At 37.2% G+C, this 144,179-nt stretch overlaps 5 protein-coding genes across 12 annotated transcripts; 2 read left to right on the top strand and 3 right to left on the bottom strand.

Annotated features, from left to right (window-relative positions):
* The first annotated feature begins 8,003 nt into the window (after positions 1-8,003).
* LOC110675148 lies at positions 8,004-10,098 on the top strand. The gene is made up of 6 exons (XM_021839530.1): positions 8,004-8,115; positions 8,180-8,307; positions 8,370-8,666; positions 8,787-8,985; positions 9,043-9,390; positions 9,446-10,098. Exons 1-6 carry the CDS (start codon positions 8,004-8,006, stop codon positions 9,913-9,915), a joined length of 1,554 nt encoding a protein of 517 aa, XP_021695222.1. The 3' UTR covers positions 9,916-10,098.
* Positions 10,099-15,374: 5,276 nt separating this feature from the next.
* LOC5566009 (nicotinamide riboside kinase 1) lies at positions 15,375-29,101 on the bottom strand. 5 transcript variants are annotated; one of them, XM_021843175.1, is made up of 4 exons: positions 28,908-29,101; positions 28,718-28,849; positions 28,361-28,512; positions 15,375-16,387 (listed from the first exon to the last, which is right to left on the bottom strand). In XM_021843175.1, exon 4 carries the CDS (start codon positions 16,358-16,360, stop codon positions 15,560-15,562), a length of 801 nt encoding a protein of 266 aa, XP_021698867.1. In that variant the 5' UTR covers positions 16,361-16,387; positions 28,361-28,512; positions 28,718-28,849; positions 28,908-29,101; the 3' UTR covers positions 15,375-15,559. The 5 variants fall into 5 exon arrangements, with proteins under 5 accessions (XP_021698867.1, XP_021698866.1, XP_021698864.1 ...); XM_021843174.1 differs by having other exon boundaries at positions 28,912-29,101; XM_021843172.1 differs by having other exon boundaries at positions 28,923-29,101.
* A 12,319-nt stretch (positions 29,102-41,420) lies between these two features.
* LOC5566028 (rutC family protein UK114) lies at positions 41,421-42,355 on the top strand. The gene is made up of 3 exons (XM_001650344.2): positions 41,421-41,598; positions 41,849-42,078; positions 42,143-42,355. The coding sequence occupies exons 1-3, from the start codon at positions 41,534-41,536 to the stop codon at positions 42,256-42,258; spliced, it is 411 nt and encodes a 136-aa protein (XP_001650394.1). The 5' UTR covers positions 41,421-41,533; the 3' UTR covers positions 42,259-42,355.
* Positions 42,356-57,738: 15,383 nt separating this feature from the next.
* LOC110676206 (nucleolin-like) lies at positions 57,739-59,136 on the bottom strand. The gene is made up of 2 exons (XM_021843171.1): positions 58,742-59,136; positions 57,739-58,681 (listed from the first exon to the last, which is right to left on the bottom strand). The coding sequence occupies exon 2, from the start codon at positions 58,497-58,499 to the stop codon at positions 57,762-57,764; it is 738 nt and encodes a 245-aa protein (XP_021698863.1). The 5' UTR covers positions 58,500-58,681; positions 58,742-59,136; the 3' UTR covers positions 57,739-57,761.
* A 9,796-nt stretch (positions 59,137-68,932) lies between these two features.
* LOC5566008 lies at positions 68,933-118,680 on the bottom strand. 4 transcript variants are annotated; one of them, XM_021843170.1, is made up of 4 exons: positions 118,424-118,678; positions 99,050-99,485; positions 69,459-69,833; positions 68,933-69,374 (listed from the first exon to the last, which is right to left on the bottom strand). In XM_021843170.1, exons 2-4 carry the CDS (start codon positions 99,174-99,176, stop codon positions 69,187-69,189), a joined length of 690 nt encoding a protein of 229 aa, XP_021698862.1. In that variant the 5' UTR covers positions 99,177-99,485; positions 118,424-118,678; the 3' UTR covers positions 68,933-69,186. The 4 variants fall into 4 exon arrangements, with proteins under 4 accessions (XP_021698862.1, XP_021698861.1, XP_021698859.1 ...); XM_021843169.1 differs by having other exon boundaries at positions 69,432-69,833; positions 118,424-118,671; XM_021843167.1 differs by having other exon boundaries at positions 68,933-69,833; positions 118,424-118,680.
* Positions 118,681-144,179: the final 25,499 nt, after the last annotated feature.

Raw genomic sequence — 144,179 nt, 5'->3', positions numbered from 1 at the left:
ATTTTGGCATTTGAACATGCTCGTTGTCCTTGATTGTTCTTCATTAATCTGGAAGAGAAAACAGTTGAAATAAAATAGAAAACTTAAAAACATTTTTGATTTCCATATCCTAGCAACAATAATGAAAATTTTTGACGTTCCATGTCAATAAAACAAAAATCATATGCCCAAAGCATACTTTGATCTAGCTATAAAAATTATAGTGCATGCAAGAAATGTCAATAAGGGATGATTCAAAAATTATGGCATGCTAGCGTAAAAAGCTGGATAAATAAATTAAGCATTTTTTACATCGTGTGACAAGATCAATGATAGCTTATGCCCCAGGAAATTCCAAATTCAACCAAGTACAGCATGACTTTGCTTTATATCCGCGGACGTTACCATAAGACTAAAAAAGACCCTTAAATATTTCCTTCATGTAAGACGGTGCATTTTCTCAGTTGTATTTGATCCGAATCTGAAGACCCGGTTGGACGCTTGTGAGTGGTACTATTCTACATGAACGATTAATTGCTGCTTATAGGCGCAGATCACCAAATTTCGACCAAGCACTAGTTTTTTAGCCGTTCATAAGATGTTTATATACTCTGTATGAAAATCCGAAAATTTGCACAAAATTTTCGAGATCGAATATCAGTCCTTTTCCCCTAGTAGGTAGTATTTTTGTCAATAGTTCCTTGCTGGTTTTGTTCACATTTGATGTTTGCAATCCTACATCGCCTGAAGATATCCACTGAATGAAGCAGAGCGTTAAGTTAATCTTGATCAAACATGTGATGAATATAAACGATAAACCATGCTTAAGGCTAAAGTAAAAATGGCACAAAATTCAAAACTGAAAAAGCAGTTTTCTCCTTTAAAAAAATGAAAACACACAGCCATTTTATTAAGTAAATAAGAGAGAAAACTGCTTTTTCAGTTTTGATTTTTGCACCATATCTCTTGGGCTTTGAAGTTTTTCAATTTGAATTATCCTCTTCAATAGAGGTCTCCAAGCAAACTGCCACGAATACCAACGCATAATCAATCTTACACAAGTCGATTTCCTTAGAATGAAAACGTACCGATGTTTGTTTGACGTCACTGAGCTTTCAGTCAACGTCAGTCCAACAAGGAAGTGGCTGTTTTGCAGCAATTCTGTTTATATTTGCATTCTCACAGCAAACAAAAGCAATGTTGTGACAGTTCTCACAGCAACAAAGAAAACTTTGTCAACATTGCACTACTAAGCAGGCAACTGGATTGGCCTATAATGAGTAAAGTCATTCATTTTCATGTTTATGGCTCATTTGTTGCATACAAGCATACGCAGCGCTAAAAATTAAAATTTTTAAACCCTCCCCTCTCCGTAATGCTTTTTGTATGGGAGTTTCAAAATTTTGTTTGAGTCGAACCGCTCCCCCCTTCGAGCATGACGTGATTTATGGACGGGACCTTAGTGACATGCAATTTAATCATCATTTTTATTAATAATCATTATTAATGGTTAATCATTTAAAGGCTAATGATTAAATGCCCAAAAGTATAAACTTAACGCCTTGAAGTATGCAGCAAAGCAAATATTTAAATTTTTACCTTGGTTAGCATATAAATGAAATAAATATCCTTTGAACTTTTTTACAGCAAATTTTTAATCTCAAACCGTTTTTACTGAAACCTGAAAAGGCGAAAATTCATTTAAAACATTGTTTGAAAAAATATTTTTCCAGTTTCTCATAAAGATCTCGTTAGGAAGTGCAAACCTAATTTCACTCAAAATTTCTCCAAGAATGGGGTTGTTTAGTGATGAAATATTTGCAGTGTTTTGTAGCTTGTTTGAAAGATCACATTTTTCTAAGTACCGTAATCCGGGGTATCATTGATCAGTCAGTTAGGTTGAAACTCTTGTTGAGACCAGACGTATTATTCACGCGCTCCGATAGTCTATTGTCTCCGGATATATTTTTTTTTTTGTTTCTATCCCTCACCCAAGTGTGAGCGGTCGGTCGTTTTCTCTGCGTCAGACTCTGACGACGGTTTTGTGCTTTGCATGCTATATGCAACCGACGAGACTATGTCTACAGTACGATCACGCGAAAACACCTTTAAGGTGGACTTGAGCAACTTTCTCAAGAGACCATCGTTTGAAGAAATGCATGCGTTCGTTTACGAAACGATTGGGCTTCGATTGGATCAGGTGCTACGGTTGCAGATGAACCACGTCCAAAACTGCGTGCATGTGAAGTGTATCGACTTGCAAACTGCCCAAGCGGCCGTAGAGCAACACAACGAGAAGCATGAGCTGGTAGTAAATGGCAAAAGTGTCAAGGTACGGTTGACGATGGATGACGGCGGGGTCGAGGTAAAGCTGCACGACTTGTCAGAAAACGTTAGTAACGCAGAAATCGAAACATTTCTTAAGCAGTTTGGGGAGGTGGTAAGCATCCGCGAAATGGTATGGGGACCAAACTTTGCGTTCAAAGGTGTGTCGTCTGGCGTAAGGGTTGCCAAAATGATCCTTCGGCGGCACATAAAATCTTTCGTCACAATTCAAGGCGAACAGACTCTTATCAGTTACAGAAATCAGCCCCAGACGTGTAAGCACTGTACGGAACTGTCTCATCCTGGCAGTACTTGCGTACAAAATAAGAAACTTTTAGGTCAAAAGGTCGATCTAAATGAAAGACTCAAGAAATCTCAAGCCACTCCGACTGCTAGCTACGCACGTGTGCTGAGCAGTACAAGCGTTCCATCTGCAAATTTGTTACCGCAATTTGCTCTAACAAATCTGAATGCCCTGAACGAGCAAGAGAGACGCAGTGGAGCTGACAACTCCACCGACACACAGTCTAACAATGATAATGCCGTGAGCATCCCGCCAATGCAGAAGGAACAATCTACAGATACAACTGCGACGCACGTTTGTGCGAATCTGGAAACGCCGATGGACCAAGCTACAACAGTAGAATGCGAAACGGGTGAGATGGAGGTGGCAGCGGTAGCCGCACCGAGTGAACAGCAGCTTTTGTCTGATGCCGCAACTAGCTCTGGTACAGTGTGTGACTTTAAAAAACCAAACAATCCAGCTTCCCTGCGCCATATCCCTATTGAGATTTCTGAAAGCGAAAGTGGTGAGTCATCAACGGAAAACATGTTCAAAAAGGTAAAACGTGCGAAAGGTCGTTCGAGAAAGATTAGGGGTGTAAGTCCACCGTTTGTCGCAGTCTCCGATGTCATGGACACACGAAAATAACAATCCTGCCCCTATCCAAATCCAGATCCTAATGTACTTGTCCAGTACTAACCCCGAGTAGACCGCGGCGTATGTCGGTCCCCCACTCACTAATCATGTTAAGGCTAAAATGATTCAATAACAACATTACAAATGAACAACCCCATTATCAGTTATAATATTGGATCTATTAATACGAACGCAATATCAAGTCAAAACAAAATCAACTCTCTCTGTGCGTTTGTCCGTCTTCTCGAATATGATATAGTTCTACTACAAGAGGTCGAGAACTCTAGATTGTGTATTCCCGGATATAACGTGATAACGAATGTGGATGAACATAAACGGGGCACGGCAATTGCCTTAAAATCACACATTCCGTTTTCAAATGTACAGCGTAGCTTAGATTCTCGTATTATCACAGTGAAAGTTGGGAATTCGGTCACAGTATGCAATTGTTATGCACCGTCGGGTTCCAACTGTAGTGTCGCTCGAGAAAACATGTTCAAAAGAAGTCTTCCATTCTATTTGCAAAACTCAGCTGAACACCTAATTGTTGGTGGAGATTTCAACTGTGTTATCAAATGCAAAGATTCAACTGGTTCGAGTAATTTCAGTCAGTCTCTTCAGAACATTGTGAATAGTTTGTCACTCTCGGATGCTTGGGAAGTCTTGCACAATAATGAAATTGTATATAGCTACATTCGTGCAAACACTGCTTCGAGACTTGATCGTGTTTATATTTCGGAATCATTAATCCCACATTTGCGCAGTGCAGAATACTTAGCTAACTCTTTCTCGGATCATAAATCGTTGAAAATTCGTTGTTGCTTACCAAATCTTGGGAAACCACATGGGAAAGGGTTTTGGTCCATGCGCGCACATGTCCTTACAGAAGAGAATTTAGAAGAGTTCGGTCGGAAGTGGAATATATGGTTACGTCACAAAAGAAATTTCACAACTTGGACGGCTTGGTGGTGTGATTTCGCCAAACCGAAAATTTGCAGTTTCTTCCGTTGGAAAACGAACGAAAAGTTCAGAAATTTCCATTCGAAAAATGAACATTTGTACAGGAAACTTAGAAATGCATATGAAAGATTATATGGTAATCCAGAAGGAATAGTAGAGGTGAACAAAGTAAAAGCACAAATGCTTTCACTGCAAAGCCAGTTTTCGAAAGCGTACGAGCGTATTAATGATAAATTTATATGTGGTGAAAATATTTCAATCTATCAGCTAGGCGACAGAACAAAGAAAAAAAAGAATAATACAGTACGATCCATTGAATACAACAACCAGCTTTTGAATGAGCCTAGGTCAGTTGAAAATCACATTGTCGACTTTTTCAAGTCATTGTATTCGAGGGAGGCGGTCGAAAATCGTACCGACCTATCAATTCAAAGAATTATTGACGAAAATTCAGTGTCAAATGAACATTTGATGAATGAAATTACAACTGCTGAAATATTTTTTGCCATTAGGTCTAGTGCATCGAGGAAATCTCCAGGAAATGATGGGATTCCAAAAGAATTTTATATGAAAGCGTTCGATATCATTCATGCCCAGCTCAATCTCATTCTTAATGAATTATTATCTGGAAATATACCAGAGAAAATTGCGGAAGGCGTAATAGTTTTGTGTAAGAAAAAGTCTGAAGACAAAACTATTAAAGGATACCGTCCAATTAGTTTGTTGAATTTCGACTATAAACTTTTGACTCGTATTTTAAAACAACGTCTAGAGAAGGTCATAGTAGAAAATAATCTACTAAATGCCTCACAAAAGTGCTCAAATGCAAAGAGAAACATTTTTGAGGCTGTGAACGCAATAAAAGATCGAATAGTTGAATTGAATCATAAACGCAAGCGAGGTAAACTAATTTCTTTCGATCTTGACCACGCCTTTGATCGGGTCAACCACGATTTCCTTTTCGATGTGTTACGAAAATTCCGCTTTAACCCTAGATTTGTGTCGCTGTTAGAAAAAATTATGTCGGTTTCCGCTTCGCGTCTGCTCTTAAATGGAAATCTCTCTCCCTCATTCCCTATCCAAAGATCTGTACGACAGGGTGATCCGCTAAGTATGCACCTTTTCGTATTATACCTTCATCCCCTCCTTGAAAAACTTGTATCCATCTGTAACGATCCCCTGGAGCTAGTTGTGGCATATGCGGACGACATTTCGGTGATTATTGTGGAAGACGCCAAGCTTGAAGCTGTACGCCTTGCATTCCGGCACTTCGAAGGATATTCAGGAGCAGTACTTAACGTGGACAAAACCTTTGCAGTGCAGATTGGACCCCAAAACGACGAAAGGAGACCTACGTGGCTCAACTTTCAAGATTCCGTGAAAATCTTGGGAGTAACTTTCTTCAACGGGCTGAAACAAACCATTGACTTCAACTGGAATGACGTGATCCGGAAAACTTCTCGTCTTATGTGGCTGTTTAAGCCGCGAAATCTTTGCCTCCAGCAGAAAATTGTCGCATTAAATACTTTCGTTACGTCTCGTTTGTGGTACATAGCTTCCATTTTCTCCATTCCAAACTCGGTCACAGCCAGAATGACTTCACTAATAGGAACCTTTATATGGGAACGATATCCAACTCGAGTGCCTATGGAGCAACTGGCACTGGAAACTAACAAAGGAGGACTAAATCTTCATCTCCCGATGCACAAGTGCAAATCTCTACTTATCAATAGATTTGTGAAAACTCTTGACTACACGCCCTTTGCACAAACCTTTAGTGAATACCTGTCAAATCCTCCAAATCTGGCAGGTATCCCATCAGCATACCTGTGCTTGAAGTACATTGGAAAAATCGTACCATATTTGCCAAATCAGCTGAAGGCCACTCCCACAGCTTCTACACTACATAACTTCTTCCGAGAAAAATTGCAAACGCCGAAGGTAATGGTAGATCATCCGAACGTGCAATGGAGAAAAGTTTGGAATAATATAAGAGATCGAGAGCTTACAGCGGCAGAACGCTCCGTTTACTATCTGTTAGTCAACAGGAAAATACCACATGCAACGTTGCTGTACAGACAAAACCGGTTAGATAGTGAATCATGTCAAAACTGCCCGAACATCGCTGAGGATTTGGAACACAAATTTTCCTTGTGTCCTCAAATAAGGCATCTCTGGAATCACGTTCGCCTGAAGTTGGAAGCAACAATCGGGAGGAATGTTAGCTTTAAGGATCTTCAAATGCCAGTGATGGAAGGTGCTACCAGAAACAATAAGAAAAAGGCTCTAAAAATGTTTGTAACATACATAAATTTTATTTTAGAAGCTAACAACCCTATGACAGTAGAAGCTCTCGATTTTATTTTAAATCTCTACTAGTAATGTAAATTTTTGTAAGTGTGCTAAATAAACGTGTTAAAAAAAAAAAAAAAAAATCAGTGGGGTAACATTGATCGGAATGACTCATCTCGTAAAAAGTTCGTATCATCATTTATTGATGAAATATTTCCAAAGCATGAATTGCGCTTCTCTTTCTTATACTCATGAGCTAATGAAAATTAAGATGTTTGCAAAAATTGCATTTAGTTCATGCGTAAATTTAACAACTTTTTGAAACAACGATTTAAATCGTTAAGGATGACACTACCGAAGATTCATGTCCCAGACAACCAAAATGTACGCATAACGAAATCACTTGGAGGCTTTGTATGTGCAAAATTTCACTTATAAGATGTCGCGAAAAGGCCTTCTACGTACAAAAGTGGAGGCGATATGCGTGCTTATATTATGCGATGAATAATAACATACATTGCGAGTGTATAAATATTCTACCGAACTAACCTTTGATCTTATGCGATTTAACTTATGATAATAAATGTTGATTTGACAGCTGCTACGGATTGATTCGACTTACTTTGTACGAGTGTACGAGACGAAGCAAAATGTACAAATGAACTCAGAAAAAAGTGTTTTATGCGAGGAAACGCATCATTCTGACGAGTTTATCCACGGTGTTTTGCGAGTTTGATGTAATTAGTATGAATAAACGAGTTATAACGTGAACTTTCATGCGATTTCTGGTTGTCTGGGGTCTCACATAAGTTGTGCAAGCGATATGAGAAGGGAAATTGTGATTTTTACTAAAAATGGTATCGCCAAAAACGATTCCGTTGTCAAAACTTTCATAAGAATGTTCAATTAGGCAACTTTAACGAATTACTGTTAAGAATGTAGAATTTCCTTAGGAAATTGCCTACCTTTAGGCGTATTATGCGGTTCGAGGGGTTTTAAATTTTAAAATAACCCGAAAAGTGAATGACTTGTAAGCATTTGGACATCATATTCGGTTCTGAAGCCATGCTTTAAGTAAGTAACGACAACTTTAATATTACCGAACGTTGTTTACATAAGTGATCAATGTTACCCCATATCAGCTAAATCAAAAAATCGCCTAAAACACTTTTATAACACGCAGAGAAAACAGACCTTTTTGTTTCAAAATAAAAATTATTGAAATATTTTTTAAAAATTACAATTTTTTTTTGTTGAATACAAATATTAGATTTTATTGTCCCAATAAATTTAATTGTTGTTTTTACACCGAACTGATGGGAACACAAGTTGCTTAGATTCAAAAAAAAAAATATTGATTGTTGACATAATCTGTTTTGTTTTCAAATTTTTTTTTTTTTGATTTCAAAAAACCCTAATATTGACACACATACATATTCATTATATGATACTGTGTGTGTGTTTTTACGCTAGTTGTGTACGCACAGCTTGTCAGACGCCATTTCAATAATTATAAACAAAACTCAAAATGGACTCGACAGAAGAAGTACTCGTTTTGGAAGTTGAAGAAGTTAGTGACGCGCTGGTGGATTTATTGCTGAGTTTCGGGCTCTCTGAGGAAATCATAAATCGTTTTCTGGGTAAGAAATTGTTTTGTTTATGTGATGTACGAAGTTTTACCCTTCGTTCGATTTTTTTCTCTAGAAAATCAGTACACTCTCGAAACCCTGCAAATCCTGGAGCGGAAGAAAATAGAAGAGTTGATACCGCCGCCATTTCTTGCTGAACGGACGAAATGCGTGCATGGTTTGAATGTTTGGAGAGTTGCACAGGTATAAATTAACGGATGTAGTGTTTTAACAACAATTTCAACTGTATCTTTTATGTACCATAGGGATTTCCACCGTTATCAACCGATTGCCTTTCGACTGCATCGCCGGTGGTAAGAAAAACTAGTTCAGAAGCCATCACTCGCGAACGGTGCACTGCAAATTATTTGCTGACCGCATCCACAAAAGGCCGGGCTATCTTGCAGAAATGCCAAAAGCAAAATTTTCTGACAAGAGCTGATAAGAAGGCTATAACTCATCTGGTAGTTGATGATTTCAAGGATCGATTCGGCAAACTAACTCCTGCGGAGCTACAGGACAGAGCATCTGAGCTTGGTAGACTTTTCCCAGGAGAGCCAGAGGTATGGTTATCGAATGTTGAGAAACGATTTTCAAATATGTCCGGAAGCAATGAGCGATGAATTGACTTCATAGTTTAAAAATGTCAAACTAATGCTATTTATTTTTTTGTGGTTTTCTAGGACGGATGGTACCAGCCAACATTTACCAAAAATAGCGCTGGTCGGAAAATCAAACTTCGAAAACAAGCTAAAGGGCGACTGTATGACCGAAACATCAACTACAGAGAACCGGTTGAAGCTCAACAAAGTGATTTGCAACAACCGTCCACATCCGGCGTGAAATCGTTTATTGTGGAGGAAATAATCTCGAAAGAACAAGGTGAGCTGATACTTGAAATGATAATATGGAAAAGTTATTTATAAATATTTTTTACAGAAGCAGAATACCAACAAACAAAAGCTTGGTTCTTGAACAATCAAGACGAGTGGGAAGAAGTCAAACAGAAGTGGAAGACAACTAGTAAATTGAGAACGTTGGAAGTCTCGAGAAACCCCAACTGGACATGCGCTTCGATTTTGGCAGAGTATCCAACTTTGAGGAATCACCAAGGGTATCAGTTGGTCCAGATTGATTTTTTGCACAAGTTCCCTGCAAAAGAGACTTTACTGTTCAATCGTTGGCCCGAACTGGTTGAAGGTATTCGTCCGATATTCAATGTCGAAGTTACCGACGTGGATGGGAAACATCTCCTTGCTATGCTCGATGATGAGGATGTAAGCCATGGTATGAACACAGAATACTCCTATTGAATTGCTTTTAATAACATTTTTATTTGCAGATACTAAGAATTTTATCGTCGTTTCATTATTGGCACATATTCTGCCAAGTCCACATCTCACTTGTTCTGGTAAACGCCGATGGAAACCATCAATTCTCGAAACACGACAAAGTGTGGTGCTGCACATCAACGATTTATCGGAATTGAATGAAACACTTCGCGTGTTGTTCGATAGAAGTCGTGAGAAAGGAATCCAAACTACTCCATTCATTTTGGTGCATGGAGATCTGAAGAAACCCACCGGCTTTCTAGTGTGGAATAATATCGTTTCATACAAGCTGCCAAACTTTTTGAAGGCTCTCGATATCTGTTTGAAAATTTACAAAGCCTACAATATTGACTTTCCACGTCATTCGTTGGCAGTGTGGGATTTGCTTTCTACGTTCCTATTCGATTTTGATCCCGTCAGCGATAAAGCAACTATTTCTGCCCTCTGTGCAGCTATACGACAGACAGAATCGTCACAATGATAACGTGTATAGTTAAACGATGCTTGTGGACAACTAACTCCATCGATCGATTGTATGACCATTTAAGAAGACACCACCAGCATGTCACTTCGTACTCGTGTAATTATGAAAGTTGTACCCGCTGCTACAATGTCCGAGCATCGTTTTTCAGACATTTTAAAAAGCACTTCAACAATGAACTCGATCATATAAACACGAACTTTGATGCGGTTCCTCAGAATAACGAATACTTTACAATGAAATCCGAAGCACAAACACCGCAACCAAACGACCTTCAACCTGAAAAAGACGAGCATAAGGATTCCTACAATAATATCGAAACACCTGCCACCGACGCTGAAAATTCCAATATCATTGATATTACAGCACTAGAAAATCAAATGCGTAATCTGAGTATCGGTTTCAATTTGAAATGGTTGGATGTCAATGTGTTACCGAGAAAAGTTGTTTTTGAAATACAACATGACGTGCAACAAAAAATTCTCAAGCCTTTAGAAGATGTTGTCAATACTATGCAAACCGTTGGCCTACTTTCTATGGAGGCTCAAACTATTTTCAAAAAAATGTTTACGATGTTTGACGGAACAGAAACTGAGTATAAGTTTATTGAATGTTTAAAATCCGCCGACTTATATGTAGTCCCAAGAGAATTTGTGATAAGCAATGAACTACGCCCTGGTGTCATTCACAACGAACAAGGAATGGATAACGATCCGATTACAGGTAAATATAAAAATACGAAAAATATATAAATATTTACTTACATTATAATACGGTAATTGATGTATATATTTCAGGAATCCTAATGCCAATAAAATTTCAATTAAGGAAGTATTTGGAATCACCGTTAGTTTTTGATACAAATCTGGACAATCTTACACCATCACAAGATGGTTATATTCGCAGCCTCGTGGACGGAACAATATGGCAACAAAGAAGAGCCAAAATAGACTGCAACATTGTTATTCCGTTAAACTTCTTTTTCGATGATTTCACCACTAAGGACACGGTTTCACCTCATGCATCCCGCACATCCATATTAGGAATATATTACTATATTCCATGTCTTCCAGGATATATTCTTGCAAAATTAGCCAACATATTAGTTGCTGGATATATGTTATCGTAAGATAGGAAGGAATACGAGAATGAAGATTTGTTCAGCAATTTAGTGCACACCTTGATAGATTTAGAAGTGAATGGTCCAACAATATCATACAACAGATGTAACAGTTCATTTTATGTTAGGATTTATAACTGGCGATAATCTGGGTGTTGCAGGAATTTTGGATTTAGTTGAATCGGCACGAGCCAATTTTTATTGCAGAATGTGCAAACGTAACCGCGAACAAAGAGAAAAAGATGCTACGGAATATGAACAAACATTCAGGACCATTGACGGTTACGAAAATGATTTACTACTTAATGATGTTTCTAACACTGGTGTTCATAAGAACAGTGTATTCAATCAAATCCCATCATATCATGTTGTTTTAAATGTCTATTTTGATCTCATGCACGATCTATGGGAAGGAGTGTGCATGTATGGCCTTTCGCATTGTTTGAATTACTTTATCAAAGTTAAAAAAATGTTTAGTCTTAACGAACTCAATTGTAGGAAAAACGTATTTGTTTTTGGGAGCACAAATTCATCTAACATACCAAACGATATTAAAGATACTAACATAATTAAGAGTAAAATCAAAATGACTGCCAGCGAAATCAAAACTTTAATAACATTTTTTCCATTGATAATTGGAATGTTGATTCCAGAGGATGATCCAGTTTGGTCATATTTCTGTAATCTTTTAAAACTATGCCATATTCTAATGTTACGCGAAATACATCCAAAATTGTTAGATACATTGAAATCATTAGTCGAAACCCATCACACGCAATATCAACAACTATTCAACGACACGTTAAAACCCAAACATCATAATATAATCCATTATGCATCTTTTATTCTCCGTTCGGGTACACCACGACATCAGTGGGCAATGCGAGGGGAAGGCAAACACCGAGATGCCAAACAGTACAGCAGGGTCAATAACAACAATACAAATCTATGTAAATCTTTAAGTATAAAAGCCGGGTATAAGTTTGCTCAGAACGTTTACAACAGCAGTTTTGTTACTCCTCAAATAGATCTCAGCAATTCCAAAATTCTCGATTATCCATCAGATATTACTTTTAATTCATTTGTAGCTGAAAAAATACGTCTTTTAAATAATTCAGTACATTTCATAGATAGTTTTATAAAACAAGGATCCACATTCAGTCATGGTACAGTTTTTTATGTAACCTACTGTAATATCATTAATATTTTTGAACTGGATTGCATACTGAAAGACAAAAGCAACAATTTAATTCTAGTCTGTAGTAGCATCATGTGTCGTAGATTTGACGAGCATTTGCAATCTTATGAGGTTTATAAAATACAAGTACCCAAATTGATCTCAAATATTGGTTGTTACAAAACACACACCATCAACATACATAGCGTAAATGATAAATTATATTTCAGATTTTGTAATTGTAATGTAACGGATAAGGTTCTTGAATCATTATTTGTAAATTAAATGTAAATAAAATCAAAATGGAGAGAAAATTGTCTTTTTATTTAGAATTATTTGAAATAAAATAGAAAATAATGAAAATATAAAGCAATCTAAATAAAAAATAAAAAAATTGGATTAAAAATTATATATTTAAAAACAAAAATTAGTTTTTTTGTTTTAAAAAATACTTTTTTTGATTCAAAAAATATAAATTTTAAAAACAACACAGATATTTTTCGGTTCAACATAAGGTTTTGTATTATCAAATACATTTATTATTAATCCAAAAAAATTTTGTTTTGGTTTGTGTTCACGACTGATTCTAGAAACAAAAAAATATTTTTTTAAAACAACAAAGTTTTGTTGTTGAATTCAAAAAAAAAATATTATTAGCCGAGAAATGATGATTTTTTTTGTTGATTTCAATACAGAATATTATTGATTTTAAAATTCCTTTCTCTGCGTGTAAACATGCTTAAATCTTTCAAGAAACAAAATGTAGTATATGGTCACAAGCTATTGATGGTAGTACTTGTTTTAAAAATATAAAACTTGCAACATTTGCATTTTCAAATGAAATATTTAAGAAATATCCTAAAAACTGATCAATGTTTCCCCGGATTACGGTATATCACAATTTTATTGCGTTTAAATATCTTAAGATTGATATTATAAATTTTTAAATCACCTCGAAGTTAAATTTTGGGGGGAGGGGGGTTGATTCAAAAGAGATTTTCATACGTGTTATTGAAATAGTTCCAGGACACGGACAATTATGAAACTTAGGGTTCTGGTTCAAAATTTAACCCTCTAATACCCAAACCCTTAAGATGGGGTACACTTTGGAATTTTGTGTATTTTTTCGTAGCTCGGAAATTAAAATGATATTATTTTTGGCTTAAACCTTGACTCATAACATGCTAATAAGAAAAGTTTTTTATGACTTTTGAAACTTTTTTGTATTTTTGGTCGTTTCGTGTGTCCGTTGTCTAATGTTAGTCATGTTCAGTCTGTGCAGCCTATGGCTGAAGACGGTGTAAATTGTCATTTTTACACTCGGTCTGCAAAACAATGAAGCTTGATAAATCGTTAACGTTCAACGATTAATTATATTCATTAACTCCGTCATCGATATCATCGTCATCATCGAAACTTCAAAAGCAGTTTTTCTGTTCGAAACTAAAAAATATTGGATGAAAATGTGTTCACTGTGTTTCGGTTGGAGAATAGAATACAGTGAACACTTTTTCCGGTCAATTTTCTTGATATTGTACGAAAAAACTGCTTTTGAAAATTCCGAAATCGATGACGGATCCTGCCCCCTTAATAACTTTTGGGACTACTCCAGTTCTCTACGCAATTGAATCCGGAATCATTTTAATTTTCGAATCGATACCCGCAGTTCTGAAGACAAACATAAATCCTGATATTTACGTAATTTTGTTAGAGGACGACTGAGAAACATAATTTTGAACAACTTTTGTAAAACTAAAAATTACATATACTTACTCAATTGTATTAAATGGGAAAAATTAATATGAAATTTGCGATAAAGTTAGACGTATTCTCGGTGCGAATCGAGCTCACGATTCCCTGTTCACTAGATAGGTCGCGTTACCCCTACACCACGAGAGGACTCATGGACACAACGGTTTCTACTATTGAATGCCTAAGCCGAGAGTGCATTAGTTATTAGGTATACTGCCCATAACTGCATATTTGTAACATTCGACAAAAGTAGGCATTGAGTAAGTGGAATACCAAGTTTGCATTTTACTGCCGTATGTGAGGGAACTTAAATTTAAAAAAATCATTAGGAATTCAAAAAAGCTTATTTGAGGATGAAATATTGTACAGCTCATATTGCATATTGGGTGAATAGTCAGAAGATAATTCTGATAGAAATTTCGTTGCTACAACATTATGAAGCTCATGTACATATAATCTCAATGTGACTGTTATGCGGTTACAAATGCCAATGTGACAAAACAACTTGGTATTTTTTTCGAGTTTTCTAGAACAATCTCACAGATTTTAGTAAATTGATCGAACGTAGGTAATTACACTGCGGAACACGTTTTTGTCTCCAGCATAAAAATACCTCTATTTACTCAATTAAGGGTTGCTGAATCCATTGCCGTAGCTAAAAATTGTGACGTGCTGGGAAATTTCTGAGAACGGCATCAGATTCAGCAACCCCAAATCTACTAGAGACACATAATTTGATCCTTGAGACACGCAAAAATGTTATTTGTGTTGCGCTGTGTTATCATTTTATGACTCTCCATTGTATTAACTCCAATTTGTCAAAAATGTCGAATGTGACTGTTATGCAGTTATGGGCAGTATAGAAAGACCACATACTACTCGCCAACGACGTGCTGGACGAGATTTGTAAAGTGCAGGCTCACAATGGGACGCGACATTCTCAATATAAATACGATAAATGATAATTTAAAAAAGTATTATTTTGAAATTGAAAATTTTGATCAAATTTGACATCATTCACGTAAGGGTTAATCATAATCATTAATCATAATCACTAATCATACTGAGCTTAATCATTAATCATATTCATTAATCATCTAAGATTGAAATTTAATCATTAATCATAATTATTAATCATACTTTGGCTTGATCATCAATCACAATCATTAATCATGACTTTAAACAATTTAATCATTAATCATAATCATTAATCATGATAAACTTGAATTTAATCATTAATCGCTTAATCAATCATTGCGACCCGTTAATCATTAACGCACTGGTCTTAAATAATCATTGATGTCCAAGACTTTTGTTTTCGTTATTGTTACCGAACATCATGAATTGTACGACTTATCATTTGACGGATTCTTTTCGAAAACTCATTGAGAGCAAAAAGGAAAACAACGGTTTGTGTTCCATTTTATTAATTTATTAAAATGTGTATAAAAGTTGTGGCTCTAAAATACTAGCAAGAAGAATATCTCATATTTTTCTGATGACATTCAAAAGAGTAAATGTATACTATACTTAAAAGGAACCTTCGCTTCATCCAGCCGCTTTCCGTTGTTTGTCCATTGGCGCTTCGCTTTCACTCACAGTAAATCTTTGATACAATTCAATACATAATTCAGTATATTCTCCTTAGGCACCTCTCCGTTTAGCATGTAGATATCCGCGCGGTCCCTAAATTCTTTGAAATGTTTCTCATACATTGGCCATACGCACATTTCAAAGTATCCGACCACGTCCGGTGGATCGTACACGCGTTCAATTCGCCTTTCGTAACACCGCTCATACGGCAAGTGCACATGGAATTTAACGTTACACAAATCTAACGTGAATGGATGGTTAAATATCAGGAAACCTTCAATGAGCAGCACGTTGAGCTTAATGTTCATATTCAGGAATGTTTCATTTTTGGACTTTTTGATGATATTTGTCGTTCTTTGGTTGACTCCGGCCGAACCGTCGTCGTATTTGTTCAGGTAATTACTCAAGAAGTGATCAGCAAAAATGTTATCTTCATCGGTTACCGGGTCGACCTGCTCGGCAATATTGTTGTCCCCTTCGGTTTTGCTGAGCTGATGGCAGTTGTACAGAATAAATTTGTGTCCAAGGATCGTCATGATGTCGTGGCACATTTTATCCATGTCAATCGAAGAAAGGATCTCCCAATTTATGTGGCCAAGTTTCTCGATCACCTTGTGTTTGGGACTATCCACTGGAAGGAAGTAATCATCCTGGCTGATGAGGGCCACCTTATTCATGGTAATGTTTTCCTTGAAAATAATCTTGTTAAGATGACCGGTGAAATAGTGATGCAAGGATTTTGCAAGCGTTGTTTTTCCTCCATTGGTAACGCCTGATATTCCAATTACTAGCCACGTTTCCATTGTGCATCGAGTTGCTGTGAAGTGTGCCTGCGAGACAGTTAAATGGTACTGATTAGTTAGATTGCAACTGCATATACAATTGATTGCGACAAAGATGAGAAGATAGGGTGGTTATTGCAAATGAAAAAAAAAAACTCGCATGTAGTTCAAAATATTAGCAAAACTTCTGTGATCACAAATTGATTAGGGTTGGTGTACCAGTAAGAATCATTTCCCTATTTCACCATTCGCAAAAACTTGATAGTTTTCAAATTTATAGCAGTTTTGTGTTGTGAGTAGGAAGATTGCAAGACCAGTATGAATAATACTGAAATATTCGAAATTAAACAAAATTTTTTGATGTTTTACATAAGCCTGATAGGAAACCACTATGGTCGTAGCTGGCACATTTTCCCTAAATGTAGACTAAACGTTCTATAGCTGGTATTTATATTTCGAATTACATATTGTATGATATTTGCCATATTTCAAAACATGCATTGTTCAATAAGCACACGAAATATTTGAATTGTTTTATCCTTTTTTCTTCACTCTTTGTTCCAAGGGTTAACAAAATATTATCCGATAATCATCTTCTACTTCTTCTTCCTCACTGGTACAAAGCCTGCTTCTCAGATTAGGGGTCGTCCATAAATGACGTAGCTTTTTAGGGGGGAGGGGGGTCTTCACGAATTTGAGACGAAGTGTGACGAGGGGGAGGGAGGGGTCCTAGCTAGTGGACGTAGCATTTTGAATCAAGTCCGTAAAAAGAAAGGCACTGAAAAAAATGCATGCAATTATTTTTTTATGAAACTTCTTTTTTTTACTTATAAACTTGGGTTATTCAAAACATTCATGTGACAGGATTGAAAAAATATCTATGAAACTTTAGATTATCTTGATAAATGCAATCAAACAGATGTTTTGAAGCTTTAAATAATTATGTGAGTATTATATTATATTCGTGTCCTAATTAATAAATTTATAAATAAATAAAACAAGTTTAATGTAATGATTAAAAATCAATGCTCTAACAACTTGGAGTACATTTTTTACTTGGAGTACAAGATATTTATTCCGTGAATTATGCCTTCAATGTTGCAGGAGATCTCCACCCAATCAACTCATCATTTGTTTTGATATATCAATGCTCTTGATGGAATAGCCTGAATATTGATAAGGATAATAGATTCGAGTGTTAACAAAATGGCCCTGTCATTCAATTTTGGTAATAACTCGGTAATTTGAAGAATTTTTATTATTTAACGGTTTCATTATAGGTTGTGTAAGATTATTTCAGTATGCAAACGATAATGAAAATCAACTGAACTTTTAATAGAGATTATTGTATTTGTATAATAATCGCTAACGTTTTCTAAACATTCCAAATATTTCAACTATAATCTTTTATGTATCTGGTCACTGTTTGCTAAAATGATTTGAAATTGGATAATATTAACGATGATTCATTTGAAATCTATTTCCTTACAACGAATAATTAAAAAAAACAATCCTCTAATATAACGAAATTTTTGTTCAATATATTATAAAATATATTGGACCCTAACTCGACAGTAACGAGCTTCATCAATCCAATCAATTTTTTTTCACATTTTTTATAGTAAACTTGTTTTTTTGTTCTTACCATAACAGCAATAGTAATATAAGTCTGTCACGTTTACCTCGGATCCGCGTTATGGAATTTTTCGGAATTCAGCTTGTGCTTTGAAACAATTCTTTCTGAAACAAAGCTTTGCGTAGTAAATTTCGATGAAATAAAAATCAGTAGTTGAAAAGCAACATTAGTGCAAAAACAAATGTGAATCGGCAAAAGAGGAATAAATGTGAACCTGAGGTGTGATCGATCGTGAGCGCAATTTACATACATTAATTTCTATTTTACGGGAGGGGGGTCAGAGTAACTTTTCGTTTCAGAGAGCGAGTAAGGGCGCTTAAGCCCAGGCTTTAGAGCCAGGACACACGGGTGAAATGCCTGTGTCCCATCCTAGGAAAAGAGACAATGAAGTGCGCATTAACTTTCTTAGCAACGCCACTCCCAACGATTTTGCATATCTCCCTAAATGGAACGGTTGGTACGGTTGTCCCCGTTTCTTCCCTCACAATATTTCAAAATTTTCTGTCTATCATGTTATTCATTCATGAATAATCTGATCGCCGGAAATTTTTGAATTACCTCCAAACCCCAAGTCTGCACAGTGGGCCTGGCCATTTTAATATTTGTATCAAATCATTGATATGCTGCAAATATTAATGCTGACAAGAAAATACTGGAAGAAATTTCAGTATTTCCAGAATGCTTTTTAATATTGGCTGTGCAAGCACTTAGAATAGAATACAATAGAACAGCAATAGTAATATAATTTAGTCTATAAGAAACTGGACACCAAAACCAAGGAAAATGTTTATTTAAAACTTTTACAAATTACTTTTGAGCGCTACTGTATATTAAACTGTTAGAATAGATTATCCTTTCATTTCAGTCAGTAATTAATATCAAACTTAGTATTGAACTTCTCAATTCCAATTTTTTGTTTTAACCCAGTCGCCAAGGAAAACAAATAAAAAATATATAGGGGGGAGGGGTGCTCGATATGCTACGTATTTTCCAGGGGGGAGTACCAGCATTTGTGACGAAATGCTACGAGGGGGGAGGGGGGTGTAAAAAATCAGCGAAAAAATGCTACGTCATTTATGGACGGCCCCTTAGTGTTCGATGAGCACTTCCACAGTTATTAACTGAGAGCTTTCTTTGCCAAAGTTGCCAATTTTGCATTCGTATATCGTGTGGCAGGTACGATTACGAAAATATCCTGGACTGACCGGGAATCGAACCCAGACACCTTCAGCATGGCTTTGCTTTATAGCCGCGGGCTATAATCACTCGGCTAAGGTAGGCCGTTACCCAATAATAAGAACTGTATATATTACAGTTTGTAAAAGTAGGCTCTATTGGATTCATTCTGGGAAATATGTAATAACTTTCTGACGATCTTATGAGCGAACTTTAGGATAATCAACCCGGAGATGGCAGTTTCGAATAGTCGCCAAAGGAAAAAAAAAAGGTCAGAGTATTGGATATATTCTTGATTTCCAGGTTGTAGTCATGCCAAGTGCTTACAGTCAATTGGGATGGAGAAGGAATATTAGTGGGTGATTTTCGCTTCTAGAGACCGAGAATACCTCTGCATCTCCAATATCACCACGGGAAGAGTGTTGATTAGTGATGGAGTGACGGAAAAAGAAAGGTATGCGTATATTAAACTTATATGGAACAGAAATAAGGGCATATGTAGACACCTGTAGTGACGAACCATCGATAGTTTATTTTAAAATTATCTAGATGTAACGTTTCCAAGTTAAAAATATGGTATCATAAACATGAAACGAGCTTATCAGTTGGCAATCCATCCTCGACTTAACACGAATATATTTAAGTAAATTAAAAGCCAAATTTAGTACTATAGGGTGTCCCAGAAAGTATGATAACAAATATCACAATATATTTCCAAGCTAATAAATGTTTTTATATTTTTGTATTTTTCCTTGGAGCATTTCAAATGATGCCTGTGAAAATTTTGTTTGATAAAATAACATTTTACATTAAAATTTTTGACATTAAAAAATCAATTCTTATCTAACCAGCACAGACCCTAATTTTGTGTTTTGTTAGAACTTATTTTATAAGAAATGTATTTATCGAAATCCTTTGATGATGTGAGTTCGAGTGCATTGTTTGTTGAATTTTTGTTTAAAATTTTATTCGACTTTGCTAGAAAACACTTAAAAAATTATAAAATTCCAAAAAGTTGCTAATCTTTCTCTCCACTTAAAATAAATTTACGAAATCATAGCTTCTTAGGTATTTTCAATTTAAATAAAATTATTTAATTTCAAATTTACTTATGTTTAATATTCATACTTTAGGATAAGGCACAAAAATTTTAGATTTTTACATGTTTTATTGGATATACACGAACTTGGTTGTGAACTATTTCAAAATCAACCACAGCTGAAATCGAATTTTTAGTTTCAATTCACATTTCATATGCTTAGGGTTATAATTTTCAATAATATAAGTGGTAGTCTAATCATTTATCCTATCGGCAATGATAAATATATTTTTTAAGATTTTAATTGTACGTACTGTATTACCCAGCACAAATTTCGTACAACAATGTCACTCAGATATAACACAATTTGTGCAAATCTGTAGAGATTGTCGGGTTTCACATTTTTAAAACCCGAACCCGACCCGTACCCGACTTATTTTATTCCTTCAAACCCGGACCCGACTCGAACCCGAGACAAAAATATAAAAGCAAACCCAGACCCGACCCGAACCCGAAAAATTTTCGCTTTTCAAACCCGAACCCGACCCGAAACCCGAGAAAGTTTTCTAAGAAAACCCCGAATAGAACCCGAGTTCGAAAAGATGGCAAATTCATCGTTTTTGATGCATAGGGAAGCTTTACGGTTGTTACTTTGTGAACAATTATCCCCAAACCCGACCCAAACCCGGCTAAACCCGACTTTTTTCAAGCCCGAACCCGACCCGTACCCGATATTTTTTTAACCTTCAAACCCGACCCGAACCCGAACCCGAAAAAATAAAAATTTTCAAACCCGAACCCGTCGGGTTCGGGTTCGGGTCGGGTTTCGGGTTTGAAAACCCGAGACCCGACCATCTCTGCAAAACTGATAAGAGGAGCTTCCAGATATGTAAAACCATAAACAAACAGGTAGCGAAAAAACGCTGAAAATTCAAAATCTACTCTTGATAAGCAGAAGATTAAAATGTGTGAAAATCAAGTTGAAATTCAGCGTGAAATGATTTGTGTACCATCCCATACACATTGCAAAAAAAAACAGAAGAAATCATGAATGAATATGTAAATACCGAAGAATTATGACTATACCCATACACAGACCTTTGATCCTAAATCATTCTTCACAGTACTTCTCATAGACAAGAATGCTGTTGAAAGCATTCGAAACATTTGAAGCATTTGGAACATTTAAGGACGCTATTTTTCATATTTTCATGTCTTGGCCATTTTGGGAATTGATAAAAATGAATTCTCACAATTGAATCCTAGCTCTAAGCCCTTTTGCAAATGATCTAAAATATATAAAAAATCAACAATTACCAATTACAGCCTTGAAAAAGGAAACCACAATAGGGTTAACCACTAAAACCTCAAAATTTAGCTATGCGATTTGAAAGCATGCACAATTTCATTTTAAATTCCACTAGTCCAATTTAAAATTATGTTGCTCGGGATTACAAAAGCATTCTCAATCTAGAGATCGATTTCGAAAGTTATAAGGAGACTGATAAGCAGATATGTGAACTATCATTTGAAAAAAATCCCAGCGATGAATGTTTTTGTTTACATCCTTATAAAGAACTTTACAGAGAACTGTTAATCATTCTTGATCAGTTTGGTATAAGAATGTATGATACATTGTGAGATCTTTTTGTGAAATTCTCAAAGCAAGAACTTTTGTTCGATAAAGATTAAAAGTATTATCAAAACCGTATGTATGGCTAAAGACGATGAAATGTAAGGTTTTAGTAGAATTTTTGAGTACTAAAAATTCTAGTGCTGGAATCAGCTCAGAACCAGTATTCCAGTACCAAACATTAATTGGTAGTACCGATATTTTCAGTACCAAACGCTAAACCTAATGAATAGCTCGCTGCTATTGATTCGATCTTACAAAAGCTAAATTTAATATGACAATGGTATTCCAGGAGTTAAATTTAGATATACATTTCAGATCTTCTATCTTTTATGTATATCAAGTAAATATAACTATTGGAGATCCATATCAACATTTGCAGTTACTAAGCTTTATCATTATGCTCGGGTTGCCGTATTTTCAAAAAATTTGGCTGAAGCTGTCATCCAATCAGTTTGTTTTACTCTGTCAGTAAACTTTTTCTAAAAGTTATTTTGAACAGAACTTTTTTTATCAGAACACCATGTCTAACAGCCTTTTGTTGGCTGTCACTCTTGGGAGCAAAATTGTACAATATTATTATATTTGACTTATCTAAGTTAACTCAAGTTAAACAATATATGATTGTGGATGACACATATTTCTCCAGAAAAGGACGTCTTTAGAAGATTACATTGCAGTTTGATTTTTTTTTCCAACGACAATATCTCTGACATAACGTCTTAACTATAATGTTCACTTATGTAACATCGTTTTGCTTTGACAGCTTATTGCAATTTTTGCTGTAACATCCGATTTATAGATATTACCCTCATTATTCAAGTTCCGGTATCCGATAAACAAATGCAGTATACATTTCTATTAGAACTTTCCATGAAACTTTCAAACCGACTTTGATTTTAAATCTGAAAATAATTGAACGTACCCAAAGTGCACAAAGTAATCATATCCGTCATAATTTTAAGTTGGACAAATATGCAACACTATAATCTGGACCGTGCATTATAATCACTATTCTAGCCAAATATAATTAACTACAATTTACAAGTTATAATCTGTAATACTACGAGTACAGTGTCCGTCTGATTTTGGCAACAAGTTCAAAAATTAAAGTTGCCAAAATCGAACGGTTTTTTATGAAGCAGTTTTCAAACACAATTTATTATGAATTGAATTATAAAGTAATCCTACAACCCTAGTTTTGATTAAATTTTTTGAATTGTTGATAATAATTGCCAAAATCAAACAAATTTTGAAAAAACGTGTAATTTAAAATAACAAGTGCATTTGATTAGCTAATCTGTCAGAATTAAACTATCTTAGATTTGCAGTAAAGTTTGCACATGTTTTCGGTATGGTAGAATGAGTGTTTTCCACTGAAAACTCGATTATTTTGAGTCATGAATAACTTTTTAAAATTCGATATAATTCAAAAAGGTATATACTTTTCATGTGTAGTCCAATCCGGTCAACCATATCTTTAAATTTCTTCACATTTCTTTATATCGAGCTTTAAAGACGCTCATATAACAAATCGATAGCGATCGTCATCGATTCATAAAAGAATATTCGATCAATATTTCGATACCAAAATAGCGGGCTTCTTCTGATTTATCGACGAAATTTTTGTGCTTTATACCCTTTTGATTGGGAATTAAACTCTAATCTTTAGATGTATAGCAAGCCGAAGGGCACTTATCAACTATGCCACACTATATCACACACCTAAGGGTGGCAAGAGACATTCATAAACTATAGCTCTTGCGTTCCATCTGTTGTCTCAATGCAGGAGAAGAGTTGGACTCAAGAATAGCAGCAGGCATGTTTCTTTCGTAAACATATTTGCGATAATACCTACCAATTTAAGAGCATTGGTTATGTAAAGTGATAATCCAAAATGCTCACTAGCAATTTTTCGGATCTGAAGGAAAAGATCCGGAAAAGTCGAGCAGAATTATATTCAGTCTCAAATATTGCGATCGTTGGAAAATCAAAACATTGAGACCTGTCATACGATGTACCAGAATACCACTTATTCTAATAGAATGTCCGACATTTCCCAGAATAATTTTTCCTCGAAGGATTTTCTTCCATAAAACCATGCACTGCTTTCCCGAAAGCTTTTTACAAACACATTTTCCAATTTTTCAATCACCGGCGTAATAGACAGAATTCAGTAAGTTGAAACTAAAGATACTCTTATTTGAATCGAAAAACGACGGACGAGATACACTCCCGTGCATAAGTTTGGGTTCACCCCCTAAAACATACAAAAGTGTTCAGTGCATATCTCTGGGATTATACGTTCAGTTGAAACACTCTAAGCCGCATTCGAAAGGCAAAGAGTTATTCTTTTTTTTTTTTTTTTTTTTTTTCCAGTGTCGGGGACATATTACCACTGCGACCATTTATTTGATCTTTTGTGGTGTCATCCTCTTTGTTTTTGCCGCGATGAGAGGACTCATCACTATAAGAAGTGACTATCCACCCATCAGTTGGCGTGTATCCCAATCAGGCACTGCATTTCGTATGAAACTTAGTACCGTAAAACGGGGTAACTTTGATAGTTTTTTCGAAGAAAACTTGAATATTTTTGCATGCTGTTTCAAAGATTTACAATTTATATTTTTAAAACAAGTACTGGCATCCTAGCTATCGATTACAGTCGATAAATTGGCAAAAGATTCATTTTGAATGGATATATAATTTTTCATATAATCGAAAGTTGGTTTTCTGTTTTGGGGTAACTTTGATAATGGAGGATGATTCGAACAAAATTGAATGAATAACGAACATTTGTAGGGCATTGCATACATCTAGGCGTTTAACGTTATATGGAAATATCTGACTTAGATTACAAAAATGGTCCCAGTTTGTGAATATGCTTTTCTCTAAGAGATTTGAGACCGTATTCAAGTTCTATGATAACTAGGCTATCAAAGATAAGTGGCCAACTATTAAAAACTACATCAAATAGTGATCGTAGAACAGATTGTTTGTAAGCGTTTTGAAAATGCTAAAATTGTGTAATTTTTTTAAATTCGTATAAAAAGCCTAAAATGTTCTTGATTCAAATGAAAACTGCTCTTACATGAAGTGTCATACTAATATTCTTTAGTTTTGCATTCGTTTTGCTTAACTGATTAACAGAAATTATGATATTTCATTTAGTATGTGGTGGGTTACGCACTATCAAAGTTACCCGCATTATCAAAGTTACCCCGTTTTACGGTACCTGTTTGGGATGAGAGTTCCAGATTTCCCAAGGCTCTAATAAGCCTTTTTCAAGATATCTACAACGCTTACGATAAAGTGCAACACACTCGCACATTAAATGTTCAGAGCTCTCACTCTCCAACTTGCAGAAGCGACACTTATCCTCCTGCAACTTTCCTATTATTTTTAAGTGGTATTTACTAGGACAGTGACCTGTGATTAGTCCAGTATAAGTACTTAACTCATGTTTATTCAAGTTTATTAACCTTAGTGTTTTTCTGGCGTCCGGTTCTATGAATCGTTTCGCCTGACGGGAATCGGATGTATTGGTCCAGGTAAGTTTTATCTTTGTCCTTTCTAAATTCTTTAATTCTAGTTTAAAACCACATGGAGCTATTCCAAAATAAGGCTCAGGTCCAATAAATTGAGTGGATGACCCTATTTTAGCTAGCTGATCAGCTTTCTCGTTCCCTTCTATTCCGCAATGACCAGGAACCCAATAAAGATTGACCTTATTGCGACAGGACAACTGCTGCAGTAGCATGGTGCATTCCCAGACCAGTTTAGATGTATAAACGTTCGACTTTAAAGCATTGAGAGCTGCCTTACTGTCCGAACAAATACAGATATTAGCATTTTTATAGCGCCTTTTTAGACAGATGTCGGCACATTCTAAGATGGCAAAAATTTCCGCCTGAAAAACTGTTGGCCAACAACCTAGTGGTAGTGAAACGTTTACTCCCGGGCCAGATATTCCCGCACCAACAAGGTTATCTTGCTTCGAGCCATCTGTAAAAAAGATTGTTGAGCCAGAACGGAAGTTCGGTTGTCCCACTTCCCAGTCCTGACGAGTTATATCAGGAACAGAAAAGAGATGATCGAAAAAGTTTCGCTTCATCATGCAATCTTCGCTTATTGAAAATATTGGATTTATATTTAATGTTTTTACGATGCTCATATGTCCTTTGAGATCGCTATCATAAATAGTAGAGGACCTTCTGAGTCGTGAAGCATTTTTAACAGCATCCATTTGTATAAAATCTTGCAAAGGAGGTAGATTCAACATTGCGTCCAAAGCTTTAGAAGGAGTGCTACGCATCGCCCCAGTTAATGCAGCTGTAGCCAATCTTTGCAGCTTGTTCAATTTGGATTGAGTTGAGATTTGTTTGGCTTTTTCCCACCAAATAACAGATGCATATGTAATAGTCGGTCTCACAATGGCTGTATAAATCCAAAGTATCATCATTGGTTTTAGTCCCCATTTTCTACCAAAAGTTCTTTTGCAGCCCCAGAAAGCATTTCTTGCTTTTTCTATCTGTTGTTCAACATGTCTGTTAAAACTGAGCTTACTATCTAAGATAACTCCAAGAAATTTTACTTCTGAAGATAGAGACAGTCTAACATCTCCTAGTTTTAGACTCGATATGGAGATTTTGCGTCTTTTAGTAAACGGTACAATTGTGGTTTTGTTAGGGTTAACGTTTAACCCTTCATTTTGGCACCACCTTAAAGTGTAGCTCAACGCAGATTGCATTCGATCAGAAACGATTGCATCATATTTTCCACGAACAATAATGATGATATCATCCGCGAATCCAATTACTTCAAACCCTTGATGCTGCAGTTTTATAAGAAGATCATCAACAACTAGGGACCAGAGGAGGGGAGAGATAACTCCGCCTTGGGGACAGCCTTGAACAGCTCTAACCCTTACAACTGAATCGCCAAGATATGCTGAGTTATTCTTACTTCGTATGTATTTTTCAAAACACGTTTTTTTTTTTAATTTTGTATACTAAATTTCTACTTAAAGTTGCGACATTTAAAAAAAACACACTGAAAAAACATAGCTAATTTCCTCAGCATTGGATCGACCAAAATTTTAAAACAAGGTCTCTTTAGAATCGTAATCTTCTATTCTTTGAAGAGCACTCACGAAGTTTTTGCGGAAAAATCTGAAAACTATTCAAAATCAATGACGCGCCATTATTTGCGTTGGAAAAAGCTATGAATTATTAAAATCGGTTGAAAAATTATAGAGATATTACCGAAAATGATTTGCGTGAGGCTCTCGTGAACCCAAACTTTTGCACGATGATTTGAATGACTGTTTTAGTGATTTTGAATAGTTTTCTGATTTTTCCGCAAACATATCATGTGTACTCTTTAAAGAATATAAGATAATGATTCTAATGACATTCCAATGCTGAGAAAATTAGTTATGTTCTTTAAGTTTTTTTTTTAAATGTCACAACTTTATATAAAAATTTTGCATAAAAAATTCAAAAAATGTTTTTGGAAAAATACTTACGAAGTAAGAATAACTCTTTGCCTTTCGAATGCGGCTAAGAGAGTTAAAATTGGACGCGTAATCACAGAGATTTAGACTGAACACTTTTGTTTGTTTTTGAGAGGGCGACCCAAACTTTTGCACGGTTAACCTTTTGTCGTCAAGTTATCACAACAAACTACGCTCCCCGAATAATGCATCGTGTTTCATGTGTACTAGCGATTAATTGTTCGCGAATCAAAGTTCTATCATTTTGAAGATTGTTTCACTTTTACTTATTGATTCAACTCCGGAAATGCTGTTTGTGATTCCGAAACCGTTCGAAAATTGTTTGAGCAATAAATAATAGCGCGAATGCGGCATGATTAAAGTTGATCACGACTTGTAACAACATCCGATAAACTCTTTGTCCCACGACAAACAGTGCATCTGATGCTTCATTTATCCGTTCTAAGTTCGCGTAGTGAGCTGTTGAAATCATGCCGCTGCAAGAACGACAGCCCTCTTAGACCGTTCAAAAAAAATGAGTCGATAATTTTGTTTGGGACGCATCTGACAGATTAGCACATCGTTTCGAGGTTATTATTCGATCATTACTTCCGCGTTAGTAGTTTGTGTTTCATAAAACTTAGAGATTGTTTTCTGTGAAACTGATAGGTATCGTTAAAGTTGCTTATTTTGAATTTTATAAATACCCCTTTTTTTAAACATAGGTCACTATCAACGTGGCTATGCTGAAAAGCTGTATTGGTACAGATATCTAGGCCTTATGTGCGAAATGTAATATACTAATTAGTGATTTTTTTCTTTAAATATTATTTAATCATTTCACAACATTAACATTGAAGGAAGTAGTCTAAAATACATACGTATCGCCATATCTGTAAAAATCTCCCAATTTGTGTTGGTTTCATCAAACTGAACGGAAATGATAGAAATTCATATAGAAATCTTCAAGTGACCTTGAGAAGCAATCAACGTGTTCCTTCTACTTATCATTCTGAAACCCCTTATCAACACTGAACACTTACAGTTTACGTCGCTCAATCACTACTGGCCCTCAGTTGACCTTTCAAATGATAGAGAGTGAAGACAGACAAGCCTCCGATGAGTAGTACTCCGAAAACAGCTGGAACCATGAAGGCAAACTTCGTCTCCGGGAACAACGAATATATCCAGTTATCTACGGAAATAAATCACTCTTAAATGATATCATTCAGAGAAAATCAGATGAAATTGGCTGATAAGCATATTGTTACGACACTACTTAGAATCAAGATCGACACGCCATTTTCAAACGAAGACGACTATTCAGATGATACTGCTTGAATGAAACCGCTCAGTCTACTGCTTGAGGACTTGAACACATGCGAACTGAGATTACCTACCCTCACTTGAATCAATCACCATGAATGGCAGAACTCCGACCCAGAAGAAGTAGTACAAAAACACTGCCAATGTAAGCGCCAAAATCAGCTTCCCTAGCAGCGCATTAGAGGCCATTAACGAGCAGTCTAAAGCTGTGGATTGAAACGAGGTATTCATTAACATCAATAGAAAAAAAAGATTCGCATCAACAAACTGGAAACGAACGGAAGATGTGTTTACTCAGAATGAACAGACAATCGAAGAGCAGGGAAACGGCTTTGCAAAAAAAGATTTCGCACACACTTTACGTATCTGTCCTTGTCTTCTGAATAACTTGCCGGGCTTCCCGAGAGAACGCATCCATTTAGCGGCTTGGAGATAGATAAACAAAAATACCGAACCAAAACAATTATTCTCTCAAACGGAGAGAAACACAAATGTCAAAAATAATACAAGGTGGTTCGTACACGAACAACAGTGTGCCATGAACGAGAGATTTCTGTTTCGAGTAGCTGCTCGACAAACGACCGCACGTGTTTGGCAGTGCTGCAGGTATCATTGTTCAAACTCGCTCATCCAACTTTAAGAGGAAAATAACTGTCATCGTTTTACAAATTTTATAAATAAGTTTTTATTGTTCAAAATCATCGCAATATTTATTAGAATATATCACTTTGATACACATGTTATCTGAAATGCAGTGAAATAATTTTCATTCAGAATTCTTTAAGTTTGAACCTGAGGGGTGCGGTTTCGAGCTTTTTGGTCATTCAATTTGCACACATTTTTTTTCACCAGTGCTAAACCGTTGTTTGTTTGCTTGTCTCGCAGGAAACCATATTCAAGGTGCACACTTAAAATACTTCACACAAAGCAAAAGCTATGTATGATGAAAAAGTATGATGCAGACAATAAGTTCAATAAATCAGCTGAATCGGATAACTTCTGATCGTATTTCAGTTTAAAATATATTTAACAAAACGTCTGAAAAACATATGCATCAATAAGACCTAGTAGATCGTTCCTCCAACACCTTTAGCAGTTGATTGTTTTTGTGTCACATTAAAGGTATACCATTTTTTGTCGTGACGAACACTTATAGGCATACATACACACTTATAGGCATACTCGGATCATTTTGATGAAAATTTAGTCATGACAGCAGCTTTGCTGCTTGTTGATATCCAGTTCGCACCCCCCAGGTTTGAACGAGAAAAGTGGGCGAAGTAGGCCATCATTGAAATTGATGAGTTCATTAGATTTTGACTCTTATAAGAGTTTGGACGTTCTGCATGATTCATTAATATTTCACGGTAACTCTTTAGATATTGATGTCCAATCAGAGTAACTCGCTGTCATTATCAATGCATAAAATTCGCTGATTTGTACAGGCCAACGGCGATACAAATCGAATCATTCCATATCACGTCAACATCATGCTGTCTACTCCATCACCAGTGTATTGATGGCGATAGACTATGGATATCACTGATGGCTAAAGTTTAGCTTCAAATTAAGAAATTTAAATAGTAACTTATCAGTACAATGTTCTTGATATTGCTGCCAATGGATTGAAACTGCATGTAGGTCACTGAAAAACATTAATAGCTTGGATAATTACCACGTGATCACTCATTCTGCAGTGATTATGATCTAGAGTGTGACGTCACATCACTGTTGTTGATTGTAAGATCAAATAATATTGATAGCTCGCAGCTGATATTGTTAGTATTAAAACATCAGCCATCAGCTGATATGACTAATATTAAGCAATTCTGTGTCCAATGCCACACATGTCATTTCACAGTACTACGATATGCGTAAAACCTATTTGGATATAAGAAGTGTATTTTCCGTATGGATATGTCGTCTTGATCGGACAGTTCTCCTTGTTAATTGTGTTCTATGAGCACTCCCACTGAGTGCTTGCTTTATCGATTGATCATTTTTGCAATTGTATTTACAGTGATACCTCCATGAGTCGATGTTCCATGACTCGATATCGACTCATGGAACCATACTAAAAACAAAATTTCATGGTTACTATGATGTTCCCTATAAGCAGGTTTGCAAAGGATTGCTGTTCCATGACTCGATATTTCCATGAGTCGATGGTCCCTTCAATATCGACTCATGGAGGTTTCACTGTATATTGAAAATTCTATACTTCAAGAAGTCGAAAAAAAGGAAATCGGAAAAGATCCTCGATTGGCGCCACGACTCTTAGCTTGGTCCTGCTGGACAGCTGCGCTTTTATAGCTTTGGGGCTCTTTTAAACTGTTCTAGAACACAAAAATGGCGAATGATGATAGCGTAGATCCTGAAGGCCTGATTGTATCACTTTTATTACAACATATTCTTTACTACTTAAAGTGTTGTTCTTTAAAGATTCCATCAACAATTATAGATTTCAATAACAATTATAGGCTGATTAATTTTATTTTGATTTCTACTTATTTCGAACCCTATCAGAAAGTAAAAAAATGATTGAATGCGTTGAGTTATAAAGACTGTTCCACGGTTCTGTTTGGCCACATAAAATGAGTCATTTCTACAACAAGAAAGTGCGTACAAAAAAAAACCTTGATGTATCAGTTCTAAGTTTTTTTCAACATTTTTTCATGATGGGAGTAGTAGAGTCAAAAACACAAGTCCATCTACTACGAATTATGTTATTTTTTTTTCTCTTGGACAGTAAAATCATCTGAAATACAGTTTGAAAGCTTCGAAACCGTAGATTTTTTTAGTATACTTGACTAAAAATTGATTAAAATGCTACTCACGAATTTCTGACAAAAAGTGGAAAGACAAAAGGTTGTAAAAAAAAATAACGAGGAACAAAAAAGAAGAGACAAAAGGTCGAATACCTACTTTCAAAGAAGGAAACATTTTCAACAAAGCAAATCATTTTTTATCTTTTGTCCATAAACCGTCACACTCACCTGTTTGAGCCCCTAACTCGTGTCCTAAAACCCTGTTCCAATTTAAGTGCCGAAAGATTAAGGTGAAACAGCTTGGATTCAAAATTAAATAATGTATCGGAATTTTTAAGACACGAATCTCGCGAAAGAAGCATCGAACGACATAGTGCAATTTCGGCCATTGTTACAACCATGTTTAGATTCCGACATGTGTCACCTTAACCTTCCTTATGCATTAGGAAATAGTTACACATTATGCATTAAAGGTCAAAAATAACCCATGACTTTGAAACGCTCTCAAAAATCCATTTTTGAACCAATTTTTATTGTTTTAGTTTTATATGAAAGATATGGAACTCCAGAATGGAATTATTTTTGTGAGTATGGCCATTTTGGGCACAATAACACAAGGAACCTGGAACATGTTTCAGAAAGAACTGGCGTATATCATATTCAGCAGTTCATACACGTGTATATAACGACGGTTCAAATTTCATGGTTTTTCATTCCGATTTACATGAGCATCAACAGGACCAACACTTGGATTTGGTCGGAGTATTATGGGACCGGTTCCGCTAGGGTGTGATGAGGATATTTTCAGATCATCATATAGTTCCATCATGCGACGGCTCAAAATACACGAATTTTCATCCAGATGGACACCATGCTAAACACCTAGCGTTACATCCCAACTGCAACAGATCCTGCTTCTTAGCTTATGGGCATCTCAAACATTAAGTTATCATACTCAAATTGAATTCCAGAACTTTTGTTCGCCATGATACATTTCAGACCGGTTCTGATAGGGCTCCATGAATATCCTAGCAATTCCTCCAGGAGTTTCTCCAGGGATTCAATAAGGGATTCCAAGGATTCCTGCAAAAAATTATTTACAGGGATTCCTCAAGAGAGATTCAAGGAATACCTGCAGGAACGTTTCTAGTGATTCCTTCATAGATTCCGCAAGTATTTTTTTTGCTGGAATTCTTACAGGAATTTCTCCTAGAAATCCTCCAAAATCTGTTTTTGGAATTCTTTCAGGAAAGCTCCGAGGTTATTTGAGTATGTTTAAGTTCAATAGGTGGTTTTCGTATCTACAAAGTTTTCTGCAGGAGTGACACTAGGACAATTTCTTCAATTGGATTTCTCAAAATATTTCTCTAGTGAGTCCTTCAGAATTTCCTCCGAGAATCCCTCCACGGAAAAATACCAAGTAGTCCTCTAAAAATTCTTCCAGGAATTATTCCGGAGATTTCTCCACGGATCACTCCAGGGATTCTACCAGGAATTCCTGCGGGTGTTCAACAACTCACAAATTCTTCAAGAGTTTTCTCAGCGTTACTACAAAGAAAATCGCGACATGAATCATTTTAATGATTTCTCCAAATTATCCTCCAGGGATTTCTCCGGGAATTCGTTTTGGGCCTCCAAAAAATCCTTTGGGGATTCCTCCAACAATTCTTTTTTTAAATCTTTCAACAATTGTCTTATGAATTCCTGCAGGAATTTCATCAGAAATTATCCTAAGATTACTTCAGGGATTATTTTAGAAAAAAATTCCTCAGTAAATGTTCTACATGAATGCCTTGTGAAAAATCCCTGCAGGATTTTCTCCTGGGATTTATCCAACAATTTTTCAAGGGTTTTCTCCAGAAAAATTTCTACAGAGGATTTTCCAGGGATTTCTCTACAAATTCCACCAGCAAAATCTCTACAGTGATTCTCCGTGGGATACTTCCAAGGATTCTCCAGGGATTCTTACAGAAATCATTCCAAAAGCCCTTCAGAGATTCCTACACGAGTTTCTTCAGAGCCTCATCCAGGGATTTTTCTAGTAAAATCTCGCCGTTGCCTGCAGAGCTTTCTTCAGCTTTTCCTTCAGGAATTTCACATTTACTTCAGAAAATTTGCTATATGGTTTCCTCTGGTAACTGTTCCAGGGATGAGCTCGTAGGCAATCAACTGCATATAATAATGAAATATGATTTTCGTCCACGCAGTTTTTATTATAAAGAAGCCGTTGAAAAACAAAGACAGCGTAGCCAAAAAGCATATTTGATGTTCCAGGGTTTTCTCCAGGGATTGCTCCAGGAATCTCTTCAGGAAATTATCTAGGGTTTTTCAAAAAACTTTTTTAGGAAAGAAGTTCCTAGAGCAATCTTGAAAAATTTGCAGATGAAATTGTGGATGATTTCTTATTCATATTGATTGAGTCCTTGAAGGAATTCATGAATGAATGTCTGTAGGAATTTCTAAAGGAATTCTCGAAAAATTCTCTGGAAGAATTTTTTGGAGGCCCGGAACGAATCTTTGGAGAAATCTTAAGTGGAATCCCTGGAAGATAACCTAAAAAAATCATTATAATAATTCATGTAGCGATTTTCCTGTATGCATGCCTGAAAGAATTCCTAAAGGACACTTTTGGAAGTCCCTAAAGGTATTCATAGTTATTTCTTACAGAATCCCTAGATGAACTTCTACAGGAAAATTTCTGGAGCGATCCCGAAGGATATTTCAGGAATAATTCCAAGAAGAATCTCGAGAAGACTGCCAGAGGAAATTCTGAAGAAATATCTGGAGTAAAGGCTCCCCCAAATCTACGCGACAGCGACAAAAAACCTTCGCGATTTCGTTGTTGTCTCGCTGCGAAATCGCATCTTTGTGGCTTAGATGCGCTCATCAAACAGAGCATGCAGCGAAACTTCAGCAAGATCGCAACGTTTTGTTGTCGCTGTCACCGTAAAAAGTCACTAAGATCTGGGGGAGCCTTAATCCTTGAAGAAATCTTCGTACTGTAACTTGGAGAAAGTCTCGAAGGCATGTCTGCACAAATCCCTGTAGCGATATTTCTGGAGAAATCTTTAGAGGAGTCTCCAAGCAGATACAAGAAACAAGATTATAACAGAATGTGTTGCTCTGATATGATTTTATGATATCACCAGTTGTTATAAAACATTCACCGATAGTAGTTAAAACAGCAAAATTTACACCAAAGAAATATAAAACATAAGAAATCCTATTAATGTTAATGCAAAATTATTACAGAACGTGTTTCAGACACGTTGCAACATAACAAAATTATTGCAAATTTTGTTACTGTTCATTACTTTAGATGTTATTTTCATTTTTCAAATGCAATGTCAAAACTATAACAAATGTTGTAATAAATCTGTTACAAAAAAATGTGACAAGTTAGGAATAAAGTTATCTTGATAACAAATTTATATCAACTCCTGTTATTTTTACCAGTTTTTGTTACAATACTTTCTTTGTGTGATTCTCGTCGGGTCTCTTAAAGAAATTTTGGAGGAATATCAGCAGTGATCTCTCCCAGAAGTAATCTCTTAAAAAGTTCCCTGAGGAATCCTTGGAGAAATTCCTGGACAAATCCTAGCAAAGATTTTACTGGTGGAATCTATGGAGGAATCACTGGAGACATTCCGGCAGAAACTCCTTCAGAAGCTCTTGGAAAAATCCATGTGGAAACATCCCTGCAAAAATTCCTGAAACAATCCTTGAAGGAATTCCTGGAGGAACTCCTGACAAAAATCCTGAACGAATTGCTGATGTATTTCTGGAGCCCTATCGGAACCGGTTTGATAGCGAAAAAAAATTCATCCTGTAAGAATTTCAGGGAAACCACTTGTGGAATTCATGGGCAAATGGCTATAAGGATTACTGTAGAGATTATCTTGGATCTTGTGGCTCCTGACGTAACGCCAGGTATTTGGCATAGTGTCCACTTAAATCTGGATGAAAAAAAGTGTATTTTGAGCCGTCGCATGATGGATCTTTATGACCCTAGTGGAACCGGTTCCGAAATACTCCGACCAAATCTGGCCAAATATAAATGTTGGTCCTCTTGGTGCTCTTGTAAATCAGAATAAAAAACCATGAAATTTGAACCGTCGTTATGAACTGCTGAATATGATATACGCCAGTTCCTTCTGAAACAGGTTCCAGGTTCCCTTGTGCCCAAAATTGCCATACTCACAAAAAATGTCCAGATTCCCATTCTAGAGTTCCATATCTTTTATATAAAGCTAAATGAACCAAAATCAGTTAAAAAACTGATTTTTGAAAGCGTTTCAAAGTCATGGGTCATTTTTGACCCTCAATGCATATTGTGTAACTTTTTTTTGTAGCGCCGCTCATAAAGGTCCCTAAAAGCTCCTTTAAGCACGAAAATGTACGTTTTTGCAATTCCATTGCAAATCAATCAACTTTTCATTGAGAAGTTGATCAACATAACGGCCTACTTTTCCTACTTAAAAAACAATGCACTCTTTTCGGTGCTAAAAAGTAGCACTTTTCAGTACTGTTTTGGTAGGCATCAACCTAACAACCCAGTCTCTTCATGCCATTTGTGCTTATTTGCGCGACGTGTGAGTCGAGACGAGTCCTTCTCACCTCGGGTGATGTGAGGCGACTAATGTTAATTCAATGGGAGCGAGTCGACAATTCTCGCGCAACATTACTAAAGGACCTATGTACAAATGAGAGATTCTCTTCTCTCTCGTTCTCTTTCGATTATAACAGTGGAATACTAAAGATTTTGGGAGGTTTTTCACTATAGATCGAAAGTCAATTTCCTTGACTAGCGTTTCATACAAAAAACGCAACAGAAGAGGTTAATGTGACTCAGTTATTAATGAAAGAGAAAGTAAACAAAGAGAGCCTCTCAATGTTAGATAGGTCCTTTAGTAATGTTCCGCGAGAATTGTCCCTCATTCGACTCGTCTCGCCTCACATGCCCACGGTGCTCCCCTGACCGTTATTATCAGAAAAAAATCTCCATCAAATCTGTGCTCACCAGTCGATTTCTATAGCTAAGCTGCATGCCTGGGCAAAATTTAAAAAAAATCGTAGGGCCCGTTTTGAAGTTACGCCATTTTGAATGTGTAAGTCCACTAATTCTAAGGAAATCTTAGATATTCAAACAAGTTTTTATTGGCCGTGATTATCAGAATACATATAATATTAAAATACGAATCAAAGTTGGTTTACATAGTTATTTGTAACTTCTGAGAGGAGTTTTTAATGAGCAGATAGACGAAATTTGAAGTTACGCCTTTTTGGAAGTGTATCCATTGAAAACACTAATTTCCAAAAGATTAATTAGGCATTCTTTAAGCAGGCATTCCTTTAAGCATGTTCAACTGTGTTCAAAGACACATTGCACTTATATGTCATCAAAGTCTTTCACAATTGATCATTTTTTCAAAGGCTCAAGCGCTGTAAGGCATTACGGAGCAATTTTCATGTTATTATTATTATTCATAAAATATTGTTAAGGCCCAACTAGCTACCTTGGGCCTTCCTTAGCCGAGTGGTTAGAGTTTGTGGCCACAAAGCAAAGCTGGAGGTGATTGGGTTCGATTCCCGGTCGGTCCAGGCTATTTTCGTAATGAAAATTTCCTTGACTTCCCTAGGCATAGAGTATGTTCGTACCTGCCACACGATATACGATGCAAAAATGGCATTTTGGCAAAGAAAGCTCTCAGTTAATAACTGTGGAAGTGCTCATTGAACACTAAGTAGAGAAGCAGGCTCTGTCCCAGTTGGGACGTAATGCCAATAAGAAGAAGCAGAAGCTACCGGCTATTGCGGCTAATTTTGTAATGCCTCAGAACATAAACTTCAAATGCTGTGTAATGCACAAATGGCCAAACTATAGAACTTTAGACCACTGTCAATACTTTTGTGATCATTTGTAGCATACATTACTACATTTACATTTTTCAAAAATCTTCAATTTTACCATTGGGTTTCTCGGTCTTTTCGATTACACAAACACGTAAGAGCTCTGTATAAATACAATAGTGAAAAAAATGTTTAAATCAATCAATCCATTCTCATGTTAACTCGTGAAGAGAAAGCCTCAGTACTTGAAATATCCTTAAGAAAAGTAAGAAACATTCGTTATTATTTGGTTAACACTTTCAGAGCTTTATGTTACATGTTTTCCTTGAAAATCAAACTTTCTTGAGAAGATTCCATACCTTAATACCGAATTTCATTAACCCGAGTGTCATCACCCTGAACGCACTATTACACTGAAAACTATTGTCCCGAATATATAATTACCTTGTATGACATTGTCCCGTGATAATGGATTTCGAAATAATGTCATTCTAGAAACTGGAACTTGCGGAGATGGTCTTCGGGTAATCAGGGTAATAGAATTCATAGTCAAGGGCTATAATTTTGAAAAGATATATAAAATATGCTTAAAGCAGAGTTGTTCATGGATTTTACATAAATTCCAGTTTTGATTACCGGAAAATCGTAAATTGTTTCAATCTTACACAATCTGAAGATTTCCATGTAAATTTTTATTTGTTTTCGATTACAAACTGTGCTTGTGAAGTAAAGACTCACCAGCTGCTATGACTCATCACAGACGAAAAAAATACTTTGGGAGCCTCACAAAGTTTTCCAATTTGACAAAGACAAACATTTAAAATTAAGCACTGTAAATGCTACAATTATGAACTCCATTAAACAAAATAACGGATGTTCTAAACTTTGCATTGTTTTCTTCCATTTTGTATCGCTGTTTTCCACGTTGTTATTTTTAGTTTATTCCATACACTGCTATCCATAACCGAAAACTTAACTCGTAAAGTATTCCTTGACGTATACTTCGCTTCAATGTACAACAGGTAACAATCAATTGCATGTAAAATAAATTGAATCGTGAGTACATGGCTTCACTAAGCTAGCCAGAATATTGTGCTACATGAACTAATTTGGTTACATGATGAAATTAGCTCCGTAATGCTTTAAAACACTTGAGCCTATGGAAAATCAGTTGATTGTGAAATACTTTGGCGGCATATAAGTACAATGTACCATTGATAGTTCTGTTTGATCTTTCGACCTTGACGCTTGCTTTTGCCGGAGCGAGCGACAAGGGCAGGATCAAACATGTCGCTCGTCGATCTCGTAAGTGAAAAAGTGGCGTGATCGGGGAGTTCGGTTGGAGTAAGTTAAAAAGTGCCGCGATCGGTTCGTTCTTTTTGATCTTTCGACGACCTTGACGCTTGCTCCTGGGCAGTACGTCAAGAAAGCCCGAGCTGTCGTCCGTGTTTTTTTTTCGGGTCGCGCGCCTACTTTTTTTTTTTTTTTCTGAGTGTTAGCCGAGCAAACGAGTGAAGCTGAAAGTGGATTGTGGCTGCTCCGTCAAGGATAACGGATCAATTGGTGAGCTCGTTTCATGCTACTATTTCTAATCTATAAAATATGTATTACTGACATTTAATCGTTACAATGGTGGGATGTAAATATGATGTTTCAACAAACTATGGATGGTTCGTCACTGTGAGTGTCGACACAAACTCTGATTCATGATTTATTTATGTTTAACATTTTTTTTTCAGAACACCCCTTATATACCTGTATTTTTGTAATTAAAAAAAACTTTGAAAGGTTCGACACTACAAGTGTAGACTTGCGAAAGGTTCACTTTATTCAACAAACTTTGGATGTTTCGCCACTGTAAGTGTCGGCATAAGAATAAGAGTGTTCTATGATGTCCCAACCAATTGAGTCTTTTGTTTCTTTTCAAATATATATAGAGTAAAATATAATAACACATGCTTTCGTACTGACAGCTGTAGGAATGTTACATTTAGGTATTTGTTCAACAAACTTTGAATGGTTCATCACCTCAAGTGTCGGCATAATTTTCCTCTACATAGAAATTATATGAACAATTATATTTACGTATAAGCATGTATATATCTCACAAATGATTGTTTATCATGGTTTAATCGCTTATCAAAGTGAATCCTTTGACCCAACGATCCTCCCCATTAACAAACATCCCTCCCAGTAACCTTTGTGGAGATGCAGAGGCAAACACGGTCTCCAAATAGCAAAGGTTACACACTAACATTCCTTCCCTCAATCCCACCTGACTGCAAGGACGTGGCCGGCGCCGTTATTGACCTTGTATAAATAGAGGCACTGAATTATGCACACTGAAGAAGATTATGGCCAATCCCAGTTGAACTTCTAGTTGATTCTTTGTGCATTTTCACTGACTTCGGTCAATCACGGAATAGCAACCATTGATATGTGTAGTCAGTCTAAGCTAAGCTCTAAGCTAAGCTAATATAAGTACAATGTACCATTGAAAACATTTGAATATGTTCAAAGGTATAAGAATGCCTAATTAATCTATTGGAAATAAGTGATTTCAATGGTTACGCTTCCAAAAGGACGTAACTCCAAATTTCGTCTATCTTCTAATTCAAAAATCTTCCCAGAAATTACAAATAACTATATAAATCAACTTTGATTCAAATTTTAGTATTATATCTATCCTGATAATCACGGCCAAGGAAAACTCGTTTAAATATCTTAGATTTCCTTAGAACTAGTGCACTTACACATTCAAAAGGGCGTAACTTCAAAACGGGCCCTACGATTTTTTTAAAATTTTGCCCAGACATGCAGCTTAGCTATAGAAATCGACTAACGGTCAGGGGAGCACCGTGATGTCGTGCAGAATAAGCACAATTGCATCTGATTTTAGATCCGTTGTGCGATCTGATTCCGAGAGGGGCTGTCCATTAACCACTTGATCAGTTTTTTTTTTGGGATTCCAGGCCACCCCCAACTCCCTCGTGGTCATTTGTCCATACAAAAATTTTAAAATTTGTATGGACCGTGATCATTGGCCAGACCCCCCTCTCTCCATGAATGACCACGTGATTTATGGACGACCCCACACAGGCTGGCGATTCTGATTTGTAGTCAACTACTGTTTTTTGCTGTTTTACCTGATACCGATGGTAGCGTGAAAACTTGTGACCAGTGCTGGGAATGGTAATAGTAGTAGGCTTGAATTTTTGCGAAAATCACGTGGCTCTCCAGTACAGTAGTTTCAAAAACGTGAATCTCATCAAGTAGCCTATGTTGGGTGCACGATTTTTCTAAATCATGAGTGTCATTGAAGGCTCCAAATGCGGGAAATGCAGCGGGAAATAGAACATTTTTCTACAGTAATTATGGGTTGCCCTTAGCAACGGGTGTTTTGCTATTTTCAAGGCTTTTGCCTACAGCAGCGATGGGCGTGAGTTTCACTGGCTTCGCTGACTGTGATTGGCTTTGCTTGGCTACTGTAGAGTGAATTTCAAGATTTTTCCCAACCCTGCTTGTGACATGCATGAGTAGGTACTACTGTATCACAGCCTACGTGATTGAAAAATACTGAATTGATACTACGCATGGATGTGTGCCCATGTGGGTTCTCTTGAAATATTTGTTAATGCTTTTAGAGTTCATCCAGTTGAAACGGCATTTTTCGAAACAGCAAAAAATGTTGTAGGCAACTCGTTGCAAAACTCGATTTCTTCAGCACTCGTTGTATTTATCCAACTCGACGAGCCTCGTTGGATAAATGCACAACTCGTGCTGAAAAAATCATTGTTTTGCAACTTGTTGCCTAAATAACTATTCTAGAAGTTAGGAAAAGTAAAAATAAATAGATTTCTATCTCTTTACTCTTGCACAGTTACAGCTCATTTACCGTGCCGATTGACCGAAAATGATCCCAATTTGTGATGGTGAGTTCAAAATTAAAAACCAGTCAAGTGGATGATTAACAAAAACATACATTTTTGAATAATGTTCAATCATATCTAAAATATTCGTAGCCATTTCACGCAATACATGCAAGAGCTTAAATGCATGAACTTTAACTTATGGTTGAATACTATCAAACACTCATATCCATAGCCAACATCTCGAAAAGAGCAAACTAAACCACTCCGACCGATAAGCCCAGCTCAAGAGAGGCAATCAGTTCAGTTGCGATCTAGCGCTTGCCGTGAGTAGACTGCGCCACTCGTTTGCTTCGAACTTGTTCATAATTAGTTGAGTAAACAAAAATCGATAGGAAGAAGAATGTCGTTTGTCATCCGCAAAATCATCTCCACTGGCAAATGTCCTAAGCCTTTGGCCCCTTATAGGTAAGTTGTGGTGTTTCGAATTACATAACAATAAAACAGTATCATTTATACTTAGCAAGTACCGGCAAATTGTTTGGCTAATATCAACTTACAGTGAACCAGACAAAAACGAAAGAGAGGCAAAGAAAATTAGATTGAGACATATAATTAATAGCTTAGGTTTGATATCTGTTTTAAGCAAACTTTAATGTAGGTATAGAGAGCTTAAATACTGAATACTTAAATATTACAAACATTCTTCCAATTCTAGCCAAGCGGTGGTTGCCGATCGAACCGTGTACTGCTCGGGGGTCATCGGTATTGAGTTGGACGAACCGAAGCTAGTAACCGGTGGTGCTGCTGTGCAAACTGCCAAAGCTTTGGAACATCTCACAAATCTACTCGCCGAAGCTGGCTCCGGTATCGATAAGGTGGTGAAGACAACCGTTCTGCTAGCTGACATGGAAGATTACGCAGCTGTTAATGAGGAGTACAAACGAGGTGAGATTGCATTCAGCATGGTGATAATTTAGCGCCAAACTAATCGAAATGAGTTCGTTTTCAGTTTTCGGAAGCAACTTTCCAGCGAGAACGTGTTATGCCGTATCGAAACTTCCTCTAGGTGCTGCTGTTGAGATTGAAGCCGTCGGGATTGTTGGAGACGTGAAACATGAAATGTGAATGTTGAAATGTGTGCAAGTTTTGCTCAATAAATATAAATCTCGTTTGCAATCTTCCTCCATTTATGTTCAGTGTTACTATCCGAGCAGTAACATAATCAAACAAGTATACATGTTAAGCAATATATTACTGCCCAAAAACCATCTTTTGTAACACAATTTTATTGCGATTCAGTGTTAGAATTTAAATATTTGAAAAATATATAACTCTATACGCTCAATAACAATTCAATTCATTGTCAAAATTGTAAAAATGTAAAACATCCCGTAGTATAATTTAACGATGAGTGGTTTTGAATAATCCTTCTTCAAAAAACCGGAACACCAAAATGTGGAAAATAGGGTTCTGAATCATTTGTAAACGTAGATTCAGAATATGTTAAAACATCGATACCGGAACACGGGGTGCATGACGTACAACATACTAAACCAAATTATTTCTGTCAATCAGTTAAACAAAACGAATTCAGAGGTAAATATTATTATACTTCATGCTATAGCTATATTCGTTCGAATCAAGAACATTGAAGACTTTATATTCATATACTTAAAATCGACGAGATATTAGAATTTTAAAAACCTTTACAAATAATCTATTCAACGATCAACATTTGATGAAGTTTTAGGGAGCTCACCACTTATCCTTGACAGTCTGGTTAAAAAAGAACTTGGATTTGCATTCAAATCTTTTAGCGAAAACCATTTTTTTATTTGGAGGCTTTTTTGGATTCCCTTAGAGGACAGGACTCTTTGAAAATTCGACTTGGCGACACTTCCAAGAATTTCTTTAATGAGATTTTACATGTAGCTGGACCAACTATTTCTTAAAACATTCACTCCCGGGAAAAAGTTTGGGTTCACCCCCTAAAATCATACAAAAGTGATTTGTCCATATCTCTGTGATTATACGTCTGATTGAAACTGTTTATGTCGCATTCTATTGCAATGAATTATTCTTACTTTGTATGTATTTTTCCATACACATATTTGGAATTTGGATTAGTGTTGGGCGATTTTGAATCGATGTTCCAAAAATCGATGTTTTCATTCCGATTAATCGTTGTTTCTAAAATCGAATAAGTCGATTTTCTTCATTCGATTTTTTTATTTGATTCAGTTTGTAAAAATGGATAAATATTTCTTACTTAGTTGATCAACTAGAAACCAAATTTTGAATTAGCCTTGAGGTATTAAATCTGTGTTATTTAATTTCAAAACTGATTTTGTTTCATGCAAATCAGTTTTGAAATTCAATAACACAGATTTAATTTTGAATGTAAACGTATTTTGCCTAATTTAAAATCGCATACATTGTTATTCAAATTCAATTTGAACAGATTCAAAAACATCGATTCAAAGGATTCGATTAAATCGATGAATCCATTCGACAGCTCAAAAGTTAATCGATTCAGTAACATCCCAACAAACATTTTTTTTTTTCTATCTTTATTAACGAGATTTTTAGCCCTGGGCTAGTTCATCTCGGGACCAACGGCTTTACTTCCCTTCCGAGGGAAGTCGTCACTGAAATTTTTTGTGACTATTTCGGGGATGGGATTCGATCCCACGTCCTCGGCGTGAGAGGCGTGTGTTCTAACCACTACACCAGGTCCGTCCGCTTACAAACATTTTTGCTGAATAAGAGCTGAACAAATAACTCTTAAGGTTATTTTAATTTAACAAACTATTGTTCAGCTACTAATGTTACTTGGGATCGATGTTATTGACAAATTTGCCCAACGCTAATTTGGATACAACATTTTTACTTAAAGTTGACACATAAAAAACACTATTAGAAACATGGTTAATTACCTCAGCATTGGATCGCCAAGAATTTTAAAATGTGTCATTAGAATCGTCATCTTATATTCTTTGAAGACTACTCACGAAGTTTTGGCAGAAAAATTTGAAAACTATTTAAAATCATTGAAACAGTCATTCAAGTCATCGTGCAAAATTTTGGGTTCACCTGAGCCGCGCGCAAATCATTCTTGTTAATATCTCTGCCAATTTTCAATTGATTTCAATAGTTCAAAGCTTTTTCAAACGCAAATAATGGCACGTACATGATTGAATTCAGACTTCACAGAATTATCGCCTTTAAAATAAGTTCAGGTGAACCCAAACTTTTGCACGATATACACCATACTGAGTGGTGAATTCGATGTGGGGTATTTAGAGGTGCGGTCATAGCATCAAATTAGTATTTGTGATAACTTCAGTTTTGAAGTGGTAGTTGTGAAATGCCAACTTCGGCGTGCCGAATGTTCAAATTGCCGAAGATGACGTAATGTTTGGCGAGCTGCGCACAAAACTTTTGGCAGGCTTGTCGTCACCAACAGCTGATAGTTTTGCTAACATCATTTTCGTGACTAATACAAGCAAACACATACGGTGGTAGGTCATTTGGCATAAAGTCGTTTGGCATAATGGTCATTTGGCATAAAGTCGTTTGGCATAATGGTTGTTTGGCATAATGGTCGTTTGGCACGACATAATGAGTCTGAAACCAAGAATTTCTCAATTTTCGATTTTACGTTTCTATTGAATATTTCTGATGACACAAGGCTTGTTTTGGAGTCAATTGATACAAAATGAAAAAAAATGATGCAACCATTATTATAGGTATTAAATTACTGATTTTAAATTTCAATAAATTTCTCCTTCTTTTATGCATAGGCTGTTCTTTGGAGCTATATATTTTACGTATTTTTGTATACAACTGACAAAAGGGCGGCAATCGATAACATTGATCTGCTCAAATTATCAGCGAAAAGAGAAATCGATTACTGCAGTTACTTTGATGGGTTGTGCTACTTTTCCCCGAATGCCATTTCCCGAATATCCCGTTTCCTCGACTAGCCCATCCCCCGGAAAATATTTAGCACCCATAATTGTCGTAACTTTATACATTTCAGGGGGGTGAACGAACTGACCATCTAATATGCACCCTTCTTTATTTAATTGGCGGTTCTTTCGAGTTTTACCGTCTTCAGCATTTTTGCCAACATGTGTATAGCCGAAAATGACAGAATACTTCCTTCTTTTGACTGTTTATCGTTCTTTCTCGACACCACTTTTCGGGGGAACCAGTCATTGCCGCAATAATTTTTGGCGTCAATTATTGTATTGGTTTAATTGTAAATTTTGCCTTCTTTTAAAAATAGGCTGTTCTTTATGTTTATACTGTTATAAATTTTATTATTTAGTAAAGCTAATTGTGAACCATTTTTATTATCAATTCTTGCCAGATGTGTTGTTAGAATTATAATTATTTCAGAACCTGCCAATATTCAATATATACTTTTTTTGGGGCAAACGCGTGATCTCCTTACGAGATATGCTGGAAAATATATTATTAAATCACAAATTTTCCCTTTTCTTGATAATAGACGGTGTTTTTGATGAACACTTCCAAAATTAGAAATTATATTGAACCGTTGAAAAGTTTTGCCACAAATATTTTCTTTTAAAGATGTGTTGTTCATTTGAGCTGTGCTGTGAAAAGATTTTTTTTGCGTTAGAGTCTGAAACATTTTAAACGAAAAATAATCTGCTCTCGTACCGTGGTGAATCAAAATCCGGTCAGTACCAATATCCGGACACCCCAGTGAAATTCATTGATTGAACGTAAAATATAACATTATTAGGGTAATTTTTACCTATAACTTCTACTTCCAACAGTTCCCAACATATTCCTATGAATTACAATCTAGTTACCATTGCAGATAATTATGAAAAATAAAATATAAACAATCAGCTGCTTCGAAAAGACGTCATTTTCTTGTAGTGCAAGTTTTTAGTGATAGCGTCGCGAGCTTACCACAAGTTTTAGTTAGTGATAATGTGTGAAAAAATGTAATATTTAGGGAGCTTTTCAATACAGTTGTTCACAGAAAAGTAGTTTAACAGTTCTGAAATTCGGAAAAAGTGAAATATGGTGTAAATATGCTGTTACAGCGTAAAACGAGACTGTCCGGGAAACCATGCAAGTGTTTTTAAATCCGGACACCATTATAAAGCCTTGTTATTTATCTATGTAAGTGACTATTTTGAAAGTGAAACTGAAGAAACTTGATAATATCATCATAAGAAATAGGTTTAGTGTTCAGAATGCTTTTAATGCGGAAAAAACTCCATATTCTGGCTGTATTTTGGATCACTATCAGCTGGTTGGATATATCTGGGCTGCACTTGAGGTAAACTATGCGTTTATATACATATTTTTCATAATAATATGCACCATAGAACGCAAGAGAGCATGGAAATCTTATAAATGTGATAATTAATTCGATGAGGGATATAAACCTAAAACCTACGGATATTTCACAAAATAAAACAACTGTCCGGATTTTGATTCCAAAATGTCCGGATTTAAGAACAAAGATTGCTTCAGGTGTCCGGATTTAAGGACAAGACATGCTTTTGTATTTCAATGATTTTCATAGTATAATTGTGATTTTTACCATTAAATTATTTATTAAAACAATAATCGATTTAGAACTGTTGGTAACATAAGGTGACTTCATTTAAATCCAAAACAAACATCTTAAAATTGAAGTTTAAACAATTGCCCCTGCTTAAGCGTCCGGGTATTGATGCAGCACGGTATAAAGGCTATTTTTGCATTAAGTCGCATTAATAGATCTTTTGATATTTCAGTTTATCTTGATGCACATATTTGAGACATCAAAATAAATTGAAATGTCAACGATAAATCATTTATTTTTCAATCGAATGCACTTTAAATTTACATGATCATGTAGCATTCAAGCATCTTTAGTTGAAAATTAAACGTGATGCTGTAACAATAAATGGATTTGATTTGCTTTTATACTCTTCTGTTTGCGCTACATTGAAATTTAAATATTTTTATCTGTGTATTCTTCAGCCGACTCGAAGAAAACACTAAGGATTGAACATTTGTTTCATTGGTGCACAAACAAAATTATGTTTACATTGATTGCACTCGTCTTATTCGTCAAAATCGTAGAACAAAACATAGAAAATCGTTCATTTCTTGGGGTAAATGCCATTGCTCACCTAGTTTTTGTCACCTATCATACTTACAGTCTTTCATATTGTTAGCTGAAAATAATACTCAAAAAAATCCGTGAAATATAATTCAATGTGTGATTAAAAATACATCATCAAACGCGTAATTCAATTTTCCGTTGAATGGTTAACAGTGCGTATATTCATTATCGGAATAATCGAAGAAAAATCGGATATTTAATTCTATCTTAGTGAGCAATTTAGATTCGCTTTGTATTTGCAAGTGCGAAAAGAACAAAGCGGCCGTAGGCCGTGCAAAGTACAATCCCAATAGCGACGCATCAAACATGTCTGTACAGTGCAATGTATGTGCTAAAACAATAAATGCAGCGAATGATAGAGTGTTTTGTTTTGGTGGATGTGGCCAAGTGCTGCATTCAAAATGTGCTGATTTATCCAATACTGAAGCTACGGCTCTACGCGGAAATGTGTCCATAAAGTATATGTGTCATGATTGCCGAAAAAAACAAGTTTGTTTAAATACCATGATGAACAAGTGGGAAGAAATTGTTACCGCAATCAATGAAATTAAAATTCGTTTACAAAAAATTGAATGTAATTGCGAAAGAATCGATGTAAGTGAAGCTATTTCGAAGAGTGAACAGAACATAAAAATTATTGTTGAGCAGACTATTACTGCACAAATGAGTCAATTCAGGAGCTTAGAAGATCAATGTCTTGTGGCTGAAAAAAGTGATGTACAAAATATAGACGTATTTGTTGTGGGCGAAGGCCTAGCGGAAAGTGATGCAAATCCATCGACCAGCTATGCCGCTGTTGCGAAAAGCAATAACAAAATAAGTGTGAGTGATTCTGTGTTGCGTTCGGGTCGAATTAGAAATAAAAGTTCTGTGACAACCCCTAAAACGGTCGGCAATGGTCGAAGGTTAAATAATGATCGGATCGATGCCAATGAAGTGAGTACTGTAAACAATGATAGCGGAAAAAGTTCCAAAAAAACACTAGAGCGCACAGTGCGGATTAAGCCTACCGCACAGCAAAGTAATCAACAGACAAAGAGAGAGGTAAGGAATAAAATCAATCCGTCCCAAATGGGTATAAAGAGTGTGCGAAATGGGGTAAATGGTGCAATAGTGGTCGAATGTGGATCAAAAAATGAAGCCGAAGGGCTTGTGAACAAATTGAGAGAAGAGTTAGGTGATAACTATGCGACTAGGATTGAACAGCCAAAAAGACCCAGAATCAAAATTCTCGGTGTTGAAGATGAGTACGAATCTGATGATTTGAAAGATATTTTGAAGAATCAGAATGATATTTGTAATATTGAGTATCTACGCATTTTGAAAACAATCAAGCATCGCAGGGGTGTTTATACAGAGTTTACCCTAATTTGTGAAACTGATCCAGGCACTTTTGAGGAAATCATGCGTAAGGGTAAGATCTATATTGATTTGAACAGATGCAGAGTTACAGAGAGCGTTGATATCCTACGTTGCTACAAATGTTGTGGTTATGCTCATAAATCACAAGAATGCAGAAATGAGCTACATTGCGCCAGATGTGCAGCAGGTCACGACATTAAAGAGTGCTCGTCTGAGCAACTAAAATGCATAAATTGCGAAATTTCTAATAAAGAGCGAAAAACAAACCTAGACATCAATCATGGTGCATGGAGCTTTAACTGTCCAATCTACTTAAAAAAAACTTAGGTTTTCAAGACAGTTAATTGACTATGCAAAATAGCAATCAAATGGTATCGCGGACATTATTTTTCTTAATATAGCTGGAATTACAGCCCATTTTGATGAGCTTGAGCTACTTGTGGACAAGAAAAAACCAAAAATTGTTATGCTAACTGAAACACATTTGACAGTTGATATCGATGTTACTGAATATAACATAAGAAATTACAAGATTTGCTGTTGCTTCTCCAATTCAAGACACACCGGGGGAGTAATGATGTACATTCACGATTCTCTAAAATATCAAGAAATTAGTAATGAAATGGCAGGGCAAAACTGGTTTGTGGCTATAAAAGTAGTCAAAGGACTAAAAAAAGGAGTATTCGGTTTACTTTATCACTCGCCAAATGGTAGTGATAATGAATTCCTAGAATATTTGGAACAAGAGTGGCTAGAAAACATACTAGAAGACAATCAAATTAATTTGATTGCAGGTGATTTTAATATTAATTGGCGTATTTCAAATGACAGAAGGAATCTACGTAATGTTACACAATGTTTCAATTTAAGTCAAAAAGTGAAGGAAGTAACTAGACGCACCAGATTTTCGGAAACAATTATAGATTTGGTATTCTGTAATTAACATTTTGGAGTAAGATATTTTTATATAAAGCTTTGATTGCACCACACATAGATTATTGTTCATCGGTTCTATATCTTGCTAGTGACATACACCTGAAAAGACTACAAAAATTGCAAAACAAATTTATGAGATTTATTTTATGTTGTAATAAGTATACTCCTGTTCGTATTATGTTAGACACACTGCAATGGCAGTCCGTTAAACAACGTGTAACTTTTAATGTACTTTTGCTTATATATAAACTGACGAATAATCTTCTACCAAAGTACTTGTGTAACATTATTATAAGAGTAAGAAATATACACCAGTACAGGACAAGACATATTGATGATTTACGTGTTGTGCCGTTCACAATGACGACAAATCAAAAATCTATTTACTACAATGGAATAAAAACATATAATCAGCTGCCACAAGATGTGAAAAATGTACGAACGCTTAGTGAATTTAAACGAAAATGTTCAGAGTGGATTAAAATAAGTATAGATTAAGTTGTCATTTTATGATTTTTTGTTATTTCTATTTGTAACACTATGAAATTTTGTAAACTATCTGAAGATAAATAAATGAACTACTACTACTACTACTACAATAGGCAAACAGTTTCAACACTAAATAAATCGCACTCGCTCTTCCCGTGTGTGTAGTGAACATGAGATGGATGGATATGGGTTATGAAAGGGGTCCGCGTGGTCTGTAGGGATTTGAATTCTAAACTTGTAACCAACTCAGTTATTGGGTCACCAAGTGGCTCGGTAGCTTAGTTGGTAAAGCTCTCGTCTAGCATACAAAAGTCCTGGGTTCAAATCCCAGCCGAGCACGTGGATTTTTTTCATAATTTCACCCATAATTTGTCCATCTTTACCACACGTAATGAGTTAATTAATTTAATAACCATGCGGATTGGATTACAGAACAGCTCAATATAAGCGTCAATTTACTAAAGTATTTGCAAAAACTTTCGCGCATCATATGAGAAACAACATGTAAACAAACAAACTGTTGCTAGAACATGTTTCGTTGTTACACTATACGTGAGGTGCAACTCAACTATACTGTAACTTGATTGAAATAAACAAACTTTTAGCTGTCAAACACGTAGCTTAATGCAACTTTCATGCCACTGGGATGAATCTTCTTGAGTTGTGGGTACTGAAGCGTAGCTTGTATGCAATGAAGTTATGTTGCGGATATTCTAAATGAAAGTACATTGAAACATAACATTAAAATTGGCATTTTTGGAGAAGTTGCAAGAGTTTGTTTCAAAAGTTACAGAACACATATTGATAAACTTGACTTTATTGAAGCTTGCAGAGGACATTCGCAACAAATCTCGCCGTTTCAATAATGTAAGACGTCACATAAGGGGTGAAATGGAAGTTCATTGGAACGACAATGAAACCATATGAGCTTCTCATTTATATGCAACGGAACTAGAACTAGGTAAGTCACAGATGCCTTTATTGATACATCTTTGAAACCATTTTTGGGAAGCATTTCTTTGAAAGATGTTTCGTGTACTTTTTGGGATACTTAGGATAATATACACCCCAACCTCTTTTTACGACCGTTATCGGGTTGTCTAAAAAAATCAGTCGTAAAAAATCAGGGTTAGAATTGAGTTTTTGAAAAATACATCATCCAGATGTGGAAATACTAATTCGAGATGTTCAGCAAAGCTGAAGCATTAATTGAGAACTTTCCAAAATGGTCATTAAAAATTTCATATTCTGATAATAAATTGCAACACTGCTCGATTGTTATCAAATGAGCCAATCATGTGGGGGTGTTATATGCAAATACCAAAAGATTTTAAAAATAACGATACTGAATGTTCATCAAAGTTGAAGCAAGTGTTGCGTGCTATACATTCGGCCGAAACGCAAATGTTAATGTGGCTGGCAACACTGTTTAAGAAGAGTTAACCTTTGTTTAGCGGATATTTCAAGATCCTAACAACTTAGAAAGATGGCGTCTTCAGCATTGGCGTAGCTAGGATTTTTTTCTGGAGGGGGCCTAGGGGGGGCCTAGCAAATACTTGTTTTACAGAAGTAATGTCGGTCGCAATAATCACGATTTTCACAAATTTGGTAGTTTTTACAGATTTGTATCGATTTCATTCATTTATAATTTTGTCACATTTCGTGGCATATTAGTGATATTTGTAAATTTCAATCATCGCTACGAAACAGATTCATTTATGTTGTAACCAGTCAAAAATCTTTAAAGAATTCTAGCAAACAGCTCACAAGGATTGTCTTTTGTGTTTCTCCTTTGATTATTTCAGGAATTAAATCATTTGCTTTGTAGAGTTTCCTCTGAGAATCCCTACGGGAATTTATTCATGAATTATGTTCGCACTTTTCAGTGCTTTTTTCAAGAACTCCTTTACTAGTTTTCATTGAGTTCGTCCTGGGATTCCCCAAGAGAATCATTCTCAGACTTTTTGATCTCATCAGAAAATTTCTCGAAGAATCTCTTTCGAACTGCTTAAAAAATCGTTGGAAGAATCCCGCATTACAAATTCTTTTAATACTTTCTCCTCGAGGACCTAGGTACACATTACATATGAATTCCAATTGTTAGTTTAAAGTATCCCCCTGTGTTCATAAATAATTTGTTTAGAATTTCTAAGGATTTCTCCAAAATATAGAACAAAAATATATAGGATTCTCACCAAAAATGACTTCACAATCAACAAGCAAGGATTCATTCCACGAATTCTTCAGAGAGTTCACCAACAGTTTTTCCAATTTTGCTTTTGAATTTCTTTCTAAGGTTTCTCTAAAGAATTGTTTGAAGAAGTCGTAGCAAAATTATCCAGACATCCTGCAAAAATATTTCCAGGTGTTACTTTAAGGATTCCTAGCAATATTCCACAAAAAATTCCTGAGCAATTCAAAAGAATTCAATTGGGAAATTTTATTCATGATTGCTCAGAGAAGCTCTCCGCAAGAAATCTGTATTTTGTCACAGATAATTGTTTTCTTGATTTATCTAAAATCAAGGTGCAACATCTCTTCCGTGAAAATAATCAAAGATTCCCGAGTAATTTGTACAGAGATTTATTAGAGAATTATATTATTGTTTCTTGTTGATTCTTCTGAAAAATTACCAAAGATTCATCTTAGCATTTTCCAGAGCTTTTTTCATAAAACCGCACTAACGATTCTTTTGGGATTTTAATTGAACATTTTTTTCACCAGATTCATTAAACACTTGCAATTCATTCATAATCATAAAAAAAATCTCCAGAAGTTCCATCAAGTATTCTTTCAGGTTCTAGAAATAACTCATTTTTTTGCGAATATAAATTTCAGGAATCTTCCATAAAAAAAAAATATAAAAATTTAAACACTTTCCATTTTTTGGGTCTAAAACTACTCCTGGAAAAACTTAATATTTTTTAGGGATTGCTTTATAAATTCCTCTATGAATCACTCCATATCAGATTTCTGAAGTAACGAAAGGTTTGAAATAACCTTGTTGATAAGTTATTGAATAATTGCAGCTAAAACATACTTCGGAAAATATCACTGAATTCCTGTCGCAAAATTTAAGAATTTCTGAAACATGTTAACAATGTACCTCACAGAAAAGCTTAAGTGGTCCTTGTAGGATTTACTACATAAAATCGTATTCTTTTTCGACGTCTTTTATAATAGAAAATGATCCATGTTAAAACGTATAAAATTTTTAATGAAAGTATTTGTAACTAGAGTCTTATATAATATTTAGTATGAACTCTGAAGATTCATGATACTATTGTGAACATATTGATGTAGAAAACATTTTTTCCTACCTCTAGAAATTCCAAACAAACTTTTTTGGAGGTTTTATTATTGACTATTTTGTAGTACTGTAGAAGTTTAACGTGAAAATGTAAGATTCTAATTTAACCCTTTCTTTCCCACAGCTTTGTTTGACAATTTAACTATCAAAATGGGGTTTCAAAAAACAAAAAGTTTTTACAAATAAGCTATATTATTCAAAATCACAATAATTTTTTTATTGTTTTTCAATAGTTAGTTGATTGTTTTCCAATAGTTTGACCCTAAGGTCACTTATTTCGATGTTTGATAAGACAAATGAGCGAATAAATTTATTCCAATCATTATTGAGCTACTCGTACCGATTCGGTTTAGCTACCGTTCGTTGAAAATCGGTGGCACCTGTGCTACCATGGGAAAGAGAGGGTTAAATCTTAGTGAAAACTTCTGCATTACTTTGAAATTTTGTTGAGGAATTCCTGATGGATTTTCAGGAATTAGAAACCATACGCATAAGAATTCTGTAATTTTTCACAATTTGTTTAATTAGATTTAGATTCTTTAAAACGATGCTTTTTGGAGTATGGAAAGATTTGTACGAGGTTCCTCAAAGCGGTTTGCGAAGGAAGAAGAAACATTAAAATGTTGAAGCAAGTCGTACAATAGGTGGGCAATGGTACAATGAAAGATAATTTATAATATCTTCTCTACAGGTAAATTACAGGATAGTAAAATATTCTCTAATGAAATAACAAATAAAACAAATTTCTCAAGGTCCATTAGAATCTTTTTTATCCTTAAAAGCTATCCTTCCTTGATTTCTGGTTTTCCAGAATTCTGCCAGAAAGCCTCTAGAAATTACGCTTTCGTATCGCACAAAAATTCAAACCAAGAACAAATTTCTAACGAAGTGTTCTAAGGAACATCAATAAAAATTTCTTTATGAATATCTTAATAAATTTTCTCATTCCCAGTTATTTTGCTACAGACTCCTCTACCGCTATGCTTATTTAGAAAACAAAATTTTCCTGTTGGTTTTCAACAAATTTCCTCTAAAAATTCGAGGGTAAGAGACATTTTGACAACATTTTTTTTACAATTCTTGAATGAGCCGGGGATTTGAACCAAAATTTCTAAAAAAGAAAACATAGAAAACTTTTTGACGCAATTTGTGAAATATTTTAGAAATATTTCTTAACGACTTTTAATGAAATTTGCGGAAGAATTTGTAATAAATTTTTTGGGAAAACTATTTAAAGCAATTCAAAGAAGAATTTCTAATAGAACTTTCAGCGAAATACCTCTGAGTTAGATTTAACAGAATTAATTATTTTTGGAGGAATTGCGAGCGAAAAAAGATAAAGATAAAGTAACATTTTTAAGGTAAATCTGGGAACATTTTCCGAAACCAATTTGAAAATAAAAAGTTGACATAGGAGTGGATGTCCACCAGGATGAATTGGCTTTGAAAGTATGAACAAGTCCAACAATATTGTTTGACTTATTTCGAAAAGATTTGCAAAAGTTCTGAAGCCCCCCTTAAATATTCCTTGAGGTATTTGATTAAACTAAAATTTTATAATGCATCTCGAAAAGCTTTTTGAAAAATTGTGCTACAAATTTGTTGAATATTAATCAAATAATTTTGGAATTAATAATCTTTCTTGAAAAAATATTGTTCAAGCAATAAATTTATTCATGCTAAACTACTTAAAAAATAGAATCAAAATCAAAGAGAGCTAAGGTCACTATGGTCGATTTTGTTACATTTTTTTTCACGCCATGTTAAATTTCTACCATTCATTTGAAGAAAACTTGGCCATGTCAAAATTTCTTGAAAAATTCTTATTTTTCGACAAGAATTCCCGCTATGTATTGTCTGAGAAATTCCTATAGTAACTTTGTCTATTTTTTCAATTATTTTTTTATTCAAGTTAAATGGATTTCTTTAGTGGATTCTCATATCATCATCACCACACACCTCGAGCAGGGTATCCTCCAAAAACATGAGAAATCAGACTGCAGTGCTGTTCTATGCTGAAACATAATTAATTGGATTGTTCAGAAAAAAAAACTAAGTTTTGGGATCAAACTTCCACTTTTTCATACCACGATATTTTTGGTAATGGATATGTCAGAAAAATTGTGCTTACCGCATACAACATGAAGCTAGTTCTAACAGTAACCAATCGATTGACAGCCGGACGGATAAGCTTTCGGTTGTCGCGTGATTCACCAAAGTCAGAACTATCACGCTGATGCTGTATAAGACAAGCGAGATTTTTTCGCTATAGTGTTCTACAACATAAAATAACGTAACTACTGAAGAAATTTTTGTCAATAACAAGAGTCATGTACCTAGATTGATTCAGAAGATTTTGCTGCAAGTTAAATTGTTTGTTTGTTTTTTAATTTTTTAATTTTATTATCATCAAAAATTCTGGGGGGGGCCTGGATGGTTCTGGAGGGGGCCAGGCCCCCCTGCCCCCCCCTGTTCCTACGCCAATGGTCTTCAGCAAAGTTGTTCAGTAGCTCAAGAACTATCATTATTCCATCCAAAAGGTTCAAGATTTTGCTAACCTGCAGTGCTAGTAGATATGGTACTTGCTTCGAGATTTTGTTATCAAACAGTGCTAGTAAGCATGAAACTTTTGGTTTGGCAATATTTCGAATTTAATGAGTTTTATAATGATAGCGCTTGAGCTACTGTATAACTTTGCCAAAGACGCCATCTCTTTAAGTGGTCAGGATCCTCAGATAACCACAAAACAAAAATTTAATGCGCAAGAGCGCTGCCTCATGGCAAAATTTTGAACCTCATGACTCAAATAATGATAGCGCTTGAGCTGCTACAAATTTACAAGAAGTTATCTTCCTAAGAGGTCAGGATCCTGACATAACCTCAAAACAAAAATTTCACACTCACTGGCGCCACCTAGTGGCAAAATTTCGAATTTCATGGCTTTTCTTATGATAGCGCTTAAACTACTGGATATCTTTGCCGAAGAAGCCATATTCCTAAGTAGTCAAGATCCTGAGATAACCACGAAACAAAAGTTTCATGCTCACTAGCACCATCTAGTGACAAAATTTAGAATTTCATGGCTTAAATAATGATAACACAGAGAACAGACGTTCATCTTTTCTCGTCAGCGTGTGTAAAGCATTATACTGGTCATTTCAAAGTATGTTGTTATGCTCCTGTTACGTGGCGCTGCGTCAGATTGAGAACGCTACAAATTTGCCGCTTTTTACACTTTGGCGCTAGTGTCGATATCAAGAATTGCCACTTGTCGCCAGCGTTGCTTTGTGTGCTAATGCATTTTGACGTTCACTAGTGACATCGTGTTGTCGAAACGAGTTTGTATGTCGGGCTGTCTGCGTTGGCGGCGCTGATGGTTGATTCGAATCTTTACACATGGTTCAGATGAAATTTTGTTCGAGCCTCCATGTCTGTTCTCTGTGATGATAGTCCTTAAGCTACTGAACAACTTTGCCGATTACGCCATCGTCCTAAGTGGTCAGGATCCTGACATAACCTCAAAACAAAAATTTCATGCTCACCAGCGCCGCCTGGTTACAAAATTTCGAATCTCATGGCTTTTTCTAATGATAGCGCTTGAGCTACTGAACAACTTTGTCGAAGACGCCATCCTCCTAAGAAGTCAGGATCCTGAGATATCAGAAAAAGAAAATTTCGATGCCGCCTAGTGGCAGAATTCCGCATTTCAATGACCACCGCATATTACCCCATAATCTACTTAACAATTTTGCTGAGCATCATTACCCTTTATTTTGATTACTTTTTAAGATATTGATCATTCATAAAAACAACATCCGTAATCTGAATTTCGATCGTAAAAAACTGGTCATAAAAAAGAACCACCGTAAAAAAATGGTCGTAAAAAGAGGTTGGAGTGTAATATCATAAGGCAAGCAAAACAACTTTAACATCCACCTATCTAGAAATTTTAATTTTAATTCGATTTAAATCAATTTAATTGAATTCAATACTCAAAGTGGACAATTCGAACATAATACCTTGTAATGGAGCTCGTATAGTGTGACGATTCATACAAAAACCGTATCAACTAATCATACTATAAAACGGCAGAGAGGAAATCGTTACGGACTTTTTTCGGAACTAAATCATTGTTTTTTTTTTCTGAGTTATTACTTTTTCCTTTTATTGGAGATATTACTATTAATTATTGTATATATTATTTTTATAACACACAATAAACAGTCAATGTTGTGACCTGAATCGGTTTTTGTGGAATACTCAATGCTGTGTAAATACGTGTACTTGTAGGAATAGCCGATTCAATAAAAGAAAATAAAAAGCGTGAAACCTTTTTCTGTTTGATTGCCCTGCACGCTGCAAGTGCAACATTTACGAATCGTCTACGGATTCGTTCGACTCTCCGTCAGCGTTCGTAAACATTTCCTTTCTTCTTTGCTCAAATAAAATCTCCAGGACATCCTCATCGTTTTCACTAAATAAATCGAATGAATTGGCTCGATAGGGAATCTTGCGCAAGGTACGTATGAGCATTTTCCATTTCGTTTTCTGCACCTCGGGAGATGTTTCCGTCAGCACCTCGTCGATGGCTGCTTCCAAATCGAAGTTTTCTTCCGGCTCATCAGGCACACAAGTATCATCGTTCCCGGCCTCCTCTTTCTCGTCTACATCTTCTCCACCCTCGTCGTCGTCTGCTTCTGAAATGTTCAATTTACTCTCTGATTGCATTTTACCTTTAAAGTCTTTCAGGTTGAATTTCTTCGGTGGATTTTTTATTTGTTCCTCGTGTTCTTCGTCGCTTTCCTCATCATCTTCAATTCCGCCTCTTGGGTAATCGAATGATCGAAATCGTGTTAGCGTTCTTAACCTCGTTACCGGTGGCATCTTATTCAGCAACTGTTCAACGTCTTCGAAGCCTTTTAAACTGCGCTCACTGGAATCATCTTCATCATCAACTGGAACTGGATTTTCATCAGTAACTTCATCATCTTGGACATTTTCTGAAGCTTCATTTCCTTCAGAGTCAACCGGGAAAGCCACTTCACCTTCCTGGTGTATTTCTTCATCTCCCTCCAAATTAGTGAGCTTTTGAATCGTACTTTCTTCCATGGCAGCCCTCTCTGGTGATTGTTGATTGACACTGCTGTCGTCGTCAGTTCTTTCTTCGATGATACTGAGCGCTGCTGAATTCAGCTTGAAAGAAAAATGATGAATTCTGTTTTGTCGCTGCTGTTCCGCCTCATACTGTTGAATATCGTCTTCCAGCTCGTTCAACAATGCATCCTGTAGAGCTGTGAAAAGAAGTCAATTAGTGGAAAATTTCCATAAATTATTTCCAGATGAAAGCCCACCTTCATCCCCATCCGGCGAAAGAACGCTCGCATCTCGCTCGAAGGCATTTGTTATAGCTTCTGGATGTTGTTGTTCCGGAGGAAGTATATTATCGGTTTCAAAACTACCGTCATAATTGTCAGCAATCTCGACGCTATCGACGTTCTCGGAGTCATTACTACTACACCGTTCGATTCTGTTGGACGGGACATAAAAGCAGTAATTGTTCCACGAGGTATTGGCAATTGGGGAAGAAAAATTTGATCATCAATTATGCACAATGCCAATTACTAAATGAGTGGTTGGATGTACGCAAGTAATTATGGACGGTGTCGTGTTGTACTGTACAATTTAAGCTACTGAGAAATTTGCACGTATGCAAAAACGATGGAAGCTATTTTTGTGATGTATGGTTATATTTTATTACATTATTGATCTCAAAGTTATATATTTTTAGGAAGACAAAAATGTTTGTGCCTAAGACAGTGTTAGATTCATAGTATCTGGGAGAAAGTTTCTGTTGAAAGACAGATATGGATTAAGGTTGACCCTCAAGGTACACCTATACAATGTTATATAATGTTTTAGAAAAATCGATTTGTAATAACTTTGCCCAAGAACGCAAATTTCCATTTCTTATGTTTAGCAGTTATATATTTTGTTTATATCTATTATCTCTTATAGAGTCATCAGAGATTTTCTACGAAAAATGTATTGTCTTAGAATGTTGAAAGATTATTATGATGAGAAAATTGTGATTTTCAAAGACAAATTTTACATTATACAAAATCGTACTTTCAAATTTCAAAAATTTCTGGATGATTTGCAGATAGATATCAGAAACTATCGATTGGAGTTGCAATAACTGTTGTAAGTGTTCTACACATAAAACTGACTGAGGCTGATTATAGAAAACCTGAGTTTAGCATGACTATAAAAAAATGGAAGCTCTTCACAAAATCTTTCACTAAAGAATTCTGGACTTTCACATGGGCAGAATTCTCACATAATATTCAACAGGATTCCATAGACTTTCAATCAGGGTGATCGCGCAAGAGATAAATTTTTTTTTCCAACGTTGTGTTTCGATTAATTACGAAAGGTGTTAAAATCAACCGTCATAGCGAAGGTGTGGAAACTTCTCAACTTTATTGATACATCGATGGATCTTACTCTTAGGACATCTACATTTGAGATTCGCTACTAAAAAAATAGAGCAGTACATTTGCCCAAACACAGGCGTTTAATCAAATTCATTGATTTGTTAAAAATATTAGGTACTTTTCTGGCCTTTGAATGTGCAATCCTAAGCATTATTCTTTGAAGGTCCGAAAATTCTGTGGTAGATTATTCACGATATTTTGGGTAAGATTGTTGCATGAGTTTGAAAGAGATTCTTATACTATCAATCAGGATCCTTAGCGAGAATCAAATCTTTTTCGATTAAAAAACAGGAAATTTCTTCATTTACTATATTTTGTCAGATGTCATGCTTTAAGGCTTTTTTCTACAGTATCTATTGTAGAACCCAGTATCCAGGATTGTAGCCCGTTTGGCATAAAGTTGTTTGGTATAAGGTCATTAGGCATCAATTTGTTTGGCACACTAGACAACGTATTAGCATGCAACGCCCAGTGACACAGTCGGAAAACATTCCTCTCGAAAAGTATTTCTTCGAAAAGCTCTTGTCCAGTCAAGGGATAGGAGTCCCTAACTACCCGCGGTGCCACATGGGGTAAGAGTAACCATAGGAAGGATCGGGTAACCAATCCGGAGGGACCTTGATCGTATGCTGACAGGGAAGAGGGGCACCTCTCTTCGGAGGGCTTAGCTCATCAGAGCGTCTGTTCTCCATGTTAGGGACGGCTCAAGCAACTGTTCTCCATATTAGAAGCAGCTGATCATCGTCCTAGTGCCAGCATGAGACCTAAATAGTGCTGTACACAAAGGTCCTTCGTCGAGACAGGGGGTTGGTGCAGACCTTACAAGACAGTCGTAAAAATTATCAGTATAGAAAGCATACAGGCTTTCTGTGGCATAGCCTCAGACATCAAAAACGAACTAACGATTACACTATGGGACAGGGACGCAATCTGGCGGGACAAAATTAATAACTCGGTAACGAAGCGTTTCCGGTATTTGGTGTCTTCGGCAAAGTTTTTTGTTACAACGAGGACCATCTACTGACATAAACGGATAGTTCGTAAATCGTCCGCATAGGTGGCGCCACAATCTAACTTTTTACTTTGACGTTCTAGAGACTTGACATGTTCTGCAAAGTTGTTCATTTTGATAAAATAAACAACTCTCTCGAAGACGTCAAAATTTCACAGCCTACTGTTTTCGAGTTATTGGCGAAATTAGAGAAAATTATTGAAAAACGATTTTTTCCCCGAATTTGACATTTTTCCTAAGAACCATGTCATATAATATTTTTTGCTGATAAATATATAACAAACGCAAGCTTTGTTGGAAAAATTTTAATAATACGACGCATAAAAATTAAGAAATTATGAAAAAACCTGAAAAATAGAGCATTTTTTGAACCTTAATATCTCCAAAAGCGCAAAAAATCGCAAGCTCAAATTTTCAGGCAACATAGAGCAATACTTGATGAAACGGATGTCAAAATTCCAGAGAGGTATATTTTGGTGTTTTTGAGATCTATATTTTTTTTTTTACAATGATTATATATCTCCAATACAGTTAATTTCCATGAGGAATCTGAAGGGACGATCGGCTTCAAGATATAACGAGTCGTGGAACAAAAACTTTCAGAAAACTGTTTAAAAAAGACATCAAAGTAGCCATGAAATTCAGTTTAAAAGCAGTTCCTTGAGTTGATATCGAGTAATGTAGATGAAAGTGTAGATTAAAACTGGGTACATAATTGTTTTTCTTCAATAATTCAAATGATCTAGTATGCCATGAAAGACTTGATCATGAGTCAGATAATTGTTGTCATCATGGATAAAGCATATTCATGTCGATAACTCTAAATACTAAAATTTCAGAGCGCACGATCTCTTGTCCGGAGCTTGTAGATTTGTTTTAAGGCGGAAAGATCGTTGATTCTTGGATGTTTCGAAACAGAGGATACAGATCAAAGGTATCAATTTGGAGATTCCTTCGATTTTGAGAACTGTTAGGTTGTTTAACCTTAAATATGTGTTTAATCATCGGATTTGCTTAAATTTTGAGCTTCCGGAAAACTGTGACAACGAAGATGAAATCCAAAGCCAGCTTGTACTGTGAGAAGATATAATAATTTCATGAAATAATAAAATATATTTTTCCGATAATTTAAACATACATACACTTAAATATTTGCCATGACAATACTAATCGCGTAATGGAAAAGAAACCGTAAAAAAATAAAAAATCTCAAAAACACCAAAATATACCTCTCTGGAATTTTGACATCCGTTTCATCAAGTATTGCTCTATGTTACCTGAAAATTTGAGCTTGCGATATTTTGCGCTCTTGGAGATATTTAGGTTTAAAAATTGCTCTATTTTTCAAGTTTTATCATAATTTCTTAATTTTTATGCGTCATGTTATTAAATTTTTTCCACCAGAGCTTGCGTTCGTTGTATATTTATCAGCAAAAAATATTATATGACATGGTTCTTAGGGAAAATGTCAAATTCGGTGAAAAAAAAAATCGTTTTTTCAATAATTTTCTCTAATTTCGCCAACAACTCGAAAACAGTAGGCTGTGGAATTTTGACGTCTTCGAGAGAGTTGTTTATTTTATCAAAATGAACAACTTAGCTGAACATGCCAAGTCTCTAGAACGTCAAAGTAAAAGGTTAGATTGTGGCAACACCTATGCGGACGATTTACGAACTATCCGTTTATGTCAGTAGATGGTCCTCGTTGTTACAAAAAACTTTGCCGAAGACACCAAATATCGGAAACGCTTCGTTACCGAGTTATTAATTTTGTCCCGCCAGATTGCGTCCCTGTCCCATAGTGGATTGGAAACTCGGATCATGGAACTGAAAGCCTTCCAATTTCTTAGGAACTATCTGTATTTTTTCCGACTTATTGAGGGTGCAAAGTAACCAAAGGCATATGCACCTTCTATTACCCTCTCGACGTTTTCCCGCTCTATGCTTTTGCACTCTGCGCAGCATGCCAGTGGTTTGCTCTTGCATGTTAAACAGACTGCCATTCCATCTTCCTCCGCTTCTCTGTCCCTTCCGTCGTTCATCCTCTTCTTCTCTTCTCACTTCCTCACTTCCTCACTTCCTTTCCTTACTTCTCCCGGCGTCAGAGGTTTGCACTTGTACCGGTTGGGGATGGTGCCTCGACTACAGGCGGCTATCGCAGGAAGATCTTCATATTCTTTTTCATCAGGCGGACTCGAGTGCCGAGATCGGTCGAACGATTCCGGATGGGGCTTGCTTTCCGGTTCATTAGCGCTCCGACGACCCGATGCCAGGCACTTGGTTCGCTGCTCTTCCCACCAGTTTCTCTGCAAGATAGACGTTATCTATACCACCATATTGTTCGCCAGATTCCAAAGGCTAGGATCGCTTACCATTTTGCTTACCATTCTGTCTGCATTGGAGTCCTGTCCAAAAGCTGCCGCCTCCGCACTTTGTTCCATGTTGAACTTCGGGCAATCGAAGACAACATGTTCCGGCGTTTCCTCTTTCTCATCACACACGGGACAGAACGGTGACAACTCGTGGCCAAACCGATGCAAATACTGTTTGAAGCAACCGTGACATGACAGGAATTGTGTCAGGTGGAAGTTCACTTCACCATGCTCCCTGTTTATCCAGACATACGATATATTCGGGATGAGTCTGTGGGTCCACCTACCTTTCTCAGAGGCATCCCATTCTTGCTGCCACTTGACCAGCGAGCCGATCCTCTACAATTTCCTCAACTGCTTAGTGCCTCTCCGGTGGCAGACCTCGATCTTGATAACCATCGCGGTGGTCACACATACTGCCTCCGACGATATTGTTCTGTATACGCTTGCTACCCCCATGGCCATGAGCTGGAACGTGCTGTTACGATCACTGATTAGTATTAGTTCTCGACCATGCTTATTGCTTCTGTGGCAAGCACTTCCACTTCCTTTTTCATCTTCAATGTGTTCGCCAAAAATTTCGCGACTAGCTCCTGATAGGCCGAGTTCTTGATCGCTGGGTCGCTCTTCAGCTCAAACAGTTGCTCCCCTTTCTGTGAAGGGTTCTTACTACGTTTTCTCCGAGGTCCTTCAGGATCGAATCGTCCTTAACTCATCGAAGGATATCGGCGTACATTATTAGGTCGTTTGCCTTAACAAGTATAGCATCCCCACCTACTCATGCTGTGGGTGACTCTTCGCTTTCTTCTTCCTTTCCTTTTTCTTCTCCACCTTCTCTTTCTGTTTCTTTTCTTTATCTTCGACGTTGACGACGGTTTGCCATCCGTCATCACCTTTTCCTTGCTCCTTGCGCTGCTTTTTAGGAGGACTTCCTCTTCTCCTGGTGATTCTCTGTCTCGCTTCTCAGTAGGTTTGGGTAACAAAAACATAACAAGTAACAAAAACATAACAAGTTGTGTTATCCGATAACAAGCATTCGATAACATAGTTTGTTCTCATTTTGGCTGAATAAGCAGGCAACATAACAAACGCGATAACAAAAGTTTATGCTAAAGATATCAAATAAATATCTCATTGTGTTATTATTTGAAACACATTGATAACAAGTTTTGTGATCCAGCCAATTTCCCTCATTGATAACTCATTATGTTATCGATTAGTTATGAAGATCGAATTATGATAACAAACATTTGACGTCATTCACCCGTTGGAGGCATCCTCGATCTGACAGTTAAAAATTCATTGATAACAAGAGTTATCGTATTGATAACAAAAAATAACAAACTGAAATCATGATGTACATCTTGTTATCACTATGTTATGCGATTCGACTTTACTCGGGCATTGTGCCGGTTCTTGATGAACTGGATGTGCTCATCGACCTTATTCTTCATTTCCGTCAACGACGAGTTTTCAGATTGAGCAGCGTTGTTGCCCGATTTCAGTGCGTATACTGGACTCTGACACCCTTATCCTCGTTGTTGTTCTTGTGTCTCACATTGCTTTGAGCTACTGCTATACGTCAGTACATTCTCCATGGTATGCACCGACAATCGTGGCACCTTACCGCTTTTCTGCAACGCACTCGCGTCATTGACTCTTGCTGTGTTAAACTTCATTGTATCGGCACTGTTTTGGAAATTCTTCTCACCCGTCGTAAGTAGTCGCCTACGTGATCCCATGGTGATGTATGCAAGTAGAGCCAGATCGGTGCAAGTCAAGAAGGGTTCAACTGAGCCTACTTCCACCAGCTAAGGTGACGGGCTTAGAACGTACTTGGAGGCCTGCCAAGGTTTTAACGGGACGGGGGCAATCGTATCATTAACCAACTCGCCGTTTCAGGTAGGTGTCATCCATCTTTAAGGACTGTTCATTTAAGAAAGTGGACACCTAAATATTAGCATTTTGGTGTAAAAATTCCATAAAAACAAATAAAATTTTCTTTCAGTGTGATCTCAAGTGTTTATTTTGACAGCAGACAAAAGTTGACATAAAAAAATTATAAATTCTAAACGATGGATCGAATTGACATGGCGATGCTCAATTTTTTTTTAGCACAAATGGTGTACAGAAAAACTGCCGTTCCGAGATTTGGCTTAACTCGCGAAGTGTCCAAATTGAATTTTTTCAACGCTGTGGCCAAAACAGATATTCCTGACGACGTACGATACATCCCAAAAGAAAAATTTGGTAAAAATGATTTGGTATGGCAAGCAATTTGCTCCTGCGGTATGAAAGTACTACATATTTCACGACGGGTTCAATCAACGACGAAAATTACAGAACTGAATGCATTAAAAAATGTCTTCTGCCCATCTACTGAAAGCATACCATGCCTCCATTGTTTTTGCCAGACCTAGCATCGGCTCACTATGCTTCAGCTACTTTGGAGATGCTCAAGAAGGAATAAGTCGAATTTGTAGAAAAATGATCGAATCCATCAAATTGCTCAGAACTACGCCTCATTGAAACATATTGGGCAATAATCAAACGGCATCTTAAGAAGGATGGAAGAGAAGCAAGCTCCATCGATTTTTTTCAAAAAATGTGGTCAGCAGTTCAAAAAACAGTTCGAAAAGTTCCGAAAAAAGTTGTGCAGAATTTTATGGGAGGTATCAAAAGAAAAGTAAGAGCATTCTCCAGAAATACTCAATAAATGTTCAAATTTATGTAAATTTGATCGAAATTACGTTGATTTCCATGTATTTTAGGTAAACTCATGAATTTGTTCGAAAACAAACAGTTTACTGTAAAAAACACGTGTCCACTTTCTTAAATGAACAGTCTTTAGTAAGGGTAGCGTAACGTGCTTTCTTTGTGTGGTCCGTAGTCGTGTTCATGCTCTTATGCTGCTAATATTCTATAATCAGGACTGGATCCTAATGCGCCGGGTGGTGCTCCTACCTTGTAATGGTTAAAGTGCTCCAAAGACTTTTCGTTGTGAACAACATTCGGTACCGGCGCCCGCCACGGTATAATTTGAAACAACTCAAGTTACCCGCAGTCGCAACTGATTACGCGTAAAGCCTTGAAGCAGTGTTGCCGAATGAGGAGCTCACCGAAGCCCCTCTTGAGGACTGCTGAAGCAGTGCCAAAGCAGCGGAAGGTGCCATTGGGTTCGTGGAAGGAAATCGACGGAACGTTTGGTTCGGCGAGGTCGGTTTTGGACGAGAAAAATGCAGCGCAGGCGATAATGCTGCAACAAGGTACCCATCAAAATGTGGAACGATACACATTGAAGCGAAGGCAGCAAACCCATCTATTTCTGGATAAAAAAAAATCCGTCTAGAAGAGCTGGAGTGCGAAGCGATGGATTAGCTGTATCGTTCTCAAGAAACGCGTAAATTCTCCAAGAAACTCAATGAATCGCGCATACGCTTTGTGCCGCGACCGCGAGCCAAATGTGCCAGGGTAAAGATGGAGGTATCTTGACAGACGAACGTGAGATGATTGAAAGATATAGATAGAACTACGATGATTACCTGAATGGCGTAGAGAAGGAATGGCTTCATCGGTGCGGTGGATGAGCAAGACGTGTCAACTTCAACAATGAGTGAAGTTTATGATGCTATCAACAGCTTAAGAGCAAAAAAGCAGCTGATAAGGTATTTTAGCGGAACTTATTAAAATTGGAACGGATAGGTTGTCTACTTGACTGCACCGATTGATAGTCAGTATCTGGGATGCAGAATAGCTACCGGAGAAGTGGATAGACGGAGTAATATACCCAATATACAAAAAGGGTGACATTTAAGAATGTGAGGATTACCGAGAGATCATTATTTTTAACGCAACCTCAGATTATCTTTCGTTGTCTATCGCCGCTAGCAAGCAGATTTGTGGGAATTTACCAAGCCGGTTTCGTGGACGGGCGATCGATAACGGATCAAATCTTGTTGCGACAGATCCTGACGCTGATAAGACCGGTAGTCCTCTATGGGCATGAGACGTGAACAATGCTGGAAGAGGACCTACAAGCGCTACCTACGGTAAATACATTATCCAGAAAGTTGCCAAAGCTGAACGGGAACGATGGGTGGGACGCATTGTGAGAATGCCGAACAACAATCCCGCAAAGATCGTGTTCATTTCGAATCCGGTCGGTACATGACGAGCTCGGTGATTTAACTAAGTGGAGCAGGATCTTGGAAGTGTGGTATGACCGAGGAAATGGAGTCAAGCAGCCATGGACTGAGTTTATTAGCGTAACATTGTAGCGCAGATCATGTCTTGAAGGTCGTAGCGCCATCAAAACTAAAAGTAAAGTAAGTAAGATAGTAGAACGGAGAGTTCTCCCCGAATCTCACTTTACTTTCCTTTGTGTCATATGTGTTTTTATATCTAGATCTAGATTGAGGCCATAATTGTTCATTGTATAATTATTTCTATTGTTTCCAAGATTGATTTTCACTCGTCCTATGGTATGGAATGTTTAAAAGCTGTATCGTAAAACGGGGAATCTTTGATAATGCTCGTAACTTTGATGGTGCGTGCCTAAAGCATACTGAACGAAATACAGTCAACTCTCCCTTACTCGATATTTTGAATGTCGATATCGAGCTAGAGAATCATAGTGAAAGTTGATTTTCATGGCTAATTTGATGGTCCTTCCGATTGCGTTCTATGTTCAATACCGTTTTGACTCATATTGCGAACACTTAAGGCCAACAGTGACTTCAAATGCTTCTGATAGGCATAAATTAGCTGATATTTGTGAAAACTTTAATTTCTTCGCAAAGTCTAACTGTTAGCTGTTGGGTGTGGCGATAAAAATGAATAATTAAACTCGTATATTGTTGATTTTACGTAAAAGTATGGAACAACATTTTGATTCAAATGCTGAACATTGTGTTCTTTCTGTCTCATATTCATTTTTCATATTCATAACTCACATTGATTCAAATTGAATGAATGAATCGTGTTAAAATGATTAATTTCGCAAATATTTTTTTCTGGGCTTGTATTACTGACCTTGAACTAGAGAATCATCACTACTCCCGAGGTAGAAAATAGATTGGAAGACGTTAAAATTGAATTGCAATGGACTGCCATTTCCAGGTAATCTGGTGACATTTTTCAGCGAAACATTTCAACCAAATCGCCATACAAAAACCGGAGTATAAGTCTGTTCGGAATTCGATGAAGGTAGCATGTTACAGAGTCGTTTTACCTTTTTTTTCTCACCACACTCAAGACGTGCATCTGTAATAGACCGTTGAGTTACAGCCTTGTTGTAATGATTAACTATTTATTAGAGATCGTGGAGATCGTCGAGTCGAATCCTTCAGAAATTTCAATGTTTCACAAATGAGTCTTTGTTTTACCCTTCTTTTAAAAACAATAGCCTTTGATACATACTCTAATTATTTTATACAATATTTTTCAGCAAATAATGAACTTAGTCATCACTACGGTGCTCTACTTCATCTACTTAGGTGAATGGATGTGATTTCTCCTCGGAATGATTTATTTATACATCTGAAATACAACATTGAGATACAGTTTATTTATATTAATCTTTTTTATGTACAAAATATTGCTTTATATCCCATCCACATGTTTCAACTAATATTTTAGCATTAAATCTGAAAATTATTAATACTGAAAGAAAAAAAAAGTATGTTTATTTAATATTTACATTCTTAGATCTGCTCTCATGCATTTTCATTCAATTTCATCCTAATTGAATAAAAATCCTATAAATGATATTCGTCTATCCTGAAAGTTTGTACAAAAGGTTGCATCAATTCTGATAACATTAGTTTATAGTTGCATGTTGCTACCACACGATGAAGAGGCAGGAGAAATAAGGTGATATTTGTGCGTGCGATGTTCTGGGATTGTATCAGTGACCGTACTCACGCTTCTCGCTTGCTTTCGTCATGACCAGGATCCGGTTTCACCTGTTCGATAACTGTTGCCGCAGAATCAACGGCTTCGGACTCGGTACCAGCACCATCCGACGACGATACCAAACTGTTCATGGTGGCTTCCGGCGTTGGGGGGCATTGCGGGTCGTTGTCCAGTATCCGTTCGATTTCCGGTTCTGGTGAAGAGGTTTTTAAGCTATCAATGGAATGAGTCGGAGAGCTAGTGCTATTACCTTCTAAGTTGAGAATTTCAATCGTACCATCATCGGAGGAGGTTATTCGTGTCAGCATTTCCTTCCCCTGATCAGCAATGCCGGTTTCTGCGTCCCGAATCAGATCTTCCGTTTCCTTCATAATGTCGTCGGCCATTTTCTCCGTATCGTCGCTGAAGCTTTGTGCCTTTTTCAGAAGATTATTTTTCATGTTCTCTAAGCTCTCATCGACGCCGGGTTGTTTCGGGTCTTTCAAAGGAATTATTTGATAGTCCGAGCCGTCCTTGTCGTGACCGTTCAGTTGGGGAAGATCGCTTTCGTTTACGTGGTCGCTCTTGTCTTTGTTTGCTGTCTTTCCTCCTAGTACCCCTTCGATTTCGCTGGCCACGTTTTTCACTGCATCTTTCATGTGCTCTCCAACATCTGAAATAAGGTAGTGAAAATAAAAATAGATTATTAGACAATTTTTACAAGCAAAATTATGTTCGGTTGTTTTTCGCAAAATGAGTGATAGCAATCAATCCCACTTTAGCTCATACAATATTTTATTGATAAGGATATTTTTGAACTCGAATTAAACAGATCATAAGGTGGCAATATGGCTCTATTTAACAGTGCTGGGAATGGTAATAGAAGTAGGCTCGAATTTTCGCGAAAATCACGTGGCTCTCCCAGTACGGTAGTTCAAAAACGTGAATCTCATCAAGTAGCCTCTGTTGAGTGCACGAATTTTCTAAATCATGAGTGTCATTGAAGGCTCTGAATGCGAGAAATGCAGCGGGAAATAGAACATTTTTCTACAGTAATTTTGGGTTGCCTTTAGCAACGGGTGTTTTGCAATTTTCAAGGCATTTTGCCTACAGCAGCGATGGGCGTGAGTTTCCCTGGCTTCGCTGACTGTGATTGGCTTTGTTTGGCTACTGTAGAGTGAATTTCAGATTTTTTCCCAACCCTGCTATTTAATCAAAAGAGCCCATTACAAGTGAGTGTTGTATTTAGATGCTTCTAAATTCGAAAGAAAACAATGTATACAAATATTAAAATATTTTAATTCATTTCGTTTCATGTAATGAAAATTAGACGGAAATTACAATTTGCACGTCTGAAAACAACAATTTGCTAGAACTTTTGCAAATCTCAATAGATTCTTGTGATATTTGAAGTGAAAGTCACTCACTTAAAAAGCATTCACATGTATAACATTTACTTTAAATTTAGCTACAAATTTCAGGAAATTAAATGAAACTATTACCCCACTCGAACTTTTGTCTCTCTCAACTTTCATAAATATTTTAAAGCCATGAATTTCTCTCGAATTTTTAGAAATAACATTTCTATTAATCTTAAGTGCATAAAAAAATCACCAAAAAATTCTACATACCAATGTTTATTTTGTCAATCTAATGTGAAGTATTGTATATGCATTTTTCATAATATTATGGTTAATTGAAAAAAAAAATTAAAACAATCAATATATGTTACATAGTTCAAATAACAAGAATCAGAGTAATATTATTCGAGTTATACATTATTTCATCACATCTGTTTATCGCATACACAATGTATAATGCACAATGTCAGAAAAATTGCATTATATTGGTCCCTCATCTGTTATCTATAAAAGATAGTTAAATTTAATTCATTCACATTGGCTGAGTATAAAAAGATGAAATTAACTGTTGATTTTTCTGTATCCACCTACCCCACTGTACGTTACACATAAATGAACGTTGCAATATTGAGAGCCAAGAACAAGTTTTTAAATTAACTAAGTCCATATGAACATTGACAAGTCGAGAACGCAAAATCCTCGGTTCGATTCTCGCCTACTGCAAGTTTCTATCCCTGCATGATTGATTTTATTGCGGAAATATTGCCTTGTTATAATTGATTGCATATAATGTTTTAAATAAGAACGAAATTTTTCGCACCAATTTAGTGGCGTGATATATTTTATTCAACCCACTGATATAGTATTTTTCTCAGTGTATCTATTTCAATGGTATTCAAGGTTAAAGCATAATTGAAATCTTATTTCATTCCAAATTATTTTTAATCACATTGAAGCTATAATGACACAACAATGCATTCGAAGAAAATAAAAACAAAGTTCTCCGGCACGCAATGTCCTTTTCGACGTTGCGCCACTACACATATATCTTAAACAAGAAGCACTTTCTTGCTCTTACCGTTTATGGGTATTGGATCTACTGGAGAAAAATCCAGTGAATCGTAGGTCTACACACACTTCGTTGTTTCCACTTTTGGTGAATTGGGACAAAATTGGCCTTGCTCCAAGTGATCTCACAATTGCTTGTAACTTTCCTTACAGGACATTTACCACACAATTCCCTTCACGGGAAGAGTGGACGTCTGGCTATTTGGAAAGAAGTATATCAAACAATATAGTATGTTACACTGATGGCTCCCTTCTTGAAGGTAGAGCTGGTGCAGGAGTATATTCTCGTGAGCTAAGGCTGAATCAGTTTTACTCACTTGGTAGAAACTGCACCGTTTTTCAGGCGGAAATATTTGCTCTTATGTGTGGAGTGCAATCAGCACTTCAACAGCGCGTAATGGGTAAAGTCATATACTTCTGTTCAGATAGTCAGGCTGCTATAAAAGCTCTCGCTTCGGCCAACTCAAGGTCGAAGCTTGTTATCGCATGTCGAACTCAAATTGAGGAACTGAATTCAGTCAACTCTGTAAACCTTGTATGGGTACCTGGCCATTCTTCCATCGCTGGAAATGAATTGGCTGATGAGCTAGCTCGCGATGGAGCATCGCATGACTTCATTGGCCCTGAGCCGGCTATTCCAATTTCGAAGTGCTGGGTGAAGCTTCAGATAAACTCTTGGGCGGCAACTTTGCACAAGCAATATTGGAATAGTTTGGAGTCGTGTCGTCAAACAAAATTGTATATTACTGAGCCATCTCCAAAGGTGGCGAAGTATTTAACAAATCTGTCAAAGCAGAATTGCAGTCTCTTGGTCAGAGCGTTGACAGGCCACTGCCGACTCAACTATCACATGGCAAATATTCAGCGTGCTGACTCATTTGTGTGTGATAGTTGTGACTCCGATTATGGAACTTCGTATCACCTGATATGTAACTGTCCAGTTTTTGCGCAAATGCGATTCCAATTACTTGGTAAACACTTATTAAGTGAAACTGAATACAGAAGCCTGAATCTTCAGGACATCCTGTTATTCTTAACCCGCTGTGGTAATGAGCTATAGGCTCTCTTTACGCTCATGCGTTTTGCAGTGCCCTTTTTAGGGCGCTGTTCGAACCCATTGTGGTATGGAGCTACATGCTCTCATTTCGCTTATGCGATCTTCCCTCTTCAAGGGACCTCACTCCTATTTCCTCCCATCTTTCCCTTCCCTTTCCTCTCCCATCGGGTAGATGATGAAATAGGCTCAAATATGGCGATGGCACAAATCTCCCAACTGGTGGGGAACGTGCCTTTGGAGCCGGCCTTCTGATACCTGATACCTGATCCCTGCATGATTGATTTTATTGCGGAAATATTGCCTTGTTATAATTGATTGCATATAATGTTTTAAATAAGAACGAAATTTTTCGCACCAATTTAGTGGCGTGATATATTTTATTCAACCCACTGATATAGTATTTTTCTCAGTGTATCTATTTCAATGGTATTCAAGGTTAAAGCATAATTGAAATCTTATTTCATTCCACATTATTTTTAATCACATTGAAGCTATAATGACACAACAATGCATTCGATGAAAATAAAAACAAAGTTCTCCGGCACGCAATGTCGCCCATTCTGTTCCCCATGCCTGAGTATGTATCACCACCCAAATGCATCCCACTGACCCGAAGGCACAGGAATCAACAATCGCCCACCGAAAGCAAACGAGCCACCAACATGTTTTGAACAACCAGACAGGAAACCATAAATAACCACATGTCTGGTCGTTTCCCTGTGGGCATCAACGGGCAGATCTACAGTTTTCCACCCATAGCCCAAGTGCACATATCGTCATTTTCCACCATTCGCTCGTGGGCATTTTGAACCTACCGCCAACGCGGTCGAACGGCCACTGTTGGCCGAAATCAACAACGTAAATTACATTAATTAACATTCAAGTGCACTTTTTCGAATTCGTTCCCTTTCATACCCATACAAACAGAGGCACTGCAAGTTCCTTTACTCAGAATGAATTATGCTCGACATTTTTCCACGTGTCTACGCTTTTCCAGCAAGGGAAAAAAAAGCTTTTCTTTTGCATTGAATTCAACCGCGTTTTCGGGTACCCTTTGCAACGAGGATGTGAAAAGTGAAAGAAAATATCTAGGTCGTACTATGCTATTGTGGGTGCCGGGTGCACTGTACCGTAGGGAAAAAAGAAGGACTAGGAAAATGTGTTTCTAACAGATACAAAGCGAATTGTTTTGATGGGTGCTTATGGCGTCTACACATCTGACTTCTGGCGCTAGTGAGCTCATAATATAAAAAGTGCATCGGGGATAAGTTAGAAAGAATCAAGACGCTTTTTTTAGAAACAAAAAAATTGACCATCGTACCGCTCTATATAGAAATTCTGACCTTAACGTGAAATTTAAGACAGAAGGTCAATAAATATAAATTGTAATTTTATATGTTTAGTTCTGTTAAAGTTCATCAAGCTTCATCAGATTTGTAGTGTCTTAAATTGTCAATTGTCGTTCAAATATGGGGAGGAATTATAATTGTTATGTTCCATGCAAACATATCTTATATAATTAGCTTATAAATTTTGATGGTTGGTAAATGGCTGAGCATGGCGTACCATTGGTACCTCGTGAACCTGCAGGAATAGAATAGACCCCTATGTACGGTCTTTAGCCTCCTGCCAAGCAAATCTTATCACTACCTCCTTGCAGTACTGGTCGGGGTACGAGTAACCTTAGAGATGATCGGGTAACCAACCCCGGTGGGAACTTTGGTCGTATGCTGACAGGTGGGGGGGGGGTTGCTTTTGATTCTGCGGCTCACAACAGCGTCTGTTCCTCATGTCACCGTCCGAGTGCCAGTGAAGAACTCTAAGCTAAACTGTGCACTATGACCCTCCGAACATTTAGGGGGAATGGTCTTCCGGAAATCTAGGGGGTTGGTGTCAGGCCCTGCAAGCCAGCCTCAAAAAACAAGCAACGAATAATCAACGAGAGACTACGAACCGGGACAATCGGCGAAGACCACAGCGACATAAAGGGACTAGCAAATGGAAGCTCGGTACGTGGAACCGTAAAACTCTCAACTTCATCGGGAGCACACGAATACTCGCCGACGTGCAGAAGAACTGTGGATTCGGCATCGTAGCGTTGCAGGAAGTGTGTTGGAAGGGATCAATGGTGCGAACGTTTAACAACTACCAGAGCTGCGGCAAAACAACCGAGCTGGGAACAGCTTTTATAATCTTGGATTATATGCCGAGGCGAGTGATCGATTGGTCGCCGATCAATGAGAGAATGGGCAAGTCGAGGATCAAAGGCCGGTACCCCACCTCTACTGTTATCATCGATACTGCCGCCACCGTCCAAGCCACCGTCACCAAGCCCACTACCGCCACTGCTCCCAACGTTACAACCTCCACCACTATGCCCACTGCTACCATCGCCCTCACCTTGCCTAAAACCGCTACAGCCACTGTTACAACATCTACAACCGCCACCGCCATGCATGCTACGACATCCAAAACAAATGCTCCTCCCGCTGCATCCGTCACTCGCTCTAGTGGGAAAAATGCATGTACTCAAACAATTCCATACCCAACAACTCACATCGCACCGCCAGTATCAGCCCGCGCCAATACTCTGCCATCGCACCAACCAGCTAGACCAACATCATCAACAACACCATCAATATCAACCAACTATCCTACCAGTGTTCCAGTTTTAGCTATTGCTCCACCTTCGTCTAACAGCAGCGCAAATGATACATGGTACTATGTTACTAGGTTCCAACCAAATGAAACCGTGCAGAATATCGTAGCGTATATATCCCATAAGGCAAACTGCAAACCTGAGCACATCCGTTGCCTCAAACTAACACGTCAGATTAACAGCGAATCACTAACATTTGTATCGTTCAAAGTCAGCGTTCCAAAATCAATCGAAGAGCTGATTTCTGCTACTGAATTTTGGCCTATAGGAATAACCGTGTCGCCTTTTGACGTAGAACTACGTCTTTCTTCTCTATACAGGAGTGAAATTGGAATTTCAAAACCAAGAGCGTTACGTTGGCATGAAATATTTTAAACGTTTATAACTTTTCGCTGGCTTAACGAAATTTGTTGATTAGCACCTCAATCGAGAGACAAGACATCAAAGCTTCATGTCGTTTACTTACTGAATCCCAAATACCTGTTCAAATAGTTTAATAACTGTTTTAAAAGAGAACATTGATTTCAAGCAAATCTATAAATAGGGGTGGCTAGAGAAAATTTGACGTCATTTGCTTTTCACTCTCCGATTGGCTCGCATCTCAGCAAGCGACAGATCGGCTGACCGGGCGTGCTTCTCAGGCACAGACATCGATAGCGAAGGACGCCCCCGTTTGTCTTGCTTCGCTCATATCAAACTGTTGAGCGAGCGAGAGTAGATGCCGTCCGAAGCTAAAGCCATCACCGCTGCCACCGCCAAGAAGAAGAAGAGGAAGCAGTGCGCAGGAGAATTTGCGGTCGAACTGTGAACACGGTCGGGCGAGCCATTCTCGCTTTGTGGTTCACCGCTTGTTTGCGTTCACCCAGCCATCGTTATCGCCGCCGCAAATTTCATCGGCCAAGGAGCTGTTGACCCGCGCTTCAAGATTTCGACTCGTGATAAAATCAGCATTGGTGGTCAAGAAGCAATCCCGTTAGGAACAAATACCAGAAGCCCCCTGAGTTGCTGGTCCGAGGAGCTGCTAATCGAGCGTCGGACTTATGTGATCGCTCTAGATTTCAAGAGTGAGCAACGTTTCCAGCAACGAAACATTCAGCTGGTTCGTCGTATAAGCAAATTACTTGCTCAAATTTAGCTAACAAAGCCATCGGCCCTTTTCAGGGCCATCAAATTTGTGGAAAAGAGTTAGAAGAAAAATATTTACGACTTCTTATATTCCTAAATAAATTTCACAGCTACATACAAAATTTCATTTGTCATGAATAATTTATGACTCAACAATTTGAGATTGTACTCGCAGACGCTGCTGCAGTGCCGTCGGGGTGAGTGCTCAACATTTCACAACGATTGTAAAATAGAGTGGCATTTCCAACAGCGCCTTTTATGTTCCATATTTTATGGGAACACTTTGATTAGGAAAATTATCACATGTAACAAAATTGCGACATATTAAGAATGCTTTTGAAAAGACATTCTCATTGAACAATTGTAATAATTTTGGCACCCATGGATCAGAAATTTACCTTCATAATAAAGAAAACTATTGATTATCAATAGCTCGTATTGAATATTTAGTTAATGTCTACCCTTCCAGCAATTCATGTTCGACCAATTTCTCACGCATTAGCATTCTCCGCAATTTTCAAGTAATTCTAAGCCCAACACATTATTGGCACATACCCATTTCCCATATTGGTCGATCAGAAAACGAACAGCACAAAAGGGAGGAGCATCATCTACTATTCCAAGGTTATAAAACCTGCCTTCGTTGGATTCATTTTCATTCCAATTCCGCTTTCGAGCTGGTAAGAGGTCCTCCGAACTTGCTTAGCGAGAAGTTTTGACGTTGGATAACGTCTTACGGCAACATACTGGGGTGCAATTTCGAAAACCGAAAAATCGCTCGCGTCACGAAAAGTGGTTAGATTTTGAATGTTAATAACTTACTAACGCCCGGATAGATTTTCAAGATTCTTGCACCAATCGATTGGAAATCTTTCTACGAATCGACTCCAACAATGAAAACTATTGATTCTCATGACTGAACTATTGAAAAATTGGGAAATATCGAAGCATGTCTTATTTTTCATAGAAAAGCACATTTTTCTTGTGAATTCCTGACACAGACATCATTGCGCGATATCTTAGCCACTTTCGTCATTCAAAGGGAAACGCCCCTTTCGGTCTTCTTCTTACTTCTCTTATTATCTCGTGTTCAGTCGAAGCCAACCAAACTCGACTTCACGCGCGCATCAGTCAATCGTAGACCAGCAACCGGAGAAGGACTCATATCGGAATAAATTTTACACGTTCGTCGCTGCTGCTGTTTATTCCCAAGCTAAAAGCTGCGGGTTCCGTGTTATCGCTCATCATAGCCCTTGGCATCCAGCTCGCCCATCGAATTCGTCCAGAAACCTTGATAATTACCGTCGGAGGAGTGAGCAAACCATCGAATACAAGGATGGACAAGAAAGCACAAAATTACCGACCGCATTTCAATTTAATCGTCTTCGGTGAGCTTTTGGTGTGTTTCTGTCTAACAATGGAATGAAAACCCAGTTTGATCGACGGTGACTACCACCAACCGTCCTTTTCAGGACGACAATTACATTTTAAAAGAGTTGTGAGAATTTTCCACCGACAATTACTGATGATTGGATGTAATTGATTCAGATTTTGGTCAGTCATTTACACGCAACCATAAATGGGACATGAATTTCCGATTGTGCGCGCGCGGGGCAATCGTCGACAGTGTGTGCATGAGTCGGATAAATTGCGAACGGCACTTGAATGAAGAATCCCTCCCGGTTTGTTTCGCATTTAGTGATGATTGCATAATGCCGTTATCGCCGTCGCTACCTACATGATACTAGAGCGATCAATATCAACTCGTCGAACACAGAGCTAAAACTAATCAGCAACAGCTTTGTTGACGTTCCGATATGGTAAGACATTGTCGATCGAATGGAAATACGCACACAGAAAAGACTGCGAAAATGCTACCGCCGCCCGACTGAACGACGGGAACCTATGTTAAACTTTGTTTGCCATTTATCTCTGTTGAAAGCTAATCATCCGAAACTATAATGATAACTAAATAAATTATTTAATCAATTGTGGCCCTGAAAAGGGCAGTTGTTTGAAACTGTGATTCAATGCAATTTAAGCGCGTTCGCCACGGATACGACGAGTATCGAAAGGCTTCGGAACCCACTTAAGCAATCAATCTTAGTGGATCATGCGTGGATCCTCAAGCGGAATATTTGTTTGTTGAGCAAAAGTTACCGCTCATGCTTCTGCTTCCATCGACCAATTGAAGTGTTAATCGAACCAACCATAAAATAACACAAAATGTTCATAATAGGTCAGAATTGACATGCAACAAATAGTGTGAAAATTGATTAGAAGAGCACTTATTTTCGACCTACAAGAATTCTGTGCCTATTTTCGGATTTTCATACAAAGTAGGCCAAAACCGTATCGAAAATCGATCGGTCGAAAATCATCGAAAAACGGTCGAAAACTAGTGTTGGGTCGAAAATTGATGCTGCTCTCTTAGAAATCTTTCATAAGTTCGTGACAGTCTCAAGCCAGGAAATAGAAGAAGCTAAAGTTATCCAACGTCACTTTGGCGGTCGTATCTCGGAAACAACCTCTTACTTTTTCACTGCTAGAAACCTGCTGAGCTGTTAATCTTCAAGCTGTCAATCCAGCGTCTGGTTTGAGAAATCGCTCAAGATTTCTAGGTTGACCGATCCGCGCTTCTAGATTTCGACTCGCGGTAAACTCCGCATCGGTAGTGCAGTCAAGAAACAAGCCCGTTATGCACCAATACCAGAGCCCCCTGAGTGGCTGATCCGAGGAGCTGCTTATCGAGCGTCTGGCTTATGAAATCGCTCAAGATTTCAAGATTGAACTACGTTTCCAGATTTCAACCAAATCCCTGTGATCCGCTACCCTGTTGCTGTTGTGCACCCATGAAATATTCAGCTGGTTTGTCGTATAAGCAGAGTACTTGTTCAGATATACTCTTTCGTTGGTGATTCTCCGTTTTATCATGGCAACCAACTGATAACATCCCGTAGTGCTATTCATCTGTGACAGCATCCAAGCTCAATCGGCCCTTTTCAGCGCCAACATACGTTCATAAAAGGGTTTATTGGATGATATTTACTGATTTATCTAGAATGATCTAAATATCGCGGTATTCTACAAAACTTGATTTGGTTCACATAATTTACCCCGCATAATTACATGAATTTGAGAATTTACCGCTGCAGCGCCGTCAGACCGTAATAACATCATAGTGCTTAGCATTGTATGGTTTTTTTTAACAGCGTCGTTGATTTATCATAATGGAGGAACACTTCCTAAATTCTCGAGTACGGGAATTGGAAAATGTATTAAAATTGTGACAGATTTTAAATACTGTTCAATAAACTGTTTCTTGACCAATTGTAATGAGCAACTATTGATCTGAAATTTTTCTACATGTTAGTCTATTGCAAATGTCATAGTATATAAATCAGAGCACATTGAACATTGATCAGAAATATTTAAAATTTGCACGAAAACAAAACATGCGTGATTTTAATTTATTGTAAGCTATTAAATAATGTTGATATTTTTACTGTCCATACGAACGTGCATGTGAATTTTCCAAGATATGTAAATCCCTAACCAAGACATCAACTTCATGTACCTTATCCTAGATTGGTCAATCAGAAGAAGGCTAAAAATACGAAAGGGAGGAGCATCGTCTGCAATTCAAATTATGTAAAACATACTATCTTCGACAGATTCGGTTCATTTAAGTGACGAATGACCTTCGGGTTAAAATCCCTCCGTAACAACAACAGGGTTCGGTTCATTTCATTTACACTTTCGAGCTAGTAAGAACTTTTCGTGATAAACACAGTATAGTTAGTAATATTTCCTAATGTGCTTACCACAGGGCCCAGATAGCCGTAGCGGTAAACGCGCAGTTATTCAGTATGACCATGCTAAGAAGTTCAGACCGACTATTGGAAAGTTCGGCGCCCACCGGCTAACTAACGAAAACGGCTTACGACTAATTGATTTCGCCGCCTCCAAGAATATGGCCATCCGTAGCACCTACTTTCAGCACAGCCTTCCATACCGATACATCTGGAGATCACCACAGCATACAGAATCGACCACGTTATCGGAAGAGGGTGAGCTGGATGAAGCCCCTCTTGAGGACTGCTGGAGAACAGCGAAGGCAGCCATCAACAATGCAGCTGAGAGTAACGTCTGGTACGTGGGACGAGTCGACGGACCGATTGGTTCGACAAGGAATGTAGGGAGATTCTGGAGGACAAGCATGCAGCGCGGGCGGTCATGCCGCAGTAAGGTACCCGGCAGAACGTGGAACGGTATAGACGGAAATGGCCACAGCAGACCCGTCTCTTTCGGGAGAAAAAACTGAAGAAGATTATGGCCAATCTCAGCCGAACTTCTAGTTGATTCTTTGTGCATTTTCACTGACTTCGGTCAATCACGGAATAGCAACCATTGATATGTGTAGTCAGTCTAAGCTAAACTAAGCTAAGCTAAGCTAAGTTAAAAAAAGTATTGTATATTGCCATATAATAGAAACGAAGAATTTTGTATGAAGACTACAAGCATGTTAAAAAAACAATTTAAACTTAAATTTCTGTCCAATTTCATCTAAATTGTATCTAAATTGAAAGTTTAAGTCCTATTTTGCATGATTAGTGGGTTATATCACAAAAAAGTTTGATAAATAATACCTTGAATCTCATGTTATCAATGAAATCAGCGTTTTATACAATATGTAGCGACCTGTAGCTAAAAATTGTGACGTGCTGAAACATTTCTGAGAACGGCTTCAGATTCAGCTACCCAAAATCTACTAAAGACACATAATTTGATCCTTGAGACACGCAAAAATGTCATTTTTGTTACGCTGTGTAATCTTAGGATCTGAAAATGTGGACATCGATTCGAAACTCCTTGTAAAACCATCGTGACGTTACCTTGTAAGCTGATACTATATCCCAAAGAAGAGAAAAAGCAATATACGAGAAAGTAAAAGTTATGATGCATCGAAGGTTTTGCTTATATTTTTAAGACCACAAATCTGGAGAACCAAACATCCGTTTGAGCTGACAACTCAAACGGATGTTCAGTTCTCCAGACTTGAACCCTTGAAAATTTGAAGTTTGGCTCCAACTCATCTTCTCCTTAAGGATAAAAAGATCAATTTTCAAACAAAAAAAAAAAGAACGCAGGGAAGACATGTTTGAGTTTTGCCATCCGATTAAATTATCATCCTTCATATAAATCAGTGGTCATCAAACTGCGGCCCGCGGGCCGCATGCGGCTCTTTTCAAGTTTTTGTGCGGCCCGCGAGACTTCTTTGGATATAGATGAGTATCGGCCCGCTAGTTATGATCTCATTAAAACAGGATTATATTTCTTAAGTCCTCTTACAATCAAATTCTTATGACTTGTACATTCTGCGCTACATCGTGCTGAGCAGAGACGGAATGTTATCTTGTTTATTTTATATTCCATGAGCAGCTCTGAATTTTATCTGACAATCCTAACTGTTATCAAATCTTGAATGTTCCATACATCTTAAAAAAGCTTTTTCTGCCAATTAGCTTGAAAAAAGCATCCTACAGTGGCTGGAAAAACTTTCTTCCAGGAGCTGGAAAACCTTCCTAACAGACGCTGGAAAAGATTTCACCCCGAAGCTGGAAAATCTTTCTTCCTAAAGCTGGAAAAGCTTCCTTCCTAAAGCTGGAAAGCGTTGTTCCAGAACCTGGGAAAACTTCCCTCCAGAAGCTGGGAAAGCTTCTTTCCCATTTCTAATATTTCTAAGATGAAATGATCGGCACAAATACCTTTTAAAACTCACAAAACTTGTGCGGATTGAACTGGTTTAGGAGACAGATATTAGGGTAAGAGGGATAGTTTAGCATTGAAGAGGAATTGTCATTCTTTCTGTTAAATCCGTGTATTTGATGTATCAAATGAGAATCGGATTTCTTTTATAAACCTAGAAACATTCTTATTATAAAAAATATGCTGGTAGAAAACCATAAATGACTCAAAGATGTTGGAGTGATTATTGAAGGGTGTTTTTTTTTTATTATATTCAAAACTCGTAAAAATATAGTCTTGCATGTCTTGCGGCCTGCTCCATGTCCTGAAAGTACCGAATTGGCCCGCATAGACAGTATGGCTGAGGACCACTGATATAAATGCACCATCAAAGACCCTTCTTTAGCACAGGACAAGAAGCACAAGAAATGAGACCCATATCGTAGAGAAAAGTTCTCGTAATGATGTATGATGCGGTGGCATTAAAGTGGTGGATCCTGGAAAATGCTATTACATAGTGCGCTATGCTGAAAGTGAATATTGCTTAAAGGAGGAAGGCGCCTCATTAGAAGGAAATTCGGCACGCTTTGTTGGACCGTTCTACTTGAGGGGAAACTAGAGCAAAAGCACAGCACAACTAGTGTAATTTCGAGGAAAGGATTCAATTATTATCGCATTTACCGACACGCCAACTTGACGGTACTCTACGGCTACCAGCGATGAGTTATTAGTGTTCATTCGGGTTAATAGTGCTTTGTTGAACATGAGCAGAGAGACTTGCCGCTTTGTGCCAGTGGGGGTTTGAATTCCACGCTGGGTTAGATCCTTGTTTACTTTTTTTTTTCTATTTTGAAAATAGGGTGCAGAACCACTTGGGCACTTCCATGATTCACTTTGGCATGGGGGGTTTTTGTTGTCCGAATTGTCTGAAACTTTGCAATAAGAAGCACATCAGTATGACGCATGTTGTGACTAAATATGAGCTTTGTAGCTTTCAAAAAACCCCACTGCCGAAGTGAATCAAAAGTGCCAAGAATAAGATCCGGCTCCCTAATATGATACAACTGAATCCCCAATCGCTGTTATCATGCTCCATATCAACAGAACGTTGTCGATTAGGTAGTTCCACTGTCTGACATGGCAGGACTTTCATCAAGTTTGGTGGAGGCCTTGAACCGACAGGTGTCTAACACGAGCAGTATTGATTCCATGGTACCGATAGTACTGCTAGCGTGTAACCGAATGGAAATAGACAAATATGTAACACCCAATTGCGCATCACTCCGCTTCGCTTTGGTTCCTAATCTTTTTATTTTCGTGCAATGACTCCCCGCGGGTGCTGACTGATGTTCTCCATGTCATTGGCCATTGTCCTGAAAATGATGTGTACGAGTTTAGCTCGATGAATCAATAATATTTCGATCAGATGTTTTTAGTTTATGTTCTGCACGCTATAATTGTTATGTTGCAAACCAAGAATTTGATAAAAACAGTTCCATGTAAATCCAATGCTAAACAGGTTCATGGAACTTACATTAACTCATGATGTGTGGTGGAGTTGCAATCATCATTCACAGGTGTATTAAACAACACCATTTTCAACGCACTCGCGATCATGCTATGAAAATTATATGGCAGGATTTGCAGAAAGAAATCAAGAAACTTTTCTTACAATTAAGAAACAACAACTTTGAAAATAAAATTTCTCAATTGGACCCTGGTCCCAAGCCCTTTTGGAAATTATTCAAAATTTTGAAAACAACTCAGAAGCCAATACCGGCATTGAAAGTGGAAAACACATTATTACTAACTAATTGCGAAAAGCTTGAAAATTTGCCATGCAGTTTGAATGCGCGCACAATTTCAATTTAGGACTTACTTGTCCAATTGAAAATCAAGTTACTCAGGATTTCGGAAACATCATCAATCAAGGGAACCTTTTCGAAAATTCCTGGGAGACTAATTTTGATTGAGTGAGAACTATTGTTAAAACTTCAAAAATTTGAGAGCCCCTGGCGATGATGGATTTTTTTACATTCTCATCAAGAAACATTCTTAGTTGATATATTTAACAAATGTATTCAGTTGGCATATTTTTCTGACGTATGAATAAATGCCAAGGTAGTACCAATTTTAAAACCAGACAAAAATCCTGCACATGCTTCTTTCAAAAGGTCATTTGAACAGCATGATGGTCCACATCAATTAAATTTCAATTTATGCCAATGGATTCCGACATGGACATTCGACCACTCGCCTACTTTTACGTGTAACAAATTTGATTTTGTCCAGCAAATCTGAAGGCTATTCTACTGGCCCTGATCTTCTAGACATAGAAAAAATATTCGATAGTGTTTAGTATGAAGGCTTGATTGTACCATTAAACAACTTTAATTTTCCAACTTACATTGTTAGAATAATCCAAATTTACAGCTTACTAATGTAATATTTGTAAATTTAAATTTTTACTTCGGAAAATACTCATTCTTTGTCTTCTCCAATAAAAATATCCTTCAAGAATTTTTCAAAGAACTCATGACAAAAATTCCTTGTGATTTTTCACGAAATTTTCAGGTATTCAACCATGTGCTTTCAAAAGATTCCTCTGAAAATTCCCACTCGGGTTTCTTAATAAATTATATGTTTTCTTTTTCAGTGCTTCCTCCAAGAATTCATCTACCAGTGTTTACTAAGTTTCTCCCGAAATTCCTACAGAAAATCATACCCTGGTTTAGTAGTTATCATTAAATAGATTTAACCCTTGATTTTACCTGAAAATTCCCTTAGGGTTTTTTCATCTTACCAGAAAATTATCTGAAAGCTCACAAAACCAAATTCGTTCCACAAATTTTTCAGTAAACCCATACATGTTTTCCCAAGAATCATCAATTTAATTTAAAATAATACTAAAAAATTTCTTAAAAAAATACCTGCCTGAGAAAATTAAAAAAAAAAAATTCCTATAAAATTTTCAGCGGATTCATTCTTGAACTTCTCAAATAAAGTCTTCCGAAACTTCATTAGGCATTCTTTCAGATTCCAAGTATAAATCCCGGGATATGAGCTTTTTACGCTAGCTTGCTATAAACTTCGATTCACCCCCTTCTGACATTTTTTGTCTACACTACAGTTTTTATAGCTGGGTCGGAGTTAGCTTTGCAATTTATGATTATGGTGACGCCAAATATTTTCATTTGATTGTTAACTGAGTTCGGAGAGCATCGAAAAAACATTCTTCTGGTATTATTATATGATATTAATGGCTTTTTTTATTGGGGCCCAGAAAGCCATAGCGGTAAACGCGCAGCTATTCAGCATGACCATGCTGAGGGTCGTGGGTTCGAATCCCGCCGGTCGAGGATCTTTTCGTAAAGAAAATTTTCTCGATTACCAGGGCATAGAGTATCTTCGTACCTGCCACACGATATACACATGCAAAAATGGTCAATCGGATAAGAAAGCTCTCAGTTAATAACTGTGGAAGTGCTCATAAGAACACTTATCTGAGAAGCAGGCTTTGTCCTATCTGGGACGTAACGCCACAAATAAGAAGAAGAATAATGGATTTATTCGCTCAGGTTAAAGAGGAATTGATTTTGGATGTGTCAGTACAAATACTGCTGTTAATATGAATGTTGCGTATTAGCTACCGATGGGAAGAAGAAAATAATGCTGAGATGAATGAGAATTTGTTTTTGTTAAACATTTAACTATTCAAGCAATTGAACGAAATTGGTGCTCGAGTACAAAGATTATGAAATCCAGCTTTTTTTGAACTGATGCGCTCTAAATTTTACGCTGGTCACTGAATATTATGACATAGGACCGAATACCCCACTTCACCTGTCTTGATCCTAACATGAACAGTTCCCCGGCAAGCCCTTATCGAAAATACTAGGTTATATCATGTTGGTTATGCATTGCGTTATTCATTACCCACATAGACCTAGACGTAGACCAATTTTTGAATATCAAAGATTATTAATCACTTGCATATTTTAGACATGTCCACAGAATTGAATAACTCTGGCCCAAAACGGCTCCATGTTCTCGGGCATAGCATTATGTTCACTATGTGGAGAAAATCAGCGCAAATGCCTGAGGAAGGTTTGCCGTCATGTTTGTCCAGATAGACAAACACTTTAGAGTAAACAAAACAATGGATCATTGGCTAGATATCCTTTTTCTAAAAAATTTACTTGATTTATGAACGGTCTTTAAGGAAAACATAGCTAATAGAAATATTTATTATGCTTTGTTCCGAATTGTTGATCCAAACATGATATCCAAAACAATAGATGTCGTAATTGATCATATTCTAATCAAATTGGTAAGCAAATGATTAAATTAAATTTTAAATAAGGGGTCTATTTCATAAGTCGAGTCGATCAAAATGACTCGTCTGGAGTCACTGTCGACCGAAAAATTCGCTCGACTCAGCTCTGTCACTCGAGTTTATCGACAGTTGTCACACTATGTGACTGGATTACTCTGGGAGTCGACGGGTGACATCTTGCTTTGATCGACAATGAATACAGACGAGTCACATGAATCTGTTCGATTTACAAAATAGGCTCCTAAATAATAACCCGACTAGCTGAAGCTATCAAAATTATACTTTGATGAGTTATTTAGTTACGATCCATTTTTGTAACACCGGTTGTTTTAAATTAGATACAGGATGTTGTTGAAATAACTAAAATTTTGCACTACAGCATATCAAAATTGTATCATATTTTGTTACAAATACCGCTTTTGGTAAAAATAATTAGGGTGAAAACTATATAATTTTACTCATTTTTTGGGTAAAAATTTTTAAGTGTGAAAGTTTATTCTTAGCAAATGGCAGAAATGAAATAAAAAAGTTTTATATAGTCTTTAAAAAACCAAGTCAATAACGGGAATCGAACCTAGATATGTATCAAACCACCGGAATGGACCGTTGAGGCTGTTGGTACACTTGAAGTAGATGGTGATGGAAGCTCAACTGGTTCTACGTCTTCTCAACTCATATGAATGGATTTGGTGTTTTTCAAATTTCTCCTGCGTCTGAGCTGAAAAACATGACGTATACAAACGACAAACTTACTCGTTCTTGGTGAATGTTCTTCATACAATAAAACACATTTATATCATGCCCTCATAAAAAACCTCATAAATAAATACAAAAAAAATATCATGTCCTGTTATCGTAACAACCTATGATGTAACTTTGTTATAATGATGAGTGTAGCTTAAATTCTGTTCCAGTTATAACTAGATTGTTATAAGCTTTGTTATAACTTTTTGTAACATGATTTGTTATAAAATAAATTGTAACACCTTGTGATATAATCTTGTTATGAAACATTGGAAAAATATTACATCATATCTAAATAAAATCAACGGGAGATATTTATAACTCAATATGATATATTAGTGATATTTCCACGTAAAGATATAGAGGTTATTCGTTGCCAAGTTCCTAAAATGGGAGAAAAAGAATGGGAAAAGATCAATTTCTAATTTTGTCTATTTGGAATATGTACGAGAATTCTTATTCCAAAATAAACACTATGAAAATTATTCACAAGTCAATGAATAATTTAAAGGTATTGCCTACTAAGATCATACTATTAAATGTGTAGGCAAGGAATGTAAAAATTGATTCACCCCTCGCAGTTTTATAGCCAGCGTTAAAAGCTGGATAAATAACATCTTTAAAACTATTGTTTCTTAAAGATTTTTCTACAAATTACCCTACGATTACTGAATTCCACATAAGATTTTTAGATAAACACAAGTTGAATTGAACTATGAAAAAATTACTAAATTCCTGCCAGAAAATTCAAGAATTCACCGTGGAACTTCTGAAACTTTAAGCAAAAATTTCTGACAATATGCCTCCCGGAAAAGCGTAGATAGTTTTTGCAGGATTTATTACAATTTGTTCTTCTCTTTGTCTATTAAAATGGGAAACGGTTGAAATTTTTACTAAAGGTATTGTATTTAAATCCTAGCTTTGCATAGGAATCACCATTATGATTTAGAAACAAATTTTTTTCTACTTGCGAAAATTCCGAACTTTTTCGGAGATGTTATCGAATCATGGAGCCATAGTAAAATCAAAATTGCAGTATTACTATGATGGTGCTTTCAAGCAACTAAAGATTATTATTGATTATTGATTATTGATTATTATCGTAGAACTGAATAACGTTGCCAAAAACGTTATGTTAGCATTCGCAATGTAATATTACTAAATTTGGGTCTTGGAGGAAATTTTTGCTCTACTTTTTGTACGAAGTTTCTCGAGAAAGTCGCATGACAAAAACAACAAAATATTTAAGCAGGTGGGAACAACAGATAGACAACATAACAACGAAATATAAGGTTATAATTATTTATCAGGATGGCCACAAAGACGGGATAAGACGAGAATTTGAGATGCTCATCGGGAAAATCATTTTGAACGAAAATCTCTAAATTTACAAACCACCTATAATAAATTGTAGAAAGTTGTTATGATTGATGATATTGCTATTAAGCATCTGTAATTTTAGATAAATAACTATCGAACATTAATTAATTAGTTTCTTGTAGAAATAGTTTACTTTGCTACACTCTACTACTTTGAAATGTTTCACTCTTCATATTGATTAGTATTGGCTTAGTATAATTTTATGATTTTTTTTTTGTTTCTTTTGCCGTCAAGGCTTGAATTTTTCTCTCACTTATTTGACTTAAAGTTTTGAATCAAGGTTTTTGCAGAATTCTTGCAGAAGGTTTAAGCACTCAAACATATTGGATTCAAAATTTTCTTTAGTTACTAAATAATACATCAATAAATCCGAATATCCATAAAAAAATCTTCTATTTATAAAAGCTTTCAATGTGTCATAAGCTATCCAATCGACTTAAAAGTGAATATGTAAGGTGAGAACAACACTTGCGGTTTTTCATCCTTACCTTAAACTTATTTGCTTCAGCGAACTCTTCATTTTTATGAGTTGTAAGATGCACATAAGAGGCATATTGTTGATAAATATGGGCTTGTTAGCTTTTAAAACAAACTCCAGTCGAGGTGAGCTAACTGAGCCAAGAATACAAACCGCCCTATTAGCACAATTGAGGGGGTTAGAAGCAGAGGGGTGCAACTGACAGAACCATAGTTTGAAGGAAATCTCATAGGAAGCCAATCTTCACCGAACTATATTGTTTTTTATTGGACAGAAAAATTACCTAAAAATGCAGTTGAAAAACTTGAAAACAGTAGTATATTTTAGTATATTCAATTTAAAATCTGACGAAATATCACCCTTTTGCGTTTGGGCCCTCAATTAAAAACCGGGAAAATATTGAAAATTATACCGGAAGAATCAGGAAAAAGCGGAAATTTTAATGTAGATATTCGGTGGCTACCCTGATTTATGATATTTTCTCGTTTTTTTTCTCTAGGAAAGATGCCAACATAACTAAAGCCTGTCTATCGAATATAAAAGCAAATGTCTCAAGAAGTTTCATCAGATTTTTATTTAGAAATTATCTTCTTTTTCTTGGCATAAACGTCCCCACTGGGACAGAGCCGGCTTCTCAGCTTAGTGTTCTTATGAGCACTTCCACAGTTATTAACTGAGAGCATTCTTTGCCAAAGTTGCCATTTTCGCATTCGTATATCGTGTGGCAGCTACGATTATACTCTATGCCCAGGGAAGTCAAGAAAATTTTCATTACGATAAGATCCTGGACCGATCGGAAATCGAACCCAGACACCTTCAGAATGGCTTTGCTTTGTAGCCGCGGACTCTAAGGAAGGCCCCCCGAAATTATATTTAAAGTATATCAGAATTCCTTCCTTGACTTCTGAATATTCCAGATTTCTGCCAGAAAGTCTCTAGAGATTCCGCCCTGGAACTACACAAGAATTCAAACCCAGAATATGCATTTTGCCAATAATTGATAAAACTATTTCTTAATTTCTAAAATATTTCAAGGAAGATCCTTACGAATATCTCAATAAAATCTTCCTCCTTCCTAGCTATTCTGTGTGTTGTTTTTTCACAGATTCTATTACCATCATGACAATTCCGGAAGCAAAAGTATTCTTGGGGCACACGTTTCAAAAACATTTTTTCGTAGACATTTCTTGTATGATTCGGAAATTTGAAGCATAATTTTCAGAGAAAACAAAACCTAAGAAGAATTTCTGGCGCAATTCGTGATGTACTTTGGGAAATATTTTTGAAGGACTTTTAATAAATTTCACGACAGAATTTGTATAAAAAAATATTTGAGTAAATTATTTATGAAATAGAATATGTTAGAAGAAATTTCAGTGACATATCTCAGTCTAAGTTTTGACAGAATCATTGATTTTTAGTGGAATTGTGAGGGAAAACTTTGAGCTTCTCAAATGTTATCAAGAAGTGATTTATTTTTTAGCTGAATACGGGAAAACCGTATTCCAGAATCAATTTGTGTATAAAAGAAGACAAAGAAGAAATAGTTGTCCTCCAAGAGAAATTCACGTTAAAACAAATGAACAAATCTCACAATATAATTTGAAGAATTTTCAAAATATTTGTAGCAAAATCTGTAAAACACTTCAATATTCCTTGAGAAATCAAAAATAAAATAAAATTACATAAAATCTTAAAGAAATATCGTAAGATGGCTTCAAAAATGTTTCCTTCAATGAGTCAAATATTTTAAGGAATTTCAAATCGAATTCGAATTATTGATAATTTTAGACAAAAACCGTTGAACTCTTCTATTGCCACGATAAATTTGTTTCGTTAGTTTATTGAATCACTAAGTGGATGATGTAAAACTCTTGTGCATCGACCAAGGTGTATAAGTTCAACTTGTTCATGTAAGTTATATGATAATTTATGCTGACATCACATAACTACCAAAAATTATCGGAATCTGGAATCGATCAATGATCAATCAATCAATTGTTTTTAAACGCTCTTCCTGCTCAGAAATTGCAACAATCTTTCCTCATAATGCAGTATTGAAAACGAGTGACAGTCCTCACGAAAAGTTTACCCAGCCTGACGCGTTTACCCTCCCTAGCACGATGCGGCTAAATGCCTGGTGACACCAACCGCACGGCTACGAAGCCCACAAGTGAGAGGGACTTTAACCCGAAGGTCATTTTTTCCTGGCTTATGAGCATGAGCATGATTGACCGCCTGTAGTTACTATAATGTTATTGCAAAAATAGCTGTACCTACACAGGGAACCAACAGACGCTACTCAAGATCAGTAGCACCTCAATATGTAAGTATTATAATGTATAATTATTATAACAAACAATAAGGGAAGATTCAAATTTGACGTCCTTCGTGATTCAGGATATCGAGACCAATCACCATCCCCTCTGTCACGCTTTTTTCAATACCTGTTACATGCACTGTCACACTTCTGTAGACTCCCCCTCCCCTAAATGCTGGACGTCGTTTCTGAATAACCCCTAACGGCGCCGACCTCGTCCGAATGCAGGTCAATTTGGGGATAGTATGGATATGTTGACGTGTTACTTGCATTATAGAAGCCGAGCAGTCCTCTGTACTTCCACATGAAAACACTGGGAGTTTGGATATGGGTAAAGATTCGTATTGGTAAACGATATAATCTATATAAATAAAAATGGAATGGTGTTTGTATGTCACGAAATGGCTTACGAAAGGGTCTACGGATTTGATTGATTCTTTCTCCGTTTTGTCCTTCAAGACTTCCGACGTGTTTGTGTGTTTAAAAATCCCAGGATATTCATCGGGAAAGTCGGAAAGACGAGCGTGAACAGAACTGTCATTTTGTATGGGATGATCCAGAGCGTTTTTCAACAGCCTACTTGATGGCAAGACGAAGTTTGCCGGGAGCACTAGTTTTAAATGAATACGTGAGCATGCACACGGATGAGCGATACCGATGGTACGGTTACTAAGCGAACCAGACACTACAGAAGCACTATGATTTTTTTTTATCCAAACAACACGAACCGGGCACATAGTACATATCTTGATTCCGTCATTCGCCCACAAAGGAGCATGCAACAGATTCAACGGATCAAACACTACTCGAACCAAAACTAGAACATAATATGTACGATAAAGCGTTCTATTACATTTCGTTATAATCCACTGGTCGAATTTATTTTTAAATCACCCTAACTTTCGAGCGAACAAAATGTCTTGACCAATAAAATAGCAGTTTTTATTTGCATTAAAATTTCTGAAAATTGTTTGCTCACTAACAATTTCTGCTATTTATTGACGTATTTCCCCTCAAGGACTCTTTCCATCCGTCAAATCGCAATCACTCTTCCCCGAATGGGAAAATGATTCGTAAAACTTATGCTACAAACTATTCGACGAGACGAAAACAAAAACGATCAAAATCCTCCCACGAAGGTTTCTTCCGCTACCGCAAACGTGTCGTTATTTCTAATGATTTTAATTACTTTTTGTTGGATTGTTCCGTTTGTGGCTTATATTCGTCTGACACGAATGGTAAATTGATTACGGTGAACAAAAAAATTGTTTGGGGTTGTTCCATGTGACACACTGATTCTGAGTTGGAGGGAAAATCTCTGATCGGTGGTTGACGCAGCAAAACCTTCACGAGCTAAGTTTTCCTCGCGAAGGGAGAGACGCCTCCTGCTGAATTGGGGAGAGAGGTGCGATATGCTCAAATCAGCAGTAGTTAGTGTTTCGAAAATTTTTGTTCAGCAATCATTTTGTTAAAATTGGCTCGCTTACATGTTCGAAACTTCAGTGTCAACTGTTGAAACGATGTGTAAAAACAAATTAAAACTCTAAAAATACTAAATTTGTCTTTATTTGACTAGGGAGAGTAAAAATTCAAGCTTTTTACCAGGTCATTAAAAAAAAAAAAATTGTGATAATGAGCTTGATAATGTTTGTCAAAATTGTATACCTATTAGTCGTAGTATCGGCAATAACTAATATTATTCTGAACAGTACTGTACATTTGTCACCTGATTCCTCTGGTCACACAAACTGAAAAATATGTGTCGGGACTGAGATGTCGGCCATCAAGCTGCTGGACGCTCTATTAATTTGTTCGTTCCTTTTTTCTAGAGGACGGGTGAAATCGTGCGGTCGAGTTTTATTATGAGGAGCTATTTATAGCTACGGCTGTCAAAACCGAGCCATAGCACTTGATGGATTTTGGGTGGCTTGGAACTGCTTGGGAAGGTGAATTCGGGATCTTTGGGAACGAACACGAAATGGGAATGGTAGTGGGAATGACCATGACATTCATTTCAAATAATATGGGCAATGCATCCTTGAAGAAACAAAATTCAATAACGATAAGAGAGGGGTGCTTTATATAATGATAAAATATTAAAATTTTATTCATACATTTCACACAAGTGCCCATTGGCAACCCAATCCAAATCCAATCCAAATCCAATCCAAATCCAATCCAAATCCAATCCAAATCCAATCCAAATCCAATCCAAATCCAATCCAAATCCAATCCAAATCCAATCCAAATCCAATCCAAATCCAATCCAAATCCAATCCAAATCCAATCCAAATCCAATCCAAATCCAATCCAAATCCAATCCAAATCCAATCCAAATCCAATCCAAATCCAATCCAAATCCAATCCAAATCCAATCCAAATCCAATCCAAATCCAATCCAAATCCAATCCAAATCCAATCTAAATCCAATCCAAATCCAATCCAATCCAATCCAAATCCAATCCAAATCCAATCCAAATCCAATCCAAATCCAATCCAAATCCAATCCAAATCCAATCCAAATCCAATCCAAATCCAATCCAAATCCAATCCAAATCCAATCCAAATCCAATCCAAATCCAATCCAAATCCAATCCAAATCCAATCCAAATCCAATCCAAATCCAATCCAAATCCAATCCAAATCCAATCCAAATCCAATCCAAATCCAATCCAAATCCAATCCAAATCCAATCCAAATCCAATCCAAATCCAATCCAAATCCAATCCAAATCCAATCCAAATCCAATCCAAATCCAATCCAAATCCAATCCAAATCCAATCCAAATCCAATCCAAATCCAATCCAAATCCAATCCAAATCCAATCCAAATCCAATCCAAATCCAATCCAAATCCAATCCAAATCCAATCCAAATCCAATCCAAATCCAATCCAAATCCAATCCAAATCCAATCCAAATCCAATCCAAATCCAATCCAAATCCAATCCAAATCCAATCCAAATCCAATCCAAATCCAATCCAAATCCAATCCAAATCCAATCCAAATCCAATCCAAATCCAATCCAAATCCAATCCAAATCCAATCCAAATCCAATCCAAATCCAATCCAAATCCAATCCAAATCCAATCCAAATCCAATCCAAATCCAATCCAAATCCAATCCAAATCCAATCCAAATCCAATCCAAATCCAATCCAAATCCAATCCAATCCAATCAAATCCAATCAAATCCAATCCAAATCCAATCCAAATCCAAGCCACAACCTTTACCTTTATTTCGTGAAATGATAAAACTGTCTATACATAGCACCCTACGTTATGCGACATATCCTTTAGGTCTAAGAATTGCAAATCACCTGAACCAAATTGGAAACGGATTGCTCCTCCCTCGAATTGAAAACTTTTCGATACTTTTCCATTTTTAATACAAAACATACCCTCATCCGTACCGTAGGATCGTAGAGCGAAAAGAGCAAACATCCATTCTTGGCAACATCAAACAGCTATTATATCGATTTCATTCAACCCAGACCTTCGGAGGAAAACTTTTGGCGCTGGTGAACGATAGATGTGGTTGGCGAAAAAGGCAAAAATCAATCGCTAAATTTCATCTTATCTAGCTCGCAACGTCACCCTCGATTGGATGGGGATCCACACAAGCAATTTAAATGTTCATCACAAGCAAGGCAGCTGCCCAATCAAGGCAAATCAAGTTTGCAAATGGAAACGAGATGCTGCTATGATTCCGTTCCGTCTTTCAGATTGAAAGATTAGAATTTTAGCTTTTATATTGAGTTTCATATCAAATCAAGAATTCAATTTTAAATAGTTGCAGAACTGTGATATTTAAAATGTGCACTATATGAAGGAATACGAGAATATTATTTCGAGAAGCTTAACTCTGATTCCAGGCGTCATGTAAAAAATAATAATAAGAAAATGTTCACTGATTTCAATTGAAGACATTGTTGTCAGCCAAAGCGTTTCCCATTTGATAATATTAGCTTTGAGAAAACCAACCAGAATTTTTGATTTTCCTACCATAGCAAATGCAATAAAGTGTATCTTGAAATTTATATACCAATTGTTGGATGCCACCACAACGTTTTGTTGGGGAGATTTTATTTGGAAAAATTTGCATGTCATTATGCTTCGGTAGCGCCATAATCTTTCAAGATTGGATTCAACGAAGCCAACGGAGGATTATGCAAATAAGACGACATTGTGTTGTGGCTAGTAATGTCGCCAGAAAATGTACATCCACGATTTCCAGGGGAACAAATTTTACACCAAAAATAACGCTGCATAAAGAGTGGCTGACTGTGCGGGTGTAAAATATTTGATTAATTATCCTTTCTTGTCGCGAGTTCTATTTCTGGACCGTGGTGTAGTTTACGATAGCACGACACGAAAATTCACCCGAACTCAAGAAAGGGTCATTGATTTGCCACCTCTTTTGCTCGCAAACTTTCTACAGAATGTTTACTTATGGTAAGTCCTAAAGTTTCTCTGATGACGTCAACAGGTAGAATGAGGGTGGGAAAATCGACGTCAAAATGGTATGTTAAAATAAACCATGAATGACTGGACAGTAGGTTTGGAAACCATAAACTACTCATTTGTCATATGAAAGGATTTACAGTTTCTACAATATTACACATTGGATTGAAATTTTCCTGATCTAAGAATAGTTTTAAAACGTCTTAGAGGAAAAAAAAATGTTCTCAAGATGACGAATGAATGTCAAATCAATGCACTTGTATGGTTTCAACTTCCTATTTACATAAAATGAAACAGCGTTTTTTGTCACTAAATGACTTGATAACAAGATAATGACAGTTGACAGCCACCGCTCGAAGACATCGGACGCGTTTTCTTCTATCGGTTTCATTAAGTGCCTTTGTTGTGTTTTTATCGCTATGAGTATTGAGCGTAAAAATACGTTGGTAATCGATTTTGACATCCTTCCTGTGCGACATGATGTACCCAAGATCCATCAGTTTTTGGAGAAGGAGATCCAACTTCAACTGTCGGATGTGGTAAACATTCAGTTGAACAACATTAGAAACTGTGTGTTTATTGAAGTCAAAGATAGCGAGACTGCTGCTCGTTATCAGAGACATCATAACAATAGACATGTTCTCTACTACAGAGACAAAGGATTTAAAATCCCCGTATACGTAGAAAGCGAATCTGTGCCGGTGCGCGTTCTCGATCTACCGCCGGCTATGAAGCACACCACAGTGATAGACTTTCTTTCCCAATACGGGGAAGTTAAGTCTGTCACAAGAGAGCGTTAGAAGAATTTTTTTCCCGGTATCTACAACGGCGTTCGTATCTTACATATGAAGCTGAAACAACCAATTCCATCCTACGTCACTATTTCGGGGCATATGACGTCAATCTCCTACCCTGGGCAGCAGAAGTCGTGTCGGTGGTTTGAATTGGCGGCCCACCCCGGACAAAAATGCAAGAATTCCAAAAATCAAACGCCACTGACAACAACTAAACCTCAAACAACACCTTCAGCAAGCGAGATTGGATCTCTGCTTAACCCCGACGACTTCCCTCCAATCAACCCAACAGCAACGATCACAGTACCACAGAACCAAACTGAATCTAAAACCGTACCTGCACCACGAGTCGATCAACAGAAACCATCCACCAGTAAGAATGAAAACGACAACGACGACACTGACGGGAACGAAAGCACATCGTCGGGTAGCATTGATGCATCCAACAAGCGGCGGCGGTCGGCTCGACTGGCGAACGAACGGAAAAAATTGTGTGCTAGTCAAACTTCTCTGAACAATTGTCAATCTAGTGTTGATAGTCGTTCAAAGAAAAACAGTATTTCTTCGGACAAGGGCAGTCCAAATGAACAAATTAATATTAGCCTCGGTTAAGATTTTATTTGTAGATAAAAAAAAAAAGATTTTCGGCTCCGTATGCTCTCGGGCGCTTGAGCCTTTCAAATAAAGATTAAGAAAAAAAAAAAACAAGATAATGGACTTACCTTATTCTTTTATAGTTAGGAGTTTGAAATGTTCCGACGAGTTCATGCGTAGAATGTGATTGGGACATTTTTCGAGATAGTCGGAAAACCAGAAGAAATAAGAATACAATTTGTAAAACTTTTTTTTTTTAAATACCGAGTGGTTAGAGTCCGCGGCTACAAAGCAAAGCCTTGCTGATGGTGTCTGGGTTCGATTCCCGGTCGGTCCAGGATCTTTCGTAATGGAAATTTCCTTGACTTCCCTGGGCATAGATTAAAATAATACCTGCCACATGATATACGAATGCGAAAATGACAACTTTGGCAAAGAAAGCTCACAGTCAACCCGTATAGGCCTGAGTGAAAGCAAAATTTCTAAAACCCTCACCATTCAGCGAATACTTAACGGATTCAAATAATATTTTGTCAGTATACTGGCTCACATATCTAGTTCCTAAAAGTGGCCAGAGGAACTCGGGAATATTCTTGTGACCGGAGTTATTCCAGTGGGTCACTGGGTCAAGTCGGGTAAAAAGGACGATTTTTTGGGACATGCCAAGTTAGCTTTATTTATTTGTAATGGCAAACATTTTAATTTGCATAAATCAGCCAATCAAAGGATCTCAAAAGGAGAGTTTTTCTCCGTTTAGAGAGTACCAGATGTGAATACTCGGACTTAATCCCCGGAGGAACCAGCTATAGATTTGTTGAATATCAAACAGTTTCAATCTCTTGAAGTAGAGATCAAACATAGTAGTTCACTGAAATGCGTTTCCATTATTTTGACACAGATGTTATGATACAAATTCGCCACTTTATCGTAAATTTGAGGCGCCCGGGGATCCGATAATGATCAGTTGAAGGATTAAACAAATGCAGGACATATGGTTATCCAATCAATCGTTTCTCAAAAGTTTTACGCTGATGCGTTTTACTTAAAACTCCTTGATATAGTAGCCACATTATGGACGATTCCCGAAATTATTTGTGACTTGAAATTTGCCTACCTACAGAGGCACAAAACCACGGCACCTTTTTCACCCGACCTGACCCAGTGATCCACGGGAATAACTCCAGTCTTATGAATATTTTCGAAATCCTGTGACCATTTTTAGAAACTAGATATGTGAGCCAGCGTACTGACAAAGTATCATTTGAATCCGTTAAGTATTCGCTGAGCGGTGAGTGTTTTAGCATTTTTGCTTTCACTCAGGCTATACGGGTTAATAAGTGTGGAAGTGTTCATTGAACACTATGCTTGGAAGCAGGCTCTGTCCCAGTGAGGACGTAATATGCCAAGAAGAAGAATAATAAGAAGAAGAGGAATAATAATAATAAGAAGAAGGTTGGATTCGACACTAATTGATCCACATCTGTGCGGTGATGGTTCTCACCATATACAAAATGCCATGAGTACAAACGCGAAACTGAATCGAATAGGTCAGCTAACCAGTTTCAAAGTTTCACTGCACATAAATTACAATTTGACGTTTATTTATTCACTGTAATGCAATTCACCGTGTCTTATTTTGAAGCCATTATAACTGATATCATTTCCTCTCACCATTCTGCAATGAGCAGGAAAAAAACCTCCTAAGTAATTCGAATTTTCTTTCCATCCTGAAAGTTTCCCACTTCACACCCCACGCCACTTACCGAGAATTGCAGTTTCTCCGGCATGCAGAACCTCGTTCGCAGTCTTGCTGGCTGTTTCCTTTGCCGTTACCACGATGCCACCGGGGCCACCACCGTTGATTAGCGGTGAACTGCTCGCACAACCCATTTTTTTGTTCTCGTTCTACTGGGAATCTGTACCGACTGTGCACAAGCTTCCTATTTCACTTACAAAGAGTTTTTTTTTATGTTTCAGCAGCAAACGGAAAAGCTGTACTCTTGTATATTTTTTTAAATTTCACTTTCACTTATGCTCTCCTACACTCACTAGTCCTGCTTCAAATGACTTCCAGTTGAATCAACGCCTTTTCCCTTTTTGCGGGTTTCCCAATGAGTTCGTCGTTGAAAAGGGTTCTCCGATTTTATCGACTCCAATCATTCAGTCAATTTAGTGGCGGTTTTATGCTTTGGACGCCTTCTGAAACCAGAGAGAAAAAAAATAAAATCGATCGTGAATTAATCATGGTCTAAATTAAGAACACCACTCTGGTCAACGGCCAGACCGTGAGGCAGTATGTCGGAACCACGTGCCACCTGTCGATTTTGTTTTGATTGCAAGGTGTATGGGTGGAGAGTTACTCATCGAACGGTGAGATTCTTATCATATGCCGTGAGTCACGCGGAAAACCCTGGTCAATGAGCTTGGCTGTAGTTGATTAGGAATCAAGTAACTATGCTTGTTTAACCCTTTACATCTGGTTTCGTACAAATGAGCTAAATGTTTTCCGTTCTCATTCCGAATAGCTTCATTTCAAATCCATTACGAAGTTATGAACATTTTACGATGACTTTGTTGAAACAGTGTTAAGGTGTCATCTACATATTAAAGAATATAAGCCTGAAATGACGAAGTGACAAACACTCAGCTATTCAGCAAGACCATGCTGAAGCCGTGCTTGCCATACTACGTATGTACAAATGAATAATTGTCAAAGAATGCTTTCATATCATAATAAAGGAAATTCTAATGAAGAACACCAAGCGGTGAAGCATGCTCTATTCTAGTTAGGATGAAACATCAGAAAAAAAGAATTAGTAGTTCTTTGTGATGCGAAGAAAACATTTTTTAACAATTACTTGGTAAATCCATAAATGCGTGTTTAAAATTTTTAATTTTTGATACTTTTTATTTGCTTTTAACTCACACGTTACACTATACAAAGGAATAAAAAGTCTATAATGTGACACAGGACGGTGAAAGCACAAGTTCATCACAAACCGCTGATGGCTCGTTGTGGGTTGGTTGGTGGCAGGAAGTGGTCGCGCTATTAGGCTCATGCGGAAAATTAATGACCGTGAATGGAAAATTTCGCAATTAGGGGAAGATTCGAATATGACGTCCATCGTTTCTCGGGAATTCTAGAGCGGGGCTTCACCCCCCACCTTTATGCTCATTTTCTAATACATAATTCACGTACTGTCACGCTTTCATAGACCTGCTCTCCAAAATGATGGACGTCATTTTTGAATGTTCCCTAGAGCCATTTCTATTATGGGCTTGCTCAACACGATGTACTTAGAACGAATATTTGTAACGTTTTGCGTTTTTCCGTTAAAAACATGATAAATAGTTTGTGAACTTTTGACGTTTTTATCTTTTTAAGCAAAATCATCTGAATTTGAATTTGATTGAGCTCAGTGTTACGTATATTGTCGATAAGGTTTGTGTCTAGACTAAGTGTACTAAATTGACGTCACCCAGTATGGGATATGTGTAGTGATGTGCAAACCTTTGTAGTGTTCATTTTCGTTTTAGCCATGTTCGTTTACCGAAGGCACGAACTCTCGCCATATCAAATTAGTTTGGGCGCAATTTTTGAAAGAATAGGCTCTTTATGTGAGCAGGTTTCTTGTCTGCTCCAAAGAAGTAGACTCGTTCATTTCGCTTCTTAAACGGCTGGAGTTCAGAAGTTCGTAGTTCAATTTTAAAGTTAATTTATTTAAAGTGTGTTAGATTCGTTGTAACTAAAAGGTATTGAAAGTGATTGAAGTGATTTTTCGTTTGTACTTTGTTCTAATTTTGTTCTATTTGTTTGTTCTATAAGGTAGTGAAACGTTTCGGAGTCGGTGTGTCCGACAAACGCGAACTGTTCTGTTAAATTTATAATTGTGACTCAAAAAGGTAATTTCAATGAACTCGGTTTTCTAAATTTAGTTTTTAAAATAAATTTCGCGTTGGACTTTCTAGCGCCCTGCGCTTTTTGGGTACAGGCTGGAGTTTTTCGAGTGTCGACCGAAGTCGAATACGGTCCCCGTGGCGTTTCGGGCCACCATTTCCGTCCGAGGACGTTGTTTCGAGTCCGTGCAACCACCAAGGCCCGCCCTTCGGGGTAGTCAAACGGAGCGTGGTGTTTCGCCTTTCAAAAAGGAGCGAAAATTCCCCGACGATCGCCAATTAATCGTCGTAGACGGTCCACCAACGTTACAACCCCGGACCAAGCTAAACGAGAGTGCGGATCGTGAACTGCGTCGCCAATTGCGCATCACGTTCCGGATCAGAACCTTAGGGGAGGAGTTCATTTCATCACGTACGGTCAGAGCGCCATACGCGAGGCCGTACGGAGGTACGTTGGCTCTAAACCGAAGGAAGAAGATCAACCCCGGGTCGCACGACACTCCGTCGTAGCCAAAGCTCTCTGGAGAAAATCGGAGGCCATCCGTCCAGCCGCCACCCGCTTCGCAACTTTAGTTCGGCCATATTTGCACGGGCTCATCGCGCTGCACGCCATTCCTGCAGCGACGGCGAAACGATCCCCTTCGCCGCCATCGTTACGAAGGTTCTCGCCGCCATCGCCGAGGTTCTTGGCTGTTTCGAGTCGTCGCCGAGATTCAACAAGTCGACGAAGAAAAACCCTGCGCAGGTATGTGGTAGTTGTAGACATGGCCATGCTCTAAAGTGTTTCCCCAATCCAAACCCAACCCAAACCGTCCAACCCGAAACCGAATAAATTGTGGAATTTGTAATTAATAGAAAATCGAGTAGTTTTGGTTTAGTTGAGTTCCGTTTAGTGCAATTGTGAGGAAGGTCACTTCAATTGCGAGTTTTGTTTCAGGTTGCTGCTTCGATTTTCATTAAGAGGTTTTTAAGTTCTTCAGTTCAGTGGGTTGAACGAGTCTAAGGCGGGATTGAGCGTGTTGTGGGAGATATTTCAGCTTTCAGAGATTGCGCTTCTTTGTTTCAAATTTGAGCCAGCGACCGTTCGAGTACCCCTGAGGTAAAAGTCGAAATAGTCGGGCAAATCAAATCGACCGGCGGTCTCTCCTATCGCGAGAGTGGCGCTTAAATCGCCGGTTAACTATCCTCGAATTTGTCGAACGGTTACATATTGCGAAAACCTGCATAGTATGGTGGAGGGCTTTTGTAACGATGCGTAGAATGATGTGGTTGTTTCCAGTGTGGGAGAAATAATAAAACTGTGATTACTAAGCTGCTCTACTAAATATGAATGATACAGATATCCAGGAAATACGCTGGCCCAAAACTTAAGAACATGAATTCCGAGCAATGAATCTCATCGCCAACATTTCATGTATTTAGATTCTCACTCCATTCCACTTTTTGCATTGCATTTAGGTCTCATAACAACTGTGCAAAATTTCAGCTCGATCGAGGAAACTATATATACGCGCCAGCCGTTTAAAGTTTGCATGGGATTTACTATGAGCAAACTCACTTTTGCAAGGAAAACTCGCCAGATCTCGGTAGGTATTTCTACGATGAACAACATTGTCGGAGACTGCAAAGCAATCCGATGCCTGGGAAAAAAGTTATTAAGCATAAACTATTCGTAAATGTTGCCCAATTTTTTTATTATTGTTATTCCTTTGCGTGGTAATCAACGTCTCCTTGCCAATAGGTTTTCATTGAATAACTTTTTTCACAAGTGTCGGATTGTTTCGCGGTCTTTGGCAATATTCTTCATCGTAGAAATACCTATCGAAGTCTGTGTTCAGGAATTTTATAGAGGTCAATGGGCGATCTCTGGCGATTTTTCTTTGCAAAAGTAAGTTTTCCCATAGTGAATCCCATGCAAACTTTGAACGGCTGGCGCGTACACGGAAAAAATCCGTTGCCGGATTCATGAACAAAAAGTCATGAATTCATGAAATTTTATGTTTCATGATATCATGACTAAAAGTCATGAAATCGTGACTATTATGCAAGAATTCGTATGCTCAGGGCGTTACACAAATCCAACCGTCACTTTCTTCACCTTAGTCAACGTGTCTCATGACGATCGGTGATGTTTTCTAGTGAAATAGTTTTGTTTTTGAAAAAAATTTTCGGAACTTCCTCATCATATCGATTACATCCTTGGCAAAATTCACGTGAGTTCCTACATTGTTTCACGACACAATTAATCTGCCGGAGCTGTTGGATGTTCCTTAATGTACTTACTTCATCCTGACTATGCAGAACCGAACAATGTTTGGCTACGAGCGAAGATTTTGCTTGACAAGCTCTTGTGCGAGTTTAACTGTTCGGAAGTGATGCATTCCCTATGCATTCCTATAACAGAGCCGCTCACAAAAGGCCTTCGGCAGCCGGATACTCCAGTTCCATTTTCCACATCCGCAGAGTTGAGGAGTCACCAGCCCAGGGACCATTTACCAATTCAATTGATGCTCGAAACAACATTTTGCGTGCAAACCTAACCACCGAATGTTTGCGTTCCTGCTAAAGATGTTACACTCGTTAGGTTGACATTTGTGGAATGTTTTCACGGATTATTACAAAACTACCGGCACAAAAGCAGTAACAATTTTAATCCTAATATTATTTGTTTACCAATGGCAAATATAAACTAGGATCTTAATTGACGTACACTGATAGGCAAAATAAAGTGCCCACCTTACCAGTTTTCGAATTTCTCCCATTGATTTGGTTCAAATTAAAGTTGACACACTTAAATCTTTTTTGATATTTTATTTTAGATATTCTTTTAAAGTTGCACTTACGAAATTTTGATAAAAAAAATAATTACACTCAAAGAAAAAGAGAATCAATTTGTATTGAAAAATAAATAGTGACAAAATAAAGTGCCCACTTCCTTCTTGGCCCCAGAAAAGATGATTTAAGAAGAGTAAAAAGCAATTTAATAGTTAATGTGTCCTCCTTTGGCCTTAAGGACTTGCTGGAGGCGCTTCGGCATGCTTTTCATCAGGTTTTGTAGGTGTTGTGGTTCTAGTTCTTCCCAGGCGCGCTCCAAGGCTTCAAAATAATTATTTTTGTTGGTAACACCAGTTTTTTCAACCCTGGCATCGAGAATCGCCCTCAAATTCTCGATGGGGTTGAGTTCTGAGCTTTGTGGAGGCCATTCCAGCGGTTTAATCCGACAAGACCGGAAGAAAGTCTTGGTCTTCTTGGCAGTATGCTTCGGGTCGTTGTTCTAGAGAAATATAAATTCCTCTTCATGGCCCGTCTGGATCAGCGAAACCTCCAGATTTTCCCGCAAGATGTTGATGTAGGAATCTGCCGTCATTATTCCGTCGATTTTCACGAGGCTTCCTACTCCACTTCATGAAAAACACCCCCAGACCATCACATGTCATCACTTCACAACTCCATGCGTCACCGTTCCTTGGATGTAGCGCTCCTGAAGCTCGAGCTGTTTAACGGAAAGCGGCGGGCTCGTGTGAGGTGCAGAGCGCCACATCCAAGGAACGGTGAAGCATGGAGGAGGAAATGTGATGGTCTGGGGGTGTTTTTCATGGAGTGGAGTAGGAAGCCTCGTGAAAATCGACAGAATAATGACGGCAGATTCCTACATCAACATCTTGCGGGAAAATCTGGAGGTTTCGCTGATCCAGACGGGCCATGAAGAGGAATTTATATTTCTCTAGAACAACGACCCGAAGCATACTGCCAAGAAGACCAAGACTTTCTTCCGGTCTTGTCGGATTAAACCGCTGGAATGGCCTCCACAAAGCTCAGACCTCAACCCCATCGAGAATTCTCGATGCCATGGTTGACAAAACTGGTGTTACCAACAAAAATAATTATTTTGAAGCCTGGGAAGAACTAGATCCACAACACCTGCAAAACCTGTTGAAAAGCATGCCGAAGCGCCTCCAGCAAGTCCTTAAGGCCAAAGGAGGACACATTAACTATTAAATTGCTTTTTACTTTTCTTAAATCATCTTTTCTGGGGCCAAGAAGGAAGTGGGCACTTTATTTTGTCACTATTTATTTTTCAATACAAATTGATTTTCTTTTTCTTTGAGTGAAATTCTTTTTTTATCAAAATTTCGTAAGTGCAACTTTAAAAGAATATCAAAAATAAAATATCACAAAAGATTTAAGTATGTCAACTTTAATTTGAACCAAATCAATGAGAGAAATTCGAAAACTGGTGAGGTGGGCACTTTATTTTGCCTATCAGTGTATAATGTTTCGTTTTCATGAAATGAGTTCATGATTCAGGGATCCTGCTTCATGATTTCATGACTCAACGTGCCACTTTTCAGCACCAAAATTGGAATCATAAATGACAAGCATCTGAACACATGAAAAGTGCTTATGTTTTCATGACCTGTGTTCATGATATCAGATCCTGCTTCCTGATTTCATGACCAAAATTGCCACTTTTCGTATCAAAAATAGGAATTATAAATGACAGATGAGTAAATCCATGAATAGTGCTTATGTTTCCATGAATTTTATTCATGGTTCCAGCATACATGCTTCATGATTTGAGGATTTCAATTGACATTTTTCTTCGCTAAAAATTGAAAACGTAACGTACAGCCGGCGTTACGGTAAAATGCTTCCTGATTTCACGACTTTTAGTCATGGTGTATTTTCATAACATGAAAACACACCTTCCTCCCGAAATCATGACTCTTTCTCCTGTTTTAGAGTGCCGCATTATTACCCGTGTAAATAAGGTTTCACCGATCGAGCTGAAATTTTGCACAGTTGCTATGGGACCTAAATGCAATCCAAAAAGTGGACTGGAGCGGGGTTCTCAATTTTGTCCCACACTAATGTTCCATACCTACTACATACAACGTGAAGATTAGCTCTACAGTGATTGCAAATCAGTTGAAGCGAGTACAAAATTTGGTGAGAAACGAAAATCGACAGAATCTGGTCGTTTTGGAATTAGGCCTGCTTTTTTATCTGTATTAAAGTGATTTCTAGTCTTGGGCTAGTTCATCTCGAGACCAACGACGTGACTTCCCTTCCGAAGTAAGTCGTCACTATAACTTTTTACGTCATTAGCTACCTTGTGGATGGAGATGCTCTTCAATTGCAGCTTGATCAGCATATATTTACAATACTAAACAGAATTAAACACACATTGGCCATTTTTCACAAAAAAATCTCGGCTTTCATTCTATTCCATTCTTTTTGGCATAACGTTACTACTAGGACAAAACCTGCTTTTAAGTTTGAGTTCTTATGACAAATTCCACAATTATTAACTGATAGATTTCTTTGTCCATGTTGCCATTTACGCATTCGTTTATCGAGTGGCAGGTGTGATTTACACAATGCCCAAGGAAATCACGGAAAGATCCTGGACTGATCGGGAATCCAACTCAGACACTAGTATGGCTTTGTTTGTTAGCCGGGATGTTACCACACGGCTAAGAAAAGCCCCCATGATTTTGGCTTCTAGTAATCCAATTGACATGAAGTTTTCACTGCAGCTCATAAATAACCTGAAATTCATTTAGCAGAAAATTGAAAATCTATCACAAACAAACTTCTAAGTTATCACTTATTTAAAATTTCGTAATAATTGTACTGCTCCTATTTTATTTTTATTTTTTTGAAAAGAATGAATTTTACTGTAATATATTCTAGCGCAAATTCAGCAAATTTTAACATTTTTGTGCGGATCGGAGATTTGCAATGACTCAAAATTATGTGTATGCCAAACTGTGACTTTCAAGCTAAGCAAACTCCAAGTTATGAAGTCTGTGAACTTTGAATTTGGCCACACAAAATGAGTGATTCCATCAAGAGAAAAAACGTACAAAGAATCTTAGCGCACCAAAAGGTATCTATAAGGATGGTAATTCAATGTGTCATTTAGGACAATCCGCCATATTGGGAAATAATCTGACAGCTGGCGTGTTTGTGTGACTCCATCAGGTCAGCAATCCTTGAGATCCTAACAACATTTTCCCCTCAATTTTAATCGTCATTCAATAACTAAGTGATAAATTTTATGTTAAATCGGGGTCGATTTTTACCCAAAAAAAGAACCAAAATGATTTTGAATCAATTGATCAATTGAAACAAAGGAAGGCACCAGCGGTCTTGAGCTACGCTACACAATCCATCTGTTGCCACTTTCACATTGGGAAATTTATTGATTTCCAATATTTGCTCTCGTGATAAATTGACGACATTCTGAAATACAACAACTAAAATTACAGTTAAACCTCATCTAAAAACCAGATGTTTTTTGTACCTTTACCCTGAAACAGTAGTTTGCATCTGCAGACATTTTCAATTTTCAGACCGTGATGATAAACATTACGATACTATGGAAACGATAGCAACCATTGACGTGGAAAATTGCATCACGTCGACTCGCCAGCTGTCATTTTCCGCCCCGCTGCTTACCACTCTTCACATCAACTCAACATCAACTTAGATTGTTGTACCTCCTTTCAAGATACCTTGAGTGCACCATATCGTAGCTATTTTGTAAGGCTTTAGGTAAAAATATTTCTCTGCTTTTCAGTTGTTTTTTTTTTAACTGTTTTTGGGGGCATTTTCGCGGACCGATATTTTGTTACTAAACATTTTTGTGCTAATTTTTACAGACAAGTCAGCTTTCATTGCAACGGTTATGACATCTGGCTAAGTCGGGTCAGAACTTTGCGAAATATTTCTTTATAAACATATCCATTTTTCTGCTTCAGTAATAAAAACCAATGAAGCATTTAAGTATAAGCTGACCGTTCAGTTTGTAGTTACTATTCCGTGATTGACCGGAATAATTAAAATTGTACATGAATTAACAGACGTGAAATTGAAGCTAAAAAAATAGAATGTTAGTTTCACGTTCATTGCTACTAGAGACCGTGATCATATCTGCATCTCTTGGTTTTCACAGGAAAGAATTTTGTTAGTGGGAACCCTCCTCCTTGGAAAGTGATGTCACCTCAAATTAAAAAGGTATTTATCAGAGCGTCGAATATGTCGAACTATTCAAAGCTGTCTTCCCATGATCAGAACACAATGTTCAACTTTGGTTTGAACCTTGCAACTTATGCTGAACCGCGAACGCGCTTCGTTTCTCTACCAGGGTGCCACGCCAATCCCAGTGCATGTGTACTTCGGTTCAAACTTCGGTTCAAACTTCGGTCTAAACTTAGGTGCAAATAACGGCACAAAGCAGACAGACAGAGAACTAGGCATAGTAGTCGGGTTAAGAATGGATACCATAGTACTGCATTTGGTCCCTTGGTACTGCAAAAGGTACCAAAATTTGACAGTTCGCAGTACACTTTTCACAGCATTCTAGATTTTGCTCTATTACTCTGCGGAACACGTTTTTGTCTCCAGCATCAAAATATCTTTATTTACTCAATTACGGGTAGCTGAATCCATTTCCGTTTACAGAAATATCATAGCACGTCTAGTTTTTGAGATATTGGTTGTTGAAAATGCAAAAATTGACTATTTCAGCCAACTTGCATACAAGTTTGCCAGCTTGTGAGACAATTTATTTGCATAATTTGCAACAGAATTCAAACTTTATGTGTATAACAACACTTATCATCAAAGTTTATAATATTTTTGCTGTGGAAAAGTTATTTTTTGATGGTTTAGAAAAGTATTGTATTTTGCCATATAAGAGAAACGAAGAATTTTGTATGGAGACTGCAAGCATGTTGAAAAATATCGGTTTAATCTAAATTTAATCGTGAAATTACAACCAAAATATAACTAAAACGAAAGTTTAAGTCCTCTTTTTCATGCTTGGTGGATAAGATCACAAAAAAGTTTGATAAAATATGCTTCAAATTTTAGGTAAACATCAATAAAACCAATGTTTTATACAACTTTGGCGACCTGTAGCTAAAAATTGTGACGTGCTGGGAAATTTCTGTGAACGGCATCAGATTCAGCAACCCCAAATCTACTAGAGACACATAATTTGATCCTTGAGACACGTAAACATGTCATTTTTGTTGCACTGTGTTACCTTACGTGCCATAAAATTTTTGACAACTGCAAGAAAGATGGAGGTCTTTATTTCGTCTTTGAGAGAAATGTTGAAATCCACGCGGATACATTTCAACGATCATATATGGAACTCCTTGGTATAAATTGCAAAACCCTTGTTGCTTCAATATTTTTTTTTTATTTAGGCAGATAATACAAGATAAATTTTTTAGGTAACATTCAGTGGTAACTTGAAAAAAAAACAAAGGAATTTACTGTATCATACAACAAAACACGATAAGTAGAAGTTGATAAGCGTGGATTTCAACTGTTTTCTGTCTGTCTGTTTTGTGCCATTGTTCTGAACCTCGGATGCAACCGAAGATGTGTACCAAAATTTGAACCGCTGTTGCAACCGAGGTACAAATGAACCGGTGTTCAAACCGATGTTCACTTTATATGCTTTTGTTTTATGGCTGTAGCGGTCAGGCGACTCAAAGGTAAAGTCGCAAAGGAGACGCCTATCCTTCTGTTCATTTCCAACATTTGCTTTCACTTTACACATGTTTCGGTTTGAACCCGAGAACAAAGTATAAGGAGATTACGAAACCGTCTGAAGCAACGTTTTGGTGTTCGTTTGAGAAGTGTTTCAATGGTCATTTTAATACTTGGAAAAAAATAACAAAATATAAGGTACATCTTCTTCTTCTTCTTCTTCTTCTTGGCATTAACGTCCTCACTGGGACAGAGCCTGCTTTTCAGCTTAGTGTTCTTATGAGCACTTCCACAGTTATTAACTGAGAGCTTTCTCTGCCAAAATTGCCATTTTCGCATTCGTATATCGTGTGGTAGGTGCGATTATACACTATGCCCAGGAAAGTCAAGGAAATTTCCATTACGAAAAGATCCTGCACTGACTGGGAATTGAATCCAGACACCTTCAGCATGGCTTTGTAGCCGCGGACTCTAACCACTCTGCTAAGGAAGGCCCTTATATTTAATTAGAATCCAAGAATAAGAGCTTATGCCGACATTTCTACGCCGACGAACCATCGAATGTTTAGCGATTTAAATAATATAACATTGTCACGATATAAATTTGTGTTAACACAAGCATGGAACGAGCTCACCAGTATGTAATCCATCCTCGATCTCGGCAGCAAAAGTTGGGATATGAAATTACTCCGACGACACGTGGAAGCGAATTAGCACTGCAGTGCACTGCCCAGCAAAATGTAATACCGAGAAATAACACTTCCGCACCGATGACGCAAAAAACCAAATTACTTGCTTGGGTTTTACCAAGCGCACTGCCGACAAGACGTGAAAAAAAAAACTTTGAATCCAGTGACGCAAAACAAAAACGAACCCACTTTCTTGGGTTTTACCTGAAAGATTTTTGCAAGCGCACTCTGATAAAAACCAATGAATTATTTCTTCCATAACCGCAAATAGTTTGCCAAATTATACAAGTTGATAATTTGGCAAACTATTTGCGGTTATGGAAGAAATAATTCATTGGTTTTTATCAGAGTGCGCTTGCAAAAATCTTTCAGGTAAAACCCAAGACTGAATTTATCTGCGAAGAATAATTTGAACTTACCCGGTTAATCCACCATAGTTTAACAAGGAGTAATTACACTGCGGAACACGTTTTTGTCTCAAGCACCAAAATACCGCTATTTACTAAATTAAGGGTTGCAGAGTCCGTTGCCGTTTTCAAAAATATCATGACACGTTTGGTTTTCGAGATATTGACTGTTGAAAATTCAAAATTTGACTGTTTCAGCCAACTTGCATGCAAGTTTGTCAGCTTGCTTAATTTGTCATAATTCAAACTTCATGTATAAAACAATAATTATCAACAAAGTTCATAATATATTCGATAGTAAAATGTTATTTTTTGGTGGTTCAGAAAAGTATTGTAATTTGCCATATAAGGGAAACGAAGAATTTTATATGAAGACTGCAATAGGGCATGTTGAAAAAAATCGATTTAAACTAAATTTATCATGAAATTTCAACTAAATTTTATCTAAATTGAAAGATCAAGTCTTATTTAGCATGTTTGGTAGATTACATCACAAAAAAATGCTAAATCATACTTTAAATTTCACGTAAACATCAATAAAACCAGTGTTTTTACAACTTTGGGGACCTGTAGCTAAAAATTGTGACGTGCTGAAACATTTCTGAAAACGGCATCAGATTCAGCGACCCAAAATCAACTAGAGACACATAATTTGATCCTTGAGACACATAAAAATGTCATTTTCGTTACGCTGTGTTATTGATTCGGATATTGAAAATTTAGGAATGTTTGCAATCAGTTGTCTTACCTATATTGGGATTTCACCGTAATAATGCAGAACTCTTTCGCGTCCCATCATCGATTATTTTTAATTTTTATTATCTCTTCAGAGATTATCCTCTGAATCTGTAATAAGTTTATCGCTATGACAACTAAAGGCAAAGGCAGCACAGTGATTGAAAAAAAAAACAAATTCTAAGTGAAACAGACTTTATTGAAGCCGCAATGAAACTTTTAGATTAATCAGAACATTATAAACTGAGATCCAAGTAGCTTAAGATTCCATTGGAAAAAATTGAATTGATTCTACGCGAAACTAAAATTATTCAACAGAAGCATAAGAAAAGTTACATTTAATCAAATTTGCTATCTCTTATTTTTACTTCATGCGTTGGGTAGAGAGGAAATAACGAGATATTTGGGTATAACAAACTCAGAACAGGTATTTTTTTCTCCATGTACAATACTGCATACGCAAACAAACAATAAGCCCGATGACATGAAGTATTAGTTCTTCCAGAGCGTAATGAATACAGTGAGTCAAAATTTAACTAATATACTGTTAATATCTAAACGATCGAAGGTAAACAAAACATCAAGTTGAATGAGCCATCTTTCGCGTACCGTCAAACGGAAAGACTTGCTACACAAAACACAAATACGCTACATAAAATACAAGTATCAAAAATTGTATAATATATTTGTTATAAATCAATCGTACAATACGTGTGACGCACAATTCAAATAGAAGCCACAAATAAAACTGTTGTTAGAATTATATTTTCACATCAAACATAATTCTTTAAATGTCTTGAAAACTGATACTTGGTGGAGGTTGGAAAATGTGGCTTAAAAATATCAGATAGATTTAATTTATCAATCTAATACTATACATGATGTGTTTAACACAATCAAGGGATAATATACCGCATTTTTATTTACAAAATTGTAGCATCAACTTTAAAAAAATACTTTCTAGACTCGCAACACTCAATTTCCTAGCAATTTAGAGTTTGATAATAGTTGGATACTTTTGTGTTCAGTTTACTTTATAATCAAAAGAGTAATACGTAATGTGAATTCAATCGATGCAGTTTTTTGCGTTTTTGCTTAGCTAATAGCTGACCATTTAATAGTTTCCATCTCGTAAAACTGCTCATAAATCAATTAGGCAGTTGTGAGTTCGAAACCACAAGATAAATTATATAAAAATGTTTTTTTATATTGTTTTTTTCTTCCATTTAAAGAGATCGTCCAAGTCAGGGCAAAAGCGAAAAAGTTAGAGCATCTCGTAATTGTGCAACTTTTCCTCGAACATTGTTTTCCCGAATGTCATTTCTCCGAGTGCCAGTTCCCGATAAAACATTTTTCTACAAATGCCATTTCTCCTAATGAACCGTTTCCCCGAAAACGGTATTATTTAAAATGTTCACTCATAAGCTTAAGCACTAAAGTGGCCGATAGAAAAGGAGCTATGAATTGAATATAGAATTATATAAATTGAGTATAAAATTACAATAAATATGAGTGCCTCCCAATTTTAGAGCAAGATTTTGGAAAATGGAAAATTCTTAAAAATGTCAATCGTGCAACTGGTGTTTGGGAAAACGACATTCGAGGAACCGACATTTATTCGAGTAAAGCAGCAATAAAATGTGTTAGTAACAATGTGCCCTTGTACAAATACCTACACAGCAAAAAAATCTTAAATTTACATGTCACGTAAACTTTCATGATTGTCATGTGAATCGAATTATCATTTGACATTAAACGATAAATAATGTAACCTGCCTCATTGCATTCAGGAATGCTTGCAAACTTGAATGAAACTGAAACATTTCATGATCTTGCATCCAACATTCGCCAATGTTGCATGATTTCTTGCATCTTGAAAGTGAAATTGAAAACAAGATCGCTCAGTTTACATGATTCCACGTTGAATATTCTGCCAAAAATAATGCACATGGATGGATCGACGGCGTGTCATTCCATGTGCATTATTTATGATTGAATTTTCAGCGGGAAAATCATGTTAATCGAGCCATTTTGCAAGCAACATTCTTTGAGAGAAGGCGTTTCGCGTTCAATATTAAGGAATTTGGTAACAATGTTGTTTATAATAGATGTGTTTATAGGTTTTATCATTGAGTAATACATGAGAGATGGCTTTACATGATTGATACTAAAATAACGTTACGTGTAAATCTAAAATTTTTTTGGTGTGTATATATCAGACATTTTTCAAATAACGTTGATTGGTTCCGATTCCACTTTGTATTTCTTTCATTCATTTATAACGTGTAGCAAACATCATTTAACATACCGCAAACAGGGTATCTTTGATACTTTTTTTCGAAGAAAACTTGAATATTAATACATGTTGTTTCAAAGAATCATGATTTATATTTTAAAAAACAAGTACTGACATCCTAGCTATCGATTGTAGTTGATAGATTGCCAAAAGATAAATTTCGAATGAATATATAATTTTTCATATAATCGGAAGTCGGTTTTTTGTTCTGGGGTAACTTCGATAATGGAGTATATATCGAACAAAATTGAATGCATTACGAAACATTTGTAGGACGTTGCATACCTCTAGGCATTTAACGCTACATGGAAATTCCTGACTTAGATTGCAAAAATGGTCCCAGTTTGTGAAAATGGTTTTCGCTAAGAGATTTGAGACCATACACTCCCGTGCAAAAGTTTGGGTTCACCCCCTCAATAACATACAAAAGTGTTCTGTCCATATCTCTGTGATTACACGTCCAATTGAAACTCTTTAAGCCGCATTCGAAAGGCAAAGAGTTATTCTTATTTCGTATGTATTTTTCAAAAAACATTTTTTGAATTTTGTATACTAATTTTTTACTTAAAGTTGTGACATTTTTCAAAAAACACACTAAAAAATCATATTGAATTTCCTCAGCATTGGGTCGCCCAAAATTTTAAATCAAAGTGTCATTAGAATCGTTATCTTATATTCTTTGAAGAGACCCCACGAAATTTTGGCGGAAAAATCTGGAAAGTATTCACAATCAATGAAACAGTCAGTCAAGTCATCGTGCAAAATTTTGGGTTCACCCCTCAGTATGATGCAAATCGTGCAAAAGTTTGGGTTCACCTGAGCCGCACGCACATCATTTTTGTCAATATCTCTGCCATTTTTCAACCGATTTTAATAGTTTAAAGCTTTATTGAGCGCAAATAATGGCGTGTACATGATTGGTTTGAGATTTCACAGATTTAAGTCAGTTTAGGTGAACCCAAACTTTTGCACGATACACCATACTGAGGAGTGAACCCAAACTTTTGCACGATGACTTGACTGACTGTTTCATTGATTTTGAATACTTTTCAGATTTTTCCGCCAAAATTTCGTAGCGTTTCTTCAAAGAATATAAGTTTACGATTCTAATGACACTTTGATTGAAAATTTTGGTCGACCCAATCCTGAGGAAATAAGATATGATTTTTCAGTGTGTTTTTTGAAAAATGTCACAACTTTAAGTAAAAATTTAGTATACAAAGTTCAAAGAATGTTTTTGGAAAAATACATACGAAGTAAGAATAACTCTTTGCCTTTCGAATGCGACTTAGAGAGTTTCAATTGGACGTGTAATCACAGAGATATGGACAGAACACTTTTGCATGTTTTTTAGGGGGTGAACCCAAACTTATGCACGGGAGTGTATGTAAGAGCTTAAGATTTCAACTTTTCAGACAAAATTAAAAAATCTGAATACAAAATTTTTACATGAAAAAATATTTAAAAATCTTTTTTTTTAGAAATTTTCATATATTTTGATGTAAAAAATATATGTTTTCATAGTTTTATATTTTTGTCTGAAAAGTTGAAATCTTAAGCTTTCATTCCATAAAAAAGATTACAAATCGGTTGAGCTGGTCGAAAGTTATGATTTTTTTTTTCAAAACAAAAAATCTAATGCACTGAGGCCTACAGTGTGCCGATAAAAAATAACTGATTTTTTATTTTCAAAAAAAAAATTATCTCAAAAACTAAAAAACATACATCGCTGAAAATTTGACAGTAAACGTTAAATTGTCTGAACTTTCAAGAAAAAATGAGAACAGCAATAGCCCCTTTGATCCCGAGGCCTTCAAAACACGGAAATTATTGATTTTTTTAATGTAAAAAACAATTTTTGTAAAATTTCATATTTTTCCTAAAAAGTCAAAATCTTTAGCTTTCATTTTGTTCAAAAAGATTGAAAATCGGTCGAATGGTTCATAAGTTCTATTTTTTTTTTAAATAAAAATTTTACAAAATCGTGATTTTTATAGTCACCCTATTTCGGAAATGGTCACCCTATTAAAAAAATCCAAAAATACGTGTATCCTTATTTCGGATAAGGAACAAAATAGCAAATTTTCACGGAATTCGGTGACCCACTAGATCGGTTTTTCATGGAATGGCTGAGTGAATATGTAAATCGAACAAGCAGAAGTTTTCATTATGTTTCATTGTGTTCCCAATTCTCATCTCTCCATTTTTTTTAAATTGTTTTTTTTTTTTGCGATTTAAGCACTGACGCTTAGCTCCAAATTCATCAAAATTGCTGAAATGTTGACAGAAAATTTTACTTTGAACAGAAACTCTGTATCACTATAACTTTGATTAAAGCACATTTGAATTATTTTTTCGTATTTTTGTCAATTGTTATTCATGCACCTAAACGTAAAAAAACAGTTGCCGATTATTTACCAAGAATCACATTTAAAAAGGAACTATTTTAAAAGATATTACTTTACCAGCAAAACTTATCGAAATTGATTAAACATAGAAGCAAATAGCACTAGAAAAAAAATTAGTATGATTATAATCAAAATGATTATTTCCAAAGACAATTATCCTGCCCATAAAAGCATATTTGTAACATTCGACAAAAGTAGGCATTGAGTAAATGGAATATCAAGCGCGCACTTTATGGCAATATGGGAGCAAACTAAAATTTCTAAAAATTACCAGAAACATCAAAGTGCTTATTTCAGGCTGATATTTTGTACAACTCATATCGCATACTGCGCATATAGTCAGAGAAAAATACTGATAAAAATTTCATTGCTATTATATTACGAGGCTCATTTATAACCTCAGTGTGACTGTTATGCGGTTATAATTACCAATGTGACAAAACAACTTGGTATTTTTTTTTCGGAATATCTAGAACAATCTAACAGTTTTCAGTAAGTTGATCGAGAGTATTTATCATTTGATGACTCTCTATTGTATTAACACCAATTTGTCAAAAATGTCGAATGTGACTATTATGCAGTTATGGACAAATTTGGTGTCTTAACTATTAAAATCAAAACACACAATAAAAACTATTTGAATGAACACTTTCAGTGAAAATAACTTGTAAAGGGTACTTGTTTAGAACTCTATCCAATTCAATTTTATATCATTACCTCGACCAATACTCCAAGAACTCTGAATATTGATCATGCAATTGTTTCAAAATGTGCATTCATCCAGAATGCTCAAAATGTTCAGGTACTGTTCTGCCCATAACTGCTTAATTGTCACATTTGACATTTTCGTCAATTTTGAGTTAATACCGTGGAGAGTAGGGCGATTCTAATTTTAAAAATGTTTGGGAATTCAATCTCCCGTATGCTGCTTACCATCCTTACCATAAAAATAGAGTTCTGTCAAATTTTCAGCTTTCTAGGTGGTGATTTAAAGGTGGCCCAAAGACAATGGTTGGTTGGTTGGTTTGACTTTATTAACGAGATTTTTAGCCCTGGGCTAGTTCATCTCGGGACCAACGGCTTTACTTCCCTTCCGAAGGAAGTCGTCACTATAACTTTTTACGTCATAAGTGACTATGTCGGGGATGGGATTCGATCCCAGGTCCTCGGCGTGAGAGGCGAGTGTTCTAACCACTACACCAGGTCCGTCCCCTAAAGACAATGAAGGTTTATATGGAAATTACCATGGAGAAATTTTGAGAAATGTTCCAAACACGCTAGTACTGTAATGTAAGCAGAAATTTATCATCCCATATTGAAAACTACTTCTTCAAACCTGAATGAATAATGCTGTTGAAGAAACAAATCCCTTTTGAACTAATTTTGTTTGGGATTTTTGAACATGTTTTCAGGGCTGTAATCCCATATTGAGCTAGATAAAAGCAAACAAACTCATGATTATCTCTTCTGCTACCCGTCGGATTGAATTTCTCTCTTCAGCAAATTTCTTTATTATGGTTTGAAGAATGAGTTTCCACTATGGGATAATAAGTTTGTACTTACTAGCGTGTTTGGAACATATCTCCAAATTTATCCATAGTTATTTCCATATAAACCTAAATTGTCTTTGGGCCACTTTTAAATCACCACCAAGAAAAATGAAAATTTCACAGAACACTAGTTTTATGGTAAGAATGGTAAGGAAACTATGGGAGATAGGATTCTCAAACATTTTTAAAATTTGAACCGCCCTAGTGGAGAGTCATCAGGTGATAAACACTTTTGCACAACTCACTGAAGTCTGTGAGATTGTTCAAGAAAATTCGAAAAAAAAATACCAAGTTGTTTTGTCACATTGGTAATTTTAACTGCATAACAGTCACATAAGCCTCGGCCTCAAAAAAGCACTTTTGAGTTCTTCGTCTTTTTTTAGAAATTTCTTTCCATACTGCCATAAAATGCGCACATAATGCCTACTTTTGTCGAATGTTACAAATATGCAGTTATGGGCAGTATTTCCCTGAATACAAAAATATGATACAGTAATTCAATTCTTATGGAAGGAGGTAATATTTTTCATGTGCACACCTGTTTTTAAGTCCATTATTCCGATTACGGTCTTTACGAGTATTTTGTTGTAGTGCCTCTTATTTATTATTGCAGAATATTAAAAATAAGTATCATGTTCATTTACCTGTTAACTTGTCGAACATCTATTTATTGTTCCTACTGTGAATACAACCCCCACAGGGCATGATCTTGAATATTAACAACAACACACTATAATTGATTTCTCAGAACACTCTTAGTGCACTTTCACTGCAGTACCAATTCCGCCTCTAAGCACCAATGACCATGAAAATTAACTATTAGAAGACCATCACCTTTTGGCTACCGTCTCGATTCGCGGTCACAACAAAACTGACCAAAGTCCACACTACGCTTGGCGATTTCACTGGAACTCTGATCCTTAATTTCCTCCCCGATACTCTCGGTACCACTTCAGCACCCATTCCAACTCCCCACGGTAAGGTAATCTACGTCATTGCCAGGCACCTCAAGTACCGGTCGACACCTCACGCTACCGTATTCTCGGGCACCCGCGAACACAAAGGGTGACTTCCACTTGCTCCTGCAGCAACAACGCTTGGTACATTAGTGCGGTTCAAATCATACAATTTTTGAAAATGGATTTCTGTCAAAGTTAAGAAGGTTAACCACGTGATTTTATCTGAATAATGGAAGTGTTGTGTGGCCAATAGTGTTTTGGCTGGAGTATCCATTAGCTGTGATCACCTGTCCATTTTATCCAAGAAGAAATGCTAACCATGCATTATGAATTGATTAGGAATTCTCAAATTTAGCTATTTATTAACAATCTTAATATTGTCAGGAAATAATAGGCATGCATAAATAACGTGTAATTGATGTTCCCTGTACAAATATGAGTTTGAGTCACTGCATGGGAGATTTTGTTTTGATAATTTGAACCACCCTATTTGTCACAAAGCACCTAAAGAGGTCGGAAGAAGGCCCCCCACATGGAGAACCCTTGTAACGGCAAACAACTTCAGAACTATTAGGAGCACCGACCGGCGGCGACCATAAAAGAGGAGGCTCGTTTCGTGTATTGGTACCATTTCCCAGCGCGCGTGCTGGATGTCGTCGGTCGTTCAGTTCACCACCAGGTTCCCACCACCATCTAGCTACCAATCAGTCCAGGTGATTGTTGTTCACGGTCCTGGGAAATCAAACAATTATATCGTGGTGTGCCAAGCCGCGAGCGAACCAACCGATGCATGTGCTCGAAGATTCGGTTTAAGGATTTTGGGTCACTGTTCATACATTTGATCAATTACGGCATGAAATGAATTGAAGATATTGATTACTTATTACGAATTTTTGAACATATTGTGAATTATCTCAAAAATGAATGAATATTTCTGAACAACCACAATAGACAACAAAAACATTGTCCTTTTCAATTTTAGTAGCAGAATTATCTGTGTTGAAAAACATTGTCATGTTATCAAATAACAACCAGAAAAACAAATTTGATGTTTTATTCGAAATAACGGATAAATCATGAGTTGAAAGTTCAATACGCATATATCAATGCCATATGAACATGTTCCATTAGTCTAATGCATTTTTTGAGATTTTGGTTCTGCTATGCTTAACCCCTCTACCGGCAGCTTCATTTTTTACCGCAAAATTCAAATTCAAATCGTTATAACTTTTTTGTTTTTCAATATTTTTGCACCATTTTTTCACAAGCTCTAAAAAAACTCGCTTGACCGGTTTTCAATTTTCTTGGACGAAATGAGCATGATGAGCATGAGCATGATTGACCGCCTGTAGATGCTACTCCGTTATTGCAAGAACAGCTGTACTCACACAGGGAACCAACAGACACTACTCGGGATCAGTACCATCCTCAATGTGTAAATACTGGTGCTCTCATTATTATGACAAACAATACCGGCGCCGGCTGCGTCCGAATGCAAGTCAATTTAGGGATGGGAGGGAAATGTTGACGTGTTACTTGCTTTATGGAAGCCGAGGAGTCCTCTGCACTTCCACAAGTAGACAATGGGAGTTTGGATATGAGGAAGGTTTGGGTAAAGGATTCATTTTGGTAAACGATAAAAATATAATTTGAAATGAATGTGCCTAACCGGATTCGCGATATTACTCGATAAAAGCATTGAACGTCGAACAAGTATTCATCGCTCGCCCACAGAAGCAAGCGACAAGATCAAAGGATCAAACACTACTAACGAGATCCGCGATACTATTCCATCGCGGTACGTGTAAGACGCGCGACATGTTTGATCCTGCCCCCGTCGCCCGCCCCCGTAGGAGCAAGCAACCAGGTTGAAGGATCAAACACAACTCTTTCAATTTTCTTGGACGAAATGAAAGCTATAGATTTTTAATTTTCAAGATAAATATATAATTCCTCAAAAATTATTATTTTACATGAAAAAAATAAAAAATGTCTGATTTTTCGTGTTTTTAAAGAGGCTGTTGCTGTTCTCATTTTTAAATAGTGTTAGAAGCTGTTAAACTACGATATACTGCCCATAACTGCATGTTTGTCATATTCGACATTTTTGACAATTTTGAGTTAATACCGGGGAGAGTCATCAAATGACAAATACTTTCGATCAACTTACTGAAATCTGTGAGATTGTTCTAGAAAATTCGAAAAAAATACCAAGTTGTTTTGTCACATTGGCAATTGTAACCGCATAACAGTCACATTGAGATTATACATGAGCGTCATAATGCAGTAACAACGAAATTTTTATCAGAATTTTTTTCTGACTATGCACCCAATATGCGATATGGGTTGTGCAAAATTTCAGCCTCAAATAAGCACTTTTGAATTCTCAGTGATTTTTTGAAATTTTAGATCCCTCCCATACTGCAATGAAATGCAAACTTGGTATCCGATTTACTCAATGCCTACTTTTGTCGAATGTTACAAGTATGCAGTTATGGGCAGTATATGTGTTGTTTATTTACTGTGTGACAAATATATGATAAAATAAGAGATATCGAATTTGAGTTAGAATTGTTTTTATCTACTGATAGTCCCTGCCTATTTTAACCTTCTTCCATTTGTCTATGATTTTCATGAAACTCCAGTTGATTAATAAATACAAATCAGTTTTAGCTATGTTTCATCGGAGTTCACTTGAAATTTAATTAATCTATCATTGTGGGATACCTGATTTTTTAATTTAATAAAAATATATCTCAAAAAATAAAGAACAAACATCGCTGAAAAATTTAGGGTATACGAAAAAATTTCCCCAGAACCGGAAAAAAAACCCAAAAAACTAAAAAACATCAAAAAAACATTTTTTTTAAATATATATTCATGTCTTAAAAAATATGTTGTTTTTTTTTTCAAAGTTTTATATTTTTTTTCCTGTAAAGATATCTTAATCTTTCATTCCATGAAAAAAAAAACTGGGTGGACTATGCTCGAGGGGGACTTGTAAGCTCTTGGGGTTTTCGTACGCCGAGTGCTGAAGATAATCTTCAGCGGTCTGCAGGAGAACGGGGTGTGACTGCGAGGGATGAACAATGAGCTCACTCAACGCTACGGCGAACCCAGTATCCTGAAGGTGACTAAAGCTGGAAGGATACGCTGGGCAGGGCATGTTGCAAGAATGCCGGACAGCAACCCTGTTAAGATGATGTTCGCTACGAATCCAGTCGGAACAAGAAGGCGTGGGGCGCAGCGAGCTAGGTGGATTGGCCAGGTGCACCAGGACCTGGAGAGCGTGGGTCGTAAACTAGTATGGAGAGAAGCGGCCATGAATCGAGTGAATTGACGATATATTGTTGGCGAGGTTTTATCAAGTTAATTGATTTAAAACCAAATAAATAAATAAATAACTGTGCCGGCTGCGTCCAAATGCAGGCCAATTTGGAGATGACAAAGAAATGTTTAAGGGAGCCGTTAGGTCCTCTGCATTTCCACAAGATATCACTGGGAGTTATAGGAGAGGATTGTTTGTTTGCAAGAGCCGTTTTGGTAAACTACATAAATTAAATTTAAATTGGATGTATGAGCATGAGCATAGATAACCGATACATTTTATTCACACGCACAAATTCAACAGAACATGATTCATCGGGATTCCACCACTCGCCTCAAATGAACAAACGACAGAATTAACGGACAAACACTACTCGCGCCTAGTGAGTTAAGTAGAAAGGCTAAAAATTTTAAGGGACCTATCTTTGTAATAAAAGCGCCTTTTTGCGCCACAGTTTCAAGATACGTTCGTAGAAGCAGCAGGCTTCCGAAAGAAACTCATGGAATTATCAATAGTTAACAAATTCGTTGGACACTTCTTTACGTAATTTTACATAACAATGATAAGGCAACAATTTGGTGATTCCACTATCTTGGAAACGATTCACACAAAACTCCGGACTGAATATAAAGTATATTTGAACGGAATTTTAGACAAGATGCTCCTAGATGTGTTTCTTTCAAATTCTTAGATTATCAAATTATATAACCGAGGGCATAATTTTCTAATAATCTTTGAGATTCTGACGAAATCCTGTTTGCAATTGTCAAAGTATTTTATTAGAGTTTTATTTTGTTAATCCTGGGCAGGAATGCCAGAATATGTTATAATAATATTGTTCGTCCATTTTTTCGAAAGAACATATAACACTGCCAGTCAACCATTTTGCAATGCGGTGATTTTGTAATGCGAATTATTTGTTGTTTTTTTGTAAATCCCTCCAACCAAATTTGTAACTGAAATTTTAGTATTCTATGTAGATTTTTTTTCAGAAATTGTTGTAAAGAATCTCTAAAATTACATCCAATAATGATCAGTCAGTTTTCCCTAGCAATAAATTTAAGCTTGTTGCAGATGTTTTACCAGAAAGATTTAGGAGACGAATTCTCATGAAAGAAAATCCTCTTATATTTTCTTACGAAATGTGTAATATAAACAAAACGAATACAAGCTTTAACTTTGACTAAAGGGCGCATGAACGAAGGATTACCAAGTACGCCATCAGGTTACGCTACGGCTCTAGTTACACGATTGACGTATTATGTTGCATATGCGTTCCGATTAGCGAATACCAACTGCACATTTGTTATCAAAAGTTATGTGATTCATTGTAACAAATTGTGTTATGATTGTATTTAAAACTAGAAGAGCAATTCTCGCTGAAACCAAGCCGCCATCGGCACCCATCTTTAAAATTCCAATTTTATGTCACTGACCGCTAGTTTTTGATAAAACTTAAGGGTGGTCCTTTCTGTTTTCTCAAATCGGTGGACCCCTCGTACGCCAGCTAGCTGAACAGTTTGCGAAAGATCCCATTTTTTGATAAATCTTGGGTATTTCTTCACGTGGTATGTCTCATATTTCGCTTGGAACACATAGCAAACTTAGTGGTATCGTATAGAGAAGGAATAAAGCTTTCATTTGAAATCGAAAAAAATTTGGCGGCCATTTTGAATTTTGTTAGAAAAATCGTTTTTTCACCATTAGCGCACCGCTAGTTTTGAATTCTGAGATCACCATCAGAAAGCTGAGGAAAAATTGCGTAAGATAGGCTACAGAAATTAGGTGAGCAATTGTATTTTCTAAATCATTTCTACGAATTTGACGTATATGGCAAGTGCAATCAATATAGAAATCATTTTTTGTACGACAAAGAAACAAATTTTCAATCTTTGGTGTTTTATTCGAGTCGAGTAAAGAATAAGAATATTATTTTAGGTGAAAAAAACTTGGCGGCCATCTTGGATTTTGACGCCATCTTGATGGTCCTCCAGAAATCTAGGGGGTTGGTGTCAGGCCCTGCAAGCCAACCGTAAAACACATCAGCACAGGAACGTCAACGAGAGAATACGGACCGGAATAATCAGCAAAGACCACAGCGACGAAAATGGACTAGCGATTGGAAACTCGGTACGTGGAACTGCAAATCTCTCAACTTCATTGGAAGTACACGCATACTCTCCGATGTACTGAAGACCCACGGTTTCGACATCGTAGCGCTGCAGGAGGTGTGCTGGACAGGAGCATTGGTGCGAACGTTTAGAGGTAATCATACCATCTACCAGAGCTGCGACAACACACGCGAGCTGGGAACAGCTTTCATAGTGATGGGTGATATGCCAAGGCGCGTGATCGGGTGGTGGCCGATCAATGAACGAATGTGCAAGTTAAGAAACAAAGGCCGATTCTTTAACTTCAGCATAATCAACGTGCATAGCCCACACTCCGGAAGCACTGATGATGTCAAGGACGCATTTTACGCGCAGCTCGAACGCGAGTACGACCGCTGCCCAAGCCACGACGTCAAGATCATCATAGGAGATTTGAACGTTCAGGTTGGCCAGGAGGAGAAGTTCAGACCGACGATTGGAAAGTTCAGCGCCCACCGGCTGACGAACGAGAACGGCCTACAACTGATAGATTGTGCCGCCTCCAAGAACATGGCCATTCGTAGCACCTATTTCCAGCACAGCCTCCCATATCGGTACACCTGGAGATCACCTCAGCAGACAGAATCGCAAATCGACCACGTTTTGATCGATGGACGGCACTTCTCCGACATAACCGACGTCAGAACCTATCATGGCGCTAACATTGACTCCGACCACTACCTGGTGATGGTGAAACTGCGCCCTAAACTATCCGTCATCAATGATGTACGGTACCGACGCCCGCCCCGGTACAATCTCGAGCGGCTGAAACAACCGGATGTCGCCAATACATACGCGCAGCATCTTGAGGCAGCGTTGCCGGATGAGGGCGAGCTCGATAGGGCCCCTCTTGAGGACTGCTGGAGGACAGTCAAAGCAGCCATTAACGACGCTGCCGAAAGCATTGTCGGATATGTGGAACGGAGCTCAAGAAACGATTGGTTCGACGAGGAGTGCCAGGAGGTTTTAGAGGAGAAGAATGCAGCGCGGGCTGCAATGCTGCAGCATGGAACGCAGCAAAACGTGGAACGATACAGACTGAAGCGGAAACAGCAAACCCGCCTATTCCGGTACAAAAAGCGCCTGGAAGAGGTGGAATGCTAAGAGATGGAGTTGCTGTACCGTTCTCAAGAAACGCGGAAGTTCTATGAGAAGCTCAACACATCCCGCAAAGGCTTCGTGCCGCGAGCTGAGATGTGCCGGGATAAGGATGGGAGCATCTTGACGGACGGACTCGAGGTTATCGAAAGGTAGAAGCAGCACTACGATGAACACCTGAATGGCGCAGAGAACACAGGCACAGAAGGTCAGGACAGCGAAGGCGATGGCTACGTCAGCACAGCAGACAGCGGAAACCAACCAGCTCCCACGATGGGGGAAGTTAAGGATGCCATTCAACAGCTCAAGAACGACAAGGCCGCTGGCAAGGATGGTATCGGAGCCAAACTCATCAAGATGGGCCCGGACAGGTTGGCCGCTTGTCTGCATCGGCTGATAGTCAGAATCTGGGAAACAGAACAGCTACCGGAGGAGTGGAAGCAAGGCGTTATATGCCCTATCTACAAAAAGGGCGACAAACTGGAGTGTGAAAATTATCGTGCAATCACCATCCTAAACGCCGCCTACAAAGTGCTATCCCAGATTCTCTTCTGTCGTCTATCACCTATAGCAAACGAGTTCGTGGGAGTTTATCAAGCAGGTTTCATCGACGGCCGCTCGACAACGGACCAGATCTTTTCCGTGCGGCAAATCCTCCAGAAATGCCGTGAGTACCAGGTCCCTACGCACCATTTGTTCATCGATTTCAAGGCGGCATACGATAGTATCGACCACGTAGAGCTATGGAAAATCATGGACGAGAACAGCTTTCCCGGGAAGCTCACAAGGTGTGCAAAACTGCGTGAAGATCTCGGGCGAACACTCCAGTTCGTTCGAGTCTCGACGGGGACTACGACAGGGCGACGGACTTTCGTGCCTGTTGTTCAATATTGCGCTTAAAGGTGTTATGCGGAGAGCCGGACTTAACAGCCGAGGCACGATTTTCACGAGATCCGGACAATTTGTTTGCTTTGTGGTCGACATGGATATTATTGGGAGAAAATTGAAACGGTGGCAGATTTGTTCACCCGCCTGAAACGCGAAACAACAAGAGTCGGGCTAATGGTGAATGCGTCGAAAACAAAGTACATGCTGGTTGGCGGAACTGAGCGCGACAGGGCCCGCCTAGGAAGCAATGTAACGATAGACGGGGATACCTTCGAGGTAGTGGACGAGTTCGTCTATCTCGGATCCTTGTTAACGGCTGACAACAATGTTAGTCGGGAAATACGAAGGCGCATCATCAGCGGAAGTCGAGCCTACTATGGGCTCCAGAAGAAATTGCGGTCAAGAAAGATTCACCCCCGCACCAAATGTACGATGTACAAAACGCTCATAAGACCGGTAGTCCTCTACGGGCATGAGGCGTGGACTATGCTCGAGGAGGACTTGCAAACTCTTGGGGTTTTAGAACGCCGAGTGCTAAGGACGATCTTTGGCGGTGTGTGGCGGCGAAGGATGAACCACGAGCTCGCTCAACTCTACGGCGAACCCAGTATCGTGAAGGTAGCTAAAGCTGGAAGGATACGCTGGGCAGGGCATGTTGCAAGAATGCCGGACAACAACCCTGTAAAGATGGTGTTCGCTACGAATCCGGTCGGAACAAGAAGGCGTGGGGCGCAGCGAGCTAGGTGGATTGACCAGGTGCACCAGGACCTGGAGAGCGTGGGTCACAGTCGAGGATGGAGAGAAGCGGCCATGAACCGAGTGAATTGGCGAATTATTGTTGGCGAGGCTTTATCAAGATAATTGATGTAAAGCCAAATAAGAAGAAGAACTAATACGTGTGATCTTTGGTTGTGCATCGTATCACTATAACGAATAACATGCAAGAGATGTGGAACAAGTTTCCTTTTCGAAAAGATGTTCTACTGAACCGGAATTTAAACCCACCACTCTAATTATGGTGTTGCTGAAAACTCTACGTTCATCGTAATGGTTATTTGAGTCACATTTGTTTTTAGTAGGATGTGGGATAACTGTTTGTTAATTACCTGAAATTGAACTTTAAAAAGTGTTCTAGAATGGAAATGCGTGTTATAAATAAAAATGATCTGTTTTCAAACAGTCTTCAAACATAAATCTCCAAACATGTTTAAAATATTTGTCATCAAACAAACAAACACCCACCATCCCTATCGTGATTTCTTCATTCGGCCATCAAATCAGCAGAGCACTCGAGGGTTGCTTTCTTGAAAATGCTCCCTCTTTCGTATAAAAGTTCACCTGAGGAATACAACACATGTTGAATCCACGGCACAAGTATAGCCGCAATTCATTTTATAACCCTGTTACGACCCTTCAGACTATGTACGACGAAACAGTGCAGTCAGGCTTACACTAATCTTGGCATTAGGACCAGTGTTAATGTGTGTGTTAGTTCCATCGTGCACATGCAAACCATGCCGTCGTCATATCCTTTAGTTTAGGGTTGACTGCTGCCACTAAGGAAGGACCTGCACCACCCGTTTGCTTCGTACACGGAGAAAGTGGATTTGAAAATGGAATCAAACGTACCAACATATCTACCTATTGATGTAATAGTCGAGCTAAAGCTGGTACGAGCTGTTGAAGTGTTTTAGAATTTCTAATTCTGACTCGAGAACTTTGCCTGCAGCTTGTAGATAATGTGGGAAAAGGCAGCAATAATGGAGTAATAATCACGCGACATTCATTTGAAATGCACGAGGGCGATGCGATTATGCCTGGATAAAATTTACAGTACCAGCAGGACAGCTCTGATTGAGTTATTTTTTGTGTTACATGTTTTGAATGTTAGGAGAAAGACTGCAATGAGCATTGACTGAGGTTATCTTATTGCAATAATGATTGTCAAGCAGTCTTTAGGAAATTAAAAAGGCTATTTTTTTTTGGCTAGGAAACTGTAGTGATTCAGCTCTTTAAAAAGGATATACATTATTATAAAGATTGTAAAGATATAACGTCTTTTTAATTACTTTTAATAATTAAGTATTTTCATTTTTATGACTCAACCCTGGGCCAAACACTACCACATTTATTTCCCATTTGTTTCTTCCGATTTTCACACCAAGTGCCCAATCCACTAAAGTCTGCCGTATTTTACACGCCTAATAATAATAATAATATGATCTTGCTTTAACTCGTAATTCATGCGTCTACGCCACATCCTTTTCTTTTCTAATTTCTCACCGAGTATTTTCCGCAGCACTTTACACTCGAAAACATCGATGGTTCCTTTCAACGTCCACGCTTCGTGCTCTTAGGAAAGCCACCGGAAGAATCAAAGTTTTATATTATGCGAATTTGGTGTCCGTTTACAAGTTGCGGGGCTTAAGCTGGTTACGTAGTCCGTAAAAAGCCCTATTTGCAGCCCTATTTTCCAGGTCTCATTAGCCGCAAAACGTCTTTTCATTCCGCGGAAAACGTCGTTGTCACATGTTACAAGTGTTCCATGGTAAACAAATACTTCAACAACTTCAACCACATCCATATCAAACAATACCTCAGCACTTACACAACCATGCCTTTCACTGTATCTACCTGCAACCATGTACTTCGTTTTGGTGAAATTAATGGTCAGGCGTATCCTCGCTGTCTCCCTCTTCAGAGGCACGAAGGCTTCCTCCATTGATCGGCGAACGATTCCAATAAGGTCGTCCCCTGCACTTCAGATCTCTTAATACAACCCTCGAGTGCAATGTAGAACAGTAATTTCGAAAGTGTGTCGCCCTGCTTCAATCCGTCTAATGTCACGAACAAGATTGACACATTGTCTGCTATCCGAGCACTTGATTTTGAAGCATCCAGCGCAGCACGTGTCAGCCTAATTAGTTTCGCCGGAAAACCATGCTCAGACATTAAATGTTACAGCTCATTTCTCTTCGCTGAGTCATACGCCGCTTTGGTATCAATAAACATACGGTTTGCATAGTTTGCAAGTTATACTCCCGAAATTCATCTAGGATCATTCGCAAGGTAAACATCTGGTCCGTTGACCTTTTGACCTTTGGCATTTTGACATTCGCCGACGGAGGAATTCTCGAGCAGTCTCAGTCTGCTAAACAAGATGCGCGACAGTATTTTGTACGCCCAGGTTAGCAGGGTTATCGCTCTGTAATTGTCACACTCCAGTCTGTGCCCATTCTTGATCGGTGGTCATTTCTTCGTCCTCCCATACCTTCAGAATTCAGAAGTATATTCCTCCGTACTGCCTTTTCTTTCTGTGGTGGATTCGCTTTTCTTCGGCTATCGCTGCCCTGTACCGCTCTTTGTTTTGTTGGGTGTCGGCCACAATCGTACGGCTTCTGGCGACATTCTGTATGTATGTCACTTTCTGGCACTCTTCATCAAACCAATCGTTTTGTCTTCGTCGTTGACCAGTGCCAATCATTTCCCGCGCCGTTGTTGTCACAGCTTCGTGGCTGTCAACATCTCCAAAAACGTTGATTCTTTCCAACTGTTCGTTTTGCTGATGGCGGTCGACCAGCGTTGTATATTGCGCAGCGTTTTTTTAGTTCTAGAAATTGTGACGCTGGAAAACTGCGCTCAAATTTTAGCTACAACGAGATAATGATCCGAGTCGATATTAGGACCTCAGAAGGTTCTGACATCCATAACATCTGAGAAATATCGCTCATCAACCAGCACGTGATCTATTTGGGAGCAGACATCGCCACTCGGGTGTCGTCAGGTGTGTTAGCGGATATTCTTTCGTGCGAAGTACGTACTGCTGATTGCCATCTCTCTAGCAGCAGCGAAGATTACTAGCCGCAGGTCATGATCATTGGTAACGGAATGAAGGCTTTCCGTTCGAAATACGGGTCGAAAGAATTCTTCTTTCCCTATCTGCGCATTTGCGCCGCCGATGATTATCTTGAAATCTTGGTTTGGGCGCATATGTGCTGCCGTTCGTCGGCGCATATATGCTGATCAGGCTATAGCAGAAGAACTTGCCCTCCATTTTCAATACACAAATTCCGTCGGTTACCGGTTTCCACCGGATAGCTCGCTTCATCTGCTTCCCAATCACTATGAAGCCAACTCCAAATGTTGCTCTGTCGTTGCCGCTGTAGTAGATGTGATCCTTGAATGAAGTATTGGCGAAGAGTTCTGCCACTCGGAATGCACGTTCACGCCAACATTCCGCAGTTCACGAGCCACCACTCGCTGGTTCATTCAAAGTTCTCATATTCCTAGTTTCGATGTTCCAATCATTATCCTGTATTAGTTGCCGGGTAGGTATTTTGCCGTGAAACCAATCCACTTGCTATACTTTAGCCTTTTTTGATTGGTTACAGGTCTTCGATAGACCACCTAATTGCGCTACCCATATCGTGCTGGAGGGGCTGCCTCCTCGGTGCTGACACGATCGTTACCACGATCATAGCCATCACAACCATTCACCTTTATCAGGGCTTCAGATATATGACTCTGGGTCTCAATAGTTTCAAGTTCTTTCGGACATGTTACTATTGTGAGCCGTTAGGCAGCGTCCATTTATTACGTAACGCTAAATTTGAAATTTTTGCCGCCCCCCTCCGTAACGATTTTTGTATGAAAAAAATTCAAACTTTTGTATGAGCCGTAACGCTAGAGCCTACTCCCCCCGTCCCCCTAGAGCGTTACGTAATTTGTGGATGCCGCCTTATGTGCTAGCAATGTTCCTGTTCTATGTTAAAGCACACAAATTTTTTTCAGGATTTAACCATTGTGAAATACCATAGGAAATTCTTTATTTCCATATTACAATATTGAAAACAAAAGTCGAAAGACTATAAAAAAGCGATCTTCTTTTCTATTTATACTCGATTTAACTCATGCCATACTGTTTTATGTAAATATACAGGAGATATACGAAATTTCAATTACGCCAAAATTGCACCAACCGAAACGAAAAGGATGTCCTAATAATTGGCTCAACGTAGCAATCATTTTACTTAGTGCTAGTTTTCATGGTAATTTATTGCTCAATTTCACTTAGCATTATCAGCAAAGCTTTTATTTTGCCATTTTGTTTAACATTCAAGTGGTTTATCCATAAACTGCAAACACCTCTCCCGAATGCGAAGAGGAGAAGAAAAATGGTAAGTGGTAAATTGCTAAAGACGTAAAGTTTTTCGCTTAGCTTTTTATTGTCGGGAATATATCATAAGAAGTTTTGCACGAAATAAAAAAGCGAAAAACGTAAACATTTACCTTTTCATACAGTCTGAGGCAGGTGGCTGGTTCATGTAGGAGAAGGGAGCTACCGGATGTTGCTGCTGCCGCTACTCTCTGGTACGAAATTTTAAACTTGTTTCTCATGTCCGATATTTCGGTGCTTCCTACCCATTTTCAGAAACCAATGAATGCATAAGCAACTGGTAGGTCAAAGTTCATCTTGCTTTTGCTGGCTATGAAGTTTTTCCAGTGAGAATGTATGAGATCATTGGGTACCTCTCTTGCACAAGTTGAATGCTAATTGGAATTGATTGTGGATGGCGGTAATATATTGGGAAAGTTCTCGTATTTTTATATCTGACTAAAAAAATCGAATGAGGAACACCGGATGAAATGCAAAGAATAGCAGATTTTCATTCCCCAAAAGATTATTCCGTTTGTTAACTTCATGTTTTGCAAATGAACTTCTCATTATTATAAAATTTCACTTTAATACCCCAATAATAAATGCCCCAGTGTACATCGTCACATAAATTTTTTTGAAAGTATGAATATAATGAATCAAAACGGTTGTATTTTTTGTTTTCCATTCCGACTTTTAAGGAATTTATGTAACGAATTACACTTCAACTTTTAAAGACAATTATTTTTTCGGTGGTTCGTTAGATAGGCTCGTTCGACTCGGCGATTACGAAAGAATTCAGATTCTTCACAAGTTATCAAATAAGACGGTTATAATGAATCGCAAAGTTGTAGTTGAAAACTTGAACGGCTCACCTTTATTATCCCGAACACCATGCCCCTACCCCATACGCCACTATCCCGAATGGGTTCCTACCCCGAAAGTCAATACCCCAAGTGGGTAATTACCGCGAACGCCCCTACCTTGAACGAGCCCTTACCCCGTTTAGTATGAGATAAAATGCAGTAATTTTTTGGGGCCTTCATTAATATGTATAAGAGCAATGCTTCAAAGAACAGCCTGTATTGAAAAGAAGGGAAAATTTCTTCTTCCTAATTTCCAAAAACATTATTTCATCGAGTTCATAAGCCACTGCTACCTAATTTCCTCGCTCATATTTTATTTGCAGTACCGTAATCCGGGGGCAAATTGATCCTTATTTTATAACTTCTTGTTGTGTTGCCCTTCGGAATTCAAATATTGGCAAATAAATTTCGGCAAAACCAGTACTCCATTGATCTTTATCTGTTTATGTAATCGATTTTTCATGAAATAATATTTAACATATTATAAAAATAAATTTAATATCAAAAAATAGAATGACGCACTGGGGCGAAATTGATTACCATATAAAAAAGCAGGTTCAAGAGTAAAAAATTTCCCTACCTACTAAACTTGGGTCTCCTGAAACTGGATATGATATCAAAAATCTTACAACTCTAGTATTTGACCATTTTATTGCAAAACCAAACTTTGAAAATCTGCCTTATACGCCTTAATGTAGGCAATTTCCCTTGAAATAAGCACATTATTTGAGAATAAACGATTTTATGAGCAAAACATTATACTTTCTATGCTGTATGATATCAAAAATGAGTTCAGCAGTTCATACTAAAGTTTACACAACATTTTAAACACTCATAGTTGAAATGTAGGCTTGGCACCAGAGGATTGTTTAGCATCGATATTTCCAACTGTATCGCTTACACCAGTGTTGTAAAAATTCAGCCGAATGATACCCGATCAGTGCGAAAACGAACAAAAACAAACTCCGCTAGCAAGAAGCCAATCTGACTTCGATTCGCTCTCGACGAGAAAGAGAGTGGGTGCAACACACGCACACATTCAGTTTCACCCACTGTTGGTGTCATTTCAAAATTCAGTTTCACCTAGAGGCACTGAAATTGAAAATTGAATATAAAAAATTACAAATTAATTTTATATTACTGGTGTAAGAAAACGGCAATGTGATGCCTCCAGTTGATGAATCATGATTGTCTTTTGATAAAAAAATACAACTTTTGCAATTTGCGGATGTTTTGTGGGGTATTCTGACGGAAATGATTTTTTTCACTAGTGATATTGAATTTGAATGTCAGTAGTGGATGAGAATTAGTGTAGCAAAAGTAATTGAAAAACTGAATGCACGTTCTACCAGATTCGTGCATGTATTTTCAAATAAACATTCACACAAAGAAGAATTCAACGATGACGGAGCGTACTGAGGATCGGCGTTGTTGACTGTATATTGAAATATGCAGACACTGGCTTACACCTTCAAAAAGTGTGAATATTTCTTTGCAAAACTGACACTTATTAAAATGAAATAGTTCCAAATCACCACTAAGCATCTATAAACTTGAAAACATGGAATGAGTTTGGTGCCAACGAAACCTTCAGCATCCTTAGGAGGAAATGTTTTTCGGTACCGACCTGATCAAATTCGCCCCAGTGATCAATTTGCCCCCGGCTTACGGTAACGGCAATGAATGATCGCCATCTGAACCATCTGGATGACCAACTAGAAAGGCTGGGTTGCTTGCATCAACACAACACTGTAATCAAAAGCTTATATCACTGATACGACGAAAAAAATCGTTCGGAGTTATGTAGCTGAGTTTCGAAAAGACATGAAATTCTTCAGCTGAATCCCAATAATAGCTGTTAAGTAGCCCTATAAGAGATCTAAACTTACACCTAACAAAAAAACTCTATGTTCAAAAAAATGAAATATTTTGATCAAAATTATAGTTTCTCAAGCAATACGGGATAAAAAAGAGTTGCTCAACTTCTTATCAATAATTCTCACAGCAGTTCAACTAATTAAAAATAGTTTATTTTTATTACAAAAAACAGTATTTGAAAAAATCATTGACAAGTTTTTGTAAAAATAACTCAAATATAAATAGCTATAAAAGAGTGTAGGGAAAATTAACATGACTCTATGACACTACCCCGAACACCACTACCCGAACGTCATTTACCTTAATGGATAATTGCCCCGGACGCCGCTACGCCAAAAAGCCACCACCCCGACCGCCATCATCCCAAAAGCATAGCGTTTTCAGATGGATGATTATACAGAATTGTGGAGTGGAATTTCAATTCAATTAGATGTTAGATATTCACAATATGGCTGTTGAACTTAAGCAACAAAGCACTACAAGCGCAATAAGATCATACTGAATTCTTCTTCTTTTTGGCATTAACGCCCTCACTGAGACAGAGCCGGCTTCTCAGTTTAGTGTTCTTATGAGCACTTCCACAGTTATTAACTGAGAGCTTTCATTGCCAAAGTTGCCATTTTTGCATTCGTATATCGTGTGGCAGGTACGATGATACTCTATGCTCACGGAAGCCAAGGAAATTTTCATTATGAAAAGATCTTGGACCGACCGGGAATCGAACCCAGACACCTTCAGCATGGCGTTGCTTTGTGGCCGCCGATGCTAACCACACGGCTAAGGAAGGCCCTACTGAATGTGACAGGTTAAAATCTGACGGTTGAGTATTTTTCAGAGTTTCCAAGGCATAGGCATAGAGTATCTTCTAGCTTGTCACACGACATATTTTTTCACTGGTAGAAATCAGAATCCAAAAACAAGCTTATGACTCATGATAGCATGATTTCAGAGTGTTTTCAGCTTATGAAAATACACCATGATTTGGGCTCATGATATCATGAGTCAAATTGCCGTAACGCAACACACGCGTTATGTTTTTGTTGCGGATTACCCGGAATCATGAATCACATGTCTAAAATCATGAGTCGAGCATCCGTTTATGATCAACAAAATAAAAAATAAATAAAAAGCTAGAACAAGAATCGAACCAAGAACCTTCTGAATAAGAGTTCCGTATCATACCACACTACCACTTTATCATGTTGAAATGATGGTGATCGAAACGAATCGAATGATGCAACGCACCCAGTTTAGTGTTGTCACTCTGGATGTTACGCTTATGAGGAAATCATAATTATGACTACAGTAGGCGCATTCCGGCGCGTATTTTCTTCGAAGAAAAGAAAATTTTCTTGCTGGTGGATTATGGAAGAAAATTTCTTCTTTTCGAAGAAAATGTGCGCCGGAATTCATCTGCAGGAATCATGATTTGTTCCCTTGGTATCATGACCTAACCAAATTATGAACTTCATGACTTGTCAATCATGATTTGGGTATCAGATTTTTTTTTCGTGTTCAAAAATAATGAATTGACAAAGTCAGCTCACAGTCAATAGACGTAAAAGTACTCATGGTACTATTAAACAGAGTTAACAATTGGAAAAAAGATGGAGGTATATTGAATAATTAACTGTCACGCTACTGTGAGGAAAAAAAACCGTATACGACGGTGACTCCAAAACAGCGTTACACGGTTTTTTCAAAAAAAATAGGGGTATTCACTTAACAGCGTAAAGCGCTGCGTAAGTCATACTAAATCGATTATCTTAAATATTTCATTACGGTGCGTAAATGTTCAGTGAAACATTTCGGGATGATCACATTCAAGAGTAAATCAATCCAAGGACGCTTTGGTAATCTGACAAATGTCAATGTTTTGTTTTCTAAGAACGAGAGCGGATAATGCATTTCGCATTTGATTGAGAAAATGTTAAAAGTCGAGTGTTTGGTTTCGCTATCGGCGGTATTGACTACCTCGATCTTGGGCGAGGAATCTTACAATCGTTTCATCGGTGTAGGAAAAGTGAAATATTTTCTTGGACACTCTCCGGAAGTAGCTAGGTCTTTTACTACATATCAAGAGCTGTTCATAAACCACGTGGATTTTTTCTTGGAATGCCAGACCTACACCATCCGCCCTTGTGGTCTTTTGTCCACATAACATTTTTTTTAATTTGTTTGAACCGAGGTCTTAAGCCAGACACCCGCTCCCTTCTAAATGACCACTTGATTTATGGGAGTCCCTCAATTAAGAAAAGAAAAATAAATGACCCTAGGTCTTGGGACAACTTCAAATCAAACATGCGAAACACCGGTTATCATTTCAAAGGAATTACAAATGGGGCTATCTTTGTATCCCATATGATGTTGGTGTTCATTTCCGATGGTCTGGAAGTAACTTGAGATGCACTGATGGAAGCGGTCATATTTGGAATCTCTAAGCATCAAACTTGGCTGCTTTTGATAAGAACTACCGCAAACTGCGTCAACCGTTTGCCTTAGTCGAATAATTGACTACAATACTCATACCAATGCGTAATAACGCTTTTGAATTGCAAAATAAATGCGGAATGAATTCTAAAAATTGTCACTTTTTAGCTGAAAATAGCAAATAATTGAGGTTTACAGCGGCTGGATTCATAGACAACTAGATTAAAAATATCTCGTTTGACGTTCAATCGAATCAAACGAAGAATATTTCAATTGAAATATTCCACTGTTGAAGTTACGCAGAATTGCTGTTTACGCGACTTTAAGTGAATCCCCCTAATATAACTTTACATATAATTGTCTAAATGCCAGAGCCTGCTTCTCAGTTAAGTGTTCTTATAAGCACTTCATACAGTTATTAACTAAGAGCTTCCTTTGTCGATACACTGTATCCTCGTACTAGATCGAGGCTACGTAAATTGAATTGGTGCGTAAATTGAATCAATGCATAAAACGAGGGAGCTTAGTTCGTAAAACGATGTTTTGCCTTATGGGGTCTACTTGTATGCAATTATTTTTTATTATTTAGAGAAATTATGGTCTTTTAGTATCATTAACATATTGTTGATATATTTGATTCTCCTCGATTAACATATTGTTGATATATTTGATTCTCCTCGATGCTAGCAATACCACACCACCGGACGAATTATGGCCATTTTAATGCACTTGACTTTTGCCTACGAGAATTCAACAGATTCAGCGATTCGTTCGATTTCAATGTGTCAAAAAATGTTTTTGTTGATAGGATAAGAGATAGAATTTAAGTAAAGTACATAATATTAAGTTTTCAGTCTGTGTGACGTGTAGTCAAAGACGGTGAATAAATAAATAATCAGTCTACAATGTGGGCAAGTTAGGGTTTTTCAAAAAATCTTTGGAGTTTGGTGATTCTACATGAATTAGTGGAGATAAATTTATTATTTCTATGTAAAACAATATCTCACAATTCTGGATCCTAGAAGATTGTTTAATTTTGAAGAATTGTCAGATCTTGATAACTAAGTGAGTATAATAGGTGTTCTAGTTCATACAAAAACTTCCTGGAATATATTGGTACCTGCATTAGACTGATGCAAATTTTGAAGTTTTTGCTCCCCTATGCTTAAACGATGTCAATTATGATGAAAATCATTCTCCCAAAATTTGAAGTGATTCGGAAGAAATTTGACTGTGCACACGCCATTTGAAGTTTATATGGAGATTACTATGGAAAACGCCAATCTTTTGTGTTCAGTCCTCTATCTCTTCGTCATAACATTTTATGGAAAAGTGAACACACTCATCTCATGTGAAAATTCCCCAGCTACAACTTTGCCGAAGACCACATTTTGATGGGACGTAAGGATAATTTGTTATTATTGATAACAAAGTCTATATCATGCTGAGATGATCATTCAATTACTTTCAGAGCAACACTGCTTTTTTGCTGTAGAACATAGTAGCCTGGATTACTTTGATCTATTCTTCCCACCAGGAGTACCACTGTTGCCTGCCGAACAGTTGGTGAAGCATGCTACATGCAAACCAAGTTTATGATGATGAATAACAATTTATCCTGACGTCCAATCAAAAAGTGGTCTTCGGCAAAGTTGTAGCTGGGGAATTTTCACATGAGATGAGTGTGTTCACTTTTCCATAAAATATTATGACGAAGAGATAGAGGACTGAACACAAAAGATTGGCGTTTTCCATAGTAATCTCCATATAAACTTCAAATGGCGTGTGCACAGTCAAATTTCTTCCGAATCACTTCAAATTTTGGGAGAATGATTTTCATCATAATTGACATCGTTTAAGCATAGGGGAGCAAAAACTTCAAAATTTGCATCACTCTAACCTGCATTGTACTGGCATATTAAGCGATCATTTGATGATGATTTGATGAGCATTCTTCCAATTTGCACCGATGTGATCAATGGTCTATCGGTAGTTTTTTAATATGGTACATCCTCTTAACCATTTATTTAAATCATCGGAATATTTTACTGGTTTGTACGGATGTTTTTAGTTCTCCAAGTACTCCATTGAATATAGGCCTCGGGATCTACGTCCGTAATAAGTGATTTAAGGTTTGGCCCCTGGCCATGTATGTGAGTAAACTTTGTATTGTATTAATTTGTGCGGATATTCTTGGTCCTCCAAAATCTTTATCGAATATAGGCATTAGGATCCATAGCAGTGAAATAAGAATTGTGATGATTTGCACCGATGTCCTAAGTCCTCCAAGGACTTCATCGAATATAGGCCTGAGGATCTACAAGCGTGATCAATGGTCTATAAATAGTTTTTTTTTTAATATGGTACAGTCTCATTTACTTTCATTTTAGTCATCGGAATATTTTGTTGGTTTTACAGATGTGTTGGGTCCTCCAAGAACTCCATTGAATATAGGCCTTGGTATCTTCGACCGTAATAAGTGATAAGTCAGAGAATTCGACACAAACAACAAATTTTGTTTTACTTTTGTTATAAATTGATTTCAAATTTGTAATTTGTAATTGAGTTGTACAGTCAACCCTCCCTTACTCGATATTTCGTATCTCAATATCGAGTCAGAGAACCATAGTAATGTGGATTTTCTTGATTAGGGTAAATGTACCAATAAAGGACGTAGTTAGCAAAATGCAACTACATTTATCTGTTAAAAATTCATGAAGTAAAAAGAATGTACATATTTCGGATGTGACGGAAATTAACAACCATTTACGTAATGAGAAAATTGGTTTTCATCGCAGTAACCCACTATTGATACACTGTTCCTTTAGTTATGGTTTTTTAATTTGTGTTTCTATAGTTGCGGTATCCGTCGTTTTGTTATGGGATCCTCCATTATAGGAACACTTTACGGCAAACAATTAATCGTTCCATAAAAAAATTGAAATTTCCATAAAAATGCAAAATTTGCCAGTAAAGAAACAAGGGTAAAATCAACAGAAAAGTAAAAAAATTACATAAAAAAATAAAAAAGTGCATAGAAAAAACGAAAATTTCCATAAATAAAAAAAATTTGAGCAATAAATAGATTCAAAAGTGCAGACCATAATCTCAAAAAAAAAAAAAAAAAAAAATGTTTCATACAAAAAATCATACATGGAGGGGAGGCGAGGTTTCGAAAAATTACAAAAAAATGTTTTTTAATACACCCCATCGTTAGGCGCTATAATTTTAAATTATTTCGGCAAAGTTGAAATGAAACATGGAACATGGGATATCTAATCTTCCAATATAAGGAACACTTATGTCACTGCTTGGGTTATGTCCAACTACATTGATGGTAGAAGCTTATGCTCTCATGCCCCATCAGCCAGGGAACTGGTGTTTACAAACTAAGCATCATTTCTGGCAACACTTTATGCGGCATTATGGAACTTTGCCGAGCGCGCTAAGTGTTGTTAGACCACTGACGTAGTTGCATGAAGTGGGTGATGAGGTGCAAAAGTAGCGTTACAGCATGCTTAACCATATTTGTAGTACTGAGACAACCCATTAGATCTAAAAATGAACCTATTAGAAGATACTTTAAAAAGCGTTATGTTCGTATGCAAATAAAAAAAAATATTTAGGAGAAAACTCATCAATCGAAGTTTACACATTCCTGCAACTGCTGTGGAAAGTTACACCAACGATGAAAGTGAATTTCCGTATTACACACATTATTAATCATTATTAGAAAATTACGTTATTTTTATGTAAAGTTTTACTTAAATATTGGAATTTTCTACAACATTTTCATGTTTTGATTGAGCAATTCAAAATGCTCAGTTGGGTTTGTTTATTGCAACTTTGCATTTACTGCTATTGCTCTTTTTGATTTTTTTTAATGGAAATTTTTGATTTATTATGGGCGAAGTATTATTTATTTATTGCAAATTTTGGCTTTTTTGTAGAAAATTTATAATTATTTCTTGCTCTTGGTGAAGAAAATAGGGACATTTTGAGGTTTTTAAATGTAAAATTCGATATTTTTTAGTGAGATTATTGTCGATTCTACTGCACTTTTGAATCTATTTATTGCTCAAAATTTATTTATTTATTGTTTTTTCTATGCACTTCTGTATTTTTTTATGCAAATTTTTAACTTTTCTGTTGATTTTACCCTTGTTTCTTTACTGGCAAATTTTGCATTTTTTATGGACATTTTATATTTTTTTATGATACGTTAATATTTTAGCCAATACTTTACGCAACTATTAGTATAACCGAGAAAAGTTTTATCAGCTTTGGTGATACAGTACTGACCCGATTTTGTCAGCCCCCGATTTTGTCTGCCTCCGATTTTGTCTACCCCCGATTTTGTCAGCTTTTTGACCCGATTTTGTCAGCCTATTTTAAATTTGTCATAAAATTGTTATCGTCATGTTTTAGCACGTTTACATTAAAATTGATGATGATGTTTGATGTCATGCACGCATGGGCGTAGCCGGAGGGGGCAATGGCAATGCCTTTTATTAAGTGTTAAAAATCGATATTACCAATATAAGGGAGGGGGGAGCCCCTAATAAAAAAACTGGCTACGCTCATGTTCATCTTAAAAGTCCATGTAACCAAGTAACATGTTAAAACTTGAAAATAGGAACAAAATAAAATGACCCGATTTTGTCAGGTACCCCATTTTGTCAGCCTAAAATTCATCGAGGGGCTGACAAAATCGGGTCCTTACTGTATTTCATCAATTTCAAAGCAGTTTAAAAGATGTTTTCAATCATTTCATGTATTAACAAGCTAAAACTTCGATTGGCAGTGTGGGTTCTGTAGCGAACTCAAAGAAACCAGAATAAATGGTGTTACCGCAACTATAGGAACACTTACAATTAATAGATCACTTATCTTGCCTCGACGGTCCCTTGGACCGCAGTTGCACTGCTTTTGTATTATGTAATGCGATACCTCTCTAACACGTTGTTCCCTTAAATGTTAAGTTATGGAGAGTTGAATGTTTATTTATAACACAATTTGTTTGATTGTTTTACAGTAGGGGAAATTTAGTTATATTTTTTGTTATTCTAACTACAAACCAAAAAAAAATATAACATATTTCGTAAAAAAATGCATGCTTCTGAGTAAAGAGCTCTGTTACAATGCTGTTTAATTCACTGGTCAGGCATAAACAAATTTAGCAAACGTAGTCCTCGTGGGTATGCAATGGTTAGCAGGAAAAAACGGTAAATGAAGAATAAGAAAAAAAAAAAAAAAGAAATTCAGAAACACTCGTGTTCTACGGTGGTCGTATTCTAAACCATTGAATGCGTAAGATATTCACCATGAAGTCCTAGATCTAGCTTTTGTAATGACACTTGTACACTTTTTCTCATAACTTACAATTGTGCTGTTCACGATTCAATATGTACCCAAGTATACAATAGTACGAGTGAAGTGTCACATGTCAAATCGCAAACCATAAAGCACTTTCCATTCAGCCATCCAGGAAATAACCACATGGCGATAGACCCCTTCGTATTCCTTTCAGTTTTTCCTCCCATCATCGCCACCCACGAAATGAAAACAATCGCCCTTTTAATTCGTCTCCACGTTTTCTCCTACACCGGCACTTTTTGCAACACCTTCCTGGAAAGGGAACCCGCCGGACCTAGGACATAAATTAACGGCAACTAATGTGCGCCAAACATTCAACCGATTACGTCGTCAGTTTGGCTCCATGGAGGCCCATTTCGTATGGAGCTTTTCCCCCAAATAGACTTCCACTCCAACGACCAAAACAGATCAAAAAGCACTGCCGTGGATACTTTTCCTAAAATAACTGGAACTATGATAGGTGAAACAGCGAACACCACCATTCGCCTTCACAGGAGGCTTGCTCCCTTACTATCGTCTCCCACCATTTGAAACGAACTGGTGAAAACTGTTTCCGATGTCAGACTATTACGTGGTATGGTTTCTGTTACCGAACGGTACATGCCTTTTCCAAAACAAAACATCGGTTGTGGCGAGAATAGTACAAATACAGCCTATATTTAGAACTCTCTCCAAGTTGGGACGAATTAACAGCAAATAAGTCGTTTATACAATTCCAGGATAAGTATGGGTACAACATTATTTCAACCCGAAAAATAGACTTGATAGTTTTAGAATATAAATGTACTGCTTCGCTAGGTACGGGTCCTAATTTCTACGTACCGGAATTTCGGATGGAATTAATAGTTTTTGCAGCAAATTTTATGCCAACTATTTTAATCATTATTTCAATATTAACTTTCATATCGGTATGAAATTGATCACTCGTTAAAATGTTCGAAAACATTGCTTTACACAAAAATTGGGCCCGCTGAATCCAAACATACTTGTTGCATTCTTAACACTTCATTATTTATAAAAATTATTCAATTTTTAAGTTTAAGTATTATCACTCGAAACGTCTAAATAGAGGTAATTTCCTATACCGTAATCCGGGGTAACATGGATCAGTTTTTGGGAAATTTCCATTTGAAAATGTAAATACTGCAAGCTTTATATTTTTAAGACAAGTACTGGCATCCAACGCTCGTGACTATATACTGTATTTTGGGTTTTAAAAGGATTTAAGTATGTTTAAATAAATGTTTTTTTGATTAAGCTGATATGGGGTAACATTGATCACCTATGTAAACAATGTTCGGTAATGTTGAAAATGTCATTACTTACGTAAAACATGACCTCTGATGCCGAATATAAAGACCAAATTCTTACAAGTCATATAATTTTGGAGTTATTTTAAAAATAAAACATGTTGAACCGCGAAATACGCCTAAAGATAGGCAATTTCCTAAGGAAATTCTATATTCTTAATAGAAATTTGATAGAGTAAGGTGGGGCAAAAGTTCGACCTTAGTGGTATACTCAAAGTTTCAAGGCAAACAATAGCAGTTGAAACAAAACAAATACCATACAGTCAACCTGCAACATATTGGCTATAATTTTGCTGAACAAACTTGTGTCAAAATACTTACTCATTTTTAGTTATAACAGTTTCAAAATTGATTGTCTTAAACGAACTTTTGCCCCACCAGTGGGGCAAGAGTTCGAATCTAGTGTGGGGCAAAAGTCCGCTGGCTAAAACACCAGATATCGATACTTTTATGACAGGCATACTTCATACCAGCCAAAAACTTAAGTTTGCCGAAAAATACACACTAAATTTCCATCAAAAAATTACCCAAAACAGGGTTAACTGTAATATACTCAAAAATAGCAGTTTTTCGCAAAACTATGTGAAAATTTAAAATTTTGGTGACATTTTTCGCACGATCAAGCAACTTTTGCTAAATTTGAAGATAATATGTGGATTTTAGGCAATTTGCAAATTTTTCCGTGAGTTTATACATGGGTCGAACTTTTGCCCCGCTGATTCGAACTTTTGCCCCACTATGGGCCAAAAATTGATACCAAGCATTTATGCAGAAACTAATACACCTCAAAGCATCCTTATGATAGGCCTAGAAACGCCCTCACATAAAATATTGAAAAAGATTTTATCTTCATTTGGTTCCATGCAACAAAATTTTATTCAAAAATTACAATTTTCACGTCGAAAAACAACAAATAGCCATAACTTTTCCAAATCTCATTTAATTTTTATGACATTTGGAAT

Source organism: Aedes aegypti, chromosome 2 (assembly GCF_002204515.2).
Source record: "Aedes aegypti strain LVP_AGWG chromosome 2, AaegL5.0 Primary Assembly, whole genome shotgun sequence".
Lineage (NCBI taxonomy): Eukaryota > Metazoa > Arthropoda > Insecta > Diptera > Culicidae > Aedes > Aedes aegypti.
The sequence above is the reverse complement of the archived record's forward strand: the minus strand, read 5'-3'. Positions and strand labels throughout refer to the sequence as shown.

Coding starts and splice junctions, on each gene's coding strand:
- LOC110675148 (XM_021839530.1), top strand. CDS start 8,004: ATGGACTCGACAGAAGAAGTACTCGTTTTGGAAGTTGAAGAAGTTAGT. Junction 8,308..8,369: donor ATGTTTGGAGAGTTGCACAG/GTATAAATTAAC, acceptor TATGTACCATAG/GGATTTCCACCGTTATCAAC. Junction 8,986..9,042: donor AATAATCTCGAAAGAACAAG/GTGAGCTGATAC, acceptor TATTTTTTACAG/AAGCAGAATACCAACAAACA.
- LOC5566009 (XM_021843175.1), bottom strand. CDS start 16,360: ATGGAAACGTGGCTAGTAATTGGAATATCAGGCGTTACCAATGGAGGA.
- LOC5566028 (XM_001650344.2), top strand. CDS start 41,534: ATGTCGTTTGTCATCCGCAAAATCATCTCCACTGGCAAATGTCCTAAG. Junction 41,599..41,848: donor AAGCCTTTGGCCCCTTATAG/GTAAGTTGTGGT, acceptor TTCCAATTCTAG/CCAAGCGGTGGTTGCCGATC. Junction 42,079..42,142: donor TAATGAGGAGTACAAACGAG/GTGAGATTGCAT, acceptor GTTCGTTTTCAG/TTTTCGGAAGCAACTTTCCA.
- LOC110676206 (XM_021843171.1), bottom strand. CDS start 58,499: ATGGAAGAAAGTACGATTCAAAAGCTCACTAATTTGGAGGGAGATGAA.
- LOC5566008 (XM_021843167.1), bottom strand. CDS start 99,176: ATGGGTTGTGCGAGCAGTTCACCGCTAATCAACGGTGGTGGCCCCGGT. Junction 69,834..99,049: donor CGGAGAAACTGCAATTCTCG/GTAAGTGGCGTG, acceptor ACCTTATTTCAG/ATGTTGGAGAGCACATGAAA.